This window comes from Mytilus galloprovincialis, chromosome 12, assembly GCF_965363235.1.
Source record: "Mytilus galloprovincialis chromosome 12, xbMytGall1.hap1.1, whole genome shotgun sequence".
NCBI lineage: Eukaryota > Metazoa > Mollusca > Bivalvia > Mytilida > Mytilidae > Mytilus > Mytilus galloprovincialis.
In genome coordinates, this window is record NC_134849.1 from 63808054 (window position 1) to 63952232 (window position 144179).

At 32.1% G+C, this 144179-nt stretch overlaps 3 protein-coding genes, 1 long non-coding RNA gene and 1 pseudogene across 4 annotated transcripts; 4 read left to right on the forward strand and 1 right to left on the reverse strand.

Moving 5' to 3' along the window:
• Positions 1-2171: 2171 nt before the first annotated feature.
• On the reverse strand, positions 2172-4957 carry LOC143053733 (uncharacterized; annotated as a pseudogene).
• A 33613-nt stretch (positions 4958-38570) lies between these two features.
• Positions 38571-54895, forward strand: LOC143053391 (lithostathine-1-beta-like). Its single transcript, XM_076226186.1, has 6 exons — positions 38571-38768; positions 45824-46114; positions 47216-47289; positions 53613-53697; positions 53900-54118; positions 54836-54895. Exons 2-6 carry the CDS (start codon positions 45838-45840, stop codon positions 54841-54843), a joined length of 663 nt encoding a protein of 220 aa, XP_076082301.1. The 5' UTR covers positions 38571-38768; positions 45824-45837; the 3' UTR covers positions 54844-54895.
• An 8019-nt stretch (positions 54896-62914) lies between these two features.
• On the forward strand, positions 62915-72956 carry LOC143053392 (uncharacterized). The gene is made up of 5 exons (XR_012971322.1): positions 62915-63084; positions 70169-70459; positions 70811-70884; positions 71611-71695; positions 72761-72956. It is a non-coding gene; the product is annotated as an uncharacterized LOC143053392 (long non-coding RNA).
• A 14933-nt stretch (positions 72957-87889) lies between these two features.
• LOC143053394 (perlucin-like protein) lies at positions 87890-96625 on the forward strand. The gene is made up of 6 exons (XM_076226189.1): positions 87890-87971; positions 88854-89241; positions 89932-90005; positions 93060-93138; positions 94851-95063; positions 96515-96625. The coding sequence occupies exons 2-6, from the start codon at positions 89148-89150 to the stop codon at positions 96517-96519; spliced, it is 465 nt and encodes a 154-aa protein (XP_076082304.1). The 5' UTR covers positions 87890-87971; positions 88854-89147; the 3' UTR covers positions 96520-96625.
• Positions 96626-108369: 11744 nt separating this feature from the next.
• Positions 108370-115545, forward strand: LOC143053395 (perlucin-like protein). Its single transcript, XM_076226190.1, has 6 exons — positions 108370-108435; positions 111569-111871; positions 112309-112382; positions 114187-114271; positions 114630-114842; positions 115462-115545. Exons 2-6 carry the CDS (start codon positions 111583-111585, stop codon positions 115467-115469), a joined length of 669 nt encoding a protein of 222 aa, XP_076082305.1. The 5' UTR covers positions 108370-108435; positions 111569-111582; the 3' UTR covers positions 115470-115545.
• Positions 115546-144179: the final 28634 nt, after the last annotated feature.

The window sequence follows — 144179 nt, forward strand, 5'->3', positions numbered from 1 at the left end:
GGGCTATGGTTTTTTTTTCTGGACAAATTTTTTTTTTCGCCTGCGGCGAAAAACAATCTATTTTTTTCGCGACAAGTTGAAAACAATTTTTTTCTTTCAAGTTTAGCATTACATATAGTGGCAGCTGAGGGTGAAACAAACAATTTTTTTTTCTCAGAATCAAAAACAAATTATTTTTTTCTCCAAAAACTGGAAACAAACTTTTTTTTCCAAAAAAAACCATAGCCCCCCCCCCCCCCCCAGAAAATCAAATGGTTGCTGCCTAACGAGCAATTTGGTAAAATAAATTTGTCGTAATCTTTTATGGTTGCGAAGGAGTAGTGGCCACAAGAAAAACAGTGTTTGGGGAGATAACTCTTACAACGTAAAGTATTTGGTTACGCAGTGGTTAGTTTTAAAAGTGTATACGCTTTACGATATCATATTCCAAATATCTAAGCGACATCTTTTGAAACATCAATACTACGCAAGAAAAGAATTAGGCGGAAGAATAAAAAAATAATAATAATAATAATAATAATCAGAAGAAATCCAATAGGTCTTTCCACGGAAAGGTGGAAGGACCTAATTAACAAGCTATAAAAAGACTCAAAATGACAAACTTACAAAAATTCAAAACAAACTAAATTGATATAGGGCAACAAACGACATCCATTGATAAACAGGCACCAGCCTTGGGATAGGCAGATACAGAATATATTTTGTTAATTATTATCCGTAAACGAAAGGAAAGGGGTCATGCCTTTGTCGTGGCATTCTGACTTTCCCCGAAACTCTTAGCAAAAACATTAAAATCATGTATATAGAACATTCAGAAATACACCAATATCAGACAGGAATAAAACGCCATAAAATCTAGAAGTATACGGTTCAACAAATATAAGGACTTCAATAAAGGATAGATAAATAACATCATCTTACACAATAAAAACTATTTAAAAATCTTCAGATGCTACGTAGCACTGTTTAAGACTATAAAATACGCTGTAGCAAGCTATTTGTTGTTAAATGATTACAACCATCAAACCTTCCTACATTCCTCCCCTGTCAACACGTAGTATATCTCGTCACCATAGCCTTGAATAGTGAACCAACGCTATGCTATTGTGCGAATGAAACAATCATTAATAATAATTAATAAGATATTTGGGGCAAACATGTATTTTGTCTATTTGTAGTTAATGTTGTCTAGAAGAAAGAAGAAAGAACAGATAATTTTGCAGCAGTCACTGAACTCAATGTAGGATACCAATTTAAACACATTGTATGTTTATGAGGACACAAATGACAACATTGGTGTCTTCATAAACAGACAATAAGCTAACATTGTTGTCATCAATAACAGACAGAATGCTCACATAAGTGTCTTCATAAACATACACTGTGTTTAAATTGGTATCCTACATTGAGTTCAGTGACTGCTGCAAAATTATCAATTAACAATAAACATTAGTGTCATCAACACAGACATTAAGCTTACACTGTTGTAAAAAAAAACAGACAATAAGCTCACATTGTTGTCCCCATAAACAGACAATAAGCTCACATTTTTGTCAGCAAAAACAGACAGTAAGCTCACATTGTTGTCCCCATAAATAGACAATAAGCTCACATTGTTGTCAACAAAAACAGACAATAAGCTCACATTGTTGTCCCCATAAACAGACAATAAGCTCACATTTTTGTCAGCAAAAACAGACAGTAAGCTCACATTGTTGTCCCCATAAATAGACAATAAGCTCACATTGTTGTCAACAAAAAACAGACAATAAGCTCACATTGTTGTCCCCATAAACAGACAATAACCTTACATTGTTGTCCACAAAAACAGACAGTATGCTCACATTAGTGTCATCGAAAACAGACATTAAGCTTACATTATGTCAAACAGAAACAGAAAATAAGCCCACATTGTTGTCCTCAAAACAGACAATAAGCCCAAATTGTTGTCATAAAAACAAACAATAAGCCCACATTGTTGTCCTCATAAACTGACAATCAGCCCACATTGTTGTCCCTATTAACAGACAATAAGCTCACATTGTTGTCCTCATAAACTGACAATAAGCTAACATTGTTGTCCCAATAAACTCAAATTGTTGTCCCCATAAACAGACAATAAGCTCACATTGTTGTCAGCAAAAACAGACAGTATGCTCACATTCTTATCATCAACAACAGACAATAAGCTCACATTGTTGTCCCATAAACAGACAATAAGTTCACATTGTTGTCCCCATAAACAGACAATAATCTTACATTTTTGTCCACAAAAACAGAAAGTATGCTCACATTGTTGTCATCGAACATAGACATTAAGCTCACATTGGTGTCAACAAAAATAGACAATAAGCCCACATTGTTGTCCTCAAAACAGACAATAAGCTAACATTGTTGTCCCCATAAACAGACAATAAGCTCACATTGTTGTCAGCAAAAACAGACAGTATGCTCACATTGTTATCATCAAAAACAGACAATAAGCCCACATTGTTGTCCCATAAACAGACAATAATCTCACATTGTTGTCCCCATAAACAGACAATAATCTTACATTTTTGTCCACAAAAACAGAAAGTATGCTCACATTGTTGTCATCGAACATAGACATTAAGCTCACATTGGTGTCAACAAAAACAGACAATAAGCTCACATTGTTGTCCCCATAAACAGACAATAATCTAACATTGTTGTCCCCATAAACAGACAATAATCTTACATTTTTGTCCACAAAAACAGAAAGTATGCTCACATTGTTGTCATCGAACATAGACAATAAGCCCACATTGTTGTCCCCATAAACAGACAATAAGCCCACATTGATGTTCTCACAAACAAACAATAAGCTCCCATTGTTTTTCTCATAAACAGACACTAAGCTCCTATTGTGTTTCTCATAAACAGACAATAAGCTCCCATTGTTGTTCTCATAAACAGACAAAAAGCTCCCATTGTTGTTCTCATAAACAGACAATAAGCTTCCATTATTGTTCTCATAAACAGGCATTATCTTCCCATTGGTGTTCCCGTATACAGGCAATAAGTGAACATATTGTCTGTCTATGAGGACACAATTGAGAACGTATTTTCTGTTTACGGAGACAATTATGTTAAAACCTTGTCTGTTTATCAAGCAATCAATAAACAATTACAATCTTATCAATCTAATCAATCAATCAATCAATCAATCAATCAATCAATCAATCAATCAAAACAATGGATAGTTAGTGAACACCAAGTTTTAATGACACTACATAGATAAAACCAGATTACCAAATATCTGACAAAAATTACAAAAACTTGATCGAACATCTTTAAATGTCTGTTAGATTACGCAATTTGAAATTAATAGAGAGTTGAAATACTAATGTAAACCAGAAGGGAATTGATAAAGAACTATTATTGATATGATATAACTATGTATATTTTAATTAACTACACTGAATCAATCTTGTTTGCTTTAGTTGAGTAAGCTTGTTTTTTTAAGTCTGGATTTTCTTTTACACTGCGTTTGAAAGTACCTTTGTCTGATAAAAGACGCATGTCTTAACCAAGATTTTTTATACAGGTTATACCGTTGTTTTTTATCCGTTTGAATGGTTATACATATGCCATTTTTGGGGCCTTTATAGCTTGCTGTTCGGTGGGACCCAAGACTCCGTGTTGAAGACTGTACTTGACCTATAATGGTTTACTTTTATAAATTGTGACTTGGATGAGAGCGTTGTCTCATTGACCCTCCGACCACATCCTCCTATTATATCTATTTACCAGCCTGTCGGTTAGATAAGAGATGTAGAATTGAGTCTAATCTTGCTGTCAAATGGTACGACTGATTATAATGCAATCCATTTATGTTACTGTATAATCAGAAAATGAATTTGCAAAGGCATTTTAAAGATCAGAAATCTAAATCATGTCTGTACGCTATAGATCTCATTACGAAACATAGCAGTATACTTGTACTATTATATATGTAGTTCATAATTCGCTGACCAATGCTCTTATTAAACTTGATTTTGCCTTTTAATTGGTGGAGAGCAGTAGGACCGCGGCCAGTCATTTTGTGTAAGGGAATGATTATCCATTTATTGTTTAGAGGCCAGCTGAATTCCTGCTCCGAGTGCGGCAATTTTTTTCTAGCTAGGTTGAAGATCCACTGATGGCATTAGGCTGGTTTCTCTTTGGTCGGATTATTGTTCCTTTGACACATTGTCCGTTGCCATTCTTTATTGGTGCTACAATCGCCTAATGAAATTCCAATGGTATTTTGTTACGCGTCGAATATTAGACATTATATGAAACACTGATCGTTATTTTTTTGTCATAATTTTGGTGTTTAATCACCCAATAAGAAAGATGTCAATGGTATTTTATAACGCTTAGTACTTTACAACACTATTCATTCTCTTTTGTATTTTGGTGTTTAATCATCCGATGATATTTCAATGGTATTTTGTAGCGCGTCGTATATCAGACATTATTAACAACACTACGGTGCAGATAATCACATATATTTCCCCATTATATACAATAGAAGAAGGAATGTGTTAATCTATTACTTGACGAATTCAGAATGTCATCACATGTCAGGATTAATTGTTGATACCACCATGTTTTTTTTATTCCTATCGTTACCATCATATTTACTGTATAACATAGTAATCATAACACTGCATTGTTTTTTTTATGTCTACGTCACGTGGTTTTCGTACTTTTGTGAAAACGAGGCCCCATCTGAACAGAAAGCCGGTTCATTTGGAGATGACTTCTCTGTACGACAGTTCATTTGAAGATGGCTTCCCTGAACAGAAAGCTTATTTGGGGACGGACTCTTTGAACAGAAAGGTCATTTGGGGATTGCTTATCTTAACAGAAAGTTCACATGGAGATGTATTTTCTGAACATAAAGTTCCTTTAGAGATGGTTTCTCTGAACATAAAGTTCCTGTAGACATGGTTTCGTTGAACAGAAAGTTCATTTTGGGAAGGCTTCTTTACACAGAAAGTTCATTTAGAGATGGCATCTCGGAACAGAAAGTTCATTTGGCGATGTCTTCTATGGACAGAAAGGTCATTTGCAGATGACTTCTCAGAATAGAAAGTTTATTTGGGGATGCAGCTTCTCTAAACAGAAAGTCTATTTGGAGATGATTTCTCTGAACAGAAAGTTCATTTGGGGATGGCTTCTCTAAAGAAAAGTTCATTTGGAGATGGCTCTTTGGACAGTAGAAAAATCATTTGGAGTTGGTTTCTCTGAACAGAAAATTCATTTGGAGATTGCCCCTCTGGACAGAAAGTTCATTTGGCATGCATTTTATATATTTTATTAACTTTAAACACTTCCAACCTCTTAAATGTTGCACATGTTGTTACTTATTCATTTATTTCATTTATTATGACTGTAACGTGTTGCAATTCGAAATTGACACATTTGACCTAGATACGACGACCGTTAATGCTGGCTGTTCAAAACTCCTCCCTCTAAAAAAATCAAAAAGGGAAATTCATGGAAGAGCCTACACAAACGCTCTATACTTATACACATCGGACATATAAATTACCTTAATTGTCCTAATCAGAATCGAAATAATTGCTGCAAGCTATACTTTATTGTAGTTTTAGCGTGGGTAGGCGTTATATTCGTGTTATTTAAGCCCTCGCTATCGTTCGGGCAAAAAACAATCACGAATATAATGCCTACCCATGTTAAAACTACAACAAGTATAGCTTGCATCAATTATTTTCTCTGAGACGGAAAGTTAATTTGGATATGATTTCGTTGAAGTTCATTTGGAGATGGGTTTTTTTAACAGAAAGTTCATTTGTAAAAGGCTTCTCTGAACATATGGTCATTTTCGGATGGCTTCTTTAACCAATAGGCAAATAAAAGATATTGTTGGGTTAATGTCATTCCAACAGAAAATAACAACACATTGTATTTACTATGTTATACTATGCTATACTCTGTTATATATATACTAGTTGACAATCCCATACGGCCTTCAACGACTATGACTTTCGAACGTTGTTCTAAAACCCTCAGTCTAGACAAGTAATGAATTCTTGTAATAGAGGCAAGCAAATGCGTCTTGTATTTCTTATTTTGTCATCATTTATATTCACCAGGTTCAATTTTTGAGTGTTTTCTTTACAATCTGAATCCTGTGTCCACGCTTTACGCCTACAGGTATACCGTATAGCGAGTTATTTTAGCGAGTGTAAAATATGCGAATTTCATTGAATAAGGGAGCTACTGTGGCGTAATCAATTCCATCTAAGATTTGATGGTCAGTTCTTAATCAGTTTAATGATCTTTCATCTTGTTTAATGTGACACTTTATACGATACTTTAGTTGCACAGTTGAACTGCAATAGTTTATCCAGATAATCTAAGACCATTAATCAATGCCTTTGCTGACATAAATTAAGAATATGTTTATAGCTGAATCTTGTGAGAAACTTTATGTATTGGTCAGAGATATGAGAGTAGTAGCTTGAAGTACCAAGTTGTATGTACGAACGTTAATTGGAAATTATGATTAAGAATATTTATTATACATGTACTGTTATATAAAGATTATATATATATATGATTAAACATGTGAACATTAAATGGACTTCGTTATATAGACAGTACTAAGTGAGCTTACGGAGAAACTTTACTATAGCTAGTTCCCTATGTTAACGGGCAACATGGATTACAATCCCGGATACGTAGATCCGAAATAATGACATAGTTCTAAAACACACACAAGAAAGCCCCGTTATATCTGGTGGAGGTACCCGTGGTTAACTATATCAGTTACCGGAGTTATGATGTCTGCGAAATCTGGACGAATTAGCAAAGGCATGGCGTCTTTGGAAAGCATAAACATTTTTTGGATTTATTCAATTGAAACTAGCAGTGCTATTATGATCAAATTAGACGAGAGATAGAAATAGGATAACTTTGTATATGGCATAATGTAATTAAGTGACTTGCTGTAAATATTTGTGAAACTTTTGTGTCAGTCAATTTAATTTTTATGGAAACGCATTATCCTCGAACTTTGAAGAACATTAGAAGGACGCCTGTGAGAATTGTTGATGAATAGAAACCTGAGATGATTTTGAGATGTTAAAAAAAAAAAAACTAGCAGTAACTTGTATATCGAAACTTTTGTGTTGGTAACAATGTATATATGTACAATGTAAATAACAGAGTGGACTGGCGTATCCGTCGATCCGAAACCGGCAAAGAACCGTTATAAATGACAAGTTCTTGATGAAAGATTAGAAGAAGTGGTTCCGTAAGTTCAAACCGAAGAAGTCATGTGAACAATATTTTGATTTTTGTAAATAACCTTAAGTTTTCATAAATGTTTTTATCCATTCAGAATGTTTTATGCCTAGGTTTTTTTTTGTTTTTTTTTTTATTGTATATTTCTTTTTGCATTTTTGTTTGTATTACACATGTTTGATTAAGCTAGTTTTTAATCTCTTGTTATTACGAGAGTGGGCGTATTGGGTGTAGTTAAGTTAACCGAGAAGGGTTGCTTATACTAGTTGGAGGTTCATGGGAGTGTCCATGTGAAGATGATTTACAGTGTTGGTAGTTCTATGGTGATACGGTCACATAGAAGTGAAAATTGCAGCTAATGAGATGCTGATTTTCTGAATTGGATTGCCCAGAGATAATGATGAGTTGATTTTAATTGATGCTTTTAATTATTTTATCATTTTGTTTACGCTTGGATTAACGGTCAAAATTCGCGATTAGACCTTACCATAATGTATTTGAATAGATTAATAATTGTCAAACTTGTGTTATATATTTTTATGATTTTTGTTTAGTGCCTCTTTTGTAGTTATAAATATCAAGAGTTTGAAGTTGAAAGGATAATTGTTAATTTAGATTTTAAGATTAATCTTTTTGCAAGTTTTCCACAACTATTCACGACGTAAATTGATAAATTACATGGTATAGCAATTATCATTATTTTTTTTCCATTATTATTAGTTTAGATTTTTTTAAGTAGTTTTAGTTAAAGAAAATGTTTATTTTTTAATGTTCACATTGCCTCCCCTTATTTTTTACTTATATAATATTTTCGGTATGATTTTTTTTAATTCGAGTGAAAACGAATTTTGTTTAGCGGGGAGTGATGTGGCGTAATCAATTCCATCTAAGATTTGATGGTCAGTTCTTAATCAGTTTAATGATCTTTCATCTTGTTTAATGTGACACTTTATACGATACTTTAGTTGCACAGTTGAACTGCAATAGTTTATCCAGATAATCTAAGACCATTAATCAATGCCTTTGCTGACATAAATTAAGAATATGTTTATAGCTGAATCTTGTGAGAAACTTTATGTATTGGTCAGAGATATGAGAGTAGTAGCTTGAAGTACCAAGTTGTATGTACGAACGTTAATTGGAAATTATGATTAAGAATATTTATTATACATGTACTGTTATATAAAGATTATATATATATATGATTAAACATGTGAACATTAAATGGACTTCGTTATATAGACAGTACTAAGTGAGCTTACGGAGAAACTTTACTATAGCTAGTTCCCTATGTTAACGGGCAACATGGATTACAATCCCGGATACGTAGATCCGAAATAATGACATAGTTCTACAGAAACACGCACCAGAAAGCCCCGTTATACTACCATTTGATTTTTATGGGGGGGCTAGGATGAAATTTGAAAAAAATAGGCAGGACAGGAGTTCTGAGTAAAAAAAAAAGGCAGGATGAGACACTTTGCCAAAAAAATGCAGGATGACAATTTATGAAAAAAAGTCAGGACAAACTAATAAAAAAAAAGGCAGGACCGAAAAGAGTGAAAAATAAAAAGGCAGGAAAGAGATTACAACTAAAAAAAAATGCAGGACAAAATTTTTCATCCTAGCCCCCCCATAAAAATCAAATGGTAGCTCCCTAAGGTATACAACATAGTATTACGGTTACAATTTTATCGGATTCAAACTTTTATCAATACGCACTTTCGATTTGTCGATTTTGTTCTATCCGTGAAAATAAGAGAACATTTACACAATGCAAAAAAATAAATTTCTTAAAGGTTTATGAAAACACATCGTTCTACTTTTCGTTTTGTTAATCATTTCATCCGAAAATGAAAATTCTGCCTACATATTTTTTCAAGGTGTGTATCATTAAGACCATTCCAAAGGATCTTTTAAAAGTTTTTTTTAAAACCAAAAATAGAACGTATCGTTTAGATCCTTGAAAGAAAAGCGTGGACACATGATTTGTATTATAAATCAGATTGCTCTTTTCTACTATTTTAATTTTGACTCTAGTTCTTGAACCTCCGTCGAGACTATCATAGACACAGTTACTATAGTTCACCATTCTAGGTACATATTACTAGAAATCTAAGGTCATCTGCAAATAATAATTTAGCTGTTGTACGACCGAACACAAATTCAACGAAGAAATCTTTTGCATATTGCTCATCTATACTTTGGAATAAACTACCAAATGAAATAAAATGTTGTGAAAACCTGGACACTTTTAAACAAAAATATGTTGATTTCTTGACTATAAAGATTTATAACAACTTACTCCAATATTCTAATGATTTGTATGTTATGTATATATGAATTTATTTTTCTCTTGTTCTACAGACAATTTATAGTTAGTATGAATAGTGCATTTACATAATATGTTAGAAACTGTAAGCTTTGTAATATTTGTACTGTTTGTTCTTTGTGAGGGCCTCACGGTAGATCAGCGAAAGCTAATTGAGTCACCCTCCTTAAATAAAGTCATTACTTACTTACTTACTTACTTACTAGTTTTGCAACAATAATTAACTATTGTGTGCTAATAATAGTTATGGTATTTTCAATAGTTTCCCCAATGGTATGTCCTTCACACGTTGACATTGCCTTACACTTCTGGTAGTTTTTTTTTTTTATTCCTAATAAATTGTTTAATTTACATAAAACACAACCATTGCTTATGTTCATTGGAACATATTTGTTACGCTAGGTACCAGTTCAAAATTTTGAAATACAGTTTATAAAAGATTTTAAAAAGCTATAACGTTATTGAGCGATTAGTCCGAGATTACTCTGACCTCCAACGGCTGTTTTTCCAGACATGCTGGGGCCATGGGACGTCAGAGCTTGTCCCATATCAAAATGTGGATATTTGCCCACCCAAAATAGATGCACAGCTTCGTTGCTTCTGGTGCCGACTGGCGGCCTTGGAATTATATAAATTGGGCATCAATCTGTTCATTTTTCATTTATCTCTTCAATTATGTAAGTTTTACCTACCTGCCAACCTTAATTTTTCCATATTTTAACAGTTTTCACAGAGACCCATCGATTTCTGCATTTTGACTTTCATTTTCAAAGATCATCACATGACCACGAGAAAACAAGTGATGATTTATGCAAATGACCATATTCTAAAACCTCGTTCATTTACGATGCAAGTAATCTTAATGTGCAAGAGCTTCCGATTGTTATCGTGGTTGGCACTAAATGCTTAATATCGATCTCCTGTAAAGGAGGTGAAAAATCGTGGTTGGTTACTAAATGTTAAATATCGATCTCCTATATAAGAGGTGATAAAAGTATAATTATTTGCATATTTGAGTCTCAAGGTCGAAGTCCATTTGAAAATTAAAATTAAAATGTCTGAATCGACGGGTCACTGTGCAATCTGTCTAAATATGGGAAAATAAAGGGTGGTAGGTAGATAAAACTTACATAAATGAAGAGATAATTGAAAAATGAACAGATTGATACCCGATTTATATAATTCCAAGCCCGCAAGTCGGCACCAGAAGCGACGAAGCAGCGCATCTATTTTGGGTGGGCAAATATCCACTTTTTGATATGGGACGAGCTCTGAGGTTCCACGGCCCCAGCTTGTCTGGCAAAACAGCCGTTGGACGTCAGAGTAATCTCGGACTATTGAGCGATGTGATGTTTTCGTTTTGCATATTATCGCAGATAAAGACTTTTTTTGATACAGCAAACGAACGAGCATGACAAAAATTACGAAATCTGTAACAAGGATATACATTGTATATCATAACTCTATCCTATAGGTTGTTTTATGTTTAACATCGTGTCACCACGAATGGACTATAACTTCCCGGATTTTTGTATTGAAACTTGTCTTAGTTATCATGTGGGTAAACTTTAATGACAAGTGAGACAGAAGTCGTTCTGATCATGCATGAAATTTTCAAAATTATGCTATGACGGTTGGATGGACGTTGAAATCTCGTTCTGGCATTATTTACAAAATATGTGATATAAGCGAAAATATTAACGAATATAAAAAAAATATTATATGATCAATCTTTAAGTTAACTCTGTAAAAAATTTGTTACATTACAATAAGTAGTTTTCAAGTTATGAAATTTCAAGATGGGTTAGGAGTACAAGAAAACGATTTTTGTAGAAACATGTACATCCCATATTATTTTTTTGTTTTCAATTTTCCTTATACATTTGTGTTCAATACATTAGAAGGCAGTCTGGTTGTGTAGAATCATATAAAGAATTTTTTTATTGGAAACTTGAAAGTCTTACTATTTTCTAAACTTTAGTAATCATTTTTAGCACATTTATCTTTCGACAAACCAATTTATCATTTTTTCTCTAATTGTTTAAGCTGATACTTAAACCCGCTGTTATGTTTGTCAATATTCGATGTTGAGATCTGAGGAATTTTAAGGTCATAGTTTCTGAACTAGGAGGGTGGTGTGGTAAAGTTTTATACATTTTTTATTAAGAATTCCAATAGACCAATACAACATTTTCCTTTGAAATGTCAGTTTAACCTTTATCGATTTAATTTCATAACAATCGCATGTGCATTTTGGCAGAATTCTATGTTTTTACTATTTCTAAATGTCAAATTCCGTTTCAAACGTTTATTTTATGTGAGAGTACAAATCTCACTGTGTGTTCAAAATTACACTTCACAGAAAAAAGAAAGTCTTAATAACTGTCATTATCCGGATTTGATTGAATTTACTTACAAAGTGATTAAGCTATTTCTGCATTTTTTAAAGGTTCATGTTTATCTTAGCTATCAAAAGCAAATTTTAATTTTCAACCTTGTAGAATTAGAAACATTAATTTTGAAATATAATTATATACACGTTTTATATAATAGGAAAATATTACCATAACACCATTAATACATAATTTATGTCGCATACATCATTAATTATGTGTAATTTCCATAAAGCATACCAACAACTTAATTGATAAATCACAGAAGTTTGCAGACAGAATAAACTACCCTCTTTTGATCATTTAAAGCTTTCAAATATGAATATTAAACAAGAATAAGGATACAAGATGGACTCGGGTGAATGATTTCGTATCTAACAAAAAATATGTTTTCGTCATTATCTGTAAGCCAATTTAAAGATAATTGTGTTCAATTTTTGTAAAATATATACAAGGGAAAATAGAGAAATTATCACTTCATAAATGTCGTGCATGCTTATAGAGGTTCGTAAAATACCCTCAAACCGTCATCCCTTATCTGCATCAGTATATTAACTAAACTTATACATGTTTCAGGTAAGAGTAAAGGTTGGTACATATGAAAAAGTTTGAACCCGCTCGTTTGCACCTGTCCTAAGTCAGGAACCTAATGTTCATTAGTTGTCGTTTGTTGATGTGGTTCATAACTCTTTCTCGTTTTTTTTTTAAATAGATAAGACCCTTGGTTTTCCCGTTTGAGTCATTTTTGGGGCCCTTTATAGCTTGCTCTTCGGTGTGAACCAAGACTCCGTTTTGAAGACCGTACTTCGAACTATAATGATTTACTTTTAAAAATTATGACTTGCTTTGAGAGTTGTCTCATTTGCACTCATACCATATCTTCTTATATTTACATAAAAGAATTAACTATAAACAAAGGCTAAGAAAAGCTGTAAAACCTGAAATAGCGTAAATGTTCAAACAAATTATGCCACTTTATCAAATGTTTGCTTGTTGTTAGGTATGGTTTTGTTTAAAAGTGACATATATTGTTATTTTTAACATATTTATGTTTAGTGGATTGAGAAACAACTTATTACAACAATATCATTCCCTTTCCACTTTTCGGGTGCGAGTGCAGTGCTACCTTGCAGCGGAATCAGCCTGCTCTTTTTCGAAATCTTCAAGGGTGTCTTTTATATGCAAGAAGCAATTTATCGTCCCCTTCCGTCAAACTATGATATTGCTTCTCAAGACCATACTCGCAAGGTATCAAGGGAGAGCCGAAAATTCAGTCCCTGAAATTTTCTCCCCAAAACGGGGATCCAACCAGGAACCTTTGTGTTAATAGTCCTATGCGCTAACCACTACACCACGGCTCTCCTACATATAAATTTGTGAACATCTATGTCATTTGGTCTATGGTGGAATGTTGTCTCCTTAGCAATTATAGCTCATCTTGTTATTTTTATTTTAATATCAGTCGCTGTACTTAATATAGTTTTACATATGCAATGTCATAAACAGTACACGAAGACATGATACTCTGGGAATATCAGTGGTTAAAACAAAACACGTGGAGACCCTATATATTTAATATGGGATTAGTGGGCGTGATTTTTTTTACCTTCATAGATTTTCATGAACACAATAACACATCGATAAACAGCACAGGAAGACATGATACACAACTATATATTACAAGATTTTGAGCTCGGAAAATCTTGGTGTTAATGAGGTAGTCAAACCTAGGATAAGGGAAATAACTCTTAAAATCATCAGTACGTTTGTGTCAACCATTTTCATAAATATATTCTAAACTTCTAGGTTACATAGATTATTTTCAATCTGTTTCATGGAAGGGCTTAAGTAAAACGCATTGACGAAACTTGACTTTCACAAACGCATTAATGGTCTAAAGAGTTATCTCCCTGAACCAAGGTCTACTTACTAGTCCGACTCTGATCAGATGATGATATATTATAATAAATTTAAATCCAGCGTTTACTGATGTAAGATTTAGACAAATTTCTTTTCACAATCAAAAGTCAAAACCATATTGAATATATTGCCTTTAAATTGGTGCATTTGAAATGAGGTCATATTTATAAAGGCTATATAAAGTAAACAAATTATTATTATATTCGGTTGTAAATAATAAACTATAATTTGTCTCTTGATTGATTGAAATGTACAAATTAATTCAATGAAAAGAGTCGTATAATTTTTCAATTAAGGCTTTTTTAGTTCGTAATTTACAATTTGCTTTCTACTATTTTATTGACTTTGGTAATATGATATAGTACCGTTTAAGTCAAGATTTAGGAATAAAGTAAATGTTTGCTATTCACTTAGCTAAACCCAACATTGCCCGATGACTTCTCGAATGTAGAACGTCAAAAGACTTCAAATGCTATAGCACTTAATAATCACATTTTTTTTTCACTTTTTCTAATATCATTTGATTTTGGTTAACAAGTGCATTTTGTTCTTCAATATTTCGATAATTATTAAAAAAAAGTGCAAGAAGATTAAAAAAACAAAAATACAAACCCCAGAGGTGTGTTGTATATGGCAATGACATCGTAACCCAACGAAAAATAACCAGGGCATCATAGAGTTTTCAATAAATCTGCTAAAATAGCAGTTTCGAGCTGTCTTTGTATTCGTATAAAGAATGCAAAATAATGGACAAAAAAGTGAACAAAAGTGAAAAAGGTCTAAAATATTAAAATACATAGAACTGATTGTAGACCCATACGGTTATATTTAGGGAGGGGGTTATGTTTTTTTCTTTCAAAAACCAACATTTAGAATCCATATTTTCCCTTCCTTATAGTGGTTAATATTGAAAAAATAATTTGATAGATATCGTTGAAAAACTAAATAAAAACGTCCGCAATATGTTTTGATTCAGACAAAAAAAATCCCCCTCCCCCTTGAAGTTAAACGGTTGCTCCCGTAGAATTCTAACACTGTTAATTTTGTTTGAACATAGAATAAAGTTCTATAGTCAAAGGCAAGGATGGACAATTATGTTCTCTTTAATTTAATAGAATTATTTTATGACGTCATAAAGAATTGAACTAGTTTTAATTTAAAATGGCTGAAGGCATTTTCTTTCAAGACTAATGAAAGACAGAGATCCAAAAAAAGTACCTATAACAAAATCTTAGATTTTATTTGAAAATGATAATTCTGTTTAACTTCAAAAGGTAAACTTTAACCTTTTGAAATTAAAATGTATTTCTGAAACTGATTTTATCCTCCAATGCGTTATTTTTAATCAAGCTTTGTAATTAAAAGCTTTATTAATTATTCTAAGCAATTTTCACTTCATCAATGCATATTACACTCATTCTACATTTTGTATTTACATTTGTTTACTTGTGCACTTGTCTTTATGAGTTATAATCATGTTTTTTTTAATTACTTTTATTTTTTTTGGTGTGTCTCGGTCATTTCCCCCTTGTGACCTTATTGTTTAGTCTCTTCTTGACGTTGCTTAGATCTCCAGTGAAATCGGTGTTTTTGTACTACTTTTCATATTCGGTACGTCTCGGTCACTTTAAACTTGTGTCTATCAAACATGTGTCTCTCTTTGCATATTGCAGCAAGTAAAATATGTTTAAACTAAATCTATTTCGAACCGACTTCGCCGTGTATTTATACATCCTGCTAGACAAACGAATGTTTACGTATTGTGTCGACTTTTATATATTATTTGTTTGAGCTGTATTTCTGTCACGTAGTATTGTAATGTTAGAGATATATTTGTTAACATTGTTATTAAGCGGGAGATTTGGCTAGCCATAACACCAAGTTTAACCCACCATTTTTTGTTCCAAGTCAGGAATATGGCAGTTGTTATAAAATAGTTCGTTTCTATGTAGGTTGGCGTTTGGTTTTGTTGCTCTTCAGTGTGCCTGTTGTTCCTTTGTTTTCCTCTTACAGTTGATGTGTTTCTCTCGGTTTTAGTTTGTAACCCGGATTTATTTGTTTTCTCTCAATCGATTTATGACAATTGAAAACCGGTATACTACTGCTGCCTTTATTTGGTGAGTCTGATATAATCAACAGTAGACCAAACCATCAGCCTACAGCCAACACAATACACTACCATTTGCGAACAACAATTTCTATGTAAAAATATTGGCAATAGAATTATTATCTATCGCTTTCGAAACTCCAAAAATCAATTTAATGTAAGTTTTCACTTTTTTTTATTGTTCTTCTGTAAACAGAGTTTTATTTTTTTTTCAGGATAAAGAAGCGCACAACGGAAGCTGTTCGTGATGCTAACGAAAAAAAGGCCAGGTTAATCTAGGAACCCACACAAAAGATAATAGGCATCTATGGTTTGCGGTTACTCTGATGTCTATCAGTCATTTTGCTGGGGTTTGGGGATTTTGGAATATGTATCTTGAGAAGAGTTCAGTAGGAACCGCAAATCAAATTATTCAAAATTCAAAATGGATGGCAAAGAACCAATGGATAACAACGAAAATTACGTCTAAGAAAGACAAACACAAAAACCAGAGAAAGATTCAAAGAACGAAGAAACAAACAACGTACTCAACTCATAAAAAGTATAAATATTGTGAACAACCCAAAAACGTAGAGCATAGGCAGGTGCTCCAGAAAGGTACGTATCGTACAATCATTGTAGATTTGACTTAATTCTAACTGCCACAGAGCTTGAAGATAACAATTTAGCAATTGAAACCATTTAAACAGCACCATGGCTGAAATGATGAATTATGTAAATACCAATACATGGCCTTAAAACGCTGCACAGAGCAATACAAACCACCACAAACACTAAAAGTAGGTTGTACGAAAATAACAGTAGCTTAATTCAAAGATACCTTTTCACTAACTTCATACGCCTTTTTATAAAAAGATTGGATCTAATGTGCAAATTACGGCAAAAAAAGAATGCACTTTGAATGTTTAATTTATCTACAGTCTATTTTTATATTTATTAATTTATTTGATTAAGTAAAATTAATCTTAAACGAAAGAATTTTGGCCAACTGTATAGATATTTCAGAAGTTTTTGTATAATAAATACCATTTGCTGTTTTTTTGGGTCTTTGTTGATCAATTTTTCACGCCATTTGTAAATCCAAAAATTTATATTTCTTCTCAAGTTCCGCATTACCTTAATGTTATTGTATTTTAAATAATTATTCCCCAGCTAAACTCGTCAAAAGTTTTCTTTCATCAGTAAAATGTAAAAAATTATTAATTATCTTCTTTAATTAAAGACTTCTGTTAGTTTAAATACCTATAATATTTAACGCTCTTGTGGGAAGTAAAGTTCATTTCTTCTTTAGAAAATTTATTTTCTTTGAGAAATACACAGAATTCCAACTTTGTTGCAGATTATGAAAAATAATATTTTGATTGCTAGTGGATTTTAGTCTAGTTACATTGTTTACTGTGAGTCTTTGCCGTTTTTAATTAAATTTTCGGTTATAATTGGGATTACGATGCTTGGTTGTTTATTTTGTATATGACTGCTTTAATTGAAACACTTTTCCAATCTGCTACTTCAGAGTTCGTGTTATATATAAACTTATTACTAATTATATCATGCGCACAAAAGAAAACAAATAGTTTACGGTGCAATCACATCACGTCAAGAACGAGGTTTTCAAACATTTTTTTCCTGATTTTTCTCATCTATTTAGTAAGTTTTGTTATCATCAAATTTTAAATGCTTAGTGACTTTCAATTAATAAAATAATTATATTTACAAATATAAATCGTTTAAAGGTTCGTTTCGTGAGGCTCGAAGTTGTACTTGAAAACCTAGTACTTTATCTAAGTGTTGGCGTATTAATTTGGCGTACTAATTTGGCGGATAGCTTCGATATTCTTCTCCATGCGTAAATGTAGACAAGAGTCTCTGTCAATCACTATTACATAAAGGTACAGAGATGATGCCATGGAACTTAACACCAGCAGTTAATATATTTTACTCCTTCGCAATGTACTTTACTTTCCATAGATATGTCAAGTTGTTGGCGTATTTGTGTGTGTATTAGAATACTTCGTTTATATCCAAAAGGATAAACGAATACTTGATTGAACCCCTCAAATGTATCGTTTACGAGCATAATTCATGTTCAGTCTAGATGGCCGAATGATGTAGAGCAACGGACACAGTGCAGGCGGTGTTGTATCGATATCCCAATAGCATGAGTTCGAATGTCGGCGAGAGAAGAACAAAAATTTGCGCGCGAAGCAAATTTGCAGATTAAACATTGTCATGTTGATAGTATGAAAAATCTAACTCGTTTTAATTTGAATCAGCATTTGTTTTCTCAGATGATTTATTTCTTTTTGTTTTGCATTTTGAATAGCGAAAAAGATCAGATTGCCGTTAGAACTTCTTAGTATCACTTTATATTTGTATATGTAATTCACACATGCTATATAATTTTGTATATTGTTAATATGTATATGTTCTCTGTAACAATTGTTTTAAGAGAATAAAGTATTCATTGTAAAATTCGTTTGCTTTTAGTCCAGTAGCATATGTTTCGTGCTTGTTTATCTATTGGACTATTCAAAATGCAAAACTGAAAAATAAGAAAGCGGTTCATGAAGTTAGACTAAAAAATATGAAAGGCACGGGTTTCGAAACTAATCAAAAGAGAAAACAAATGGACCTGATTTAGGCTGATACCAATTATTACAAAGTTCGGTTTGTCAAAAGTTTAAAATTTTTAGCCTGGTATCATCAACACTGGTGAACCGATGGTACACATCAAAGACCCTATAAAGACCAAGAAATAGCCAAATAGACAAGACAAGAATAGACAAAATGTACATATCTTTTGTTTTCGACGAGTTTTTTTTTTCTTCAAGCTTTCTGATTTTTCATGACCCATTTTTTCATGACCCGTTTTTTCATGACCCGTTTTTTCATAACCCATTTACAGTTAGAAAATGAGATGCAAATAAAAGTAAAATCACTTTTTCTGAATTAATAAAATTGAGAATGGAAATGGGGAATGTGTCAAAGAGACAACAACCCGACCTTAGAAAAAACAACAGCAGAAGGTCACTAACAGGTAATCAATGTAGCGAGACATTCCCGCACCCGGAGGCGTCCTTCAACTGGCCCCTAAACAAATATATACTAGTTCAGTGATAATGAACGCCATACTAATTTCCGAATTGTACACAAGAAACTAAAATTAAAATAATACAAGACTAACAAAGGCCAGAGGCTCCTGACTTGGGACAGGCGCAAAAATGCGGCGGGGTTAAACATGTTTATGAGATCTCAACCCACTATCTCAACCCTCCCCCTATACCTCTAGCCAATGTAGAAAAGTAAATGCATAACAATACTCACATTTAAAATTCAATTCAAGAGAAGTCCGAGTCTGATGTCAGAAGATGTAACCAAAGAAAATAAACAAAAGCACTTGTCTTATAATATCTCCAGACAAACAAAAAATCCGAAATAAAAAAGAATTATTATATATATAGAAACAATTTCAAGCGAATATTTAAAAGAGCTTCTTTATAACAAATATGAAAACGAAAATGTGGTGTGATGACAACTCTCCACAAGAGACCAGATGACACATAAATTTACAACTATAGGTCAACGTACGACCTTCAACAATAAGCAAAGCCCATACCGTATAATCAGCTATAAAAGGCCTCCAAATGACAAATGTAAAACTATTCAAACGAGAAAACCAACGGCTTGATTTATGTACAAAGTATACCTGACTTGCAGCACATCTATATGATCAACAATTGGATGATTTCAAGGTCTATATAAAACAGAAGCAACTAATCGTCGGTTGCAGTCTTTTGGGGCAAAATGCTATTTTATTGAATAAGATAACTGCTGAAACATAATTATTTTAGCGTTACGTGTCATATAAGCGTCCGTTCCGCCATTGGACCATAAACAATTAGTGTCATTGTTAAACAAATGCTTCAACTGACAATCACTTTCTTAGTGTTAATCTCAAAGCCATTTTCCCTGATTGGGTTCGGATGAAATATTTTTTCGTTTTCAATTATACTAGGGTCTCCTGTCAACACTGAGATTTTAAGTTTGAACCAGGCATGCATGTAGGAGGCGCGTTCGACTTCAATTTAAATCACTAGGATTGGCAGTTTTCATGTTGACAATCGGTTGTTCTCTCCGGGTACTCAAAGCTTATTTCACAAGAGCTGAAACTGACTTTAAAAAACCTAATCAATCAATCATAAATTACATCACATCTACTTATTTTTATATAACAGGAAGAGATATGAAAGCGTTTCAACTCCTTACGATTGCTTCTTTGATTTCTGGACAAAGGAGGCAAGCAACTACGGATTACTTTCTATGGACTTTATACACATACAGGAAAAAGTGTCAAATCTGCAGCTAAAGACGAAAAAAGAACTTATTGCATTAGCCAATAAAAAGCTTCAAATACAAAATAAGTGTTTTCAATTCTTGCCATTCTTCGTTTTATTACATTACTTAAACAAGCATTAACACTTTAACTTAATGAACACGCTCTGAATGAAAAAGTAAGGTTAAGATAAGTAAAAGCGTGCATAGACCTCCATGCAACCTTATAATTCACATTTATACAATGAAACTCAATGTGAACCAGATTTCTTATGATAAAGTCAATACCCCAGTCAGCTGTTTGTCATTTTCCCAATAAATATAATTACTGATGAAATCTAAATGATAGAAAAAATGAAAAATAACAATATATCAATTAGTTCAACAACAGAAAAATGTCTGTTTGGGAATTCTTTAATTTTCCTGAAACTAATTTTGTTGCCATTCATTGTTGCTGTTTGAATCGTAAAACAACACTTTAACCTCATCAAAATGCTGATTTGTGATTTTTAGTTTCAAGGTTAGAATTCATAATTACAAAAGTAATTGTTGTGTCTAACAATTCTCACAAATTTATTATAATGTCAGACAAACCACCAGGGTCAAAGTACGCTTCAAATAGGCGTTGATTTTTTAGCGACAAAAGGGAGCTTACTCTAGTCCAGTATTCTGTCACCAGAATCTGAACCCGTTCGATAACCAAAATATAAGAGGGCATATAGGAGTCGAGTAATATATGACCTAAGGGGCATTATTAACTAATTATATTTAGTATTTCTAATTTTTTTTTACTATCAATGTGCATTAAAAAAATAATAATGCAAAATATCAGTATAAAAACGTTAAAAATTGAATAAGAATGCGAAGACATGTGTTATAGGACTAGGTGTGAGGCATTCGTTTCTTAAGACAACTTTTCTCCCTTCTATATCTACTTTGTCAGTTGTTCTCTTTTTTTTCAGCATCTCAAAATTATCTATTCTTATCCCTCCCCCTTTACTCTGCACGTTTTGTCCATAAACGCTATCAAGTTCTGCTCACCCAGACCTCATATAAAACTTTAAACGATATATTAGATCAGATTTTGGAATAAAAAATATACTTCTGTAGCCTATTTCAGCAACATATCAAATAAAAAAGACCGCCTTACACCTGAACGTATACCGGAGAATTCCGATTTTACTATTTTTATTCTTTTTGAAATACTTTAATTTTCAAAGGGCGTGAGAAGATTGTTGACCAAAGTTGTAGGTTCATTGGTTTTTAAGTTGTTATAAGCTCTTTATAGTATGGTTCTGTCAGGTATATTCTACTCGTCTAAAATCGGCCGATTCCGTTCCTCTCTCTCTAAATAGAGGGAGATTAATGGATTCGCTCGAGGATTGTCGAATGATTTTATTTATGAGAGATTTTTTAATAACATGCATTCAATTAGTCTTTAACCTTCATATGCTAATTGATACCCAGGTATTTTGTATAAAGATCGTACAAAGTTCAAAACATTGTACTCTTACTAAAAATTAAATGAAAAGATCTAAAATACTCAAAACTGTCAGAATGTAACAATTTACGTAGGTTCATATCGCAAGTTTAAATGAGAATTGAATCAATTTCAAAAGTGTGTTATAATTTTCCTTTGTAATTTAAAATATTATATATCATTCGTTCTAATATCTTGAGCATTATCAATAATTGTGGCGTCTGTGTTAGAAGTTCTATTCAGGTATTATTTGAACACGTGTCAGATGTAACAATAAGTAACAGAATTCTACTGAAAAAGAAAGTAACAATTATATGAAAAATATTTTGTATAATTGAGATTAAAAAAACCTGTAAAATTGTTCTCATACTGAATTTAATTGATTTTAATTTAGTAATACGACCTTCGCTAGTGAAACTTACATGCAAAATTAATATAAATGACATGATATGAGTACAGTTTTATACACACATAAGTAAAGATTTGTGGCATGGTTTGACAATTTGATAACAATATATAGACAAAAGAGGAAATATATATTAAAAAACTAGACTGGATCTCTCTTTTACAAAATATGAATATTTCTCTCCTTTGCCACATGGGAGTATATGCGTCAGCTAGACCAAACAAAAAAAAAAGACAGGGAATCAGTCTACCAAAGAGCTAGGTTGGTTCTCTACTTTCCAACATACGGGTAATTGATGAGGCATCTAGACAAAACAAACAGAAGACAGGGAATCAGTCTATCAAAGAACAAGGCTGCATGTTTCCCCCCTTTGCAACATACGGGTAACTGAGTCACCCAGACAAAACAAATAAAAGACGGGGATTCAAACTATCAAAGAGCTAGGCTGTTTTTTTTCCTTTCAACATACAGATATCTGAGTCTTCCTGTCGTACAAGTGAGAGGTTTGGTGCTATAAAACCAGTTTCAATCCACCATTTTCTACATTTGAAAATGCCTGTACCAAGTCAAGAATATGACAGTTGTTGTCCATTCGTTTTATCCTTTGATTTTGCCATTTGATTAGGGACTTTCCGTTTTGAATTTTCCTCGGAGTTCAGTATTTTTGTAATTTTACTTTTTCCTTGCTGTATCTGTCAGACCCAGACAAATAAAGGACAGGGAATCAGCCTAACAACTTGACATTGAGAGCAAACAAAACTATGCATATGTCATAGTCAACCTAACATTTATGTATGTAACAAAACGACCCCGCAAAACATTTCACAGTAAACTATAAAAGATTGAATAACGCGTACAATATACAAATGAATAACAGAGGGATCTGCAGGTAAGAAGAAAGGGGACAGTAACGAAAGAGATACTAATTAAAATATAAATGTCAGTCACTTAACACCCACCGGTCATTTTTACAGACACGTGTGCCAATATTCCTGTTAGTAAGATTCCCGAGTCAATCACAACAACATCACTTTATAAATTTTAAATTGGTGAAACATTCCATTTGTTGGGATATAGGCATACAACTTATATGGACTCAAAGGTACAAAAATAAACTGTTTTAGTCCACTGTTGTCCGTCCGTCTGTGAAATCAGTACAATATGATGAATGCTATTGTGCTATTGAAGGTTCAGGGATTTAATTCATTCATAAATTGATGAATAGATAATTTCTTTGACATACACATTGTTGAAAAATGCTTCTCATTAGATCGAAACATAGCACAAAAACAATGCAAACGCAGTCCCGAATCTGGACAGTAATGTAATAGCACACTAGTAGAATAAACTGTAAAATGGTTTGACTCATTATATAGATCGACATGCACAAAACTCAAATAGAAACTAACATAAATACAATAGACACACAGTACTAATCTACGAGCATTTGTAAACCCTCTTTTGTTCCGACGTTGGAAAGTTCCGGGCGGAAAGAACAAACTAGCCGAAAAGTTCCGGAGGAACTTATTAACTAGTTACTTTTTTCTTCCTCTGGTTTAAAAGTTCCACCGGAACATAGTGACTAGTTGAAAAGTTCCAACGGAACATATCAACTAGTTAGAAAGTTCCTTTTAGCCAAATTAGTCAAACCGGAACTAACAAACTAGCCCAAAAGTTCCAACGGAACTTATCAACCAGGCAGAAAGTTTCATTTGGAGAATTGATGCAAAGTCAAAACGCAACATATTATATTTGAACACCAAGATACTGATTACAAAAGTCAAAAGAAACTGATCAACTAGCCACAAAGTTCCTCTTTGGCAAATAAGTCAAAACCGGAACTTAGTTCCAACGGAACTTATCAACCAGTCGCAAAGTTCCTTTTGGAGAATGGCCATTTGGAGAATGGATGCAAAGACCCACATGAGGAGGGGGTATTCTTCCCTCTCTTGAGGGTACTATGAATACCAAATTTGCATGATAATGCAACTTATTCCGTTTTATGTGAGCTATGAAATACAACTTAAATTTTGCTGGTGGAGTTTGTTCTTTCCCCTCAGTACATCAAAATTTAAATACATTTTCATTATTTCCCCAAAAATAAAGTTCCATGCCCCTTTTTTCATATTTGTTCCCAAAGAAACCCCTTTCAGTGCGTTGGGTATTCTTGTAAATTAATGATTTGCTCTTATATATACTGATACTCATTCTTCCCCCCTCTTTCTACAAAAAGGACGAAATATGGTATATTCGGAACGAAATAACTAGTTGAAAAGTTCCGCCGGAACAAAGTAACTGACGGAACATAGTGGCTGTTACACATTCACAGTAACTCAAAGCCATTTCAAATCCAATTACAACTAATAAAATCCGTAAATAAATCTAGATACCTAAAGAGTTAACGTGGGTATAGGTACATGCATATGCATATTTCTGGACAACTCCTAAAACGACAACAATACCAGCGTTAAAAAGGGTGTCCTTTTTGCTTTGCAAGATATATAAATACGCAGCTATATCCGACGAAAAATGGGGACTTTGGATTAGATCCGTTGTGTAGGGAAGTTAACATTATCACTGTACTTTAAAAAAAAAACATTACAGAAGAGTTTTAAGGGATACATTGGGGGGCTTGTTGCACTGAATAATTTCTACAATTGTAGTTGTAGACTTTAGATTTATCGACCCCTGTCTTGGAGAGAAATACATATTTGATTACTTATCAATTTATAATTGTCCTGAATATGCATGATATATTTGCTACTGGATGCTATCACAACACCTGGTCCAGTTTGTGCATCAATAAACCAATCTTATAAATTATAAGTTCTTTTTTTAAGAGACATTGAAACTGAAGACAGTTATACTTTGAGACAAAGCACAGCAGTAAAAGCGCTGTTCCTTTGCCTTTTCTATTCATATACTTATGTGCTATGATGGATAACCCATATATAATAATTGTCCTTTCTATTATAAAAAAGTGAATCTTGACTAATGTAGTATATACATTTTAAATTTCTATTTGTCATTTGTCATATATGTATGTTTAAATGTTTCAAAATGCCACAGTTTAATGACAAATGAATTGAAAAAAAACACCCATATATAAGTTTAAATTAACACTTTATCAAATATCCTGCTAAACGTATATTAAATCCTTGTATCTACTTACATATTTTTTTCGTTTGAAATAATAAAATTTATGCACTTTTAAGGAAACTAATGTTAATACGTATAATTTGAATATGCCATATACCTAAGAATACCAGGAAAACGGCAAATGTTATGAAGTATTTACAGACGATATATTACAATTATCAAGGTCGCTCCATGGGTTCTAGGTGGTATATCATGTTTGACAAATAGAAATTCTGTAATTTGACACATTCGCAAAACAAAACATAGCCTTTGGGTCAAATAATTATAGAAATAGAAGACGTTAGATTTGAATGCTTCCTCTAAGTAAATACGCGGCTGTGATATGGCATTTTAAAGACCCATAGCTGAGGGTCTTCCTAGAAAATGGTGAATTGTAAATATATTAATATAGTGCTTTTTAGATAACGCTTTTCAATTTCATAATCAAAGAACTCAAAAACACTTTTAATTTTGTTTAAATGGCTTGAAATAGATTTAATTTGATCTTGTGTCAGTATCGACCGCACAATACACGTTCTTTGTCATAATATATGTCCAAGGTTTGAATGTAACATTTTTTATCTTACCTCCTATAAATTTCTAGGAATATGATTGGTTAAAAGCGTCCGCGTTGAGACCGTGTATATTCAATATTGGGTTAGTAGGGAGGCGGGGCTTAATTCAATACACGGTAAGTAGAGGATTTACGACTTTTGCACTGCTTTTTGTTAATTAAAAGTATTGAAAGTTCTGTTTAATATTGTTATATTAAGGTTGTTGATAATAAATAGTTATTATTTGCCTTATTGTTTTAGTACAGACCAATTGAAGAAGGTTCTTAAAATTGAACACTTGAACACTTTAACATAGAAATAAGAAGATGTGTTGTGATAACAAATGAGACAACTCTAGGGCCTAAATTAAAATATTGTTTGTTTGCCCTTTTCCGACCCTATGTTTTGAAACAGGGTAGGTAGGTAGGTAAAATATTTTATTTTTTTCCCCAAAAAAATAACTTGGGTCGGTATATTTTTTGTCATTGGTAGGCAGGTAGGTATAATATTTTATTTTATAGATACAAAATCTTCATAATGTCATTTTTGTCTGTTTTGCTTTTGCTAAAAAGTTTCTGGGACTATTTGTATAATAGTCTCAGGAAGTTTTGAAAAAAATATATCATGTAGAATGTGAAGTTAATTCATATGCACTACTATTTTGTTTTCAAATATCAAAATATATTTTCAACGTTTATATGCCTGGAACTTTGAAGAGTTTTAACTTGCACTAATATTCTGTACTACGTACCTTGTTCGCTTACCTCTACCTAAAGGTTTTCTGTAAGAGTTAATATTGTCCTGGTAAAATATGCCCAGGCAGACATACATTACTAGTAGAAAAAGTCCCTAGAGTGTTTAAATTTTCGGTTGTGCCTATGTTGCCAATAAAAATGCAACAAGACTTGAAACTCAATTGTCACGCATTTTACATCGCATTAATAAATGATATGTATGGAAAACTTGGGCGATTTTACTGCCAAATATTCTCCACTTTAAAGGCGTTTGTCACCTTTGGTTCATGTCAGATATAATGAATACATAGAATACAACGTCCGTTTACAAAATAGTTTGTACACACGTTGATAGTTTTGTAAATGAACCCTGCTCTTCAAGTTTAAAGATACAGAGTAACGTACATCATATCACGATTTCAAAGCGTTCAACATCGATTTCAAACAAATGCTTTGAAACTCTAAATGCAAGTGTTCATGTCAAACGCTCACGTGATACCAAACGGACTAGACGTTATACGATAAAGGTAAAACCCGAGGATTCCGGTAAAAAAAGTTTTGAGCGGGAAATACAAATATAAGATTTTTGGTAGGAACGAAAAAATAAAATAAAATAAAATCTTGCTGATAAATACAAATAAAAGATTTTCAGGCGGAACGAATTTATAGGGTCGGTCGGTAAAGGGCAAACAAACAATATTTTAATTTAAGCCTAGTCTAAATTCAACAAATAAAGAAAGTTGGTAAGATAATTCGTTACATAGTGTACTAGTGACCTAATATGATATATACGGGTAGGTAAATTCCATATGGGGTTCGAGCTTTGCTCTCACCCAATATGGAATTTACTGACCCCATATATATCATATTAGGTCACTAGCAAACACTTCGAACTTAGTTCTCATCACATATGGAATTTACTGACCCCATATATATCATATTAGGTCACTAGCACACTATGTAACTAATAGTACAGATACTTAGGCATTTCACGTGATCGAGTCTTTTCTACACTGTTTTTGACTTATCTGAAACCTACTCCCGCTAAAAGTCCCTAGTAGTACAATGTTGCATAGTTTGATTGCATACAAACAGGGTAAGACGCATTTTGAGCTTGCGTAGACTAATTGCGAGCACTTATGTACTGTATTATTCATGATTCGTTGCAATGGATCGGAGAGGAAACTTCATTTGATTTTGTTGCTCAGACATATCATAAAGATAATCATTCACTTGAAAATTATGCCAAATACAGGACTAAAGGTAGCATACTTCATTTCAAGTACTGAGGGCATACACTTTGTCAAGTCCTGAGTAAAACATACACTATGAGTACAGCACGCACTATCTCAAGTTCTTCGGGCAACATACACTAGTTCAAGTAATGAGTACAACATACACAATGTCAAGTACTGAGGGCAACATACACAATGTCAAGTAATAAATACAACATACACTATGTTAAGTACCGAGTACAACATACACTATGTCAAGTACTGAGGGCAACATACACAATGTCAAGTAATGAGTACAATATACACTATGTCAAGTACTGAGTACAACATACACTATGTCAAGTAATAAGTAAAACATACACTATTTCAAGTACTGAGTACAACATACACTATGTCAAGTACTGAGAACAACATACACTGTGTCGAGTACTGAGAACAACATACACTATGTCAAGTACTGAGAACAGCAATACACTATGTCAAGTTTTGATGGCCACATTCATTTCAAGTACTGAGAACAACATACACTATGTTAAGTACTGAAGGCAACATTCATTTCAAGTACTGAGGACAACATACACTATGTTACATTGTAAGTACTAAGTACAACATACACTATGTCAAGTACTGAGTAAAACATAAACTTTGTCAAGTACTGAAAACAGTAATACACTATGTCAAGTACTGAGAACAACATACACTGTGTCAAGTACTGAAAACAGTAATACACTATGTCAAGTTCTGATGGCCACATTCATTTCAAGTACTGAGTACAACATACACTATGTCATGTACTGAGTACACCATACACTATGTCAAGTATTTAGTACACCAACACAATGTCAAGTACTGAGAATAACATACACTATGCTAAGTACTGAGTACAACATACACTATGTCAAGTACTGAGGGCAACATTCACTTTGTTAAGTACTGAGTACAACATACACCATGTTAAGTACTGAGTACAAAATTCACTATGTCAAGTACTGAGGGCAAAATCCACTTTGTTAAGTAATGATGGCAACATACAAGTCAAGAACTGATGTCAACATACACCATGTCAAGTACGGGACTGGGGCAGCATCCACTGTATCAAGTATTGAGGGCAACATACACCATTTAGAAATTACTGCATGCATTTATTATTACGATTTCGTCATTTTGTACTAAAAAGCGTTTTAAATTTTTATGATATTGTGAAAAATCCTGATTAATTCATATAAAAACTTTCAAAATGCGAGTTTAAATTATTGCGATAATAGCCCTGTCGCTTTTTTCGCAATCATTTCTGAATTAACAGAACTGAGGGCGACATGCACTATGTCATGTACTGAGGGCAACATACACTATGTAAAGCTCTAAGTGGTTCGAGTCTAAATAGGTTGTGAATACATGAAACAGAAATTATCAAAGATATGCAACTAAGTTTGCAGTAAAATCTGTATGTTGCTTTGTGCAATAAACCTATTAGTATTGACTGTTATAAAAAGATGTCCCACCAACCCTTAGATTTGGATTAAAAATAACCACTTACTTAGGAATTCACATGGATACCTTAAGTTATTTATCCTTAGATTGAGTATCGGTTAGGGAGCTACCATTTGATTTTTATGGGGAGGCTAGGATGAAAAATTTTGTCCTGCATTTTTTTTTTAGCTGTAATCTCTGTCCTGCCTTTTTATTTTTCACTCTGTTCGGTCCTGCCTTTTTTTTTTTTAGTTTATCCTGACTTTTTTTTACCTAAATTGTCGTCCTGACTTTTTTTTTGCAAGTGTTTTATCCTGCCTTTTTTTTTACTCATAACTCCTGTCCTGCCTATTTTTTCAAATTTCATCCTAGCCCCCCCTCCCCCCCCCCATAAAAATCAAATGGTAGATCCCTTAGTAGACTTAAGAAAGTTATGGAAAGGGCAACATGATGTGTGATATGTTTTCCTTCTGACTACACAGTTGCAATATTAATAAGGCGGAGGATTCGAAAACACATAACACTTAAGCTAAGATCTGTGTAATGGATAATTAACTGTTGGGTGTTTTTTTTATGTTAACAAAATGTTTGATAATATATTTCTCCGTTTAAAAGAAGTTCAATATCGTTTTTAAATAACCAATTAGCAGATGATATAATATTACGCGTTTTAAATTTTTCATTGAGATTTGACATTGTGTCGTTATTTATTTCGACAGCAAACAAATAAAATATACAAATTAAAAATCGAATACATTTCAATCGCTATTTATTCCTACACCAAAGGGAGGCCTCCGACATGGGGTTGGAGAGTACAAGACGGTTTCGCTAATTACCGAATAAATTATGATATTATCATAAAACAGAAAGAGAAAATGTTAAAGTGCTAATAAATTACATTACATTTCAAGGTTGCTTGAGTTTTGATGAAAAGTGCAATTATGTAATCAGGTTATGCGAGATTATGCGAGACTATACCTTGGGGAGAAATAATTTAACGTAGATCTTCTTTCAGATAGCTCATAAAGAAAAATCTTGAACACTCTTTAGTCGCTTATACCAAATCAGGAAAAGGGTGAATAAACTCCATTGAACTTTGAATTTTCTTGACCTTTGTTTCAAGGATTTCTGAATTTATGATATTGAACCTTTTATATATTATATTTATATCTTTTTAAAACAAGCATTTACGGACGAATCTTCGAATCAAAAGCTATTCACAAGAAGTATGTGTTATAAGAAAAGTACAAAAAATTTATAACTATTAATTATAAAACGTTTACTACATAATTTTACATTCGCACTTTTTGGAGAAAACTTCGCAGTTTACTATAGAGCTGAACGTTGGGCGATCGTAAGCCCATTTGGAGTCTGAAAATTCAGTCTTAAAATCTGTTAAAACGATTTCAATACTCAACTGCTGAATGATTATTTTTTGTAAATGTTTTCCAAGTATTTTCAATTTGTTTGTCCTTCATTTGTGGATTGCTGTGTTATAATCGTCATTGATTTCATCGGAGGATGATTTTGGCTGTCGTCTCGTTTTGAACGACTTGTTCATATCACGGTAATTAATTTTTCGTTCTCTACCTTAATAAAAAAAAATGCATATTCACAGCAGTGTCAAGTGCAATAAACTGGTAGACACATTCAACTTCGAATCTAATCTCGGCCAATTCGGGAATAACGTCACAAACGAGATTCTATGTAATCCCTTTAGAATTCTATACATAAATATTGAAACAATTTCAGTGATTGTTGTGAATCTCTTATAAACACCATCAAGCTATCAGACTATCTTGACTTTATGAAACACCCCCGCATGTATACGTAATGATCTGTTTCTTTGGGTCAAAGCCAGGAACTTTTAGCAGATGTTTTAGAAATGTGCTGTCTGATATTACAGATTTTGATTAAATTAATATACGTTATATCGACGTTTGTTTTGAAAGTGGAACTTATCTTTTTCTTTTTCATTTATTTATTTATACTGAATTAAATTCGCACTTTAATGTTTTTTGTATTTATAGAAACCTGATTTCACCACTTGAGATATTTTTTACTAATTCAATTTTAATGGATAAATGTTATTTGATATATTAAGTGGTTTTTTTCAAATTCGAAATATAATGTAATAATTCATAAGAAACTTTGCCGACAAATGACAAACAAAAGAACTAGAACATGCAATTTCATGACTATTTGACTAGTGGATCATTCAGGTACATGTATGTAACAATCACCAGCAGAGGCATCGATAAAAAGTGCAAAAGTTGATTGAATAAAGCCTCAAATATGTCTGTTTCCACGTACATGTAAGACTGATTGAATGTTGACTATGGTATGTGCTTTTACTCTGTCGATTACACATCTCTAGATACCATGCAAAAGTACATGTATTATTTGAAGAATTTTATACGTTTAAGTAGATGTTATAGTATTTGTCCATTTTTTTCGGTAGTATTGGTCCATTATTCTGAAATATTGGTCCATTTTTCTGTAATAGGTCCATTTTTTCTGTAGTATTGGTCCATTATTCTGAAGTATTGGTCCATTATTCTGAAGTATTGGTCCATTTTTCTGTAATAAGTCCATTTTTTCTGTAGTATTGGTCCATATTTTCTATTTAATAAACCTCCATCCAGACCCTTCTTAAAAAACTGATAACATAAAAACTTTCATAATAGCCCCTTACTTTAGATACAAATTAAATATCTTCTGCTGTTAAATCGTTTATTTTATGTATTTAGTTTAAAGAAAAACTTTAACAATTAGACACATTTGCCAAAACAAATCTCACTATCTGAAATTGATGAATTAGCGCACAACGACATGCAACCCTCCTATCATTAATTCTCGTTCGAACGAGATTTGGTTTAAAACATCCCAAACGATTGTTTTGAAACAAGATGTCTACATTTTTTAGCACTAGTTTCGTATACATCATGAAAATATTTTGAAAATTACAACAATAATAAGTATTCTTTGCTTTAATTGAGAAAATATGTCAGACTTTACTACAAATAAAAGTTTTAGTCAGCTGTCGACAAGAATGATTTTTTTTACTTTTATGTTTTGGAATTGAAGAATGTAAATAAAGTCTTACTCGAATTGCCTGTTATTTATGAGATCGTTAAGGTTCAATGTATATCATTTTTCTACATTAAATACGTGAATAAACTCTGTTTTTTGAATTGGTTCATAAGTATTTCTCGTTTCTCGTTTTGATCCCCAGATATATTACACCGTTGCAACTTGGTTTTATGATTGGTTTTACACTAGTAATTTCTGGAGCCCTTTATAGATTGCTGGAAATCAACTGCCATATTCCTCACATTTAAAAATTAAAGAATGTATCTCCTTCATGCATACATGTAGCTTTAATTCCATGTCCTGGTTTTTGGTTTTTTCTTCTGTCCTTTATTGATTATCGACATGCGCATCTGGTACACTAGAAACGATACCATTAATGTTATTAAATAGGACTTAATTCGGACAATATCATTAGTCAGATACAGAAATGTCTAGATTATAAACGAAATATTCCATGGTGTGTCAGGGATCTCACTTAAGCGAGTCCATGAGTCCTGGACTCGTCAAATCTGTCTGGGACTAACCATTTTTAAAACTTGTGAGTCCAAAGATGCATCAAAATTGTAAAATTTTGTATTAACTAAACACACATATCATCATTTTATAACAAAAGTTTAAAAGTAATATGAATTTAAGGTTGTACCTAACACTACAGGGAGATAACTCTGTAAAATCAGCTAAACGTTTTGATTACGTTGTGTTGTTAAGGGAATATCAAAAGCTTCTCAATGATCAAAATAAGTGTTCATCAAACTGCTATATATAACCAGTGTAATTTTTCTGATAAAATGGTTGGTTCAAATTTTTTGAAATTTTTATATTTTTGTCAAAGGGTCAAAGTAAATACTTTGTCAAAATTTAAGGAAAATTAAACGAGCCAAATTAATTTTAGTCAAAGTGTTGGGTACCACCTTAATCTCATTTCATCGCTCTATTAGGTGATAGAGACTAAAATAGTAAATCATATTGCAATAAAATATTATCTTCTTACAGTTGGGCTCACATGGCCAAAAAATGCAAGTCCCTGGATCCACCTCCTAAAATTCTTAGTGAGAATCCTAGTGCATTAAGGCTAATGTGTAAGAGGAAAAGTACACCAACAAATTCATCAACTTGAATCCTGCACAAATTATAATGACGAAGAATTTAATCTATCAGTAACGTCAGAATAAGATTTATTTAGTCTTTAAAACAATGATGATGAAAATTTTAGGAGCTTTGAAGAGTTGTGTTTACTGTTATTCATATTAAACCTTTAGAAAAGTACAAGTTTCGTTCTCCAAGTGCACATGAATATTTTATATATACTAGTAGATAACATCTTGGCCATAAGTTTATTGTTTTTTGTTTAGTATTAAAATTATATTAAGATCCATTTTGTTACATCTTGTGATCAATTTTATTTGGCAATCGCCAATGGCAGTCAGCAGGGTTAAAGAACATTAGTTGTTCGACCTGTTAGTCAAATGCGTTTTGTTTAAATATACTTTTTCACTTTTTTGGTCTGTTGGAAAATGTTGTTTGTGCTGTATTTAGACCCTTCTACGACGAAATTTGTTTTACATGCACACGTATAAAAATTGCGGTTTTTATCCAACGCAATCATAGGTTTGAACGTAGTTTTCAATTTAGACTTGTTAATATTTTATATATAGATGTCTAAAAGGAGGTTGTACAAAAAAGAAGATGTCGTATGATTGCCAATAAGACAACTCTCCACAAGAGACCAAATTGACACAGAAATTAACAACTATAGGTCACCGTATGGCCTTCAACAATGAGCAAAGTATATACCGCATAGTTAGCTATAAAAGGCCCCGAAATGACAATTTAAAACAATTCAAACGAGAAAACTAACGCACATTTATAAATGAGACAGCAAGCTAGCGACCTACAAACAAAAAGACATCGAGAGACCAAATGACCAAATGACACAGTAATACACAAATATAATAGGTCACACTACGGCCTTCAATAATGAGCAAAGCCCATACCTCATAGTCAGCTATAAAAAAAAACCAAAATGACAAATGTAAATCTATTCAGACGAGAAAACTAACGGGCTTATTTAGTTACACAAAAAAAATGAACAAAAAAGCAATATGTTACACAGCAACAAACGACAACCACTGATTGGCAGGCTCTTGACTTGTGACAGGCACATACATAATGTGACAAGGTTAAACTCGTTAGAAGGCGCCACCCCGAACATTGGACAATGGTGGAACAATATTTTATAACAACAAACTATAAAAATCATTTGAAAAAGGATAAACTCATCATAAATGATTAAGTCTGTCAGTTTTCCTGCCGATGGTCGGTCACTACGGCTTCCGCCATAAAAAAAAACTAACCGCCACGAAATATCCAAAAGTGCTAAAAGTGGCGTTAAACATCAATCTTTCAATCAATCCGTCTATCTTCGTCTCTTTTTTTTTATCTAATGCATTTTGTTCTGATAAGTTCTCATTTGTTTTAATGAACTTGATAGATTATTTTGGAACATCCCATCAATGATAGATTTATAATTATTTAATTATCAAATGATTGACATGCTGTAGTTTTGAAAATTGTCTAAAATGGCCTCCAAGAAAATACCGTACTCTTAAAATTCTTAAGTGTAGGCGGACATGATATGAAAAAGCTGTGTTAATAAAGTTATATAAATGTACGGACAAATAATGGTCTCAATGAAACGTCTGATTAACGTTTAGAAATTAAAATATTAAAAAATATCGTCTAGAAGAAAAATGCAAAGTAATAGTGAACATTGTTTTGTCCTATATATCAAAGAAATCATCTCATAGTGTATGAGGTGTAATATAAACCTGTATAAGTAGAGAGAAAAAAATGGCCTCACTGAAAATATCGTACTCTTATTTCTTAAGGATGTTCGCTACTCGGTTCCAAAATTACAAGCTTTATAAAAGACTGTTATATATTGATAGTATATAAATAAAGAAACTAAAATAGCAGAAAAATATAAAGGGTCAGTGTGCTAGTTTTCGAGATATAAGCCATGGAAAACTTTTGCAGGAAATAATTTTCTCTGGGTTTTTCATACACTTAACATTGGCCCCCTTTTTTTTCTAAAACGATTACAATAATAACAAGGATGTTATAAGATTTTCCAAGATGCAGTTAATCAAATTATGGAAAGAAAAGTAGGGATTAGTGGGATTTTTTTAATGGGACTACATGTAGGCGGATATAATATGGAAAATCTGTTTTACATGAACGGACAAATAATGGTCTCAATGAAACGTCTGATAAACGTTTAGAAATTAAAACATTCTGGAAGAAAAAAACGCAAAGTATGTTTTGTCCGATATATCAAAGAAATCATCTCACAGAGAGGTGTAATATACACCTGTTATAAGTAGAGAAAAAAACACCTATTGAAAGTAAATATATATTATAAAATTCAATGTTGATACCATAAAAAAAGGAGGATTGATGTATATTTCATTATTTGTCTATAAGAAAACCTACTCAAATTGATAAATTTTACAAATAGGAACACATAAATGTTATCTGGTTTTGCTTTCGTTTCAAAGAGCTCAATAAGATTTTGGTTGTATGTTTCAACGAGATTATGTAATTGAATTTTAATTGGAATTTATTACTTCCGAAATGAAATTGCAATCAAATACAGTCGTAAATATTTTTTTACATCTTAAATCTGTCATTTTCAATTATGTAGGCAATAATTGTATCTGATATTAATTGTTGTTGAATTATACACCGTTTATTCTTAAACAGACACACCTTTTTGTGTACAAATAGATTTCAAAACTCTAAACCCTGTTTAATTGAAAACAAAATATTGGAATAATTAAAAGATCGAGATACATTGTACTTTTGATTATATGAAAATAATATGATAATAATATAAACTGTTATATATGATTGACAAAAAGACACATAGATCTACACCAGAGACCAATAAATGTAAAAGTAAGCAACTATAATTGGTCATCGTACGGCCTTCGACAATAAGCAAAACCCTTACCACATAGCAAGCTTCAATATCCCTAAAAAGGACAAATATGATAGAACCTACGAACGGTTAACTATATGACATACAGCAACAAACGACAACCACTGAATTACAAGCTCTTGACTTAGAATGGGCATACTTATATATAGAACATAGCCGGCGGAGTTAATAAATAAACAATATTTTTTAATACATTTGGGTATAACTTAATTTTGGATGTAACGCGTCTTCTGATTGGCTGACGTTATTTTGTTATTAGTCCATAGACACAATTTAGTCATGTGACCGTGACGTCATCAACGTTTTTTTATGGTTTTCTACGGTTTCAAATGGAATTTAGAATTAAACTATAAGAAATGACTGTAATATTTTTTCTGTCTATTCGAAATAACATAAAAAAATATTGTGCACAGTTTTGTCACTGTTAAATAACGCGTACGCGCGTTATTCAGTGTGCACCAAATTGTTTATGTTATTTCTTCATAGACAGAAAAAATATTACAGTCATTCCTTAAATATGAAAAATAAGTCATGTTCACACAACCACAAGTTGTATATGTATTTTAAAATTTGTAAGATTGCTACATTTTGATGAAAGGAAATCTTAAAAATACACAAAGACATGCAATTAATTTGCAAATGTATTCTTGTTTGGTAAAAGATGCACACCAACACGATTAAATTTGAGATATACTTTTCTTCGTTCGGTATTCTCTGACTATATAACTAAACGTTATCCGCAAATAGACTAAATGTTTAGATGTCCAATGAACTATTCCCAAGAGACCAACAATAATTTCAACAAATGAAATATTTGCCACTGGACATTAATTAACCTACAATCAATCTATTGCTTTTAAATTAAATTAGTCGATACTTTAGTTAACGTCCAGTAGCAGATATTTCTATATTTATGACGACAGCAAATTTAATTACAATATGCAGAAAAGTCGGTCTGTATAAAAGAGGTCGCGCGACCTGGATAAAACTAAAATACCACTAATAAAAGTATTGCGTATCCGACTCCGCTAAAAAATGATTCTTCTTTACTAGTCCGAATATCAATGCCTCAAGGGAGAAGTCAAAGATACCATATTTACATTAACCCTATATAGCGACTGCGATAAGTTTATGATATCTTAGAAGGAGGGAGAGGGGGTGTTTTTTAATGATTCCACAGAAGAGCCGTATTCACCATTTAGATTTATTTCCAGTCAGTGTTATTTCTGTTAGAACGAATTCTTCTGTCCCTATAATGCATATATTTACTAATTAACATTTGCTTATTATTGATTTTGCTATTTTCTATTTTCTATTTTTTTTTATGGAATGTGTGTTCACAACTTTTTTTTATCAAGTCTGGACGATTTAAAACTTAACAAATCGTATAGATAGCTGTGTATTGCCGAAAACTGTAAGATACACTTCCATTATTATTTATTTAGAGAGAAACTGTGACAAGAAAAGCAATATTCGGTGATGAAATACTTTTAGCTGATAATAGTAGCAATTTTCAATCAATGGTAAATCTGTCTTTGATTTGTTTACGCAATTTTAATTTAAGTGTTAGGATGCAAGCACCAGTTTGATACTACATGTATAACCGACATCGTTCCTATTAAGCGTCGGAGTTATCTACCTTTGCACGTAATAAAAAGATTAATATGTGGTAGTGTTGTCTATCCGTGTAGGGATCCAAACCCCAGGGAGCAGTCAATGACAAGTGTATAACAGTGGGTAGATAACATCTAGATCTTATAACCACATAACATTATTCCTCCATGGGAATCGTAACTATCCAGATTTCACCTACCGACCGTTACAAACTTCATTGACTGCTCCTCTCGATTCGGATTTCTCCGCGGTTTCGGATCGGGATATTCCGTGCGATCACTCATACCGAGACAAAATGACGTATAAAAGAAGAATCTTTAGAGAAAAAAATGAATAAGAAAAATAAATACATCCAGGGGGAAATATCGTTATATTTTCCTATAAAATGATTTATGATATAAGAAATATACAGAAACAAACACCAAACAAAAACTACAAGCAGAATTAAAAACATAACAGAATAGATGATATTAAATTTCGTTATACATGTATAGTAAAAGCCGACTGCTTGCATGCAACACGAAACATCCATACTCTAGAAGATAGAGTTACATTTAAATGAGCTTCCACGAATGGATTTTTGCCAAACTTTTGCCAGGTAAAGCAGAAGTTCAAACCATTGTGAATTAGGATTGCACAGAATCTTCAGTTATTTATAATAAACAACTAGCTGACTTTGGTGAGTATTAATTATTCAGATTTATTCATAGTTTTGTGAGAAACAAATGCAGAAAAGAATACATTGTGGGAGTTTCTCGATGCATTGAAGACCCATCGATGACCTTCTGCTGTTAACTGTTCTATGGTCGGGTTGTTGTCTCTTTGACACATTCCCCATTTCTATTCTCAATTTTCTTGATACGTGTTTTACACCGACAGCAACCTAAACACATAAAAAAGACATAAAGAATGGTTTGTGTGGAGTTTACATTTTATTGAGAATATTGGACCAAAAAATAACTCGAAGAGTATAGAAGAAATGGGCAATACAATTAAAGAATTGAGAATACTGTGATGCTAAAATATAAAGAAAAGAGAACGCTAGGACAAAAAAAGATTTCTGACATATTGTCTTAGAATTTAAAGAATATTGATAGAGACCTACCAATCCAGACCCTCGTATAGAATTCTGTAAAAAATTTTAAATACATACAATCTACAATCCACCCTTGAATACAGATATTTTCCACGCCTCCTGAAATAGACAACCACTGCCTAAATAATAAGCATGAGAAAGGTACATTGATCTGTTGCCGCGTAACCATGTTTTTTTTCAGGCGCTAAGGTAACTTCTTTTTTCAAACGGACGGAATTTTGATAAGGAAATAGATTTCATGTTACTTAAAAGATACTACCATTTTAGTACCTGCTAGTAGTCCTTTTTTAATGCATGTATCATTGTCATTTTGCATAGTTTCTTCTTTTACATATTCTGACATCGGACTAGGCGTCCTTAAAACTGCGCGTTTTGCTTTGTGTTTGTTTATTCTACATTGGCTAGAGATGTAGGGGAGGGATGAGATCTCTCAAAAACATGTTTATTCATTTTTTTCGTTTGTCTCAAGTCAGGAGTCTCTTTTCTTTGTTAGTATTGTATATTGTTGGGTTTATTTTTTTAATTTTAGTTCATTTATATGCTTCTGAGTATACTGTCATGTCCATTTTCATTGAACTACTACAGATAAGTGTTAAGGGTCAGCTGGTTTCGGTATTTTCTCGCTGTGTTGAAGACCCGTTGGTGGCCATTGGCTTCTTTTCTGGTCTCTTTGACACATTCCCTATTTCCATTCTCAATGTGTTAATGTATGTAAACATAAGTTAAGTCAAATAATAACATTAATTAAGTGAAGGCTTATGTAGATTATGGTCAGTATGGGGTTTATAGTATAGAGAATACTGGGCAACATATGCAGAATACATGACAAAGAGATAATGAATAGAGAAAATAGGACAAAACAAAAAATAAAATAAAGAATAATGGGTGCTAAAATATAAAGAATATAGAAAAAGTGGGCAATTATACTAAATTACAGACAAATGATTTAAAAAATTAGTGACAACAAAAATGAATGACCCCTCCCAAAAAATATAGATGAAAACATTGAAAAATCATTTTAAAAGACAAAACAATAGTTAGTTTTTATTTCTCCTGTTCTTTGAATGAATCATTTGGAACTCATTTGACACCTAAAACTTAAAAACTATAGTACATGTATGACTTTGAACATGTCTTTAGACACTTGTGTTGATCATCAAAAATATTAATAAGTACATGTAGATGTATCCGAACTTGGAATGTAAGTTTAACTGCTGCAGTAAAATTCCAGTATATAAGAAAGTTTTAAGCTTGCTTGAACCTCACTCCAATATCCACTTGACATGAAAACTATTCTTACTTCTTTTTTTTAGATTCATTTTGAGCGTTTAATTATCAAATGCGAAAATATGAATATACAAATTTTAGAAAGCCATCTGAAAATAAATGTGATGCCATCAGCCGATAGTTATACCACAAACTCTGAATATTTAATGGTTGTACATTTGATATTGACTTTTTTTTAAATACTCGCAGTTGCTGAGAAAGCTAGTTCAAAACAAATTACAAAATATGTTTTTAGACCTTATACTTACTTCTGACTTCTGTAAATAAATCCGTTGGATATGATCACTGTTGGATTACCACTGATTTTAAGCACATTTAGTTTAAAAGACCAAGGTTTGTTTATTAGTTGAAATTTAGCCTTTAACTAGCTTTTTATAACTGCAAGTACTCCTGATACCAGTATACTGATCTCGAGAGTAAAGCCTTTTTCAACCAATTTTACAGTGTGTTCCTGTATGTATTGTTACACAACTGTCCAAACTTAGAAGATGGCGATTTATATTAATTTCCGTACTAAACAAGATTGGTATACCTTTTAAATAGCTTACCCTTCCGGAGCACCTGAGATCAACCTCAGTTTTGGTGGGATTTTACAGTGTTTACTTTTCTGTTTTGTGTATTGTGTTTATCTTTTGGTCGTTTTTTTTCGTTAGGGACCGTTCAATATTTACCAGATGGATGGGCCGGTGCATTCTTAATATTGTTTCATTAAAAAAGTTAATGCCCATCCTTTTAAATTCTGAAAAAAATCCTTGCCCATTTAAAAAATTCTATAAAAAATGTCCTTGCCCCTCTAAAACTATAAGACAATCAAAAATGGTTTGGTTCTTTTTATATTTTAAAGTTTTAAAATGCCAGTTTATGGCTTGAAATCAATGAAAAGACTTTGCTGGTAAATACAAAATGTAGAATGTGCTAGTTAATTTCTATATGTATATATTTATGTGTGTATCAGAACCATGCATTTTATTGTTTTTTAAAACCAGTATGAATATACATGTACAGATTTGGTTTTATATGTGCAGCCTCGAATACAATATTGATTTAAAATAAAGGAAATAGTTTAAATTAAACTGTCAATTGTTCTTGAACAATTGAGAGGTCTTTCCTTTTATAATGTAAAATACATGTTCCAACTGACGTAGAATGTATTGAAAAGGTCAAGGTCAACCTTGAAAAGCTCGAAAACACACTAAAAATCCTTTATATGAGGTTAAAACCACTAAATTTGCTATCTGGGACATGACCTTGACCTTTGACCTTTTGACCTTTGTCAAGGTCATTAGTCCCCAATGTCATTGCTGAAGACCCCATGGGTCTAGGACCTTTGGTTTTATAATAAAAGCTGATTTTGTCTTTCCAGAAACCTAAAACAGGGGTTATGCCCCTTAAGAAAGGTCAAATCTCTTCGGTCAAAATGAAACAAAGTTGCGCTGTAATGACTCAAACATTTTCCACTATTTGAAACTTCTGTTAGTATAATAGTTTCTGAGATTATCCCATAACAAGGTGTTAGGTCAACATACAAATTTGACCTTGAGGTATTTTTCAAAGATACATGAATTGATGATAAATGGTGAAGATCCTAGGTGTCTACGACTTACGGTTTCTGAGTTTTGGTGGTCAACCGACACCGGTTAATTTTTATAGGGGCATAACCCTACCAATGAGTCGTTGAATCTTTTCGATCCAAATGTAACGAAGAACCGGGGTCTGGTCCTGAACAAATTTCACCCTTTGTTTTTTTTCTACCTATTACGGTTACGGTGTTGGAATGATAACAAGGTTTTTGGGTTTCGGAGGGATTACTCCGAACCGACAAAATATTTCGACTAACAGGGTGAGTTCCGGATAGATATTCATGACACCGATACAAAGTGTGAACATGAAAGCGACACGTCTTACGGTTACGGAGGCTAACTTCATCAAAGTTTAACGGAAGAATAATAATAATAATAATAATAATAAACAAAAGAAATACAGTAAGGTCTTTCCCTTTTGTAAAAGGAAAGACCTTAATTATGGGGCAATAACTCTTGGACTAGTAAACATATCATATGATGAATTACTAATTATTGTCCTAATAACAGAGCATGTTTATAGTTCAAATATCAATTTCCCTTGATCTATTCTACTTTACAAAAAAGAAATTATGGTCTTTTTAAGCAAATATAGGCAGACATGTTTTTGACTTTGATGAAGCCTTTTTCGCCTATTAATTGATTTCCTAAATTTGACAGCTAAACACCAAACTATCAAACAACCTGGCATTCTGTAAGATCAATATATAAATTAGATAGCTGTACAGTTATATATATAAATTAGATAGCTATACAGTTATATATAAATTAGATAGCTATACAGTTATATATAAATTAGAAAGCTGTACAGTTATATATAAATTAGATAGCTGTACAGTTATATATAAATTAGATAGCTGTAGGTTGCAGTCTTGTTATTGACTGCTCCATAGGCTTACATGCTAAACAACTGATCTTTGAAAATACAAAAATAAAAAATGCTACACAGAAAAAAATTTTCATGTTCTTATCATGTATTTACTAATTTGAAATTGTGATTTAATCGAAAAAAAAAGTGGTCCATGCTACGAAGAATAAAAAGTTACGTAACCCTGAAGTCAAAATATTTTTTTTCTACTTTCTGTTTGCTGTTTGTACTAGGCTGCACCCCTTCCAGTAAACATGATGTCCTTGGACTTTCCTGGATTGATATCCCCAAAAAGATGCAAGATTTGTTTTAAATCTATATATATGTTTCAATTCAGCATAAACCTATATTCAAACAGAAAAAAATTGAGTCCAGAAAAAAATTCAGAAAAAAATGGACTATTTTGTTTCCCTCCATGTTTTGACATGCAATGGAAACTGGAGTTGTAATACAAGACTGGTAGCTGTACAGTTATATGAAAATCTGAGTTGATTTGAAAAAGTTATTAAAAAAAAATTAACTTTTTAGGTGACCATCTGAATTTAGAAGTCTAAACATAAAATTGTAGCTTTTTTTAACCAATTAACTGAATACATAAAAATGACAGCAAAAAAACAGAGTACTGAATAGCCTGGCATACAGTAAGATCAATATGAAAATGATATAGCAGTAGAGTTTTATGAAAATGCATTTGATTTGAAAAGGTTATGGACAAATTTAAAGATGACTATCTGGATTTAGCAAAAACTAAAAAATTGAGCTTTTGTTTTTTTTTTTTAACCTTTTTATGAAATTTGTAAGAAGGAACGCAATACACCAAACTACCAATCAACCTGTCATTCTGTAAGATCAAAATATAAATTAGGTAGCTGTAGAGTTTTATGAAAATCCATGTTGATTTAAAAAAGTTATAAACAACATTTAAGATGACTATCTAGATTCAGCCTAGTAAACTTAAATTTTTAGCTTTTTATAACCTATTTATAAAATCCATAAAAAATGACAGTAATACTTTCTGTAAGATCAATATATAATTCAGATAGCTGTAGAGTTTGATGAAAATCCAAGTTGATTTGAAAAAGTTATAAAAAAGAATTAAAGTTGACTATCTAGATTCAGCCTAAACTTAAATTTTTAAAATCCATAAAAATGACAGTAATACTCCGAAATACCAAAACAAACTGGCTTTCTGTAAGATCAATATATAATTCAGATAGCTTTAGAGTTTGATGAAAATCCAAGTTGATATGAAAAAGTTATAAAAAAATTAAAAGTTGACTATCTGAATATAGTCTTAATTAAAATTGGAGCGTTTTTTTTCTTACCTATTAATTTGCATCCATAAATTTAACAGCAAAACATCAAAACTATTAAACAACTTGGTATTCTATAAGGTCAAAATAATTTAAAAGAAAATTCTAGTATTTTTTATTCCTTTAATCAATCCTTAAAATTGACAGAAATGAACCAAGCAACCACTTTGTTGAGACATGTTTTGAGTGCCCGCAAAAGAAATTTCATACACACCGATAAAATTGATAGCAAAATTTTTCCTATAAAATATGTTCTGGACCATCCACTAAAGGAGTAGGGGCAATAAGGCCCTTATTTGGCCCAAAAATTACTGCAAATTTAAAAGTTATCATACATATTCTTAAATTACTGAAAACTTGACTTAGGTATAAGGTACTAAGAAAAACAAAACAAATTTGACATCGAACACGTTACCATGGCAACAAATCATGACTTAGTTTGCATATTTTGTTAAATCTCGTGATTTTCCTTGTTTTTCATTAAATTTAAAGTATATTTTAGATTGAAAAAGTATGTGCGCACCCAAGAAACAACTTTATATTTGGTGAGATTATGCCAATAGTTATAATAAAGCTTCTGTTAAATTATTTTGTTGTTTCTCGGTTGCGCAGGATGTTTCCACAACGGAAATACAGATACAAAACTGCATAAATTCTGTATTTTTCATCATTTTTGTGAAAAAAAGTACACATTATGACGTAATTGTGATGTCAGCAGATAAAAATCTTTATGTTTTTTTATTTATATTTCCTGACCCTATGCATTTTTAAACATTATGTGCCAATTTGAAATAGTTATCAAACATTTTATTTTCTTGGGCCATAACTAGGCCTTAATGCCCCTACTCCCCAAAGTTCTCGCCCATCCAAATATTTCCACAAAAAAGTGCTTGCCCCGCCCCATTTTGCACCGGCCTTTCCATCTGATAAATATTGAACGGTCCCTTATTTGCCATGGCAAGTCAGTTTGTTTACAACTTATTATCTTGAATATCCATCTGGTATATTTCCCTTCCTTTTGAAACCGTGTTTTTTTCTTAGACATTTCATTTTATTATACTTCACGGTAAAATGCCATATTTTGATTGTCTGATACGAGGGTGTTAATTTACTCTATCACATGGCCGAGCGGGGGACAATTTTTTTCGACAATGCCCTGAATTTACATCAATTATACAATGCTTTACAATGTTCTACGTTTTGGCTCAGATTTTATTATTTGACTGTCAAAATATAAAAAATACATCTTGCTTTTACTATTTTCTGTAATACCCATAACGTTGATATGAATGTGGCGTCAACTACTTTTAGAATAAAATAATTCTGTAAAAGACAATAATGATAGGACATTCAGTATAATAAATAACACATATCTGAGAGGGTGATAAAGCAGATTGGTACCCCTTCGCCGCGTTTGACAATGTTTTCTTGGAGTGACAATCTGCTCTATCACCCTCTCAGCTATGTGTTGTTTATATAATGTTCTCCATAAGTAGCAATTTTGTAGAAAACATTGCAAAAAAAAAAAAAAAAAATTCTCTGACGGGGAATAAAATATTGAAAAGACATGTATTGTTTCTATTTGTTTAGAGTATAAGCCAATCATGCTATCGATAACATCTGTTCTTCTCATTTGCATATGCAAATATGCAATGAGCCTACCATGTCTGACTAATGAATCAGAAAAAGACTTCGACGACTCAAGAAAAGCTCTGAGCGCTCTGGAAACATATCTTGGAAGTACAGTAAATACACTGGAGAGCGATATCCAGAAAACTCTCAATACCTTAAAGAGTCATTTAGGAACCTTAAAAAGTAATGTTGGGAGCAAAGTAAAGAGGCTTGATGGTGACCTGAAAGTGTTGGAAGAAGATTTTAGAAGTAGGTCTTGGATTGCATCGTAAGGGTTACATTTATGATTGTTATACTATGTTAAAGACAAAGAAACGTATGCATAACTTATGTCTCATTATCGGATATCCTGCTTATGACAGAAAGTTTTTGGTGTTTAATTAGTTGATATAAACCTAAAACGATATCTTAGCATGTGTCTATATATAGTATCTTTTGAATTTATCGTTTACCATTTTATAGTAACAACAATAACATTAACGGTACCAATTTTTCTGCACCAGATGCGCATTTCGACAACACATGTCTCTTCAGTGATGCTCGTGGCCAAAATATGTAAAATCCAAAGCTTATATAAAAGATGAAGAGCTATAATCTAAAAGTTCCAAAAAGTATAGCCAAATCCGTGAAAGAAATCAGAGCTTTTAATGAGGGAGATGCGTTCCTTAATTTATATATTTTTTAACATTTTGTAACAGCAAATTTAATAACACAAAAAATCCGTATTTTCATGCCAGTACCGGAGTACTGGCTACTGGGCTGGTGATACCCTCGGGGACTAACAGTCCACCAGCAGAGGCAGCAACCCAGTGGTAGTAATAACATTAACGGTACCAATTTTTCTGCACCAGATGCGCATTTAGACAATACAGGTCTCTTCAATGATGCTCGTGGCCAAAATATGTAAAATTTATATCACAGGCAATTTTTACTCGTGTGAATTTCACACTTACCTTACAAATAGAAAATGATATTTTACATGTTTTAAAACAAATTTGAAAATTTATATATTATTAACGATCGGAAAAATCCCGTGAAAAAAATCGTTTCGTTCACGAAATATTTACGCGAGTTTCATATTCGATTCCCATCAAACCCATGTCAAATCTGTTTGTTCGTGCGAGTCTCACGTAAATGCTCGTTTAAGGTAAAACCTATATGTTTTTCAAAAGATATTAACATAAATCTAAATTCACGTGAAATTCACTATAGTGAAATTTCCCAGTGTATCGCCTGTTGATGATTCCATGTCATGACCTTAGGATGTGTTTGGTGTCGTTAAATTGCTGTCTCATTACAACATCACAATAATACACAATGTAAAATTTAAAGTATTGATTTTTATTTTAGAAAAAAAGTGGTTGAAACATAATGGACATTGTTATTATTATGCTCACGAAAAACATGACTGGTTTACTGCCGAGGTAAGTAACCAGTTTACCCTCCTTCAATAACATTTCTTCGTATTTTTGTCTTGTGATATAAATGATACATACCCTTTATCTTCTTGAATGACGCATATAATTTAAAATAAAGTTATATACATTATTAATAACTTAGTAGTACATCAAGTATTCGTATAACAAATACTGTACTAACTTACATTTTTGGTGATACTCTGGGAAATGAAAAGCCTTTAGGTATACAAGACAAATTGTGATATATGATGGGTTCAAGTAATAAACATAACATAACATGCACAAACATTGTCTAGTGATAAAATACTTTAAAATGTTCAGCTAAAAAAATAAACTGAACTCGATAATTACTGTTTGACCGATGTGATACAGCATATTTTACACCGTATTGCATAATTCTGAAAGAAACAAACAAGCAAAGAAAGAACAGTCCTAGCTAGTTCAAAGCGAGAGCAGTTATAAAACCAATATATTGAGTGTAACATAATACCTATGCATGCAGTTATGTCACTTCACTGTAACAGTTATTTCTTACCTGGCAGCTTGTAAAGACGGTTTCTCGTGATTAAAAGGATTCTTAAAGCAGCTGAAAAAATGCGTTATCTAACCTCCTATACATTTCTAGGAATGTGATTGGTTAAAAGCTTCCGCGTGGAGACTGTGTATATTTCATATTAGGTTAGTAGGGAGGCGGGGCTTATTTCATACACGGTTAGTAGTGGTGTTACGTCCCTTTATATTCCATATAAGGGTAGAAGGGAGGCGGGGCTTATTTCATACACAGTTAGTAGTGGTGTTACTTCCCTTTATAAAACAAAACGGTACTGTGAAAAAAAACAGACGATTAAATTGATGATTAAGATTGAAATAAATTCATAAAACACATTTAAGCTTAACAAGTTGTTATTGTTGGCATCTGTATTTGTAGATTCAATTGAAGTATAGTTTCTTTATGCTATCAGTTTTGAAGACTTGCTCATTTTGATAGGTCACTAGTCAAACTTTCACACGTTGAGAGATCGAGTCGGTAAGACAAATTCGTTAGATAGTGTGCAAGTGACGTAATTACCGTATTCAGTGGTGTAGCAAGGCTATTTTTACGTGTAGGCCCAAAACTTGGCGAGGTCCGAGGACGCCAAACTATTCCATGTCAAACACTTGCTGGTAGTAGATTAAAGCTAGGGAGCGAATCCCCCGGAAGCTAACGAGCTATCGAGAATGGATACCATTCATGTCATTAAAAACTCATCAGTAGCAATTAAAATACTTTAGAAAATATTTAAGTTTCACAAAAAAGGGATAAGGTTTGGTACCATTAAACGTTTAATCTCGCTGCAAATGTTTGCACCTTGTCGGAAAATACGCGAAGTACAAACATTGCGTTATGGTAACGTTGTTACCATACCGCTTTTACTCTGTGACGTTATATTATATGCATTAGCTATCACGACGATTAAACGTATAGAAAAACACAACGCATGATTTATTAAGATTCTTCAACATTTAATGGTGCCGTAACCTTTGGATATATATGGATTCAAAGCTGAAATCAGTTCGTGCTGGACACAAAGGAGCCGTCACGAAGCTACTGGTGAAATTCGACGAGTTAAAGTCAAAAACAGACACAGAAGTTGACGAAGTGGAAGCCCTTGATGATGCCGTCACGCAGAAACAGAAAACATTGATTGACCTGAATAACAGACTTTTGGAACAGACATCGGAGGAAAATCTGGAGCAGGAAATCACCGACTCAGATGAGTATATGTACGAACTTGATTGTAAAATTAGACAAATTCGGAAATTTATTAAGTCCTTTGAAACAAATACTATAATTTCGCATGATACTGTTGGTCCTTCAACGAGCAGACTTAACCCAGACGCATATCATTTCACACCCGAAGCTGGAGTTGATATGAACAGATGTGCAATAGATTCTATGAACCAGCAGTATTCAATTAACGCCCCTGCAGCGCATATCCGTCCGTCAGAGAATGTCATGTTTCAAGTCCCGTCAGAACCGAGATCTTCAAAAACTAATTACCATAGGCTTCCAAAGTTAGACTTACCCTATTTTAATGGAGATATTCTCAAGTGGCAAACATTTTGGGATTGTTTCGAGTCATCTATACACTACAACGACACATTAACGCCAATCCAAAAGTTTAATTATCTCAAAGCCCAGCTAGAGGGAAGCGCCGCGCAAACAGTAGAGGGATTCGCTTTGACTAATAGTAACTACGAAACCGCAGTCAACCTTCTCAGAGATCGGTTCGGACAACCTAGCAAACTTATACATGCTTACATGAAGTGGTCAAACACCAGAGATGTATGGTTCGCTTTTGGTACCTGTAGTTTTGGACAAGTTACCGATTGACATAAGAAAATCTATTGCAAGAGAACACGGGAGAGATAATTTGATATTGCAAAATTTACGAAAATCAATAACTAAAGAGATTGAAATACTTGAGGCAGGACAGGGAGTCATGGAACCGGACAGATTGCACACCACAGCATTTTTCACAGGTACACAACCAAGATCACACAATAAAGGTAAATTAACTGACACACGGAAGAAGGTAAATACGCATACATGTATTTTTTGTTCAGGTGAGCACTATCCGACGGAGTGCTCTGAAGTAACAGACGCAAACGCTAGAAATCAAATTGTAAAACAGAAACAGTTATGCTTTAACTGTTTAGGGTCACACCGAGTGGCCGCATGCCAGTCTACTAAACGATGCAAAAAGTGTAACGGAATGCATCATACTAGCATATGTAAAGATAAAGAGGTCATTCCGGGTACGAAACCGGAGCCTACAATACAAAAGTCAGCGATAAATGAAGTGGAAACACCAAACGAGACTAGAGTAATGCATTTATCACAACAAAGTCAGGACATTCTCCTGAAAACAGCAACTGCGCCAGTTATATATAACGACCAAGAAGTAGAATGTAACATATTATTTGACGAGGGAGCACAACGTTCTTTTACCACTCAGAAATTAGCCGATAAACTAGAAATTAAAACAACGGGGAAAGTCAGCATTCAACTGTCTGCGTTCGGAGATTTATCTCAGAGACTTCGTAACTTGGAAACTGCAACAATACAATTACAGACCGACACGGGAGAAAATGTGAGTATAAACACACTCATTGTACCGGAAATTGCCGTCCCGATTCATAACAGTATTTCACAGACTACAAGGAGCTTGCCACATTTGAGAGGACTTAAACTTGCACACTCTGTACACAGTGGAGAGCGTTTTGAGATCGACCTACTAATAGGCGCGGATTATTATTGGGAAATTATCGAGGACAAAATCATAAGAGGAAAAGGACCCACCGCTGTACAGTCAAAGATCGGATATCTATTATCAGGACCGATCAATAGAAACATCAACCAGCCGTCAACAGTTCTTGTAAACGTCATTACAGACAAGAACACAGCTATTGAAAACGAGAAAGGCTATTCCACAGAAAGGTTGCATTGGAAACATGACCATCCAGATGATATTCCTTCAGGTATGACCGTTGCCAAAAGAAGACCAGAAAACACATCGCAATGGCTCGTTCAAAGAAGATCGCACATAAACCCATTTCAGGAAAACATCCAAGGAAGTGACTATCTACCAAGACCGCTCGAACGAATACACCCTCAACTGGTGGAGTCAAGAAGCCACATAGATACAGGACAGAAACTTATAACGTAAAGAAAATTACAGCTTAGCTGAAGCCGCCGTGTGTGCCAGAAGAAAAATCCACGAATGGACTGAGAGATAAACTTTAATTGTGTTAAGTCAAGGTTAAGGAATTAGATTGTTTTATTTGAAATGGACATTAATTTTAAGTTATTTCTCTATATTGTGAATTTTACATTTTTTAATTTCCGTTACATATATATTTCACTTTTGTCGGCCCCCAGAATGTCGGAAAATACGCGAAGTACAAACATTACGTTATGGTAACGTTGTTACCATGCTGCTTTACTCTGTGACGTTATATTATATGCATTAGCTATCACGACGATTAAACGTATAGAAAAACACAACGCATGATTTATTAAGATTCTTCAACACACCTGTCCTAAGTCAGGAATCTGATGTACAGTAGTTGTCGTTTGTTTATGTAATATATACGTGTTTCTCGTTTCTCGTTTTTTATATAGATTAGACCGTTGGTTTTCCCGTTTGAATGGTTTATATTAATTTGTAATTTTGGCGCCCTTTATAGCTGTTTGTTCGGTGTGAGCCAATGCTCAGTGTTGAAGGCCGTACATTGACCTATAACGGTTTAATTTATAAATTGTTATTTGGATAGAGAGGTGTCTCATTGGCACTCACACCACATTTTCCTATATCTATATAGAATCTAAATGGTTCATTTGTTATGTTATTCAGTTTGCTTATTTAAATAAAATATAATGGTCATTGGATTCAGAGAATAGCAAAATTAGTAACTTTAAATATAATATGTTTAAGAAGAGCCGTGCGGGTAAAGCACTTAACCAACAAAAACACCTTTATATGTCCAAATTTCGTAAATGTACATGTAATACTTAATCTTCAGATGTTCAGGTGCAATATTAGATATCGTAAAGGGTTCTGTGGATCCCTGGTTATTGTCTGGTATTTCCCCCGCAAAAAGTGATTCCATTTATCAATCCATTACAGGATTTCAAAAAATCATACATTTTCTTTTGATAGTTTTTCTTGATCTGTAATATCAAATATTAGTTTAGGCCCAGGTTCCATGACAATCCATGAAGGTTGATGCATTTGTAATTTATAAAAAGTCATACAGTCTATCAATATAATACTGAAAAATTAATCATCAAATTTACTTTCAAAACTTTGCTTCAGACATTTGTTAGACAAAAATTGTAAATAATGCTTGGATTCTGCTGAAGTTTCATTTAATCCGATGAAAATTTGACAAAGAAATTGTTGTGTAAAAATGTTAACCCCAGACTACAACTTTTTAGTACCTGTTAATGTTGTCCGTAAACACCGGAAAACTAACTTCAATGTTATGCTCTCAGTCAGTGTACTCCTTTGACCATGAACAGTTTCTATTCAAATTCCGTAAAATTTCACAAAGATTTGGCAAAGTTATTGTCATTTAAAAAAAAGTTGATCATTATACTTAGCCTAGATATTAACGCCGCCGACGAAATTTACGATCGCTATGTCTCGCTTTGGTGTCATTAATATGTCACAGGCTCAGCAGAACTGTAAACCATAAAACGAATCTAAGCAGATATTGATTTGCTTTTAACAAAAGGGAAGTACGTATAAAACTCACAGTCGATTCAGAACTTACAGAAAATGAACAAAAATATGATATGATACCATTTGACTGAAAGTAAATTTCGTCAATTTGATCCCCAATTTCAAGCCAATGAAGAAAGAATTATAAAGCTGATGAGCTTCTAACATGTCATTTTTATTTTCCTTAGATTAAAATATTTTATTATTAAAAATCAAGTGTGCACCCCTGCTTTTTGACGTAAACGTAGCTATACGCGCCTGGTATTAGGTCACTAGCAATACTATGCAACTAATAATAGTCCTCAAATATGATTACAAAACAGTGGAAAATAATAGTAAAAAAAATCCGATTAAAACCAGACATGAATAAAACAATAACAAACAAAACACCAAAAATTGCGATGATACTTATGTAGGGTTTTACATTATCAAGCACATAAAACATCCGATTGTTTTCGAAGATGATGAAACCTGGCGCCCCCGATCAATTCAATTAGCTTATAGGATTAAATTATGGTACCCTGGTATTCAACATCCAAAGTGAAAACAGACACGTGATAAACTAACAGACAGAGCATGTGTCTTTACAAATGCTGTCAAAAAAGTATAATTATTTACTTTTATCCCTAAATAAATAAATTTGGTGTATTTACTGTCTTCTGATTGGTTAAAATTATTAGTTTTATTTTCAATATTGTCAATTTTGATGGCGACACGCCCACTCTGACGTTGTGTATTCATCCACCAACATGTGTGTACGTTGTTATTGTTTATATAAATAATATAAAACGTTCTTTGAGCCTTATTTTTGATAGAAATTTATTTATAATGAATGGCAATAGTTTATTTTGATTTTATTGAACCATAAAACTAATTTGCGGATTATGTCAAATGTGAAGAGTCAAAAATTAGTTTTATGGTTCAATAAATTCAAAATAGATAATAGCCATATTAATAGTTTAAAAGTATCGTTTAACAAATTTACAAAATCAATATCTGACCAGCTTTTAAAATAATTAACGCATCTACTTACACCTCTTTTTTTCTTTTTTTCCGTTGCAGCGTCGATGCAGGGAAATTGGTGGATACATTGTAAAAGTAGACAATTCTTCCGAAAACACATGGATTTCTGACAACAAACCAAAAAGTACGTGCATGAATTTAATTCTCCTAATCAGTTGTATTGTTGTAGCTAAAATTTATATTTTACTAAAATATGATACAAAAAATAATAAACGTAGTCGTAGTGAATGAAATTTTTTATTGAAGCATATTGAAGCGTAATTCTTCTATTTGATTCTATAATATTGTTAAAACATCATTAGACATTGTCATTATTTATTTTATAGAGAATAAGTATTACTGGATTGGATTGACAGACCTGAAGGAAGGAGATTGGCGTTGGACTTTTGATCAGTCACAGGCAACGTACAAGTCATGGCAAAGTGGCACTGGTGCACGTGGAACTTCAAACAATTGCGCTGTTTACAATTATGGAGGTTATTTCAGACTTTGGTTTGATCAAACTTGCATGGCAAAGTATTATTCCATCTGCGAAAGTAACTTTTGTAAGTTCACTTACTGCTTCACTACAACACGTTTTATTTATAACAGAATTACTTTAAAAATACAAAATTCAGATGATTCATAACATACATGTATTTGTTTAACACAAATAATGAAAATACCATTAGTAAATATACGTTGAGGTAATTTAGGTTATAAACAATATAAAAAAAACCACTTATAAATGAGATATCAAAATTCCTTCTCATTGAAAAGCTGAGGGAAATTGACACACCTGCTCCTTAAGGGCGACCAATGAACGTTTTGGAGATCGTCATTGCGTTGCTCGTGGTAATTAGATTCCCAAAATAAGTCGCATTCAGTTCCGAAACAAGATAAGGAAGGGAGAATGAATATGGATTGCACTTACAACGTATGAGCATGTTTGCAATCGTTTATTACAAAGATATTACTACATGATTCAACAAACCACAACGAAATGAAAGATTTTAAGTACTTGGACCAAACATATTGTTTTCCTTCACCTCGCTTTTAAAACGGTTATTGTATGATATTACTTGTGTATTTATTAGAAACTGTCATTAATACAAGTGGCTATGAACCAATGCATATAGTATACACATTTTGAAGTTAATGATTTCTATATTCATATTATCATGCTTTTTTTGTACACTCGAGTCATATGTATTTTGCATGTTGTTATAATGAGGAAGTCGTATAAAATGACATGATTATGCTTTTGTTTTTACATTCTCTAGGTTTTTAAAGAGAAGAAAGCAAAGATGAAGATGACATAATTAAAATATGCTTTGAAATAATGAGCTTGTTAGTTTTGTTCTAGTCATAGTGTTAGTTAGCCATTGATTTTATTAAATACTTTCATTAGAAATTATAAATCTTATTAAAGAAAAACAGAAACAAAAACAAAAAACACAGCACGTCTTAAATATCCACTAAGAAAACTTAAATATGACCAACGAAAACCTCGCCAGAAACTACAGTGAACACGAAATGTTTTCAATAATGGCTGCATTAGTGGCATTTAACAGTATATATTCCTGGTCACATGTGATTCTTAACTTGCAAAACAAATATGATTGCCTATGTTATATTATCAATCAAATGACTTAAATATTGCCATTAAGAATACCGGGTTCAATGAATTCCTTGTGAGCAGCAACTCTTTTATCCTGCAAATCATGAAATGAAAGCCTGGTATACTATATAACGTGAGTTATATGTTCTCCATACGGGTGCTGCTTTTGTGTTGTTATTTACAATGGGAAAATCTCTTTCGTAAATAATGTGATAGTTTTCAATTGATTCTCATTGATAAGTTCTGTATGTTAAACATGTAATGGATATTCGTGTATCAGTTTATATTATTGATCAAGGTGTTAAACGGGATGGAAGGCACACTTCAGTCGAATTTGAAAAGACATACTTTCCATTTTGACAAGCTTTTATGAAAAAATGGGCGGCCACGTATATAACAGAAACTTCAGTTTCTCTTCATTATGTATCTTAAAAAAAGTAAAATAACAAAATTACCAAACTCCAAAGTCCCTCACTAAATAGCAAAATCAAAATTTTAAACACGTCAAAAGAATGGAACACATCTTTCCTACTTGATAAAGGCATTTTCCTATGTAGAAAATCGCTGATTAAACCTAGTTTTAAGCTAGCTGAACCTTTACTATGAACTTCGCATACACTAATGTATCTGATGCATGGTCCATAGCTGTGTATTAGTATCAATGGTTCCTTTAAAGGTGAAATGCAAAGCTAGAAAAAAGGTGTAAATCGCAAGAATTTGTGTTTAAAATGTTGAAATTTATATTTATACAATAATTCCAAACCTCGTTGGAACTAAAAATAACAGGTAAATATTGGTGTCGAAAAATACGGAAAATACCAACCATGTTTCTCTCCCTTTATTTCCATCTCGCTGTGCCATAATTTGAGTCCTTTGTTACATTGGTATCGAATACATGTGTTAGAACGTCAAATTGTAAACAACGTTATTCGGCTGTGTTTTTTTGTGTTGCATACAACTGTAATACTGGATCAGGTCAGGGATTATGTTTACATTTCCAAAAGACCCACAAAGACGAAAGATTTGGACACGAAATGTGAAGAAGCAAAATTAAATCTCGTTCAATGGAGCATTCAAGATTATGACCCCAAATACTTTGATTTTGATCAATTTGTTATTGATGCAAGGATTGCCTCTTTCATGACATTCACACCAAAATCAGAATAAGACTGAAAGCAAATGTTGTGACCTTATTTAAGTATGACAAGACGGCAGGAACAGACTTTTGCCCTTCCGGCAGGGAGCCAGCCCAAGTATGCATCTCGAACATAGCCATAGGAAAATGACGGAGATTAGAGGTATCTACATTACAAAGCCATATATTTCATTATTCGTAAGGCATATTTGGTTCTTAAATTAAGGCAGGGTAGGCCTCATTTGTGTTTATAATTTGGTAAGGATTATTTATATTGGAGCTCGATCTACATAGACTGGTTTAAACTATATTTTAACTTCGAGGTTGTAAAATGTTTAGAAGTCATAGTAGACCTGCATAAAATGAATGAACACAAGTGTGTCACTTGCAGTTACATGTACGACAGACCAAATACAGACATTTGAAATGTTTTCTAAGACTGATAACAAAATAGTGGTAGGTTTGAAAGTCAATCACTGATCTTTTTCTATAAAAGGGGCCGGGGAGCTTATATATACCAGGAAAACAGAAAACCTTCAAAAACAAATTTTGCTCATAGGTTGCTGTCTGCTGTATATATAGTATTAAAAAATAATTTGCTGATAGGTTGCTGTCTCATTTATGTATATATGTTAGACTCAGATCGACGTCCGGCCTCTAATCGATGTCCGTTTCTCAGATCGACGTCCAAATCTGACGTCACATTCTCAAATCGACGTCCAATGTTACGTCATGTATTGTTAAAACGACGTCTGATTGATACTCCTATTGCTATATCAGTGAATGACATACATGTAAGTGTAAGTCAATGAGAAAGCAACCCAACGACAAAGAAAACCAAACGAAATCTAGAGTGCATTAGTCAGTCTTCAGCAATACACAAAATAAAGAAGTATAGACAATTATTTTGAGAGTATTATAATTCGGACTCTGTTTACACCTGGAATGAAACACATACGCAAGAAATTTGCATTGTGATTTTACGTTGTGCTGTTACACCACTGTTTCATGTTAGGGGAGGGTTAGGTGCTTACACACATGTTTAACCTGGCCATATTCTGTATTTGCCTGTTGTCCAGTGGTTTTCGTTGATTTATGTTTGCATATTTGTATTTTTCGGAATTGTTGTGTTATAAATAAGACCAATTGTTTCTAATTTGAATTGTTTACATAATTCATGTCGTGGCCTTCTATAGTCGACTTTACGGTATGGTCAATTTTCTATTTTGTGTCCAAAACGGACGTCGATTAGAGAAGCTAAAAATTGGACGTCGATTGGAGAACTAAAGAAAATGGACGTCGATTAGATAGGCATAATCAAACATTGGTCTTCGATTTGAGGATATTTTATTGTGACGTCAGATTTGGACGTCGATTTGAGGAACGGACGTCGATTAGATACCGGACGTCAATCTGAGTCTTACATATATAGTATTGTATAAAATATGTAAGTGTACATGTACATGTCAGTATAAAATCTTCAATGAGATAAACCTTAACAGAAACAAAACAACAAGGCTGATAGTTTAGTCTTAAATGCATGATTTTTTTTTAGTTGTTAGTGGCTTTGAACTAGCTGTCAGATAACTGTGAGTACTCTCAGATCTGTTCAGTGTGTCTTTTTGTGTCGGGATGTATAAGTATCTGGCCACGTACACTTGTATTTTTGTCCATCTGATGGGTTAAGCCTTTTTCAACTGATTTTTATAGTTCGTTCGTATGTTGTACTGTTATACCACTGTCCCAGGTTAGGGGAGGGTTTGGATCCCGCTAACATGTTTAACCCCGCCTCATTATTTATGTATGTGCCTGTCCCAGGTCAGGAACCTGTAATTCAGTGGTTATCGTTTGTTTATGTCATCACATCTTCTTTTTTATATTGTATACAACTATCAAGTCAATTTACAGATTGTAAGAATGAGCCTAAGCCAACTCTGTATGGCAATCATTAAACAATGCACCCTTTCATTAAAGAAGAATAAAAAAAAAATGGTGTATTTACTGTCTTCTGATTGGTTAAAAGAATTAGCTTTATTTTCAATGTTATCAATTTTTATGAAGACACGACCACTCTAACGTTGTGTATTCATACGCAAACATCTGTGTACGTTGTTATTCGTATCAATATATATCTTTGAGCCTAATTTTTTATAGAAATTTATTTATAATGAATGGCAATAATTTATTTTGAATTTATTGAACCATAAAATTAATTTTTGACTATTCACATTTAACATAATCCGCTTCGCGGATTATTCAATGTGAAGAGTCAAAAATTAATTTTATGGTTCAATAAATTCAAAATAAATAACAGCCATTCATTAACTAAGAAAGACAAAGAAAAGATAATTGGATGAAGAGATATGAAAGACTTTTTTTTATTAGTTGTCAGTAGCTGCCAGACATTCAGACGAGTAATTAGTCTTTTTGTGGTTGGGATATACAAGTACCCGGCTACGTCCTCTCTGTGTCAGGAGCCTGAAATTCAGTTGATGTTGTTTGTTAAATTGTTACATATTTGTTTTTCGTTCATGTTTTGTCCATAAATTATCCATCAGTTTTTTCTTTTAAATTGTTTTACATTTGTCAATGGGACCTTCTATAGCTTACTATGCGGAATGGGCTTTGCTCATTGTTGAAGGCGGTACGATGACCTACAGTTGTTAATTTCTATGATATTTCGTCTTTTCTGGAGAGTTGTCTAATTGGAAATCATACCAGATCTTCTTTTTTTATATTCATTCCTGCTTTATTTATAGTAGTAGATGGGCATTATGTTTTCTAGTCAGTCACATTAATTTGAAACTGATTAATTAACACATATAGAAATAAAAAGATGAGATATGATTTCCAATGAGACATCTTTCCACCAGAGACTAAATGATGCAGAAAGTACATATTAATTATGGTGTTATCATTTAAAAAAATCCATTAGGAGTCTGGCATCCAATGAAGGTTGTCCATAATTATTAACCATACTGAAAGATTCAAGCTAAGTTGTTCCTATGCAAATCAAATTGTTTTTTCAATTGAACAAGACTAATTCTCTTTTTATTTATTTTTAAAGGTAATGTGCATAACCTTATGGAAGTATCCTTCATACAAAAGTGGCTTAGATATACATTTGTAGCAGCAGTTGACAAAAGACTGGCTGAACCACCTCTACTAGCAGATCAGGCAAACAGACAAGAAAAGGAGACCACTTATAAATAATTTAAACAATGAATAAATCTAATAAAATTTTATTATCAATATAGTTAATATAATTTGACTCTTTGTGTGGTCATTAGGGCTATTTAAAGTTTGTTCAGCTGCGAACTGTTCCCTTATTTTGCAAACAACACCTGATGGCAACACAACTCTTATGTTTCTCCTAGTACATGGTAAATCTTCTTTGTGACAAATATCTGTTATTTCTGAAAACAAAAAAGTATTCAGTGAGAACTTATTCTAAAAATGAAATTTTACAAAGTGTCTTTAGTTATTTTTGTTTGGTTGCTGTCTAATATATGTATATCCCACATCTTCTCTATTCATACATATGTAGTAGTAAAAATCATATGGTTGTTAATTTACTCTTTTGAAACTTTATAAGGATTTAAAAATCAAGTACAAAATCTTACTTTAATTATCAACTGTAATCTTATTATAGCTCGTGTAGGGAAGTAGTGGAATGGGTGTTAATGAGACAATAAAACACAAGAGGCCAAATGGCACAGAAATTATATACAAAATTTACATTTACTGGTGCCTCTGAAATAGCTGCTGGTATAAAAATCTATGAAAACTGAACATGAATTGCTTTGTATGCATCAGTCTCTGTGCCAGTCACAAATAAATGCAAGTGATATTCATTGTTTGTAATTGAATTTGTATGTTAAAAACCCAATCACAGAAAAATAGCCAAATTCAAGTAAAGGTGAAACTAATTTTTTTTAAATTGGCCAATAAAAGTTTTCTTTCCAAATTTGTAAGCTATTGTATAATAGACCTTTTACATTATAAACTTGTACTAACTCATTCTCATACTCATATGTGTCTAAACATAAATTAAGGTCAATCAAAGATAATACCTCATTTTTGGAATTGATGATGTTATTAGACTTGTTGGCTTTCTGTTAAAGTCTTATAAAATCCTTGTTTCTTTTAATAGTTTTTGAGAACTTCAACTTATTAATGATAAAGATATTGAAAATCAAGAGAGAACATTTTCCCGTCCAAAATTCAATGTCTTATATCTCGAAAACAAGCACATTGACCTATATATATTACTTTTGCTTTTTTATTCTTTTATTAATCCCCTATCAATAAATATTAGTTTATTGAGAAGCTTGTTTTTTTAGACTGAAAAGAAAACCTCCTTAATTGCTTATTACCTACCCAATAGATCGTACAATAATTGACGAAATACATCGGGTCCTTTGCACTATCATGAAAATTCAAAACAACAGAAGAAAGCATGCATTATAAAAAGATATATCACAAAAAAAAAAATTAACAAACAAAACAAATCTAAAAAAGAATAGAACGAAATGAAATTAAGTCATAATTTAATATCTTAAGTGAAGGCTAACAAGGAAGTCTTTCTAAGTGAAAATTAAAATTACACTTTACGCACTTCCTTAAACAATTATAGATTATTAAGGACTTCTGAAGTAGACGATGAAATAAAATTTTAAGTTTTCAATGAAAAATATATTTTAAAATTCTAAGAACTCTAAAATCACATGTTGTTTACTTCCTTGAATTGATATATGCCAATCATAACGACAGTGAAAAGAGAGGAACTCATTGTTGAAGAGAACTGGAGAAAAAAAATCTTATTCGAAATAGAGAATAGAAAACAACACGTTTAATAATTTCTTGCGTCCCACGCGCTTTTCTGGATTTACCTTCATCAGAAACGCTAAAAGCCAAACATTTGAAATCCGAAGATGTATAAGTACCGAAACCGTTGAAGAGCCATATGTCAAAATTACCTAAAATAAATAGCCAAATTCATATTAAGCCCACTTTGCTTGAGGGAGTTGAAACTTTAGTTTCTTTCAAAATTTATAAACGGGCAAATTTAGTAAAGTTTGTTAAATCATGTCAGTACCACAATTTAACATATTGATTGACCATTATTTTACGAATATGTAAACGACATAACTTACAATGGTCAATTATTTATTCCTATATTAGTATAGACAAAGTCTCTGCGAAGAATCTCTAGCCTGATAGGTAGATACTTGAGGAAATGATTCACACTATCTGGTAATGAAGGAATTTTTTATGATGCATTGTAGGCAATTTCATTTCTATTTAGTCTTTCAAGAAACAATTGTATTTTGTCATTACTCTCCTTTTTTTAACCATGTTAGCTGAGTTATTAACGAAGACATAGCAAATACTAAATTTAAAGTCTCGCATTGACCCATCCAATGACCGTACGAAAAAAAAGAAAATGGCGGTCTAATATATTTATGCATAGGAATAGGTATTTGATTTTTAATATAAAAAAGAAGATGTGGTATGATTGCCAATGAGACAATTGTCCACAAGAGAACAAAATGACACAGACATTAACAACTATATGTCACCATACGGCCTTCAACAATGAGCAAAGCCTAACTTTATACATTTTTTCCTATTTCTGACTGTGACACTTTGAAGGAGTGTGGATTTACATGGTGGATTTACATGCATGGCTGGAGACGATATCTTGTTGTTTACTTGATTGATATCTTTTTCGATTATTTAGATTTTACAATCGACCATCTACTGTGGCCTAGCTACATATATAGCTATTATTTTCGTTTTACTTACTCACTACATCGAACACTACTTGAGGGTGATAATTAGACAATATACCTAAAGTGTCTTGAAATATAAAATTTATTTGTATGAAGTTTAGAAACGGGGGAAATGCGAGGTTATACCGAGCATTTCCCCTGTTTCGTGCCGAATACAAATACATTTTATATTTCAAGACACTATCCGTATATTGTTTATATACTGAAAGCGATAAAGAATTAAAAAAATATGTAACAAATATTGCTGAAAAACTGTTTGCAATTTCCCTCTTGGGGTACCATTTTGGGGTATTTCCCTATGAGCGTAGTCTAGGCGGTAAGACATTGACAATTTTAGGAATTTGAAAGGGAAAATGAACTTTATTAATAATATTTAAAAAAAAATGGTATATAAATTACCAATTTGAAGACATAACAAAAGTTTGACCATTGTTACTACACGTTGTCATGGTTGTGACGTGACGTTGTTGATGAAATACAGTAGTCCGGTAATGAGCTTATAGGTTAGTTGAGGTCATTGACGTATAAAGCTAACGTTTATACGTATAGCTTTATCTGTATAGCAAAAAGGCATAAAAGGAATAACACCTTTGGCCCTTTGCACTATCATGAAATAAACTTCAATACAACAGAAAAAAAGCATGCATTACAAAAAGATAAATCGCAGACAAATTAAACAAATTTAAAAAAAGAATAGAACAAAAATGAAACTAAATTATCATATAATATCTTCAGTGAAGGCTAAAGATTAAGTCCTTCTAAGTGAGAAATAAGATTACTCCTTACACACTTCCGAGACAATTATGGATTTTTTAAAGTTCTTGAAGAAAAGCAATATTTTTGAAAATTTAAGAACTCTTCAAAAGCAATATAAAAGTATGAACTGTCTTAAATTGATATATACTCAACTTTACGTCAGTGAAGAGGGAAGAATCTCTGTTCAAGAAAACTAAGGAAAATTAATATTTTACTGGGTATTACGTGAGTACTCATTAGATATACAGTAAAACCTGTATAAACCGGCCGGCTACGGGACTATGAAATAGGGCCGGTATGGACAGTGAGCCGGTTTATTCAGGTTTCCATTTTGACCGGAAGTTAATGACTTGTGACGTCCGATATTTTGCATGTAAAAGTTCTCTCTGATTGTAAATTATATCTGGTAAATTGAAATACTTTCACTTCGTTTTTCACTGTTTGCATTTGCATCATAATACTCGCATTGTTTGGATTGTGAACGAGAGTTTCGATTTACTTCCATGATCGTTAATTTGAAACGTTGGAATGGCCAATTAAAAAGCCAGAGTATTATCAAACGTAATTTCATTACTATAGAAATGTTGTCATACAGTGTACAATACCCATGGATTGTTGTCATCCGGGTGTTTTTCATTTTCAAGTTCATTTGTTTAGGGGTTCACAACAAGGAACCCAGGATTTCGAAATCACGATGTAAATTTCTTACTCCGCGATTTAAATTTGTTTGTCCAAGTTACAACGTAAGTTCAATTCGAGATATTTGGTGTGTCTTTTTGTTAATTGACACGTTTATAATGTTTTAATAAATAATACAGCTCACTACTGTACGATTGTCAAGATTTCAAGATTTTATTCATAACCTCAGACACATACTTGTGTACAAGAGGACAATATATACAAACATATTAAGATAATACATAGCGAGACAGGACAAACGAAACACAAATACATAGTATATTTTAAAAGACAATTGGTATAATTAGATAAAGTATTTTATGATTTTCTTCACAAAAATTGATAAATTCCTTTGAACTTGTACGTTACAAATAGACAACAAGCCAGTGAACTTGTTCTTGCTTGGATTCATTACATAGTAATTTGGTATAAACTTTGATCTAAGAGCAGAAACATCAGCATTTTTACAGGTAAACAATATATGAAACTCATCCCCTATTCCCTCATTACATAATGTACATATTCTATTTTCCCTAGCGATCCCCGCCCATCTACCCGTCTCAATAGGTAACTTCAAATTCGAGCATCGAAGTTTAGATATGTAATATCTGTCCTTGGGTATTAATCGCAATAGATACGGTTCCAAACCAAACTCGAGTTTGAATAAAGAATAGAATTCACCCCTAGATGCATTATGTATCTGCGAGAACCAATGCTTATAGTACTGATCTGTTAATCGCTGTTTAACCATACTTTTTAACCAATCAATATTTACAACTAATTGATCGTTCCATATAAAACTTAGACCTGTATCATCAAATATAGATTTTACATATTGAATCCATTTAAATTTGGTAGGATTATTTTCATGTAGCTTAATCATAAGTCTTAGAAGGATATTTGACAGTTTGCTCTCTGTTTTAATAGTTCTGCACCAAAATGATGCCATCCTAAGTTTTATAGTGATATCTAACGGAACCCGCCCTAATTCCCCGTAAACCATAAAATTTGGTGTACTGTTCCGAACACCAAGAATATTTTTACAAAATTGCAAATGCATTTTCTCAATATTCTGTTTATTTTCAAAACCCCAAACCTCTGATGAATATAATAATATAGGTGCGATTACAGCATCAAAGAGTTGTAACTGAATATCAATAGGCAATGATATATGTTTTATCTTCCTGTAGAGAGCAAACATTGCTTTTTGTGCTTGATCAAAAATCCTTTTTCTAGCAGTACAAAAATTACCGTTATAATTAAAAGTTATTCCTAAATAATTGTAAGAATCTACAACTTCTATAGCATTACCATATATATTTCTTACTCCGCGATTTAAATTTGTTTGTCCAAGTTACAACGTAAGTTCAATTCGAGATATTTGGTGTGTCTTTTTGTTAATTGACACGTTTATAATGTTTTAATAAATAATACAGCTCACTACTGTACGATTGTCAGTTCACAGTTTAACACCTGACTAATTAATTGATTATTCTGAAAAGCCATATTGTATAAGCAAATATGTTTTGATTGCATATCGATCAATGAAATTAATTAGACAAACCGGTTTTGACAGGTAATAATTAATGTAATTAAGAGTATTCGGAATCCATAATTAGACCGGAATTCGGAATACACAGGGTCCGGTTTACAAAGGGTATTTTAACAAAGACTTTGAAGGGGAAAAAATGGGACTTTCATTTTCGGCCGGAATGAACAGGAAACCGGTTTATTAAGGGTCCGGTTTAATCAGGTTTGACTGTAGTGTTTTTCGAATAAGTTAACGTCATAACTTACAATATTGAAGTATTTATTCATATATAAGAATTGGCGGAGGGGGAACTTTCAATCTATTAAGTAGTGTTTCATTGAATAAAATATTCTTTTTATACAGGTGGACTCGTGTAATATATTGTTATACGAATAAGTTAACGTCATAACTTACAATATTCAAGTTTTTATTTATATATAAGTATTGACGAAGTGGAAATTATCAATCTTTTTCTAGTTTTTCATTGGAAGAAAGATTCTCTTAACACTTGTTTACCTATACTAATGCTTTTACGAAGACATAGCAAAGATCAATTTGAAAATCGGTGCGACCCATCCAAGGCCCTAACGATCAATACAAAACAGAATACATCAATGGGAGCAATGGTTTTAAACTGTTACAAAATATTTAATGACCCTTTCGTTTAAAACTTAATGCCTTTTTGGTAAAACAAAATGCCTGAGTTTATTTACAACCACTGGGTCGATATCACTGCTGGTGGAGATTTATTTCCCCAAGGGTATCACCAGCCCAGTAGTCGGCACTTTTTGTGCTGACATGAATTATCATTGATATGCTTACATTTATAAATTAACTGTTAACAAAATTTAGAATTTTTGAAAAACTAAGACTTTTCTACCTCAGGCATATTTTAACTTAGCTGTATTTGGCATTACTTTTAGGAATTTTGGTCCTTAATGCTCTTCAACTTCGTACTTTATTTGTCCTTTTTAACTTTTTTGGATTCGAGCGTCACTGATGAGTCTTTTGTAGACGAAACGCGCGTCTGGCGTATATACAAAATTTAGTCCTGGTATCTATGATGAGTTTATTTATATTATTTTGTTCGATTAAAACTGCATTAGAAATTAGATATTTTAGAATGCGTCAGTTACATCAAATACCTCAAGATAGTTAAAAACCAAAACAATTATCGGGTGTTTAAGTGAAAAATCGAAGTTTTTCGTCTGAAAATAACAGGCAACTCGAAATCGTTAAGAGTTTGCTTCCTTTATCAAAAAATAATTTCGAAAGGTTCTCGTCAGGTTTCAAATCATATTTCTCTTTTATCCTATTTCCTTATACTGTCTCTTTTTAACAACTGAAGCCATACTTTGTATTGGGTCTCTCGCGTATTATTGTTTCCTGCCATCTACATGATCTAGTAATATCTGCACTTTATCCTTAGTTCCAAGTCTTCAAAGTTCAGAAATAATTCATGCGGACTTGAATATATCGTGATTTTTTCACGGGTTGGCGCTTTATGCCAAATATTTTACCCTTCGCGGATCTAAAGGGACAAAAGCAGCAGTTCTTTTTGACCAAAGTGCCCTATGTAATGGCAAATATTTGCCGTTCCAATAAATACTAATATTAAACTAGTCATCGCTATTGCAGTTAAGGTAATCCCAATATTGCGGAGCCAAAACAGGTAAAATCGTTTTTTTTGTAATTTCCCCATGCACACGCGTTGTTTTAAAGAATTACTTAATCGCTAGGTTGATATGCACGGTATTTTTTATGTGTGTTTTTAATATATGACCTTGTTGTCGAAATAATAGCCAATGAATATTTACGGAAGATCACCGTAACTCCAAAAGTAGAACGTCGTAACTTGGACAAATAACCTGAAAGATAATCGTTACTGTATAGAATATGTCTATGATCATAGTAACTATTTTTTTCAGAAACCTCTGCTAACGGAATATTTAATAAAAAAAGTTGGGTAAAGATAACAACAAACGTGTAAACATATATATCTCTTGTGGACAGTTGTCTCATTGGCAATCATATCAAATATTCTTTTTTATATAAACAATATTCGTAATCGAAATATTTTGATCAACATAAAAACACTATTTGCTTAAGTTTAATTCATCTATTACATAATTAAAGAGAACAATCAGATATCAAATCGATGACAGTGGGATCTACAAAAAAAACCGCATAACCTCCGATTTAGGAAAAAACAGAGAACAATTATGAGTATTGTATGTTTGTTTGTTTTTATTTTAGTTTATTTATATGATTCGGAGTTCAGTGTGATGTCCATTTACACATTTGTGTTTAGCTTTCAGCTGGTCTCGAGATTTTCTCGTTGTATGGAAGACCCTTTTCTGGCCTGGGGCTTTTTCTGCTCTTAAGGAGTGTGGTTGTCTCTTTCACACATTCCATATTTTCCATTCTCATTTTTATAGTGTATGTTAACATGAAATTAAGTCAAATAATTACATAACAACACCAGCAACAATATGAGACGTAGTTTTACAAAATAAGCTCAAATTTGTTAATATCCCATTGTTTGGATTTGGTTTTAAATCATTGATTGTCTTAAAAACGTAAAATACAAAATGACTTTTAATAAATGTAATTGTTCAGGTTAGAGATATGATTTCTGACCTGCCCAACTCTTTATTCTTTTCTCAACATTTTAAAGTTTTGTTTTATGATTTAGATTTGAAGTTTTGTAAATGAAAATAACACATTACAAACTTTGCAAATCCGAGGCGCTTTGCTTGATTAACCTTCACTAAGACCGAAATTAAAAAATGATGATTAAAAATACTGAAAAATGTCAGTATCTTTTTGATTAGATTATAGCCAAATTCATGTAAGGTTAATATAGTTATCAAAGGTACCAGGATTATAATTTTGTACGCCAGACGCGTGTTTCGTCTACATAACTGAGAGGATACCCTCGGGGACATCAACAGTACACTAGCAGCCGTATAAGTCTGGCTGATTGGTAAAACAATTGGTTTGAAAATAAAAGCATCAAATTTGACATTGTAGTAGTTCTCGGTATTCAAAACATATTAGCTATGAACCTACCTTGCAATTAGAAAATGGCGGCTTTTTCCAAGATGGCCGTGATATGATTTCGAAATAACAAATTATATTTCATAAGAAAGTTTTATGTTTTGACTTTCCACCTGTGACACTATTTATATACTTAAGCCAAACAACATTAAAAGATTTGTGAAGAAATGATGGAAAATCGTAACTTCGGAACCCTTCTTGCAGAAATATTGTCTACAACGATGGAGGACTTGTAAATACTGGCATTTTCTAAATATCTAAGCTAAACTTAACTATAAAGAGTATTTATCGGAACAGCTCCTTTATGACAAGGTTGAAGAGGACATAGACATAGTTTAAACAAGATTGCATTATATTACTTCTGGTGTATGATTATTTTGGTGTTGCAATTAAACAGGCAACTGCAACATATTTGTATGACAACAATACGTGGATAAGCTGCACATACAGATAGTTCAGAAAGACATGTTGTAGGCGCAATGTCGTTTATGTATATCCAATTATTTATTTATCTATAGAAATTGTACTAGAAGATTCCATATATTAAGTACTGAATATGTGGATCCTTCCAGAATGCAGGCGGTTGACCTCAACAACTATGAAAAGAATCGAAAACAAATGTTCTAATAAAAGTCTTTCCCACAGTCATCAACAAATTACTTGAATATCTTTTGGACTTATAAACAGATGCACTCAAATTATTCCATTGAGACAACTACTATGCTTTCCATTTCAAAGTTACTTCTCTTTTAGTCTTCTAAAGTACTATATTCAACTTGACTATAACCATCTCTTAACGTATATGACCCTTTTACTGAATGCCAGTACCAGTAAAGGAGGTACTAAATAACAAAATGTACAGTTTATGTATGATCCAAATTTTCAATTTATCTACAGTGACCATACTAAGATATTCCATCTATTAAATACTGAATACATGTATCCTATCGCGAACGCTGGTGGTCTTACTACAGCAGCCCTGAACAATATTGACAACAACTACGGCTAAACATTCTCTATATGCATGTTCCAAATCAGAAGTTGTTATTTTCGTAGGTTGTTGTCTGCAATTTTTTTTTTCGTTTATTGATTTCTGAACATAAAAGAGGCATTTTCCTTTCAGTATTTGAGTTTTTCACATTTGGTTGGACTTTATGATTTTGTTCTTTGTCGAAGGCCGATTAATGCATTTAAGTCGCTGACATCCTTGTTCTTGGTCTCTAGTAAATAGTTGTCTCACTGGTAATCCCATCACAACACCTAATTCATAGTTCACCATGAAACAGTTGACAGTATATATTTATGTCCGTACTAACCAAAGTTGGTATACATTTAAAATGGCTTACCCTTCCAGAGTACTTGAGATCAACCCCGGATTTTGGTTGGGTTGGTGCGGCTAAAACTGCAGTGTTCTATATAGTTATCAAATGCACAAGGCATACAGTTTGATACGCCAGATGCGCGTTTCGTCTTTATAAGACCCATCAATGACGCTCAGATCAAACTACAATGTAGTTTCACAGTCAAACAAGTACAAAGTTAAAGAGTATTGAGGACCCAAAATTCCCTAATGTTGTGCCAAATACGGCTACGGTAATTCATTCCTGGGATAAGAAAATCCTTAGTTTTTCGAATAAAACAAACTTTATTCTATATATAGTATGTAATGTGTAATTGTATCTATAAAACATCTTCATTTTTTGCGTATATTCCAATGGTTTGTCATTTTGTTTACGGCTCATGATTATGAATAAGCCTTTGGTATATTTGGCATCTCTTTATTTTGATAAGGAATTTAGTTTCCTAGAAGTAGCTATAGGAGTATTGTAGAGCACATTATAATGAATATCAACTAATGTTTTATTTTTGTAATTTTAAATGGCGTCAAATAAATTGTTAAGATGAGTTGGGCAATTAGATATATTACTTACAGATTATTTTGAGATTCTCAACGTCCATTTTCACTTTTTTAAATTTCAGTATAACAATGCATTTGTGTTCATTGTAAGATATTAAATGTACTTGTTTCTGTTTGTTTAGGGACTAAGCCAGTCATGCTATCCGTAAAATCTGTTCTACTCATTTGCATATGCAAATATACAATGAGCTTACTTTGCTTGACCAATGAATCAGAGAAAGACTTCGATGACTCAAGAAAAGCCCTGGGCGCTTTGGAAACTTATCTTGGAAATACAGTAAACACATTGGAGAGTGACATCCAGAAAACTCTCAATACCTTAAAGAGTCATTTAGAAACGTTAAAAAGTAATGTCGGAAGCAGAGTGAAGACTCTTGATGGAAACCTTGAGGTTTTGGAAGAAGACTTTAGAAGTAAGTCTGGGATTCAGGCATTCGGTTTGAATATGATAATTATGCTATGCTAAAGACACATGAGAGAATTTCAAAATGTGATTTTAACGTGCTATTCACGTATTAAATTCACGTGAAACTCATATAAATAGTACATTTATACAGTTTGTATGCTCGTTTGAGCACAATTCATATACATTCAAAATGATATCCACGTTAGTTTAATTTCCCTATCCTAAGACATCTACTTGTTACTGAAAGCACGCTATTACATTTGAGTGTTTGGTGCGGTTGAGTTGTCTCGTTACAACATCACAATTACCCAGAAACACATGTTTAAAGAGTTGTATTATATATCAGTTTTTATTTCAGAAAATAAATGGTTGAAACATGATGGACATTGTTATTATTATGCTCAGGAAAAAGATAACTGGTTTACTGCAGAGGTAGGTAACCAGTTGATCCTCCAGAAATGTTTATTGGTCTGTTTGTTTTAATGATACGAATCATTTGAAATATTGTTGTATAAGAATATATTTTTTTCATAATCAAGTAAATACTGAGGAGAACGCGATTGCTTTAACCCTAAAAAATAAAAACAGCTAAGATATACCTAATAAACGAACAGAAAAATGGCAGAACAAAAAAAAAAATAAAAAAATAGAAGACGATATTGCACATATAGTTTTGACATAAAAGAAATTTATTCACACCATTTACACACCTGGAGTGAGCACACCACGTACACAAACATTTGTGTTTGTATGATTATATTACTTCAGACTGAAGTCCTGAGTGCAAGTGGATTTTATTAACACGTATCAAATTTGTTATTCAAGTAATTTTCAATATGTTTGAAATATTAAAATAATTTTTTGTCAATGTTAAAAACTTATTGCCCTTAAAACAGTTATTTTTGTTACAGAAAAGCTATTGCGAAGCCACAAATAATGTACCTCTTTTCATTGATATTCGTAAGATGATTTCTTTGTTTGTTCTCCATTATTTTATTGCTGTTTTTGGAGGGATATCTATGGTTATAATTGAAAAAAAAACCAGACCAAAATAAATAAACCAGTGTTTGCGAACTATTTGTTTTTACTTCATGATAATACTACAGACCTAACAAAAAGATTATCACAATTCATCTGATTATTCCTTTTTCGTTGTAGCGTCGATGCCGGGAAATCGGTGGATACATTGTGAAAATCGACAATTCTTCCGAAAACACGTGGATTTCTGATAACAAACCAAAAAGTACGTGCATGGCTTTACTATTCCTTTAAAATTGTATTGTTGTATAAAAGAGGGACGAAAGATACCAAAGGGACAGTCAAACTCATAAATCTAAAATAAACTGACAACGCCATGGCTATAAATGAAAAAGACAAACAGACAAACAATAGTACACATGACACAACATAGAAAACTAAAGAATAAACAACACGAACCCCACTAAAAACTAGGGGTATCTCAGGTGCTCCGGAAAGGTAAGCAGATCCTGCTCCACATGTGGCATCCGTCGTGTTGCTTATGTGATAACAAATCCGGTAAATAGTCTAATTCGGTAGGTCACATTCATGAGAGGGAAGGGGATTGTAGTTACGACGTAAGGAACATATCCGATATCAGTTGTGAAACGGTTATTCCATAACGGTCAACCAAGTCGTGATGGCGTCCGTAAAATTTACGAAGGGATGATTTTAACTTCACCATTCGGAACTCTTGGTTTAATAGCTTCCTTGTAAGCAAAAACCCTCTATCAAGAAAATCATGATAGGAAATGCAAGCACGGGAATATCGTATCAATTGGGAGATATATACCCCGTATGCAGGTGCTACTGGAATGTTGCTACTTAGAATGGAAAGTTCACAATTGGAAAGCTGAAATCATCTCTTTTGTCGTAAAGTTTTATTTTCAACCGACCTCCATTGTCAATGTCTAGATGAAAGTCTCAGATATGAGGCCGACTTAACTGTATATGTAGTATCCTTTATCTCTAGTTCAATGGGATAGATGCGTTCCACATAGTTACCAAATTTTGAAATATTTAGTGAAAGAACATCATCTATATAGCGGAAAGTAGAGTTAAAGGATTACGCTAACTTCTTATCTATCTTCCTAAGAAGTTCCTGCATGAAGTCAGTATAAACGTTTAACTTTTAAATTTTCTTATTGAACTACGATATGACAAAAGCAATAATAAACGTAGTCAAAGTTAATGAAATTCTCCATTGAAGTTTGTTAAAGCTTAACTCCCTCATTAGATTTATATAACACTATTGAGACATCAATAGACACTGTCCAGGTTTATTTTGTAGAGAATGTTTATTACTGGATCGGACTGACAGACCTGAAGGAAGGAGATTGGCGTTGGACTTTTGATCAGTCAAGTGCCACGTACACACCATGGTTAAGTGGACATGGTGCACGAGGAACTACATACAACTGCGGTGCTTTGACTCATGCATCAAGTCATATGAAATCTTGGTTTGATTCTACTTGCTCGTCGAAGTATTACTACATCTGTAAAAGTAATTTTTGTAAGTTCACATAACATAATACTACAAGTTTTATATAGAGAGAAGAAATAGAATATCCAAGAGATATATAAAACATATTCTAATTACAAATAATTAAATAACCAAGCTAGAGAAAAAACACTTTAAGGCTTTCAAGGTTATAAACACTACAGAAAACTAAAGACTAATGTACACAAACTCCAGATGAATGAAAACTTGGTGGAAATGGCGATCAATTATCATTATGGGGATAATACTAATTACGTTTCTAAGGACAATAAGACTGCTAAAATTAATCGTATTCAGTTCCGAAAAAAAATTAATGTAGAATGGCGCGGGATTGGACTAACAATGCATGAAATGTTTAATCCCGGCACATTATTTATGTATGTGCCTGTCCCAAGTCAAGAGCCTGTAATTCAGTGGTTGTCGTTTGTTTATGTGTTACATATTTGTTTTTCGTTCGTTTTTTTTTTATCTAAATAAGGCCGTTCGTTTTCTCGTTTGAATTGTTTTACATTGTCATATCGGGGCCTTTTATAGTTGACTATGCGGTTTGGGCTTTGCTCATTGTTCAAGGTCGTACGGTGACCTATAGTTGTTAATGTCTGTGTCATTTTGATCTCTTGTGGACAGTTGTCTCATTGGCAATCATACCACGTCTTTTTTTTTTTATATGAACATATTTGTAATCTCTTATAACACAGATATTAATACACGATCAACTAAATCATGATAGTGTCAATAATGCTATTGCTTATTTTACTTTTTATCAAGATTTCCTGGTTCAAGAACCTCCTATTGTGTTTGAAAAGGAAAGTTGAAAATGTAATACCCAGTCCACACAGATGTGTTGCAGTGATATTAATGCATTAAAATGGAAAGATCATACGGGAAATTAAGGACCTTTTTTGAATTATGGCGTCAATTATAATAATATGTTATTTGATAAAGTTGATTGCATACATAATTTATCACTTTTATACAATTGAGTCATATTTTTAAGCATGTTATTATAAAGAGGTACAAAATACCTATAAGATAACATAAATATGCTTTTGTTTTTAAATTCTCTAGGTTTTTAAAGAGTATAAAGCAGAGCTGAAGATGACATATCCAGTCTTATTAAAATTTGCTTGTACAATACTGAGATTGTTATGTTGTTCTTGTCTTATTAGTAGTTAGATATTGATTTTATTAAATTCATTCATCGGAAGGGATATGCCGTTCACGTTTGGAACATCGTATGAAACATCAATCTTACAAATAAAAAAAATAAAATAAAAAAAAAACAGCAGATCTTACATCTCCACCCAGAAAACTGAACATTTAGCAACAAGTACCTCGTCTCTGCAGTGAACTCGAGGGCTCAAACGATTTTCATCCTGAAAATAACGACAGGAAAACCTGCTATACTATATCACACGAGTTATATGTTCTCATATACAGGTGCTGTTTTGTGTTGTAATTTACGGTGGGAAAATCTCTTTCGTAAATTAAGTGATAGTTTTCAATGTAATCGCTATATTTCTATATGTTAAAAATGTAATGGATATTCGTGTATCAGTTTATATTATTGAACAAGGTGTTCAACAGGATGGACGGCACACTACAGTCGGATTAAGAAAACACATACTTGCCATTTCGACCAGCTTTTTAGGAAAACAAATAGGCGGCCACGAATATAACAGAAACTTCAGTTTCTCTACATTAGGTATCTTGAAAAAAGTAAGATAACAAAAATACCGAAATCAGTCGAAAAATTAAAACGAAAAGTCCCTTACCAAATGGCAAAATCAAAATCTCAAACACATCATACGAATGAAAGCATCCTTCATATTCTTTACTTGGTAAAGGCACTTTTTAATGTGGAAAATCGCCGATTTAACCCGGTTTAAGCTAAATGAACATTTCACTTTGAACTTCGCATAAACTAATGTAATTGATGCATGGTACATTGCTGTGTATTAGTATCAATATTTCCTATAAATTTAACATAACGCCACAAACATTTACCTCACATGAGAAGTCGATTGCTAAGTAACCGTAAATATAGGGAAAGGGAGGTGGTGATAACAAGTAAAATAGCAACAAATCTTCAAGGAAATTTCTAAACGGAAAGTTTCTAAGAAAATGGCAAAATTATAAGCTCGAACACATCAAACGAATATATAACAACTGCCACATTCCTGACAGGGAAAGGAAATTGTAAGACATTCAGTTTTTTGATGTTATTGCTTTAAAAACATTGGAAGAATGAGTAGTAACTTCGAGCCGCGGACGTTAACTTCAAGAAACCGAAAAATAGCAGTGCCGTCCCTACGTGATAAAGAACGTGACAAAGAACGTTTCAAAGTTTGCTCAATTTGTTGAATTTATTTTCTTGATTGGTGAACATAATTTGCTGATATAATGTTACCATATTGCCTGCCATCGGATCCCGTAATAAAATATTATAAGGAATATATAACATGCCCTGAACTTTACCGTCTCCATTCACAAGGCACCGTATTTCAAAATAGCAGCGTTTAAATGATAACTCAAAACTGTGCAAACAAATAAAAAAGATTGATGTGCTTGCCAATAAAAAATATTTTCTTAAAAATACAAAGCTATCTTTGCTTTTTTCATATAGTCTAAAAGGCAAAAAATATGTCTGAATACCAAATGTTCAAGTGTATAAAAATTTTTTTTTTAAAGAAATGACAAGTTCCAAGAAAAATTCTAAACCAGAAAGCCTATTCAAACTAATTAAATAAAACACTGTCAATAAACGATACATGTGAAAAACAAATGTCATATTCCTGACATTACTTGGTTGAGGCATTTACCATATTGAGAAATTTATGGCCGCAGGATGCAAAGGATTTATGCTATATGTTTTCTCTTTTATTTGAGTGTGAATTCACATTACTATAAGACGTGTCAAGGTACTTTTCTATCCCAAATTCATGTATTTGGTTTTGATGTTATATTTGTTATTCTCATCTAATGCGTAGTCCGTTTCTGTGTATGTTACATTTTAATGTTGTGTCGTTGTTCTCCTCTTATATTTAATGCGTTTCCCTCAGTTTTAGTTTGTTACCCAAATTTGTTTTTTGTCCATAGATTTACGAGTTTTGAACAGCGGTATACTACTGTTGCCTTTATTTAAACCAAAAAGGCAAAGTTGTAAACATAGTTACTGTTCATTCATATATACAACTCGTCTGTAAGGACAAATTATTAGTCATTTTTATTTGCCGACGGGTAAATTCCAACTTACGATATTCTTTAACTTCCTCACTTGAAGCTCTATTGGATGATTATTGAATTGATCTTATAAATAATAAGATAAACAAGATAGAGGAAAAAAACAATAAACAAAACATCAAGGCATAATCATTGTCACATAACAAATATATGGAGAGTTTAGGGGTTAGGACTTTTCTGCAGAAGCATCCGTGCCGTTTCAAACGAATTTACCTGTTTATCTATATATATACAACACGACTGAAAGGACGGATTATTAGTTATTTTTATTAACCTTATGTCTTTGCGGTTACTCTATATTATGATTATCGAATGGATGTTGTAAACAATTTGACTGCCACGGGAAATTCACGTAGAGTTTAGTGGTTAGCAATATATAATGCATTAACATCCATGACATAAGAAGATATTCTACACGCAGCTTGAAAGATTTTTTTGTTGTTGGTTGGAAAGCATGGAACAGAGTTTATTTGATACATGTTCAACCACGGACACCCATTGCCATAGATTGCCAAAATGCCTCAATACTATAAGCTGAGGTTTGCTGATGGGCGGATAGTTTGAATTTTGTTTCCTGATATTTTACTTCAAATGGACAGATACACATATTGTATAGATGAACTTGATTTTAAATTAATAATATCATATTTGTTAGGAATTTTAAAGGATTGAGACACAGACACAGTCTGTAAAATATTTCCCCCCATTGCATGTTCAAGGTTCAAATGACCCATAATTCACTTGAATAGTAGAGCTATGGTGAATAATGTGTGCTACTTATGGGCATACACCCAAACAAGTACGTGTTTACAAAGATAAGTCCAAAATAAATATTATGTTTAAGTGTATAAGCAATCAATTATCAGTTACTCAAGTACACGAGGAAATGTACAGATCAACACCACTTATAAGTCATTAGAAATTAATAAGGTGTGGAAGTTACTGATACCACTTGGTGGAATATATGATATAAAAAGATGTGTAAATCAAAATATGTTATGAAAGCATACATTTTATGTTGGTAAAATCATTTTGAGCTTCTGTGAAATGTTAGGGTGCATCTAGGATTGGTTTAAAAATAAACACAACTATCATGGCGGGACTTTTTAAGGTTGACTTTGCTTTACGGACTTTCCTTATTGTTGAAAGCTGTACGGTGACCTATAGTTATTAATTTCTGTGTCATTTGATCACTTGTAGAGAGTTGTTTCATTGGCAATAATACAATATCTTCTGTTTATATCAGAGTCACTGATGTACAGTATACGTTTTAATAGATAAAAAATAGCACAGTTTTTATCATACGTGCATAATATCTTTTCAAGTAGTAATAAGTTATAATGATTGTCATAAAGTTATTATTTTTTTTAAAAGTTGAGTGAATGAAACAAGTGTAAGATCCATCTTACGTCATTGTACTTGGGCTATGAAAAAAAAAGATTTTGGTTATCCTTTTAAATAGGGTGACCACAATTTGAATAAATAACAACCACTGACATAATTATACGAATGAATATAAAAACTGTTAAATTTTACAAATACGACGTTGAAATCTCAACAAGTTTGGATATGAAAGTAAAACTGTTATTTATCAAATTATGACAAATGTAATGATTTCAATTTTCAATTTGTGACTTCAAATTTTAGTAGTAGGCGAACATGTGGTTATTTCTTCTTACATAAAACCTGTTACAACAGAGTTATGAGAAAGAACAACTGATATTGTCACTACATGTATATAGGTTTTGTGGCCACCATCTTGCAACAAACAATAGTACACATGACACAATATAGAAAACTAACGAATAAACAACACGACCCCCCCCCCCCCCCAAAAAAAAAAATCAACCCCAAAACAAAACAAAAAAAATAGGAGTGATCTCAGGTGCCTCTGGAAGGGTAAGCAGAACTTGCTCCACATGCAGCACCAGTCGTGTTGCTTATGAGATAACAAATCCGGTAAATAGTCTAATTCGGTCGGTAACATTTATGAAAGGGAAGGGGATTGTAGTTACGACGTAAGGAACATATTCGATATCATTTGTAAAACGGTTATTCCATAACGGTCAACCAATTCGTAATGGCGTCCGTTTACGAAGAGATGATTTCAACTTCACCATTTGGAACTCTTGGTTTAATAGCTTCTTTGTGAGCAACAACCCTCTATCATGATAGGAAATGCAAGCACGGGAATATCGTATCAATTGGGAGATAAATGCACCGTATGCAGATGCTGCTGGAATGTTGCTGATAAGAAATGAAAAGTTCACAATTGGAAAGCTGAAATCATCTCTTTTGTTGTAAAGTTTTGTTTTCAATCGACCCTCATTGTCAATTTCTAGATGTAAGTCAAGATACTTAAGTACGATACTCTTATAAGATCATGATGTAATTCAAGGTACTAAAGTACGATACTCTTGTAAATTAAAGTAGACAAACGAAAACACAACGGAGCATTTACAATATTATCTAAAAATACCAATATAACAGAAAAAAGCATGCATTATTAAAAGATTTGAGCTGCGTTGAATAGTAATCGATCGAATGAACATATACATGTACAAAAGTAAGACTTTGATTGATTTTGGAACAGTTTTACAATCGAATACAAAATGAAAGATGAATTATTTTTGTCTATTTTGTTGTGTTCTCTTTTATCTGTAGCATTATTTGCATTGAAAATTTTTCAACCTGAATTTTTCAACCTGAATATTGAATTCTTACAAAAAAAATCAACAATTTTAAATTTGTATTATGGGAGTTCTTGTTTAACACATTGATTGACCATTCTTTTACGTAAAAGTAAGCGACATAACTTAAAGGTGCAAATATTTATTTATATATTAGTATTGGCAAAGGGGACTCTAGTTAAAACCTGCGCAGAATTTCGAAGTCAGAAGATTCTATTAAAAATCACGAGTAATGTACTCTTATTTATAAACTAAATCATACACAAATGTATGGTTACAACAAGATATACCATAAGGCATTTACTCTATCATCAAAAATCAATACAACAGGAAAAACGCATGCAATATAAAAAGATATATTACAAACAAATTAAACGAACAAAACAGATTTTTAAATGAATAAAACTGTACAAAAAGTGAACTATTTCATGATTACCGTATCACCATGGTGATACGGTCTGATTAGTCAGAGGCTAAACGTCAGGTTCGGGTAAATCTGTTAACGGTATTTCTGTTATTTCATTGGTTATAAATACTGTCTAATGGCTGCTTCGTGGCTGTTTCCGGAATGATTATGGGGGAAATGAAGGTCATTTTAACGTCTGATTGGCTATTAATGAGTGGCGTGCATTATATGTTCAACGCGTCCGTAAGTGGGGTCGGATTGAAATCATGATACTAGGTTATAGATACATATTATGATAAAGTGTTCATTTGCTGATAGTGATTAGATATGATGATAACTCACCACAAACTGTCAATTTGGTACAGCTTATATAATCAGGTGACAATGTGATGATTTAATCTTGAAATTATGTTGCTATTTTGGTAAGAAACTGTACATTTATGTGTTATTGCTATTCTCTAAAAATAGAACAGTTATGTGTATAATTTACACTTTAAACTGCGTATTAAAACGGTTAAATGATTGAGATACTTTTGTGTTAAATTTCTTCGTATAAAGCTTAAATTTTAAATAGTTAATACTCAAAACGTATGCTCTATTTATAAAAATAATAACCATTCATTTTTCATTGCTTGGACATATTGATTAGAAAAATATTAAAATCACGGAATTTACCGAAGATGTAATTTCGTTTCCAGCACATCGCTTCATTGATTTCTGGTGTAAATAAACAAACCCGACGATACTGATTAGAAGAATACAAAAATTACAAGGTGAGCAATATGGTTTCTTATGTGCAAAGAAGCCTACACCAAGCATCACGGTATTGTTATTGGCAAGGGTTTCAGTGCACTATACTAGGATACTATAGTGTCAGCTGTTGCAAATTATATAATTTAGCTTTTTACAATGCACAGCTCTATATTTGACAATGACCCCAAAGGCAATCATTTTATACGATCCTTCGAACCCAAAAAACTTGCAACACAGTGAACTCCCAAAAAGATGTTTGCATGTGGGGTAGACAGTTTGATGATCTTTGATGTACTCGTACATGATGATTTATTCTTTGGAGTTGTCAGGAGGCTGATTTAGAAGGGGGCCAGGGGGCTTGCCATCCTTTTCTGTGAAATTTTGTGGGCCTGCACTTATGAAAATTTCTGGATCCGCCACCGGTTGTTGGACCATAATAGTCCCAGTATGGACACAGTGGTGATCAGCAGTCATTATAAAAAAGAAGATGTGGTATGAGGGGGGATAGGAGGGATCCTGATCCCGAAATCCCGGGCTTAAAAACACTAAATCCCGAGGTCCAGAAATTAAATAAAGTAAATCCCGGCATCCCGAAATCCGAAAAAAAGAATTCCCGGATCCCGAAAGGGTCAATCCCGAAATCCCGAGCTTAAAAACAGCCAATCCCGGAGTCCCGATAAAGGTCCTATCCCCCCTCTGGTATGATTGCCAATGAGACAACTGTCTACAAGAGACCAAAATGACACAGACATTAACAACTATAGGTCACCATACAGCCTTCAACAATGATCAAAGCCTATACAACACAGACAGCTATAAAAGGCCCTGATATGACATGTATAACAATTCAAACCAGAAAACCAAGGCCTTATTTATATACAAAAATGAAGGAAAAACAAATATGTAACACATAAACAAACGACAACCACTGAATTACAGGCTCCTGACTTGGGACAGAAACATACATAAATAATTTGGCGGGGTAAAACATGTTAGCGGTATTCCGATCCTCCCCCTAACCTTGGACAGTGGTACATGTACAAAAATGTACATGTATAACAGTACAACACAAGAACAAACTATAAAAATCAGTCAAAAAAGGCTTAACTCATCAGATTGCCCATTGATATATCAAAAGCACTGAAAACTTCATTTGATATGTCTGATTTCAATTTATTCACATCATCAGGTCTTACACTTAGTATATTTTTTCGTGATGAACATAACTATTTGGTTGATTATGTAGGAAATCACTGAAGCATGACTGGAGAAGTCGCCCCTTCACCCAGCCCCCCCCCCCCCCTTATTGTCCCAGCTGACCTGAGAATCTGTCCCATTTTAACCATTAGCGTCATACAACAATTACTTTTCCATTGTGGCATCATATATTTTGTATTAAAATATCAAAATGTTACATGGAATATATGCGATGTACATGTACATGTACATGCATGTACAGTTTGTAATGGCAGACATATACATATTGTAGCAATAAGCTTAAGGTGTTTCCAAAGCAAAATAATTAATAATAAATCAACTCAATGGATAGAAGCATACTGGTAAGTCAATTTTTTTTTCACACAGCATCTGCATAGAGTGATGAGATATAAATCAGGAGATCAATCACTGGTTTTAGAAGTCAAATTTTTTTATATTTTACTTATTTGGGTAGATACATGTACATGTAACACAACATTTATCTTGTCATAATACCTGTACGCTCAGTGTTCTTCATGAAAACTATCACACTGATTTTAAATCATTATAGGAAAGCCCAGTGTATAAGCAAACATTTCAGGAGGCAAAACGTCTATTATTGGCTGACTGCAATAGACTGTATATTATCTGAAAAAGCTTAGTTCTTGTCAACTTTCTTATTATTTCAAACATTTAAATAGATGTCTCCCAAATTTGGTGTATTTCTATTAGCTTTTTTTAAAGTCATTTTCATTTATTTTTCAACCCGTCCCAGAAATATGTTAAATATAGCTGATTTAGAGAAAGGCGACCTGGGTCACCTCTAAACAAAGGCTATATTTATTGTCACTGCAAACATTTTACCTGTTCAACACCAAATGCTGTCAAGTTTGGGGCCCCTTGCCATGGCTGTTTTTTTTCAAAATTCATCTTACATGTACATCTCCTTTGAATTTATTTGCTTATTTGTTCTATGGTCTATCTATGCATATCTATCTATATACCACATTTTCATGGTCCCACAAAAATGTTTAAAATGTATACATTTGACTTTTTTCTAGCTTCTCTCATGTGATAGCCATACCTTTTTGGTCACTATTTATGTGTTGCGTTTAAATATGAATTGTAACACTTTACAGTGACTGAACAGGTAAAACAAATACTTCTCAAAAACAGAAAAAAGAAGACTACTTGGAACAGCACCAGACTGAATGTATACATGTACATGTATGAATAAAATCTCAGATCGGAATAGCATGGAGGATATGATATGTCCTTGTGAATAAGCAAGGAAAGCTTTTAATAATAGTGCCTATTTTTTAATTTACTAGATTTTTCATTCATTATCTGTGCAAATTTCAACATAATTTGTCATTAATCCTGATCTAACTTTACTCAAACTTTCAGTGGTGGATCCAGAAATTTTCATAAGCGGGAGCCCACTGACTGCCTAAGAAGGGGCCAACTCCAGTCATGCTTCAGTGATTCCCTATAAAAACAACAAAATTTTTCCTAAAAAAGGGGTGGTCCAGGCCCCCTGAAAAACCCTCTAACTCCACCTCTGACTTTAATTTAATATGATAAGTGTTTCATTCACCAAAATACTGGTGCGTTTCTGTGATAAATATCATGCACAATTTTATAAATGAGAGGGGAAAGAAGATCCACATGTGGTGTACCTGCACATGACAATTGCAAACTGCCCCATTTTTCTTATCACAACCAATCAACTGATCATGCTGATACTGACATGACCAGAGAGGACACATGAAATGAAAAATCACAAATAACTGATACATATTATCAGATATTACAGAATTCAATATGTTTTAAATTTATTACAAAAAAATGTGTTCTCAATCTTGTAGATAGATATTACTGGATCTCATATACATGTAAGTACCAAAGACAACTGTCTATCCAAGTCACAATTTATAAAAGTAAACTATTAAATGTTGTAGTTTGGTCTTCAACGCAAAGCTTGGTTCACACCAAACAGCAATTTTATATAGTCCATATCAATCATGACAATGGCGTTTGGGGTTAAACATGTTTTCGTAGGTACATGTAAATAATATTGCCATGGAACTTTTTTCATGAGAGTGTTATAGTCTATAGAGTATTACTTCCTGTTTGGTGGAATAGTGAAATAGAAGTCAATACGTTCTTGCTCAATGCTATGTCGCTTTGAAGGTGTCATGATTGTAATCCTCAGCTTAAGCAATGTGTTACTGTAATTTGAATTTCAAAATGACTGAGCGACGTTTTTCGAAGCACTGGTCAACTCCACCATAGCGAATCACATGACATTGACAATCAGTAAATTCCAGTGAAAAATATCTCTATAAGTAAAGAATTGTCGGATAAAAATTAAATAATAGAGTACACAGGAAATGGCAAAGTTCACATAGTCGCGTATGATTAATCATTTAAAAAAAAACGAGCAAAAAGGGGGGGGGGATGGGGCGTACACACTTTACGCCCCCCTCTGGATCCGCCACTGCCTTCTGTTGTTGTCCATTTTGTCAAGTAGTAATCCTCAAAAGTATGTGTAGGTTATATGCTATTTTTATCAAGTTGATTATAGACACAGAATACATTTTATTATTATTTCATTCCCCATTTCCAAACTCAATTTTATTAAGTCTCCTTCCATTATAACACGGGTCCACCAATAATACAACAAATATGACAAATTAGTAGAAAAAAAGCGCTATGTTTTCATATTGCTTGAAGTGCAATATTCCAATAAAAATAAACTACTCACAAACCGATGATCTCAATATAATCAGCTAAAATACGGCAAGCTTTTTCGAAAAGCTATTACTTGTATTAAATTATAATAAAGTATCTTCAATGAAGATAATGATTGCATCTTTATAAGTGGAAATTAAAATGACCCTTTAATCACTTCTTAGACAATGATAGATTGTTAAGGACTTCCGAAGTAAATGATAATATTAGATTCGAAGTCTTCGAAGAAAAACATATTTTGAAATTTTAAGAAATCACTTGATATGAACTTCCTTGAATTGATCTTTGCCCATCCTAACGTCAGTGAATAAAGAGACATCCATTGTTAAAGAGACCTTGAGAAAATTAACAATTTATAATTTGTAGTAGTGGCGTTTTTGTTTAAAATATTAATTGACCATTCTTTTACGAGTAAGTTAACGAGATAACTTACAAAGTCCAAATATTTATTCATATGTTAGAGAAGACAGAGGGGGGACTCTGGTTAAACATGCGCAGAAATCTCTAAGCCTGGTAGACAGAAACTTAAGAAAATGTCAAAGGAAATTATTAAAAATGATTCACACTAACTAGTAATCAAGAACATTTTAATGATACATTGTGGGCAATTTCTTTTCTAGTGTTTCTTTCAAGAAAAATGTAGTTTGTCTTAACACCCCCGTTGTTAAACATGTTATCTAAGTTATTTACGAAGACGTAGCAAATATTAAATTTAAAGTCTCGGTTTGACCCATCCAAAAAAACCTAACGATTAATAGAAAATAGCGTCATTTGTTTCGCAGTCTAAGATCTTTATGCATAAGAATAGTTATTTGATTTTTAGTTCAGCCATTTTTTCCCCTATCCCTGACTATGACACTTTATTTTCATGGACTGTGGATTCACATGAAAGATAATACATGCATAGCAGGACACGCGTATGACTTGTTGTTACGTTGATTTATATCTTCTTAATTAATTATTCACCTTTGATAATCGCTTATCTACTGTTGCTTACATAAGAGTTATGTGCTCTTACTTACGAACTATATCATACACAAATGGAAGGTTACAAAAGGAAATACCACAAGGTATTTACTCTACCATCAATACAACAGAGAAAAAGCATGCATTATAAAAAGATAAAACGCTAACAAATTAAACGAGCAGTACATATTTAAAAAATACTAAAACTATACAAAATGAAATATTTTTTATGATATGAAATTATAATCAAATAGCTTCAGTAAAGACAAATGATTGCATCTTACTATGTGGAAATTAAACTACACTTTAAGGACTTCTAAAGTAAACTATAAAATAAAATTTTAAGTCTTTAAAGATTTTTTTATTTTTTATTTTAAGAACTCTTTAAGTACAATATAAAATCACATGTTGTAAACTTCCTTGAATTGATATTTGCCAATCATTATGTCAGTGAAGAGAGATGAATCCAGTGTGTAATAGAACTAGAGAAAATAAATAATGTCTTATATGTAATAGAGGAGTACTTGTTTAACATATTGATTGACCATTATTTTACGAGTAAGTGAACGACTTAGCTTACAATGTCCAAATATTTATTCATAAATATGTATTGACAGATGTGGGACTCTAGTCAAACATTGCGCAGACTTTCTAATCCTGATAGACAGAAATTTTAGGAAATGTCAGAAGATTTTATTAAAAAATTGTTCATACTATCTGGTAATCAATGACATTTCAATGATGCATTGTGGGCAATATTTCCCATTTGAATGCCTTAAGAAAATTTGCCCATTGACCCCAATTTTTCGTATAATAAATGTTTTACATGTATAATTATAAGTCACATCTGTTAAAGTCTTATAAAATCCGTGTTTCTTTTAACAGTTTTTGAGAACTTCAACTTATCAATGATAAAGCTATTGAAAATCAAAATTTCAATGGCTAATATCTCGAAAACAAGCACATTGACCTATATATTACTTTTTCTTTTTTATTCTTTTATTAATCCCCTATCAATGAAGTTTAGTTTATTGAGAAGCTGGTTTTTTTTAGACTGAAAAGAAAACCTTCTTAATTGCTATTTACCTACCAAATATATCGTACAATAATTGACGAAATACATCGGGTCCTTTGCGCTATCATGAAAATTCAAAACAACAGAAAAAAGCATGCATTATCACAAGTTATATCACAAAAAAAAAATAACAAACAAAACAAATCTAAAAAAGAAAAGAAAAATATTAAATTAAATTAGAATTTAATATCTTAAGTGAAGGCTAACGAAGAAGTCTTTCTAAGTGAAAATTAAAATTACACTTTACGTACTTCCTTAGACAATTATAGATTATTTTAGTACTTCTGAAGTAGACGATGAAATCAAATTTTAAGTCTTCAATGAAAAATATATTTTAAAATTCTAAGAACTCTAAATCTGAATTGATATATGCGTATCTGGAAGACAGTGAAAAGAGAGGAACTCATTGTTAAAGAGAACTGAAAAAAAATCTTATTCGAAATAGAGGAGTTTTGTTAAAAAAATTGAAAACAATACGTTTAAAAATTTCTTGAGTCCGAAACGCTTTTCTGGATTTACCTTTATAAGAAACGCTCAAAGCCAAACATTTGAAATCCAAAGATGTATAAGTACCGAAACCGTTGAAGAGCTATATGTCAAAAATACCTAAAATAAATAGCCAAACTCATCTAAAGCCAACTTCATCTAAAGCCAACTTCAAGGGAGTTGAAACTTTAGTTTCTTGATAATTTCAAAATTAATAAACGGGCAAATTTAGTAGAGTTTGTTAAATTATATCAGTACCAAAATGTAACATATTGATTGACCAATATTTTATTAACTAACAATGTCAAATTATTTATTCATATATTAGTAAAGACAGAGTCAAACATGCGCAGAATCTCTAGCCTGATAGATAGACACTTGAGAAAATGTTAAAAATGATTCGCACTATCTGGTAATGAAGGAAATTTTAATGATGCATTGTGGACAATTTCATTTCTATATAGTCTTGGAAGGAAAAATGGTATTTTTGTTTTTACTCTCCCTTTTTTAACCATGTAATCTGAGTTATTAACGAACAAATAGCAAATATTAAATTTAAAGTCTCACATTGACCCATCCAATGACTTTACGAAAATAAAAAAATTGGCGGTCTAAGATATTTATGCATAGGAATAGGTATTTGATTTTTAATATAAAAAAGAAGATGTGGTATGATTGCCAATGAGACAACTGTCCACAAGAGACCAAAATGACACAGACATTAACAACTATAGGTCACCGTACGACCTTCGACAATGAGCAAAGCCTAAGATTACCCATTTTCCCTTTTTCTGACTGAGACACTTTGAAGGAGTGCGGATTTACATAGTGTAAATTACATGCATAGCAGGAGAAAATATTTTGTTGTTAACTTGATTCTTTTTCGATTATTTAGATTTGAAAATTCATCATTTACTGTTACCTAGCTACATACGAGCTTTTTTTTCGTTTTACTTACGCACTACATCGAACACTACTTGACAGTGACAAAAGGAATTACACCCTTGGCCCTTTGCACTATGATGAAATACACTTCAATACAACAGAAAAAAAGGCTTCCACTATAAGAAGATATATCACAAACAATTTAAACAAATTAAACAAATTTAAAAAAGAATAGAACAAAAATGAAATTCAATTATCATATAATATCTTTAGTGAAGGCTAAAGATTATGTCCTTCTAAGTGAGAATTAAGATTACACTTTACACACTTCCTAAGACAATTTTAAGGACTTCGGAAGAAGACAATACAATCAAATGTAAAGTCTTCGAAGAAAAATAATATTTTGATATTTTAAGAACTCTTCAAAAGCGATATAAAAGTATGAACTGTCTTAAATCAATATATACCCAACTTGACGTCAGTGAAGAGGGAAGAATCTATGTTCAAGAAAACTAAGGAAAATTAATAATTTTTAACTGGTATTACGTGAGTACTCATTAAATATAGTGTTTGACGAATAAAACAACGTCATAACTTATAATATACAAGTATTTATTCATATATAAGAATTGGCAGAGGGGGAACTTTCAATCTTTTAAGTAGTGTTTCATTGAATGAAATATTCTTTTTACCCAGGTGGACTCGTGTAATATATTGTTTTACGAATAAATTAACGTCATAACTTACAATATTCAAGTTTTTATTTATATATAAGTATTGACGAAGTGGAAATTATCAATCTTTTTCCAGTTTTTCATTGGAAGAAAGATTTTTTTAACACTTGTTTACCTATACTAAGGATTTTACGAAGACAAAGCACATATCAAATTTGAAGTCTCGGTTTGACCCATCTAAGGAACTAACGATAAATAGAAAATAGAATAAATTTTTAAATTGATTGATTTATTGTTTCTGCTTAATCTCCAGTGGCAAATATTGCATGCATGTTCAGGCATGAACAAGTTAACAATAAATACAATATGTAGGTCTTGTATCTTGGAAATTGGTCGGAGAAATTTGGAATGTCACTGAAAAATGAGGGTATATTGGTTAGGGACAGAAGTTGTGCCTTGCAACAGATCACCTACGGAATTTCGCTCAAATGATACAATGCTACTGTGGCCTAAACATGCATTCCAATTTGAAGATTTTGAAATTAGACTATCAATGGTATCTCATATATTTTAAAACTGTCTTTTCATAATAAAACTATTTTTACGTTCTTAATGTTATGGTAGCAACATAAGTGAAGAATGGTCTTTTTATGATAAAAAATCTCAATTTTATTATATCTTTATTCAATTTTTTTATTAAACTTGATAATTTCTAATATATTTGTATTTCACGTTTTTTTTGGTGTATTTGTAGCATCCAGTTACGCATAAAATAATTGTAGTCTTCCTGATCTGCACAAGCAAGTTTGCATTCGCTATACGTATTCAAAATTTCAAATTACAATGTCTTACTGATGAATCACATAAGGATTTGGCAGATGCTAGAAAAGAACTTTCAACAGTAGACAGTTACCTTGAACAGACCGTAGAGACATTGGCGGATGAGTTTCAGAAAACTCTCAGTAACACGAAAAACCGATTGGCGGATGAGTTCCAGAAAACTCTCAATATCCAATCGGATGAGTTTCAGAAATCTTTTTTAAATAACATGAAAAACCAACTGGTGACAATGATAACCAACGTCAGTAAAATAGTTAAGAAAGTGGACACTAACCTTATTGTTATGGAGAAGGGCTTTGAAGGTAATTTTAAGCTAAAAACATTCTAAACAACACACACATTTTCATTCTACATATTGGGATGACCGTAAATCGAGCTACGGTCATCAGCTTTATCCCGTTGATAATAAAGAAAACCTCTGTTAAACTTATTCACGCCATGGTTTTCAAAACATGTGATATACGGGTTTTTATGTATATTTGAAAAAATATCACTTAATCAGTCAGACAATTGGCTTTCTTCTTTAAGGGAATGACCATTTAACTTCAAAGGGGGTAATGGTTTTATTTTCTAAAAAAAAGATTCTGATCCCCAATTTGATAAAAAAAATATTGTGAATGACAAACAAAAATAATTCTGAATCCAGATTTTTCCTATACTTTATATTGTTGCATTTTGAAAAGAACATAATATTTTGATTGATGGTGTCGAAAAACTAATAAAAAACCTTACCCCCTTTTTTGAAGATAAATGGTTGCTCCCTAAGAACACATCAACTTTTTCAAACATAACTCCGTCGGGTAGATTTCACTGTATAATGACGAAGAGACTTCGACGACGATCTTCATTTAAATCAATCCAGGAGTGTATGTTGTTCTTTCAAAACTCCAATGTACATTAAATGTCAATGTAAAGTGGCAAAATGTACACGGCAAGTAAAACATTATCTAATGTGCAATTTGCAATTTATACATGGTTTATTCACATTGTAGAAGGGCAGTGGAAGAAATATCAAGGACATTGTTACTACTTTTCTCAAAAGAAGGAAAACTGGTTTGAAGCCGAGGTAAACATTGATATTTAAGATTTAAAAAATATTTCGGTTGGTTTGATAAATAAACATAAGCAGTTTCTCGAACGCTAATACAACTGCAATAATTCAATTTCTTATTTATCATAAAAAAGTATATTATAAGTTTTCGTCCGTTATCACTTCCTACCCTTTATATGCAAGGGTATAAATAAACTCATCATAAATACCAGGATTGCATATTTTTTATATTTGCGACAGACGCGCGTTTCTTATCTGGTCAAGTAAATGCAACCTTACATCAACAATAAATGAAAAAAGCATGATGTTATTCTGGAATCGAAAACTCTAATTATTGGTTATTGATAAAATGATAATTCGTTACATTTTTATAAACCCCTAAACAGTTATTTTTAGGTTAACTAGAACACACCCGCGAAATTGCGGGCATACATTTAGTATGTTATGAACATTTAAGTAAGGAGCCTGTAGTTCAGTGGTTGTCGTTTGTTTGTGTGTTACATATTTGTTTTTCGTTCCTTTTTTGTACATAAAAAAAGCCGCAAGTTTTCTCGTTTGAATTTTTTTACATCGTCATTTCGGGGCCTTTTAAAGCTGAGTATGCGTTATGGGCTTTGCTCGTTGTTGAAGGCCGTACGGTGACCTATAGTCGTTAATTTCTGTGTCATTTTGGTCTCTTGTGGAGAGTTGTCTCAACATGGCAATCACACCACATCTTTTTTTTGTAATCAATGAATTTTGTAAAATATTTAATGAATGGAGAATTTCAGAAAAGGTATCAAAATTTCACATGAATAATTTTAGCGCTTATCTGTATATTACTATATAAATAAAGTGTATTTACTTTCAATTCTTAGTTTAGTAATCGATCCATGGTGGTCAATTGACATAGTATACAGACCCTCTCCATTTAATAAACTCTGAACAGAATAAAAATACACTTTATTCGTACTATTTGTTTGTTCAAAGTATACAGAAAAACGCAAACCGGAAGTATAATCTGACTTAAAATTTCGACCAATGACGGGACAATATCCGTAGCCTTTTTTCTCGTTTTTCTCCCAAAATAACTCAATCTGAATAATCATATGAATGGATGACAAATGCGACTATGCACTGTACATATAGGACACAGAGTCGTGTTGATTAATTTATTGTGGAAAGAAGAGAAGCGACACCAAAAATGAGGTCTTCTCGTTTAATAGTATAGATTAGCTTAAGTTCATAAGAGATAGGACTCAACATTACCTTAACCTGATGTTACATTTTCTTATATACCTATATGGAGTTATTTTCTTTTAGAAATATAGGTCATTTTTTCGAAGAATCAACCCTGACGATATATACCATGTTTCAATAAAGTGTGCTTAAAGAAATAAAATAATGACCTGTTTTTTTCCTTGATAAAAATGCAAACTATAATTCGTCATTGTCCATATTTTAATTTTAGAAACACATAATGTGAAGAGTTTATTAAATTATCATTACAAATCAGAGACATTAATATATATGTGAGATCTATTTTAATGTAAAACTTTTATAAAACTTCGTTCTCCGTTCGTGTCAGTTCTTAACTTTTTTTTACATTAGTGTATACCTTTTACTTTATCAAATGATCAGCTAAACAAATATTCTTATATTCTATTAAATAACATTCACGTACCTCACAATCTGGTCGGTTGGGGGAGGGAGGGTATTTAATTATATCCTGATTATCTGTTAAAAGAATGTATTGCTATTCAAAAGAAAAATCCTTCTGAATATCTGAATACGTCAGACACTCAAATCAATGAATGTGTTCGTAGATAGTAGATGTTTTTGTGTTCTGTTAAATTGTTCCTTTTAAAATTGTTATACGATGATAACTGATGTACCCATATTTTGACTATTTTATTTATTGTGTCTGTTTATTTAACGCATCAATGTAAATATAACGGAATTTAATAAAACTGTCATTAAAGTAAAAGGGTTAGCGCTATAGAACCAGGTTTAATCCACCATTTTCTACATTTGAAAATGCCTGTGCCAAGTCAGGAATATGACAGTTTTTGTCCATTCGTTTTTGATACGTTTTGTTATTTGATTTCGCCATGTGATTATGGACTTTCCGAATTGATTTTCCTCTAAGTTCAATATTTTTGTGATTTTACTTTTTATTTGATTCAATTAAAATTGTTGAAAAAATAATCGCTTTTCCGCGTTAGAATTGTCATTACACATAGGGAAAAAAGCAACATATCACCACCTTTCCATTAACTAAGTTTGTACAATAAATTACTTACCAAATGTAATGAATTTTTCATAAATCGTTATCGGATGGTAACAAATCATGTGTTTCTTACTTCATACAGTGACAGTAATATATTTTTTATTGTGTATAAATAATAATTATTAAAGTTTATATCTATATAAATAAATGAGTTTTATTTCACATTCTAATTTAGCCGTAGGTCGTATGGTCAGTAAAAAAAGGATTCTGATGTTTGCAAATCTTAAGTCATATATAAGTCAGATAATGCATATTTTAAGGTTCTTCTTGGCGTAGACCACACCTCGGGGTGTCAGGATTGCCCAAGGAAAGACCTCCCTACGATCGGTCTTTTATTTGATCAATTGTGACACACCTTGGGGTGTTCTACGACAACATAAACCCTTACAATATGCATAATCGATAACGTAGATTTCATCATATCTTGGAATTTCCTCATGACAATGTACTTCCCCAGTAGATAAAATGCGTTTATTTATAAAACAAATTTTGAGATCATCCACCATCCCACATTCTATCCAATTTCTACAAAAGCATTATATTCGACTAAAATAATTAGATATGCATATCAAATATTAAAATGAAATAACAAAAATACCGAACATCTAGGAAAATGCAAATCGAAAAGTCTCTTATCATGTGGCAAAATCAAAAACTCAAACACTTCAGCGAATTGAAAACAACTGTCATATAGCTTTAAGTTAATGTCTTGTTTCAGAGGGTTTATAAGAACGTATTAAGAACCTGTGATACTATGATATTAAGTTCAATTGACAGAAGTCTTGTACCATATATTACAGCGACTATGCAGGGATTTTGGTGGATACCTCGTAAAGATTTATAACTCAACTGAAAATGAGTGGTTACATTCAAATAAAAGTAAGTTTTTCAATTCAATGTTCTAAACATATTGAACGTATCTAACCAATATGGTATACACTCGTTACGTCTACTTTTGTCTTTATAGTCACCAGAAGTAATCAAGGTTTATTATCTTTAAATTTGTTAAAGGTAGCACAATAAACAAGCAAATAAATATCAAATATCATTTTCAGCTGTTTTTGATACTTCTTAATATTCTAAAACCACAGAAGGAAAAGGTATTTACATATCTTCCACTGTTAATGAGTTTTGATGATAATTAGTTTTATAAACAAATGCACGTGTCTGACTGATACAAGATCATATGGGCAATACTTTGTGGACAATCGATAGAATCATTTTATAGCTTTATGACCACTGACCAGCAAGACAAATAACAGTTTTAAAAAAGAGGTGCATTAGAGATTAATGGACAAATGAAGATTATGAACTCCAAACAAAAATATATTGCATAAAAGAAGATGCCCGGAGAAAAACAATTTGAAGATATAAAAGGAATCAAAATATAAATGTGCCGATATTAGTTAAATGAAATTGTTTAACAATTGATTTGGGACTATCATACTAACATACTAGAATTTCTTTGGAGAGAAGGTTTTAAATTAGAATTCTTTTGAAAAGAAAATACAAATTAGATATTTTATTTTCAAACTGCAAGATTGAAAAAAAATTGACTTTATGTAAAACATCATATTGTCATTGTATACATTTATAATTCTATACATCCCGCAAAAGAACCAACTGATCATTTTGTGTACACATGCATAACTTGCTTTTTGTAACAATAAAATAACCAATATATGTTATGTTATGTACTAAATGAATAAAAAAAAGTATTGAAAAAAGTAAATGCAATGAGTAATTAAACTTCTGAGATCATTAGTAGTAAAGGTCTATCATGGTGGGTGGAGTTTTGAACATATCAGTAGCAACTGACTTATAGCAAGGTCAATATGGATATAACATTTCCCGCCAGATCTGATTTTTGTAGCATATATTTAGAATTGATGAAATTCAATGCTCTCTTACTGGTCAAATCCTAATTCCTTTATGATTAAAGGCCAATCCTGGAGTATCCCAATGATGCATGCGAATTATATCGAAGTTTATTGGGTACAAGTAGGAAAATCCTTATTTATTAAGTTGTAACACATTCATTTTTGTCATGAAAATGTAGTATTAAATTAATATAGCTCCTAGATTGGTGCCCCTATATGCCTGATGTTGTTCCTTGTCCAGTTATCTTCAAAAATGTGTTTCAGATTTCCAAAAACATCAATAGAACAAATTTTATACCCAATTAAATTTAGTGATCTCTTATGAATTGAGGTAGAAAACTTCATTGAAGGTTTATGAGAGAATGAAATACAATAGGAAAAATTTAAGACACTCTTTTGGAGGTCAAACTGTGTTATACAAGAATCTATAAAATATTTTGGGATGCTATGAATAACAAAGAAGCTAATTTCACTCAAGTGTAGACATCTTAGTATGGCAACTAACAACATAACAATTAATTATGTAATAATCATGTCAAATTGAAGTGTTCACCATTTGAAAGATTAATGTTTCTTCTTTCTTTTGGTGCCTCATTTATAAAATTTAAAGCTAGATGAAAGAAATAACATCAGTTTAAAGTTGTCTGATTGGGAGTGATAAAATCTTTGTATTGTGCTACCTTAAAGAGAGGTCTTTTGTATATTTTATAGAAAGTGGTTACTACTGGATAGGTCTGACGGACTTAATTGAGGGAGAATGGCGATGGAGTGTAGACCAGTCACTTGCTACCTTTAAAACTTGGCATAGTAGTTATGGTTCCAATGGACACACTTCTAATTGTGTTTCTTTTGTTAGCGGTGGAAGTACATGGTTTGACATCACATGCAAAAGCAGTTATAACTATATCTGCGAGAGAAATTTTTGTAAGTATTTCAACTTTTATCAGCATTGTGTGGCCTTCTTGAAATACTTTAAAAACAATATAAAATTATGTAATAGTCTGTCAAAGCTAACAGGAACATAACTCTAAAGACCTGGAAGAGACAATGGTAATGGCTTTTAGTAGTTAATTCACCATTACTTCCACAAAATCCTCAGTAAAATAGAAGTGAAAGATACCAAGGGGACAGTTAAACTCATAGATCGAAATTAAACTGACAACGCCATGGCTAAAACAGAAAAAGACACACAGACAAATGATGGATAAAGGAATATGTGGTCTGAGTGTCAATGAGACAACTCTCCATAGTACACAAGACAAAACATGGAAAAATAAAGACTAAGCAACTGGGGGTTATCTCAGGTGCTCCAGAGGAGATCAGTAAATGACAATATGATTATTGTCCATCTTGTGAAGCAATGAAATACAAACATCAAAACTAAGATTTCTCTCTTTAAGATTTTTTCTTTGTTCCTTGAAAAAGAGAATTCGATTTTGGATTATTTGGTTCTACTTTTTTAAGAAACACCTTAAATATTTATTTTATTTGGTTATTATTAGTTTTTAATTTCAACCATTTTTTCTGTATTTTGTGTCACAAGATGTCGACAAGATATTTAGTATATGTTTTCTGATTGAATATACAGTTTTGATATAAAAACCACTTAGTCCTTGTCCTATTCTGTAACACAGTCAATTCGCAAATGAAATTTTAGTGCTACATCATTTTCTTCGTAAATAGTTATCAAAGGTACCAGGATTATAATTTAGTATGCCAGACGAGCGTTTCGTCAACATAAGACTCATCAGTGACGCTTATATTAAAATATTTTTAAAGCCCAAAAGATTAATACAAACTAATCTAAAATACCCCTCTTCGATCGTAATCATTTTGGAATGCAATATTGTCAGTCAGTCCTTTAATTGTTGCGTTCTTATGTTAACATTTCGTACGATAGCTCAATCATGTTTAAAGCCTTTTTCAACTGATTTTCAATTAACAATTTTTAACCCGCCACATTCTTAATGTGCTTGTCCCAATTCATGAGATTCAGTGATTGCCGTTTGTTGGTGTGTTACATAGTTATTTTTCGTTCATGTTTTGTACATTATTTAGGCTCATAGTTTTTGAATTCGATTTTTCTGATTATGTGGTATGAATTTGTTCATTGATTAAGGCCGTACGGTGACATAAGTAGTTGATAATTTTTGTGCCATTTTGTCTCTAGTGGAAAGTTGTCTCATTGGCAATCATGCCACATCTTCTTTTTTATACATACAGTTGTTGTGAATAAATTTCGCTTTACATGCCAGGTAATATAGTTGATATTTTGTGAGATGAATGATGTTCTTTCGATACATTTTTTTCTGTTTCCTAATTATCGTTAATTGATTGATTTACATAGTTCATATCAAAATCTAAATTCTTTTCAGGTTAATATACAGATTTGGTCTGATGTCATAAAAGCGAGATATAGACCCTGATCAAAGATGATTTCTTTGCTTTTAACCTCAAATAAAGAAAAAAATATACATGCATCAAAGATGCATTGACTGTTTTAAGCGTGAACGAGTGTAGAAAATATCACAAAGCAAACCCAGAGTATAGTTTTGTGAATTTGTTCTTCATTTTCGATAAGATGTTCAGCTACACTTCCTTCAATATAAGCGTCTCTGCCTTTTCATGTTTTATCTCTAAGTACATTTTATTATTGAATAAGGTCAAATAAAAATGTCCTTTCGATTGTCAATGAGATCTATTTCAGTTTAACTTGAAAAACTGAATTTCTGTATTTCATTTTATTTAAACGTATTAAGTCTCATAACTCAATCTGTTTTCAAGACGTTATGGCTCGAGCAATGAAATCAATTTTAATATTTTATGTACGTCAGACAGCAACAACATTACATATATAAAAAACGAGAAACGAGAACCCCTTATGAACCACATCAGCAAACATCGACTATTGACCATTAGATTCCTGACTTAGGACAGGTGCAAACTATCTTCATCTTTAAATGAACATACTGCATGTACTGTTTATGCATGTTGTGTGTGAATAAACAGATATGTGGGGTAAAGGTTAACGGAAAGGCAACCACACATATATCGAGGGGTAAACATTTGTTCTAAAGAGATATACCGGTGATTTTTGAAGGCACAAGCTCTTTATTGCAGCAAGTGCAACATAGATTAAAGATACAATCACCCGCACACAACCCAATATTTCTAAAAACAAGTGTGGTGATAAGAAGTCAAAGGCCGTTACCTTTTCACGTTTGAATTGTTTTATATTTGTCAGTTCGGGGCCTTTTATAGCTGACTATGCGGTATGGGTTTTGTTTATTGTTGAAGGCCGAACAGTGATCTTTAGTTGTTGATATCGGTGTCATTGGTATCTTGTGAAGAGATGTTTCATTGGAAATCATACCACATCTTTTTTTATATCAAATATGATTTTTCAACATATATCTTGTTTAAGTTACTACAGCTGTTCCAATGCAATATCCGAATTATCCAGATTAAATAACAAAAGGTATTTTGAGAAATTGATATTATGAAATTCATGAACCCACATTACAAGTTCTCATAATTTCTGCATCGTTTTCCTGGTTGAATATTTGGTATGGAGCTGTTTTTAAACAAATTTAAGTTCGCGCTCAGCTTTAGGTTATATTTGCGTGCGTTCATTTGACATGTGAAATCAGCAAAACATAATCGTGCTACTGTTTTGCACATGGATCTGTTGGTTAGACAGAGCACGCTTCCTTGTATGTATAATAATCAGGGGACAATTTCTGTCATACTATCAAAAATGTCACTGGGGCCAATTTTATTATTTTATCAGAACTGTCATTTGATGCAATTTCTATTGTACTATAAGTATAACTGGCATGCATGTATCATTTACATTTCCTGTCTCCATCTGGGTATTTTATTTTTTTGTAAATAAGGTTTATTTTTTGGTCATTGAATATACATTCTATAATTTGTATTTTTAAAGCAAAATTATAACTATAAATTATTGTACAAGTTATAAGGGAATTTAAGTTAAATTTTGTACAAATTGTATTTTGTACAAATTACAATTTGAACAACTCAAAATACAATTTATAGTTTGTACAAAAAAATAACTTGTACACAACATATACAAAACTATTTATACTGTTTTATTTTATTATGCAAATTTGATTTTTTTTTCTGGATTCTGACATCTAAAAAAATGAAGCTACATCGTATACTCTTTATACATACATTCAGGTCAACCTTAAGAATATGTTCCTTACATATGTCTATGATCGTTTTATTAATTATTATAAACAACAAAGATTACCTTTTATGGCCGATATTTTGTTTCATATTTAGCTGGACCTGAAAGGTTGAACCTTTTACCAAAAAGTCCTACAAAACCATATTGCTGTCCTTCGCGCATTCAGAAATTCTCATTTAATCACATGCCTCTAAATACAAACTATAATTTTGAATGATATTCCGAAGACGAAATTCGGTCACTGTTATTGTTTGATCAAGTAATAGAGGTTTAAATATGAGAAAACTCTTTTTAAAGAAAAGAATCTGTAGAATAAATGCCAATAAAATGACTTTTTCGAGAAACTGCTTTTCACGGAAGTCATTATCAGCACGGTGTTTCGTTTTTAACATTAGTAATTTGTTTTGTCGATTAAACTGTTTGGCATTTTGTCATGTCTTGGCCTCATCATATTTGAAAACGGTATGGGTTTATACTATTTATTTGTGTTTTTCTCTGTGTTGAGTGTTTTTGCGTTTATTTGTACTGTATTCCTGTCACGAAGTAACGTAATGTTAGCTTATTCTAAAATTGCATTATAAGCAGGAGAGTTGGCTAGTCATAAAACCAGGTTCAACACACCACATTTTCCTTTAAATGCCCTGTACTAAGTTTGTATCACTCAGTCCGCTTTTGTGGTAGTTCAGTGTTTCTCTTGTTCAGTTGTTTTTCTCTTACAGTAAATGTGTTTCCATCAGTTTTAATTTGTTACCTAGATTTGTTTTTTGGTAATCGAATTATATAAAAAAAAAGAAGATGTGGTATGATTGCCAATGAGACAACTGTCCACAAGAGACCAAAATGACACAGACATAAACAACTATAGGTCACCGTACGGCCTTTAACAATGAGCAAAGCTTATACCGCATAGTCAGCTATAAAATGCCCCGATAAGATAATGTAAAACAATTCAAACGAGAAAAATGACCATTTGACAGCTTATACTCATGTATACTCATTTATTTTGCTCATTATGGAAGATCATTTGGTGATCTATAACATTTTCGTCATTTCGTCTCTTGTTGGCAGGTGCCTCATTTACAAAAATACCACATATCCCTATCCAAATGCCAAATCATAAAAGTACAAGATATTTAAACATGAACGCTGATTCAATATATACTTTACACTAATAATAAACTAATCATAGATACCAGGACTAAATTTAGTATATAGGTCAAACGCGCGTTTCGTCTACAAAAGACTCATCAGTGACGCTCAAATACAAAAAAGCAAAAAATGTCAAATAAAGTACGAAGCTGAAGAGCACTAAGGACCAAAATTCCTAAAAGTTTTGCAAAATACAGCTAAGGTAATCTATGACTAAGGTAGAAAGCCTTAGTATTTCAAAAAATTTAAAAATTTGTAAACAGTAAATTTATAAATATAACCATATCAATGACAATTCATGTCAGCACAAAAAAATTTGACTACTGGGCTTGTGATACCCTCAGGGAAATAAATCTCCACCAGCAGTGGCATCGACCAAGTAGTTGTAAATAAACTCATCATAGATACCAGGCCTAATTAAGTATAAACGTCATACGCGCGTTTCGTCTACAAAAGACTCATCAGTGACGCTCGAATCCAAAAAAGCCGAAAAGGCCAAATAAAGTACGAAGCTGAAGAGCACTGAGGACCAAAATTCCCAAAAGTTTTGCCAAATACAGCTCAGGTAATCATACGAATTAAGTGTTAATAGGTGACCAGAATTCTGAAAAACATGTCTGAATGAAATGTAAAAAAATAATATCAATATCAAAACAGCCAACTTGTTGCTATTCATCGGATGATTCAAATAAAGTAAACATTATTGTAGTACGCCCATGTACTGTGTTGAGTCACTACAGTATTCACAACAGGCATAGGCAACATTTAATGTACCTACATTCCTAACGCTTACTGATGATTATGCCGTACTTTTTTTAAGGAATTAACTGTATAACTTTGAATACTTCAGGTAATGTTATTTTTTTAAACATCTAAATAAAACGCTTACTAAGGACCGTTTGATATTGCCATGTTAACCTACACATAATCATTTGTTATTACTAATAGCGGATTAAAAATAAAAAGATGAACATCCTCAAAAATGAAGTGATGGCAAAAGAAAAGCATTAAACATGTGATAAATATGTCAGTAGAAAAATGGAATGGTTAAACAAAATTGTTCCTCACGATGGTTGATTAATAAATAATTGTACGAAAATCCCACGATCAAATGCATAAAATAATATTTACTGTCATACCAGTGAAAGATAAGATAGGTATCAAAGCAACTTTGATCTATCATTTGCTTCATGAGAAAATGCATGAACTAACAGTTATTTGCATTCGTTTGAGGTGTTTGAGCTTTTGATTTTGCCATTTGATAAAGGCCTTTCCGTATTGAATTATCTTTTGAGTTCTGTATTTTTGTTATTGTGCAGTTTACAAAAGTTTCCCGGACCTTTGGCATTTAAACATGGTCATTGTCTAGATATAGTAACTGAACGTTATTTGCAGTCTATAATAATATGGTTTAATATACTATTTCCTTAATAAGTATCACAAAAAGAGCTCATCATCACTAATATACAAAGCACTAAACTATATGTTGAGTCCTATTTACAAGTATTTACATTACAATAAAGTTGACTTCTACAAATGAACTGTGTGAATAATTTCAGAGACGAGTAACATACATTCTAAAATGCATGCATTGGTTCATTAATTTCGATAATATTAAATCTTTAAGAAACTCGTCTCGAATGACTTTAAATAAAACATCAGTAATTTAATATCAATTATCAACAATCGAATTGTCTTGTGAACACCAAACATCATCAAGTTGTTTCCTAAACTAGTTTGAGAAAACTATAAAAATATGTCTTTAAAAGTATTTCTGGAAATTTGCTTAAACGAAAACTATGAATTTATGTTTATGTCATCCATTTTGGTATTTTTAAGGACTAACTTATGATTTGTTTACCGTTATAAAATGTCTATTTCACAGTAACAATACACATTCTGCTCCATTTGTATTCTACTACACAGGCAAAATTTGCTCACATGAATTTCACATGAATCTCACATGAAATTCACATGAATTTTTTCATGTGAATTTCACGTGAATTGAGATTCATATGAATCTGATGTGAAATTTTCACATGAATTTCACGTGAAATTAACAACAACAAAAATTGATATTTTTCATGATTTCAATTAAATTTGAAAATTTTGATGTTATTTCAAATACTCTATTTTAGAAATTCATGTGAATTTCACATGAAAAAAATTTACGTGATTTTGATGTTAAATTCACATTAGTTTTATATGAGATTCAAATGAAACTCACAAAAACTGATTTCACGTGAGTTTCACGTATAAGCTCGTTTGAGGTGAAATTGATGTGAATTTCACGTGAGATTCACATGAATTTATATTCACGTGAAATTGATGTGAGTGAAATTTGCCCATGTAGTGGAGCAGAAACTAAATACCCTAGCACCTTAATTTAACCCCGGTTACTCAATCTTAAGTTTTCTGTGAAGTGTGTTCTTGTATTTTGTTTGTATGCACGTGTGTTGTCTGTTGTATTAGACATTTCAATTTCATAATGCCCCTTGGCATATAAAAAGCCTTTTGACATTTATATAAAATAAACAATCGCTTATTTATGTTTGTAATCTTGTTGTAACGGAAAAAATAAAAACAATGTCGTAAATATATTGGAAAATGTCAGTTGCTATCTTATAGTTCGTTTCACTGTTTGTTGCATTGTCGTTTGTGTTATGTTGCACTTCTGTGTTTCTGTTGTTTCGTTGTTTTCCTCTTATAGTTGATATGTTTCCCTCGGTTTGAGTTCGTTATTCGGATGTGTTTTCTCTTATAATCTATTTATGACGATTGAACAGTAGAATACTACTGATGCCTTTATTCGTTAGGCTTAGAAAGTATAACGGAAACCTTAAGAATGTAGCACATATATGTGTCACAGATGTTTACAGAGACGTTGTATGCATTGTTTCTTGAAATGATTTCTTATTATTTGTATATGTATTTCTTAGTTTGTTATATCATAACGAATTAATAGTAATAGACCGGTAATACAGCCCTTTCCCACACATACTCCTTTTAATATATTAATAGTATTTCAATTTTTCACGTCACTAATTTAATTTTTTATCTTATTTTTTCTACTGCTAACGTGTTTGAGTTAAGATTAAGGGACAAGAAATTTGATCCTCGGACTGATCAAACAGAAGTACTTAAATGTTTGGTCGGATTGGAGATAATTATTTCACCAGGAAGACCGAGCTGTTTTTCTACGAAGTATCACCTCCAATCAGATAACATATTATTACTTAATGTTTTGTGTTTTCTTAAATTGCTTTTATATGTATTGTTCTACGCTGTTAATCAATTGGCATGTGTTCGTTGCTATAGGTTGCATTTCTGAAAATATTGACAATGCAATTTCCCATTGGAACTCCTTTTACGGCTAAAACTGTACCACTTTTACTATGAAGTTTTGAAAAAAATCTTATCCTTGAATTGAAAGTTCATTTGCACCACAATTTTTTTCAAAGGTCAAAATATAGGGATGTGCGGCATATTTTTAACGTTTATATGCCCTGAACTTCTCAGAGTTTAAACTTACACTAATATTCTTACCTACCCCTACCTCGAATGAAAGGTTACCACATATACCATGTAAACAATATGCATGTGTTTATTTAATGGTAACATTCCCAAGTTCTGTCTCTGTGATATGGAACACAGAGAGCATAACTGGGAACCAGTATGTTAACAAAATCAATTTTCTATGAATTTTCAATTTCTCCCCAAAAGAGGCGTGTTTTCAGAAACGGCTGTATTTACAAAGTGCAACCTATAGCATACATATATGTGATTTTGCAATAAAGTATTAATTTTCATCCTTGTCAACTAGCAACATTCAAAATTCGCAGCGTATGGTCTAGTACATATCTGGTAACATACATGTTACATTAATATATTCCTCATATATTAATAAAAAAATTTCCTCTTAATGTTAAACATCAATTATAACTATTTAAAACATAATTATACTTTAAAGGACTTAGATATTATTTTTCATAACAAGAGGATGGTAATACTTAACATCTCGAGTTATTGTGATGATTAAACTGGTCAACGAAGCAACATATATCAAATAGGTTAAGCTTTAGGTGTTACCCAACACCTTGACTTGGATCGTTTAATTTTTATAAAAACTTTGACACAATATTTTCTTTGACGCTTTGAATAAAAAAATCAAAAAACTTGAACCAATCACTTTCTGAGAAAAAAAAATAGTTGGATATACAGCAGTTCGACAAACACCAATTTTGATCATTGGGAAGTTTAATATTTCATTACCAATACAACTTTGTTAAAACGTTTAGCTCTCCCAGTAGTTTTAGGTTCCACCTTAAAGCTTATTCGTTGCTCTTAAAACATGCTTCTTCATGCAAGATTATCAGATTTTCATTTATGTTGATATACTCAGGACATGACTTTCTAGTCTCGGTGTGTGGCTTAACCTCTCCATGTAGCGCCAAACTTTGCAATCTCTTTATACGTATGAGAACTACAGGGATTCATATACAATATTGGAATGGTGTTTAAGCTTAATTAGGCTCATGGGATTGCTAGTAAAATTCTCTGAAAAATTATTATTCTCGGTCGATTTGACATCGTTTTGCAGTTTGAATGCAAAAAAAAACCAACTATCTACTATAGTTTAAACTACATTTATGTAGAGTCATGCATTAATATGCATATTTGATATCGGTTGTAACATTACAATTTCATGATATCATATTCAAATTTAATAGAAAACATCTAGTTGAGAATAAAAGTAAGAATTGAAATGGGAAATATGTCAAAGAGACATCAACCCGACCATAGAGCAGAAAGAAGCATAATGCCACCATAGAGATGACATCAGGATAAGTCCACAACGTTACATATTCCTCGCTTGGCTCACTTTTTTTATGGAGTGGTTTAACATCTTCATGCAGCGTTAAACTTTAAAAAGCATAACTTTTTAACTGTTTTGGACTTACAGGTCATAATATATTAACATAAAATTGAGAATGGAAATGGGGAATGTGTCAAAGAGACAACAACCCGACCAAATAAAAAAACAACAGCAGAAGGTCACCAACAGGTCTTCAATGTAGCGAGAAATTCCCGCACCCGGAGGCGTCCTTCAGCTGGCCCCTAAACAAATATATACTAGTTCAGTGATAATGAACGCCATACTAATTTCCAAATTGTACACAAGAAACTAAAATTAAAATAATACAAGACTAACAAAGGCCAGAGGCTCCTGACTAGGGACAGGCGCAAAAATGCGGCGGGGTTAAACATGTTTGTGAGATCTCAACCCTCCCCCTATACCTCTAACCAATGTAGAAAAGTAAACGCATAACAATACGCACATTAAAATTCAGTTCAAGAGAAGTCCGAGTCTGATGTCAGAAGATGTAACCAAAGAAAATAAACAAAATGACAATAATACATAAATAACAACAGACTACTAGCAGTTAACTGACATGCCAGCTCCAGACTTCAATTAAACTGACTGAAAGATTATGATATCATCATATGAACATCAGGCACAATCCTTCCCGTTAGGGGTTAAGTAACATACCATCATAACATATATGAGAAGAACATAACCCGTGTCATGACAACAACTGTTTTTAGAATAAATGTGTTTAGTTCCGACGCAAAGACCGTATCAGTGACTCAATATTAACGCCAAAATATGCAATCTTTAATGACTTGAGAACAGTATCGTAATTATATCCCTTCTTAATAAGTCTATTCAAAGGTTTTGTAAGTTTCTGAGGTGAATACTGACACCTTTGTGCTTTATACAGAATATTTCCATAAAAAATTGGATGTGAAATACCTGAACGTATAAGAAGTCTGCATGTTGAGCTATATTTACGAATGCTGTCTTTATACCGATGATAAAATTTAGTAAATGTTTTGACTAGTTTGTGATATCGAAAACCCTGGTGTAATAATTTTTCAGTAATACATAAATTTCTCTCGTTAAAATCTAAAACATTGTTACATACACGACCGAATCGTACAAGTTGAGATATATGAACACCGTAAGATGGTGACAAGGGAACGTCACCATCTAAAAACGGATAATTAACGATAGGAAATGAAAAATCATCCCTTTTATCATAAATTTTAGTATTCAGCTTTCCGTTAGTGATATAGATATCAAGATCGAGGAAAGGGCAGTGGTCATTGTTAGTATTAGCTTTATTTAAAGTAAGTTCAGCAGGATAAATTTCATTAATATACATACTGAAGTCGTCATTATTGAGAGCCAAAATATCATCCAAATATCTAAAAGTATTATTAAATTTGTTTATCAGATGTTGTTTTGATGGGTCTTTGCTTATTTTTGTCATAAATTGTAACTCATAACAATACAAAAAGAGGTCCGCAATAAGTGGTGCACAGTTAGTCCCCATTGGAATTCCGATAATCTGACGATATACGGAATCCCCAAAGCGAACAAAAATGTTATCTAGTAAAAATTCAAGGGCATATATAGTATCAAAGCATGTCCAATTAACATAGTTTTTTTGTTTATTGCTACTAAAAAATGACCTAAAAGAGTTTGAACATATATATTCACATTCTGATTTTTTGAATGCCCATTTAATTAGGTGTGTGAATTTTTTCTTAATGAGAATGTGAGGCAATGTGGTATACAGGGTAGAAAAATCAAAACTTTGAACAGATTCAAAATCACCAATATAAGCATGCAATTTATCAAGTACTTCCAACGAGTTCTTGACACTCCAAAAGTAATTTATTCCCCTATTTTCGAAGGCCTTATTTGAACAATTTATTATAAGGTTTTTAATTGTACCAAGTGTGCTGGTAAGAAGAATAGACAATTTAGTAGTTGAACAATGGCTTGAAGACGAAATAAATCTATATTTGTAAGGGGTTTTGTGTAGCTTCGGAAGCCAATACATAGTTGGGACTTTCATTGTATTTGGCTCTGCTTGTAAAGCGGTGGCTAGAAGTTTATGTTTGTTACAGATTTCGTTTTCTGAAAATGGAGTCAGTTGGAATGTTGGTGAATTGGTGATTTCCTTTTTCAGAACCTCAATGTAAAATTTTCGTCAAACAATAATAATATTATTAGCAGCTTTATCGGCCGGGACAAAAACAAATTCCTTGGCTAGTTCTTTTAGTTTATGTTTGATACGAGAAATAGGTTTATTGTGGTTATTGTTAATAGTAAAATGTTCTTTAAAATGTTGAATACGTATATCAACTATCTTCATTACTGAATTAAAAAAAGAGTCCAAAGATTTTTTGTCAGCCTTTTCCCGTTTTATCCATTTCATACAGTAAGTATGGAGAGAGTCGTGGATGATATTACGACACTCATTCCAATTAATAATTGACGGGAGACGATATTTAGGTCCTTTACTGAGGAATGATTTTAACTCTCGGTCTTGAACAATGTTAAGATCTCCTGTTATAACATGGGACATGGGTCCATAAATATATTCGGAATTACTGCAATTACATGAAGTAGGTGTATTTTCACTGATATTAACATCTTTACACAATTGACTATAATTAAACACAAATTTCCGGGTAGATTTCTTGTAAATATAACAAATAAGAGGTAGCTCAGTATTGTCAAAATATCCAGGAATTTGTTCTTTAACAGAATGGTCGTTAAATATACCAGCAATATTTACAAAATCAAAGCCTTTATTGACATACTTAATTTTAATAAAATGTTTTTTATGATCTTCAGGGCGATCAATTTTGGGAAATAATTTAGAATAACAATATGCCATAATAATTTGAACAATTTCATACTTAGGACTGCTATATGAAATTGTGTTGCAATCCTCCAAAATTTTATTTAACTTATTAACCGGTAACGAACAGAGTTTTGTTAACAGATAATGTCTGCCGTTGTTTTTTGAAATAGAAATTAGGTCCGAAATATTGGTATGATTGGCCCGAAATTTTCTTTGATTGCGATTTGTTCTACAACCGTGAGAACGGTTTTACGAACAGTTTTAGAAACTATATCCAAAATGTTAACGGAATTGGTTCTAGATATATTACCAATTCCCATGATATTATCATTTAGACCGAGAGGGTAAACTGTCTGTAATTTTTTAATCCAATTTAATTCAATTATTTTCCGTGATCGTACAAACTTTGAATGCGATTCACCAGGCTGCTTATTTACTACTTCTAAAGGTTGAACTGCTAAATATTTAAAAGGATGGTTGTGCTTCTTAAGGTGTTGGTAAATGATACTTTTGAATTTATTTGGTCTTTTAAAACGATACAGATGTTCTTGAGTGCGTTTAGATAAATATCGTCCAGTTTCTCCTACGTACTGAATACCACAGCCCGGTTTGTTTCATGTGAGTAAATAAATAATACTGTTTGTTTTTCAAGTTATATCAGTTTCAAAATTTAAAGAAAATGTGCGACCATTAAACGTGGACCTTACCGTATTGTTGGTGGAAAGACGGGGACATGTAAGTCATTTTTTGGCATGACACTTATCGATAGAAGGGTAACCACGATTTTTATTGTTAAAAATGTTAGCGATGGTAGTATTTTTAGATAACCGATTTTGAAGATTGAGACGTGTAGATACCCTTTGAACAAGTTTAGTATTTAGTATTTTTAATTGTTAAAGCTGTTCAAACTATTTTTAACTGTTCAAACGTGATAAAGTGCTAGCGATTACTGAAACCAGTCTGTTTAAATATCAATTCTCCAACCGGTCTACATATATCATGTATAAATGATATGAAATTCGGATGTGATGTTTAGGATACAATAACGTTGTTGCATGTCTATAAAATATTGATACGTTACACACCTTTAAAAATAATAGATCTTGTTTCATTTTAACGAGTTGGATTGTTCGTTAAGCTTACTATAGGGAGAAAGAAATGCTATCTAGGACATTACAACCAGTTGTTCATGTATTTAATCTGGATTCAGACTGTAAGTACCTAAACAGTTTTTTTATAAAAATAAAATTGCATTAATTATGAGGAACTTGATCAGTTAAAAACTGAATATGCGTTTGGTTTTACTCCTTGCCTGGAGTTTTTATTAATGACTCATATGACCCAATATATACGATTTTGATTGAAAAACATCTCAAAGCGAGGTGTTAAATGGACAAAAGACAAAATACATTCCTGTTCCGCATATAGCGAAATGCCCTGTAATTACTTATATGTCTTATCTAATTTCTACAAATTGTAGATGTTTTAACTATAAAATTTCACAGTATGACTTTTTTTATGTTATCTTTTCTTCATAAAAGAATAATTCTAAAATGACAAAAAAATTATGGCCCTTAATCTTACTGTGCCTCGCGAACAAGATGTTAAATCATACACTGACATTTAACTCTTATATGTTCTGCCATTACCTTTCGACAACCTTACAGGTAATTGTCTAAATTTCTACAGTTCCAAAAACATCAAATATCCAATTTTATTCTTTTTATCTTATTCTTTTTTCACACGATCAAGCTAATGGAACCCAGCCCCTTAAAGATGACATTTCCTTGTTTACCTTGAGATTTTAAACAGTTATACTCATAATGTCAAGTGTCAATATAATTAATCAACAAATCAATATATGTCAATCTGTGAAAAAAAACAGCCACATCTTTCATTGGGGTGTAACATGCACAGAAATAAATAAATAAATATCTTGTAATGCATTACTCACTAATCAGTGTTATCATCTCCTGACATGTCAAGACAATATTTCTATAGTCATCCTGTAGCCTTATCGTTTGATCAGTTCTTCCATGTTGTATTAACTAAATCAACAAAGTCAACATTGATCATCAAAATGGAGGTACGATTACAGTTTTTCGAAAGTCACTGATCCTTCCAAGTACATTATGGTCGTTTAAAAACAGTGCAGATGGTCGTTTTATACAAATTAACGCTGTCGCTGTTCGCATTTAGCAGGTGGTCGCTTAATACCGTTAAAACATATAGGGCAATATATTGGGGGCTTGGAAAGTTGTCGTTAACAGTAGGTGGTCGTTTAATCCAGGTGGTCGTTAAGGCAGGTGTTAATGTATATTTCAAACTACAAGCTCATAAATTCCTGTAGGTTCTGAACAAACATAATTCTTCCTGTCCCATTTACACTACCTATAAGTTCTCTCTTTGAAATGTTCGAGTTATCAATAAAGAAAAAGTTAAACCTCCCACACAGTTCTGCACTATGCATATTAAAATCATTTATTCTAGAGTTTACTACATCATTGCATGTTTTTATACATCTTAAGAAAACAAAAGCTATATCATGCTCTGTTTGTAACTCACATATAGAACTGAAAACATATTGTATAGTCTTTTTTGCATTTTTTAATTGTATGTCTCCAGGTTTTAAATACTTATGTACATCATAAGTTTCAAAATGAAACACAAAAAATACATCTAATATATCAATTAAACAATTAAACATATATATATATCAATGAAAAGAGTCCATCAATGTTGGACCCCCATTTGAACTGCTTGTATATTTTCATTTACATCTGTCAAAATCGAATTACAGAATCTCTAACGAATAAAATTGGTATATATTTTGGTTTTTCTTTACACATGTATTATTGTCTCCAATAAATAAAAATGTTGATGCACATACATTGCAGTGAAAGCTTTTTTATTTGGTTAAAAGAATAGGTTTGAAGGATGGAATAAAACGCCTTTGTATCCTTTATAACCAGTAGTAACAAGTGCTTAGCATAAGATAATATAAATGTTGCAGTTATCCATGGCTTCACAGATTTTAAGTCGGGAAAATTAAAGCGCATGTTAATGTTTTCTTGTACAATAAATTTGAAAACTGCTGAGATTTAACAAAATTGTTAAAATGCGTAATAAATGTCACTTGACTTGTTAATCTGTGCAAAGGCATCTATCTATACGTGACGATAACGGGGTATAATAAGGAGTAAAATGAGATATTGCAAAACATTCATTATCTAACATAGCATTCCTATCTTAGGAAAATATATCAACTGCATGTGGCTCAATTTTTTGTTGTTTGTAAATCCAAGTTCTTTTTTAAATAGATACATCTGACGAAGAATATACCTTAGACAAATAATCAGACTACATGTTGATTGTCTACTTTTACATTTATTCTCTTATTTAAAACCAGTATTGTTTTTTATACAAAAGAGGGCACTTTTTAATGCTAACGTTTCCTTAATTATAATAAGTTCGACTTTAGTTTTAACATTCCAGTAAACCAAATAATCATGTCTTACTCTTTCATTATCAAACATTGCTCTCCATTTATTATCTGACGTAATCCAAGAAAATGACGAAGACAATACATTATAACGTTCGTTAACCCAAGACAAAGACTTTGTTCAGTTGTCTAGGAATCTACAATATTGTAACGCTTTTCGTATAACTTCTTCTATTATAAAAAGCATTTAAACTTTAATAGCCTTTGAAATTGCCCTGTTACAAGTTGATGTTTATAGTTTTTCTGCTGGAATTGTCAGAGAAAAGAATGCATATTTCTACAAATTTCTGGAGAAAAGTGATGGAACAAGATGATTTTGTAAGGATAGATTCACTAAGAACACAAAACCTTTCTTCGTCTTTTAGTTATAAAAAAAGAAGGGTTAACTGTCAAAACTGACTTCTTTAGAAAATAACCTAATTTTAAAAACAAATAAATAGAATATTTTATAGAAATATTTGATCACATTAATTCATTATCTAACCTTGGAGCAACGTAGCCATTAAATGATTACAAATGAAATGGTCACAGTGGACAGTTATATTGCAAAGACTGTTCAGACACTTGAGAATGATGTTCAAAAAAGTATTAATATCATGAAAAACCACTTGGCAGCAATAAAAAACAATGTCGGCAAAAAAAAAATTGAAACTGATCTCAGGTTGGAAACAGGATCAAAGAGTAAGATTTAATCAGATTTGTCTTTATATAAAGATATAGGAAGATGTGGGATTAGTGCCAATGAGACGATTCTCTATCCCAGTCACAATTTATAAAAGTAAACCATTATAGGTCAAAGTACGGTCATCAACACGTCATTTTATTACTTTTTTTCAATTTGTAGAATCTAGTTCAGTAATGCATAACATATTCGTAATCTTCCTAATCTGCACAAGCACATCTGCATTGGGTTTACAAATCCAACGTTTACCCTGCTTTACTGCGGAAACGAAAAAAAATTTGGATGATGCTAGAAATGAAATGGTCACAGTGGACAGCTACATTGCAAAGACTGTTCAGACACTTGAGAATGATATTCAGAAAAGTATCAATATCATGAAAAACCACTTGGCAACACTGAAAAGCAACGTCGGAAAAATCATTAAAAAAGTGGAAACTGATCTCAGTTTGGAAACAGGCTTACAAAGTAAGATTTAGCTAATTAATCCTTGAACATTTATATTAAAACAACAACACTTTCACATGTCCCAGATTGTTGTTGATTTTAACTTGTATGATAGGAGTTATATACGCGTTTCGATGTGTATTTGAAAAGAGGAGACTTGGTTTATCGGACGAAAGTCCTATGAACTGAGGACATATTTGAGCCAACAATTGTGAGTTATAAGATATAGCATTGGCTTTCTCCTTTTAGAAATGTTGAAGTATTTTTAAACACAACTCCTATGGGCAAAGTTCACTATGTATTGTTACATTTTAAGATTAAGAAACCTCAAGATTACATTTTTAAAAGAATGTAAGTGAAATATCCATGTGAAGTGCTAACATTTAAACGTTGTTATAAACCTTACAAAAATGTAACAAAACATTGCTGGATTATATAACTTATATATTTATATGTAGAAGGTCAATGGAAGAAGTACCAAGGCCATTGTTATCACATTTCTCAAAAGACTGCTCCCTGGTTTGAAGCAGAGGTACATATTAATAATTGACATTAAGATATTTGAAGTAATAGGATGATGCAACGTATTGTAATAGTTCTAACTTATAGTTATATTTTACAGTTTATTCTTAACGGGTAAACGGTACTGAAACTGCAATCTTACAACAATAAACAAAAAGGCATGATGTCATTTTCAATCAAATAGTTATCAAATGTACCAGGATTATAATTAAGTACGCCAGACGCCCGTTTCGTCTACATAAGACTCATCAGTGACGCTCATATCAAAATAGTTATAAGCCAAACAAGTACAAAGTTGAAGAGCTTTGAGGATTCAAAATTTCAAAAAGTTGTGCCAAATACGGCTAAGGTAATCTATGAATGGGATAAGAAAATCCTTAGTTTTTCGAAAAAAATCAAAGTTTTGTAAACAGGAAATTTATAAAAATGACCACATTATTGATATTCATGTCAACACCGAAGTGTTGACTACTGGGCTGGTGATACCCTCTGGGACGAAATGTGCACCAGCAGTGGCATCGACCCAGTGGTGTAAATGGTTATCAAAGGTACCAGGATTATAATTTAGTACGCCAGACGCGCGTTTCGTCTACATAAGACTCATCAGTGACGCTCATATCAAAATATTTATGAAGCCAAACAAGTACAAAGTTGAAGAGCTTTGAGGATTCAAAATTTCAAAAAGTTGTGCCAAATACGGCTAAGGTAATCTATGCATGGGATAAGAAAATCCTTAGTTTTTCGAAAAATTCAAAGTTTTGTAAACAGGAAATGTATAAAAATGATCACATTATTGATATTCATGTAAACACCGAAGTGTTGACTACTGGGCTGGTGATACCCTCGGGGACGAAACGTCCCCCAGCAGTGGCATCGACCCAGTGGTGTAAATGGTTATCAAAGGTACCAGGATTATAATTTAGTACGCCAGACGCGCGTTTCGTCTACATAAAACTCATCAGTGACGCTCATATCAAAAAATTTATAAAGCCAAACAAGTACAAAGTTGAAGAGCTTTGAGGATTCAAAATTTCAAAAAGTTGTGCCAAATACGACTAAAGTAATCTATGCCTGGGATAAGAAAATCCTTAGTTTTTCGAAAAATTCAAAGTTTTGTAAACAGGAAATTTATAAAAATGACCACATTATTGATATTCATGTCAACACCGAAGTGTTGACTACTGGGCTGGCGATACCCTCGGGGACGAAACGCCCAACAGCAGTGGCATCGACCCAGTGGTGTAAATAGTTATCAAAGGTACCAGGATTATAATTTAGTACGCCAGACGCGCGTTTCGTCTACATAAGACTCATCAGTGACGCTCATATCAAAAGACCCCTAATCAGTATTGCGAATGATAATTAATTATATATTTGAACAATACCATGACCATTTTTTTTTTATTAAAGTGACATATGTTTTATAATATTAAACAATTATATCAATAAGCGGTTGTAATTACATGTATTAACACCCGGCCCTTTGGAACTTTAAGTCAATTTAAACATTTATACATTTAAAATGAACAATAGTTTAAAGGAGGACAAAATTAAATTCTTAGGTTTAATTGTTCCTTTATAAAAAAAAGTGTTATCTTTTATTAACTTGTATTAATAAATATCTGAAAGAAAATAAAACATAAGCTGGATTGAAAACAACGTATGCGAACGGGATAGTATCATCTTTCTAAGTAAATATCACATGGTGAATTTTGCTCCATAAAAGTTATGTTTGGTGAGTTTAAGAAAAAAACACTTACAGAGAACTAGATATTTAGCTGAAACATACCTTTAAAGATGTAACCTTTTTTCAGCGACGTTGCAAGGAAATAGGTGGATATCTTATTAAGATTGATAACTCAGCTGAAAATCAATGGGTACACTCACAAAGATCACATAGTAAGTAATTTTCTTAATCCGATCATTAATCACTCGAATATTCTTTGGTACATATTTTTACCCTTACTTGCATGTCTGCAGAATATATTAGCTTAAGAGGGCTTTAAAGATATTAATAGGATACATATGAACAAACGAGATGTGGATTATTTTACATTGAGACAACAACCATCGACACAAACAAAACCAAAAGACAGCTTAATAGTGAACATGTGGTAATCGACAATCGACAACTGTCTTATCAATATGCCAAACTCTCATTATAGTCGTGTTCGCTCATTCATTCAACTGTAGTAATTACCCAAGTAACTACGTTCCATTTCTAAAATTAATGAACATTCTTGTTTATTTTTACCAGAATCTTCCGGATGCTGGATAGGACTAAGTGACTTGACTGAGGGAGAATGGCGATGGAGTATAGACCAGTCACTTGCAACCTTTAAAGCTTGGTATAGCAATTATGGTTCCAGGGGACATAGTGCTAATTGTGTTTCATTCATTAGCGGTGGAAGTACATGGTTTGACACTAGCTGCAAATCTAAATACTACTATATCTGTGAGAGAAATTTTTGTAAGTATTTGAACATTTATCAACATTTTGTTAGCTCCTTTAATTTTTTCAAATTCCTGTATTATTTTCATCATTTACTAATTTCAATGCAAGAAACAATATACAAAATTTACAATTACCAAAAAGAAGCTTGCACAATATAGCAGTAAGCTAATATATACACGCTCAAAACCCGGACGAGACAATGATTGTTGCTTGTGATAGTACGTTAACTAGTACATCTACAAAAACCTCCTGTGTATGACTTTATGATTATTGTCCATATTGTGTAGGAATGACACACTACAAGTTAGTTAGGTAACTTTCCTGTAGTCAAATGTGTGTTGTTAAAATATACTTTTTCACTTTTTCGGTCTTTTTGGAAACTGTTGTTTGTGCTTTATTTAGACCCCTCTACAAAACATTTGTATTGCATGCATATTGAGCCTAGGTGGCCGAGTGGTTTATACGCTGGGCATATTGCAAGGCGATTTGATGCCACGATATATCAGTAGCATGAGTTCGAATCCCGGCCAGAGAAGAACAAAACATTTGCAAATTTACAGATTTAACATTGTTGGAATGTTATTCCGACAAATTATATATATATATTTCAATGTAAATATTTTATTCTTTTTAGGTAATTGAACAGATGTCCGAGAAGAGAGATACAAGTTCCTCATCAAAGTTGATTTGAACTACAAATAAAAAATAAAGATTGCATATGCTTTTGTTATTTTAATCATAGGAAATGTCACTCAGTAAAACCTTAAATTCAAAATTTTTGTTTGGATTTTCAATTCGAATTGTTTAAGGTCAAGGAACAGTAAATGGGCTCCGTCGCAGATTTTTCTAAATATTTGCATACAATCTTGGCTCGTTGAACTACAACTGAAAATCGAAAAAATAATCTTTTTATCTCTTTTATTATCTGAAAAAATGCAGATTGATTTTTTTTTAATATGGGTAAATGTTTGTATAGAAAGCACATAAAATCGACAAAAAACCTTCTAAAATTTGTCTTAAAATCGCTAAATCTCCAATTCTACTCCATAGATTTTTCTTAAAAAACTATATATTGTTGACACATAAATTTCTGTTCTAATGATATAAAATAATCATAGGGTCACCGACTTCGTTTTTTGTCTAATAATCAATTTGTTACCTTGTTGGTAGTGAAAAACGTCAAAAATCATCGTTTTACGGTCTGCGATAACGTTACGATTATTTCGACGTTTTGTTGGATTTTTTCACAAAGAACGCAACTTTGAATGAGTATACCGTAAAAACGAAGTCGGTGACCCTATCGTTATTTTGCACCATTATAACGGAAATTTATGTATCAACAACATATAGTTTTTTAAGAAAAATCTATGGAGTAGAATTAGAGATTTGGCGATTTTAAGACAAATTTTACAAGGGTTTTCGACGATTTTATGTGCTTTCTATAGAAATGTTTACCCATTTTGTAAGAATTCAATCAGTAATATTTCAAACGATAAGTGAGATAAATGCATTATATTTTCGATTTTCAGTTGAAGTTCATCGAGTCAGAGTTGTATGCAAAATTTTACTGAAATCTGTGACATAGCCCATTTACTGTAACTTGACCTTAAGTATAACAACTTGCATCGAAAAAATTGAAATTTCAAAACGTTCACAACAAAATAAAAAATAGACTAAGAGGTTAAGCTACAGCCTTCAAGCATAGACAGTTGTCCTTACAGTGGGTCAAATTATATGTCTTTATATATACATGCTGTTTAGGTATGGGTCTTGGGCTATATTATCACAATCCGGTTGACTTGATTTTCATTTGATATATACATTTTAATGTCACATGTTCTAGCAATCATCCGTCAACAATATCATATTCTCAAATATGACTAGAGCACATTTAGATACAATGTATGACAAATTACATTACACCACAAACAAGTATTCCTGGCATGAACATCTGAAATGAAAATATTTTTTTTAAATCGCAATCCTTTCCTGCTTTATCTCTATTAGCGTACATACAATATGATGGAGTGAAATAAGTACAGACAAAAAGTAGTTTTATACTTCAGAAAGAAGGAAGTCGATTAATAAGGGCCCGATCATACTAACCTGTACATTTTCAATTTTTGTTTCACATATATCAGTTTATCAGTCTTCTTTGATCTAAAATGTGTGCAGAAAATTTAAAAAAAACTGGGGTGTACGTTAGCAACAAAAAATATAACTTTTCCATAACTATTTGAACACCTTTCGGGATCAACAACATTTTCTAGACTAAAATGGCAATCAATTGTCATCTTGATACGCTTTTATGTGAATTAATGATAAAGTATTCTTTTAAGTGTTAACGATTTCATTCACAGTTCAGAAACATGATGGTATAATTAAATTTCCAAATGTTTAACAATTTAAAGAAGTTTAAAGTCACACAATCACAATAATTTTTAAAACAGACCAACTTATTTTCAGTGGGATGTAATCAAAACTACTAATACTATTTTATTTGTCCTTACAAATTGGAATCGTTTCTGAAATCTGAAATTTAAAAACATGTCAATACACTGTATTCTACTCCAATCAACCACGTCTTAGTCATTACAGCTGAACGGACGTGTTTGGTCAGCTCCTTTTTACCCGCTATCTACAATGTTGGTTAACTAATGGATGGATCAACGACACACTACTTTCGATGATAGAAACAAATGCAACGCTTTACAGTCTACATTTTGTTGGTGTAAATACTCGCGTCAACATACACTCCGAAACCCATTATTGATTGGGGAGTGTTATGTCGACTAACGCCGAGGGCCAGTATCCGAGGTGAAAGATACTGAACTGCCACTTTACTGTCTCACGACTCTGGTCCTGATTCTTTTCATCGTTTATACTATGACCGAGACTCATCGACCAGTACTTCACCATCATGGTAAGCTGGTTGCAAAACTGGTCAGTCTAGCCCTGCAATCAACCGTTTTAAATTAACTACACCAAAAAAGTCAACACACCAAAACATTAAAACAAAACCTAAAATTGCGGCCGTCTTTTCCAACATTTCCATCAATACGACAACTTATTTTTTAAATCTCAAAAAACGCCTTCGGGCACCGAGTAGACCGTGCATGGGCTTACCATCAAGTCGTGGTCGATAAGACACACCATTAAGAGTATTCTACTTTTTTATTGTTAGGTCATCACTTAGAATATGTTTCTATCCCTGGTCTTAGGTCGTTTTGCTGTCCATAAACATAAACAAGATAGATTACCTTATATGGCATATATTTCCTCCTTGAATCAACAAGACAAGAAAATGTTAAATATCAAACTTTTGACCGACAAGTCATACAAAACTATATGCTGCATATTCAAACATCCTTAAAGGTCTACAAAAACCAGTCACTGTTAATGTTTCATTTAGTAAAAGAAATGCAATAAATACCAAAGGGACATTCAAACTCACAAATAAAACAAACTGATAACGGAATGATTAAAAAAGACCAACAAACGACAGAGTACCGAAAAACATGGAAAACTAAAGACTGAGCAACACGAACACCCCTTCCCCATAACAAAAAAAGAACAAAACTAGGGGTGATATCATGTGCTTCGAAAGGATAAGCAGATCCTGCTCAACATGTTTGTACAAACGCTGTTTTAAGTCTAAATCGGTTGGTCACATTCGGGAAAAGGGGATGGGATTGTTTTTACAAAAGTAGGAACATATCCACTTTCATCTTTTGAACAGATATTCCCTACGGAGAATTAACTTGTGGTGGCGTCTGTAAAACGCCCGAAGGAATGATTTCAACTTCACCACTTGTTACTCTTGTTTTGATATCTTTATTGTGACCAGTAACCCTCTAGCAAAGAAATCATGATAGGAAATACAAGCCCTGTAATATATACAGTATCGTCTGGGAGAAATATATTCCGTATGTAGGCGCTGCTTGGATGTTGCTATATAGAAATGGAAATTTCACAATTGTTTCTGAAATCATCTCTTTTGTCATATAGTTTTGTTTTCAACCGACCCTAAGTCAGGGATGGGGTAATCGTAATCTGTAATCGTAATCGATTGTAATTGATTACATTTTTTCAAGTAATCGACATTAATCTGTAATCGAAGACATTTTCGATTACATGTAATCGTAATTTCATCGATTACAGCAAAAATTTTGATGTAATCATCGATTACTTTTCGATTACATTTCGATTACTTTTGTAAAATAGTTTGATGAAAATTGACCTATTTCAGAGGAAAATATGTATGTTATCACTTTGTAGTACAGATAAAAAATTATGAATCAACAATACTTGAGACTGAGAGTTAAGCAACTGCCTTATTTCTTTTATATTGTCTCAAACTGTATTATGTAACCAGATCCCCTACCTAAATTTACTTTTATATCTAGTGTTTGAAACAAATGGATGTATGTGCTTGTCAATAATTCAAGAGTTTTAATATTTAAATAAGAAAATAGATTTGAAATAATAAAATAGATCTTAAATAAGAAATGTTTCTGTCTTTGATTAAGTTCTGTACTGCTTTTTTAAAAGTAGTAAGCTTATTTGTATTATATTTCCTGAAAACATCATATTCAATCATAGTTGAAATTAAAGCTTAGAATAGATAAACAGTAGATTTCTTAAATGTTATGATATACATGTACATTTGTATATAAATTATAAAAAAGAACACAAATCCTTTTAGCAATGAACCAATGGCAATCCATAGCAATTCCTTTCAGAAATAGATACATGTATCCCTTTGACACTAGCTATAAATATATATTTTGTATATAATTTGATTGAAGAAGTTACAAATCTTAACAAAATTGCCTTTACTAATGAGATAATCAAAGTCTTCTAATCAATAACAAACATACTTTGTTTTTATTTCAATTATCTTATATCTAATTAAGAAGGAAATTTACAATATTTGGCCCCAGGTTATAAATTGTTCTCCAGTGGCATTTAAATAATCTATAATTAGTGTTGTTATCCAAACAAAAGGTTTAAATCAAGCATGTCATTATAAAAATAAATTTTGATCTTAAAAATTAGCTGGACTAATTAATTATGCTTATTTTTATATTTCCATTAAACATTATAATTAACTATGCTAAATTTTTTTTATAAAGAGTAAAAACAAAAAAGCTAACGTAAGTCAGTAAGATAGCTTAATTTTTGAAAAACAATTATTTATGAATAAGCGATTAATGCAATGCGATGACATCTTTCATTTATTTTGAAAGTCAAAATTTCAAGATTTTTTTAATATTTCTAATCTTCATCAAGAGATTTGATCTAAAAAGCAGCTATTAACTTATAATTTAGGAACATGCAATGCTTTGAATGATGCATTTTGTAAAGATCTTAATTTCCACTATTCAAATGTTGAGCAATATAATTGTGTTTTACCCAATGTTATTTGTTGTTGAAATGTTGAAGTATGTAATCGACAGTAATCGAGAAGTAATGTAATTACTTTTGATAAAGTAATCGATTACATACTAAAATTTAAGTAATCGATTATTAATCGATTGCACAACAATCCTTCATGTAATCGCGATTACATTTTTCAGTAATCGTGCCCATTCCTGCCCTTAGTGTCAATTTATAGATGTAAGTCAAAATATAAGGCAGCCTTAATTGTATCAGTTGTATCCTTTATTTCAAGTTCGAGGGGATAGGAGAGGTAAAATAATAATAAAATTCAGTTTAAAAAGGAGATGTTGTATAATAACATAGCGTTATCAGTCTAGTAGTCAATGTTGTTTTTCTAACATCTAAATTTTTTCTCGTTTTACTGTTTTACATTCTGTCGCGTCGGGGCCTTTGATATCTTATAGTGCTGTATGGATTTTGCACACTATTGAAGAGGTCGGGAACTTAAGATGTCCTGACGTGAGAATATATTTGCATAATAATTTTCCAATTAGAGAGCAAACATAGCCAAGAAAAACTGACCAATCGACTCAATAAAATACCATGCATTATGGCTACTACGAGTTCAATAACAGTTGAAACACGGGAACTTATTTTAGGGAAACTGTCAATATATATAGTGTCTGGGACTCTCATTCAAAATGATTTTGTTCAGCGAATGTGCTTTATGTAAAATTTATAGCATCATTGTCAATTTTCATGCTCAGATGAACGAAAAATATTGTTTACTGGCTTTGCGATTCGACAAGCTTTTACCATGTTAATTGTTATGCATTGTACCTGTGCATTAATTTCACGAAATGAAACACTAAACTTTTGAATGCAGTGACCACTGTCCAATTTAAAAAATCATTTGAGCTCTTTTATACCTGTATAATACTATGCCATAAATATTGCTGATCCAAAAAAAAAGAACATTGGAAAACAAATTGTACTGAAACACTGCTTTATTTGAAACATGTTGCTGTTGTTGCGTTACAGGCTGTCCTACAACAAACGCAGACTTATCTGTACTGGATGTGTAAAATTATTTATCAGGACCTGATCTGAAAGGAAGTACAAACAAATGTACATCATAATATTCAGTATTCTCATGAAAGTCTGTTAAAAAAGCGAGGACGGTAAATAGCTTAACATATGTTGTATACTTTTGTGCATCGATGAGACTGTCTGTTGCTAATTCCATATATACCGAAGATGTATTTGTATCGTTCGGCTGCTGTCCTTTTGACTGGTGTTGAACGTCTTTAATCAATTGAATTCTTCGGATCGGTGCCATGTTGCCCATTTAGATTTTTTTTAACGTGCTTTGTATATATAAATACGAAGATGAAGTGCTAAAAGAGACAATTCTCCATTTTTGACACAATCTAGTAAAGTAAGCAAATATATTAGATTCTACGCTGAAAAGTAAGCTCCAAAGGGACAAGAGATAATTAGTGTAAAACAATACAAACAAATTTAGGTTTAATTTATATACAATAAAGAAAAGAAATTACCTAATGAAAAACATAATTATAATAGATGTGGGTCTAGCGCTACAAATTTTAGAACACATATAAGTTCACGTCCTTGTCGAACAAACACATGAATTGCATCATATATGATTTTATCATGATTGGCAAACATCCGAGTTCTTTAAAAATATTAAAAAGTAAATTCCGATATTTCCATAAAAAAAGAACTATGCAAATACGAAAATATTTTTTTCATTTTCTTCAGAACAACGGGAACATTTTTGAAATAGAAAAAAGTCCAAAAGTCTCAAATATGCAAAAACAATCAATACTTATCAATATTATAAACATTGTCAGGCAAGAATTAAGAAATGTCTCGAGCCGTTTTGTTATGATATGATATACGTGTTCTGTACCCGCCAATTTCTAAACATAAAACTATTACACAGTAAATATATATCTCATAATGGAAAACCGATCTGTCTGAGAAGTGTTTGTATATTATATATAGAAAAGTAGATGTGGTATGATTGCTGATGAGAAAACTATCCATTAAATTTCAAATAATTGGTGTAAGTAAGTATTGGCAATTATAATACCTTCAACAATAAGAAAAAACCAATAATGACATTCCCTTGTAAATGACATTTTAATCATAGAAAAGGTATAATATTATAACATCAATAGATGTAAAATTTTGGTGAACAATACAGATCTCTGACACACTCTTAAGTCTTCCCTGTTTTACAAACACAAAATTCATGGATTCCTTGTTTTTTAACTATCCATTTAAAAGTTATTATACACGGTCTCCACCCGGATGTTTTTTACCAATCATATTCCTAGAAATGCATAGGAGGAAAGATAATATTCTAACCATTTCATATTAGAGATTTATGATTTCATTCTATTTTGGACGTTTTGCGGTTTTTCTGATTGAAAGATCTAACTTAAAAGAAAATAATCTGATACTTAATACTCGTCGCGTATCTGAATTAGAGTTTTAATAATGTAGACATGTGCATTTCACATACTGAATATAATTAAAATATAAATGAAAGATGTCTTTCTAGAATAAGAAAAAAATGTGTTTCCCTCAGTTTTAGTTTGTAAACCGGATTTTTTTTTTTTTTTTTCTCAATCGATTTATGAATTTCGAACAGCGGTATACTACTGTTGCCTTTATTTTTTTCAGTTCTGATAAGTTTAAATCTCGATTTGTGTACCGACCGGCCAACAAACCAGATAACTAATTGGTTTTTGTTTTTAGGTAAGTATTAAGGATTTCGCAAATATAACATAAACATTTGACAGCATTTACATTGGTTGAAAATGTTTTATAAACCGCGGTCTCTCAAAACTGCCCACACCTCTGTAAAACATTTATGTAAATTTTAAACTTTGCATACATCTCCTATCCTGGAAAGTGCATACAAATCTAAGGCCTATCTTTACATATCTTTAGAATATGAATAAAGATATGGAAATAAAATAATTATCTTTAGCATATCTTTGAGAACGTCCTAAATAATGTCAAAGGAATAATGCATTTACATATAAATTAGTAGGTCCGCAAATATATCTGGCTGAAAAGTAGTTACATTTGTCAAACATTTACATGATTGCCCACATTGTTGTAAATCTGCCTTTTCGTGTAGTGCAAGGAATAAGTTGCCTTATCCGTATTTGGGACAATTGTTCTTGTTTTGTTTATCTTCAACCTTAACCCTTATTTTGGCACTTATCATTTTTAATCGAGCACCAAGAATGACACAAAATTAGACCCCATGAGTCTTTGATAGATTTTTACAACCACTTGACCGATGGCTCCGTTTGATGACAAGACACATTGTCTGGGTTTGTGTTGATATAAGGTATCATTTATCTATGTTCATTTCAGTAAAGAACAATACTTTCTACGTGAGAAAATGCCTATACCAAGTCAGAAATGGGACTGTTGTTAAACGAATTTGATAAACGAATTAGGTATAGACAATTCACTTGGAAACTCAACATATACCCTCAAGACACTTACCCATGTTCTTTGTTCCTTTGGTATTTCAACCAAAGATGAAGAACTGGATCTTCCATCACTGTATTGGATACCTAAACTACATAAGTGTCCTTACAAACAACGGTATATTGCTGGGTCTTCCAAGTGCTCCACGAAACTTCTTTCTAAATTGTTAACATCTGTTTTATCAGCAATCACAGACGGGCTTCAAAGTTATTGTGAAACTGCCTATTCTAGAGGTGGCGTGAATCAGGTGTGGATACTTAAAAATTCCAAAGATCTTTTAGAGTACATACAATCTAACTCTCTTTCATCTTGTAACAGTATTAAAACATTTGACTGTTCTACTCTTTACACAAGTATTCCACATTCCAAACTAAAAGACAAATTAAAAGAGTTGGTATTACTTTGCTTCATAAAAAAGAATGGCCAACGTAGATACAAGTATCTTGTCTTAGGGAGGGATCAATCATACTTTGTAAAGAATCACTCTGATTCAAACAAAAAATTCTCTGAAACCGATATATTCAAGATGCTTGATTTCTTGATTGACAATATATTTGTAACGTTCGGAGGACGTGTTTTTCAACAGACTGTCGGCATCCCAATGGGAACAAACTGTGCCCTTCTACTTGCCGACTTGTTTCTTTATTATTATGAGGCTGACTTCATGCAGGAACTTCTTAGGAAGAAAGATAAGAAGTTAGCAATATCCTTTAACTCTACTTTCCGCTATATAGATGACGTTCTTTCACTAAACAATTCAAAATTTGGTGACTATGTGGAACGCATCTATCCCATCCAATTGGAGATAAAGGATACTACAGATACAGTTAAGTCAGCTTCATATCTTGACTTACATCTAGAAATTGACAATGAGGGTCGGTTGAAAACAAAACTTTACGACAAAAGAGATGATTTCAGCTTTCCAATTGTGAACTTTCCATTTCTAAGTAGCAACATTCCAGCAGCACCTGCATACGGGGTATATATCTCCCAATTGATACGATATTCCCGTGCTTGCATTTCCTATCATGATTTTCTTGATAGAGGGTTACTGCTCACAAGGAAGCTATTAAACCAAGAGTTCCAAATGGTGAAGTTGAAATCATCCCTTCGTAAATTTTACGGACGCCATCACGAGTTGGTTGACCGTTATGGAATAACCATTTCACAAATGCTATCGGATATGTTCCTTACGTCGTAACTACAATCCTCTTCCCTTTCATGAATGAAACCTACCGAATTAGACTATTTACCGGATTTGTAATCACATAAGCAACACGACGGGTGCCACATGTGGAGCAGGATCTGCTTACCCTTCCGGAGCACCTGAGATCACCCCTAGTTTTTAGTGGGGTTCGTGTTGTTTATTCTTTAGTTTTCTATGTTGTGTCATGTGTACTATTGTTTTTCTGTTTGTCTTTTTCATTTTTAGCCATGGCGTTGTCAGTTTGTTTTAGATTTATGAGTTTGACTGTCCCTTTGGTATCTTTCGTCCCCCTTTTGTTATCCATTTGTTTGATGTGTTTCGGCCTTTGATTGTGTCATTTGATTAAGGACTTTCGGTACTTTTGTAATGGTACATTGTACTGAGGGGGAAAACATACCTTTTTATGGTGTTTCAGAGAGAACTGGTTTCTAGAACTTTGAACGTACCAAAATAGGTATTTAAGATCTGTCAAATATGCAGAATGTACCCTCCTTTTTATATTTTTATTATTCAAAAGTTTAAGTCAAAATGTGTTCTACAATGTTCACTAGTAGTTTTTTTTTTTCTTAAAATTACCAAAATATTCTAAGTATACTTTGAAATTTATATGTTTTCTAAATCTTGGGAAAAATGCATTTTTGTAAAGTGATTTATTTATTATTGAAACACAAAACAAAATAGGTCTTTTCTAAAAATTGCAGAAAAAGAGCATATTTTTAAAAAATATATATCATTTCCTTGGGATTTCTGGCTCTTTAGAAAATAAGGAAAATAAAAAAAAATATGCAATTTACTAGATGGAGTCCGAATTCTATGACCTTGTTTGTCCAAAATGATATAAACACTGTTAAACACATTTGGTCAATCAAAAATAAATGAAAACTAAGATTAGTTATACCAGTGTTGTTTGATTAACGTTCCAGTTGTCTCTTTTTCATGCACATAAATCGGAGTAGCCAGGACATCTATACTATTAAAAGTGAAATTATGAGAAGACCTCATTTTGTGTGTCGCTTCTCTTCCTTCCACGACAAGTTAATCATCATGCCTCTGTGTTTTATATGTAGCATGTATAGTCGCAATTGTCATCAATTCTTATGAATATTCAAATTGAGTTATTTTTGGAGAAAAACGGCAAAAAAGAGTCCGGATATTTATCTTTAGTCATAGATAAGACTGACGGGTTTAAACATGCACAAGTACAACCAATCGTATGATAGGTAACAAAAATTAGAAATAAATGAATCAATCAACTTTATCAAAAACTACCTCGACCAAAAACTTTAACCTGAAGCGGGACAGGCGGACTGACGAACGAACGAACGAACGCACAGATACACAGACTAGAAAAAATAATGGTGTATAACAATTTATTGTTGAAAGTGAAAGTAGTGATTTGGCAAAAATGAAAGTAGGGTAGAGATTAGAGGGAGGCAAGACCTTTTTCGAAACATCGGGATCGGTTGTTTTTAGGCTCGAGATTTGGGGAATGATCCTTACGGGATCCGGGAATATATTTCTCGATTTCGGTATTTCGGGATATTAATTTCTTTGAAATTCGGCATCTAGGGATTTCATGTTTTTAAGCCAGGGAGTTCGGGATCAGGACTTACCCCTCCGACCACCCCTCAAATTAGCCTTAGTCGGTCATAGTCATTTGAACAAGATTCATATCCTACCATTGGCATGTTAATGATGCCTTCAAAAGAAAAAGCACTGGTGGATTGTCCTAGAAGCATATTTTATCAGACTAATAATGGTCTATATATAAGTAATTACATTTATTTCATGTATGGAGCGATGCAAATTTTTAAATCAATTTGATTTTTACCCAAAGATGCATTGTAGCAAAGGAGAAAAACAATTGTGGACTGAGGCCAGAAACACGAAAATTATTTAATTTAACAGAGAGGAAACAAATATCGGACTTTTATAAAACAAAATCATCCTACAACAGTTCACAAGCTGTATATGCACGCGATTTCGCAGGTGTGTTCTAGTATTTTTATAATAGTGAAAACAGTGTGTCACTGTACACCTTGTTAAAGTATTGACATTTCTTTTAAGCACTTGGGGGAACATTCGACAACCAAAATAGTCGATCTTAATCTCAATAAATACATTTGGTTGGCAATGTGTGATTCAATTGTAAAACTGTTCGACAACATCAGTATGTTATCAACTTATTTAACTAAAACGTATTAATCAGCCAGTATTGTGTATAGTGATCGTTATACACAACTTTGTATTCGTATCTGCATTTGCATCTGTTGTGAAAAGTAAAATCACAAATATACTGAACTCAAAACAGAAAGTCTGTAATCAAAAGACAAAATCCAAAGCTCAACCCCATCAATCAAATGTATTATAACTATCGTATTCCTGACGTGGTCCAGGTATTTTCGTATTTTTAAAATTGTGGATTAGACCTGGTTTCAAAGCATCATGAACCATAACCTCTAATTTGTATGACAGTCGGATACAATTCCATTATATTTACAACGATGTGTGAAAAATACAAATAGACATGGTATGTAAAGATGTTATGAAATAATCATGATAATAGAGTCCTGGTGTTATCCTTCCGTCATATTAATTGTATTAATCATATTAATCGTATATCGTGGATTTCAAATATTGTATCTTTACTTAGTTTGATTAATTGAATACTTACACGTATGCAGAATTATTTCTACTGTTATGTCATGACCCAGCATATATTGATTTGATTTTAATGTAGGAAACTATGTTGTGTTACATTAAAATATATCATACTGCATAACAGGTTACTAAATCAATCGGGGTTTTTTATCATGCAAACCTGTATGTCATTGATGTAAGGAATTTCTGCTGTAAACAAAAACAATTCATCAACGATTCCAGCTTAATAGTGTGTACACCGTGAAAAAAATTCAATGACGTTCGAATAAAAACTAAATATGAAAGGACAAATAAAAAACAATGTTGAGAGGTATACCAAGCATAACATATCATTGAGGTACATCATATCAAGCCTTATTGTTTATAAAAAAAGAAATATGTCCAAGCGTATGAATAAACTGAACTCTTGAGATAATGTAGATATACTTCGTCAACTTCTTCAAGTCTGTATATATTAATAAAAAGATTATTCTACTATTTTACTACCAAAATCTTTCAAAATTCGATGAAAGGTATTTAAAATTTACAACTTTGCAACCCTTGTTTATTGAGAGAAGGTTATATGTGTCTAAGAAATATAATTTACTTCGTGTTTGAAAAACGTGAAATCACATATAAGATCAATTTAAAAACTGTATCATATTGATGCTTCATTTTTGTACTACAAACTTTTAAGATATATCTTCGTTACATAGTTGAAATTTCAGTAATACAGGAAAAAGCAATTGATTTTGAACAATTCACATTAAAGTAAAAATAATTTTGAAACAAAGGAAATAATATAGTATAACATTATTAAAATACAATAAATGTGTAATTCTTAAAATCATTTTTGCTAAACAAATTATTTATTAATAGACATCCATATAATAATTTTGTTTGAATGGTTGAAAGAACTTACTTTTTAAAATTTAGGGATTTGTAAATCCAAATTAGTCAAATTAATCACAGGTTTTTTAAATGTTTTTCTTAAAAAAGTTTGTTTATTCAATTAAATTTAACCCTTCTATTAAATAATATACCTATCATTTAGTCAACATAGATGTGAGACCAACTATTTTCCCCGTGCAATTGTTACTATTTCAGAATCAAATACAACTGCTTATTTGCTCACTGAGATTTACCGATGTCCCGTTTTTACCTTTAAAAGTATATTATATTACAATTTATTTCTTAAGTAAAAGTTATTAAAGGTACCAGGATTATAATAAAAGACGCTTAAAACTTGAGCACACTTATTGCTTGATGTGTTCGTGTGACTGGGCGGTTCTTAACTGGTTAGCTAATCATAAACCAGGTAACCTACAGACAGGTGATTTGGTGTAAATTCATCAATGATGTGCACAGTTATGGTTATTCATGCGTTAAAATATATACAGACTATATGTGTAGTTACAAAGTAAATATTGAGACACAGATTTATTTGAAAAACAAAGTTAAAAAATATGTTACAAATAGTTGCATTTTGGAAGATATTGCAAAAAGTTAGTATACTTATGATGACGGCCTTGCAAAATATGCATATGTTTAAATTGTCATTTTAATAAACGTTTCATTTTTTCTAAACATTATTCATGAAACCATTTTTTTGGAAGGGAATGCATGATTGCTTCCTTTAACAGCTCGAACGTTTTGCTTAAAAGATTGCCCTTCAAGAATTTACTATATGAATATTAAATGAAACAAAAAAAGTAAAAAGTTTAAATAAAAAAGGAAAATAACTCACATACTGATTTAGAAACAATTACTTTTATTCTATATAATGTTTGTATGATTTTATGTTTTGTCGGTTTTTTTTTTTCTTCCTCCTGCATTCAGGCTTTGATAAAAGTGGAGGAGTAGGATTGCTACATTTCCTTTTTTTATTTTTATTTTTTTTATTTAACTATCTTATTTAGGGTGCCACATGTGGAGCAGGATAGGATATGCTTATCCTTCCATAGCACCTGAGATCAAACCTAGTTTGTGGTGGGGTTCTAGTTGCTTAGACTTCAGTTTTCTATGTTTATTTTGTTCTACTATTTGTCAGTTTGCCTTTTCATTTTTAGCCATGGCGTTGTCAGTTTATTTTCAATCTATCAGTTTGACTGTCCTCCTGGTATCTTTTGCCCCTCTTTTATTATTTATTAACTATAAAAAAAGAAGATGTGGTATGAATGCAAATGAGAGAACTCTCCAGAAGAGACAAAAGGACACAGAAATGAACAATTATAGGTCTCCGTACGGCTTTCAACAATAAACAAACCCCATACTGCATAGTTAACTATTAAAGGCTAAAAGAAAACAATTCAAAACAATTCAAACGCGAAAACTAATGATTTAATATATGTACAAAAAATGAACGAAAAACAAATATGTAACACATAAACTATAAATGAATCTATGGTGTTAGTCCAACTTTGATTACAGCAGTAGCAAAATATGGATATATATGTGCCGTTATATTTATTCATGAATGCATTTTATTCTATTATGTTTACGGGGAGGGTTGCATAATTTGCAAATCGTACTCTTACCTTTATAATTTTCTTTCTTTTAGTATTTTCTTCAAGATTTGATGAAGTACTTACTAGATGTAACAAAAGGAAAGTAAAATGTTCAAGTAACCAATGCATATAAATCACATTAAGAATAACTTTCATTATATATCATACTTTAATGTATTGTCATTTTTATTTTTTCATTCTTCTTTACTAAATGTTTTTTTAAAAGAGGATGGTGTGAGAAGGATTGTTAGAGTTTCCTTTTTAATGTTTTACTCTCTTAATATATTATTATCTAGTATGATCTATTGTCTTGTCGGTCTAGTTTTTTTCTGTACACTTTTAACTTTTACATTTACATGCAAGACATATTAATTGAAAGAGATATATATATATATATAATATATATATATTAATTTTCACATACCATAGACAAAATTAAACAATGAAATCTATGTCATTGAGGATGTTGAAAAAATATATATTATAACAAACATACCGAACTCCGAGGAAAGTTCAAAATCAACAGTTCATACACATCAAACGAATGGATCACAACTGGTGTATTCCTGACTAAGGACGGGTATTTGGTGGATTGAACCAGATTTAAAAGGAAGCTAAACCTCTTCTTTGTATGACAGTCTCATGCAACCTTTCTACAATTGTCCGTTTGTTAATAGAGAAATATAAAGAAACCAAGATTTTAACTCTCCAATACAAAATTGACTTTTTATGGAGTTGGGTTTTTTTTTGTAGTTCCTTAACGTTTGTATAATTCTTAACCTGTTTAGGTTCTTATACATACTTTGCTTTCAAATAGTCGGCTTCGAACGTTACGGATGATGGTATATACAGTTAGAAAAAAACGCATGGTGTATGATGGTATTCGCTGTTGTATTTTGAAAAATTTGAAAAGTATAATATCTCTAATGAATATAAATTTTTGAATATAAAGAACCTTCCAATATCAACAAAGAAAGAATTATGTTTATAGTTGAATTGTTTAGTCATTGATACCAATTATTATCAACATTTTTAAGAATAATTTATTGATAATTAAAAAATATATAAAATTGACTCCTTTGATAATGGATCATTATATTTTATAAATGTCACTTCTATGGAAAAAAGATTCAGAGTCGTTAGGCAATTACCCTTGATGAGCATCATATAATTGTTTAATTCCACTGAATGCTCTTTTGGGCCATTTTTACCTCAGTTTTACTCCGGCAGTGAAAAGAAAATCTCGTCATATAGAAAATTAGAGAACAATATACCATATCTCTCATCCAATCAAAATACAGGTTTATTTCCTAGTGTGGAATTGTAATTAAAAGCTGGTTATTTTATAAGACCTGTTTTGTGTTATTTGTTGGTTTCACTACACAACAGGTTTTTTTTATCTATGGTTTGGTTTACTACAAAACCAGGTTCAAGCCATCTTTTTTTTTTCTTAAAATGTTATGTAACAAGGCAGGATAATGACAATTGCTTTCTTATACTTTGTTTATCTGTGTGTTACATTGTCGTTTGGTTTGTTTTCATACACTCCAGTGTTCCTGTTGTTTCACTGTTTTTCTCATAAATTTTATGTGTTTCCCGCAGTTTTAGCTTGTAAACCGGATTTGTTTTCTCTCAATCGACTATGACTTTCGAACAGCGATATACTACTGTTGATTTTATTTATTAAACGTATATTTTATTATTTTCATATTTTTGTTAAAATCATAAAGGTTCTTTTTTCAACAAAATATATTGATTTGATACTATAAATGAAATTCAAACGAGCTCAATCAACTCATGTGAATCTCATGTGAAACTTTGAAATAAAGAAATTCAAATAATATTGATTTAAAATTTTGTAAAAACTCATAAAAAACACAATTTTCACTGTAGTCAAGTGTACGTGAAGTTCACATAACAATTTGCAAGTTAATTTTATAAATTGAAGGCGAGATTCTTGTGAAAATCACGTGAGCAAATTTTGCATGTGTTGTTGTTTCTTAATATGTGCCTGGTGTTAAGTGCAACCGTTTATGTTTCTTTCAATAATGTCCAAGTATTGCTATCATAAAAAAAAACAATCTTTGAATTATTAAGTTCTTGTTGAATTAAACTAAGGACTAACAGTATACACAAAAATCAATGACAGTATACACAACAATCAATGGCAGTATACACAACAATCAATGACAGGATACACAACAATCAATGACAGTATACACAACAATCAATGACAGTATACACAAAAATCAGTGACAGTATACACAACAATCAATAGAAGTATACACAACAATCAATGACAGTATACACAATACTAAATAATAGTATACGCAACAATCAATAACAGTATACACAACAATCAATGACAGTATACATAATAATCAATGACAGTATACACAACAGTCAATGTAACAAATAATTATTGTAATTTTAACATGCTCGGTTAAATATAATCACAAACATAACGCCTACCTATGCTTGTAAAAAGCCAACAAATGGCAACGTGATTTTTCAGAGGGAAGAGTTGTGAACAGCCAGCATTAACGGTTGTCGTATCTAGGTCAAAAATGTCAATTTCGAATTGCAACACATTACAGTAATTAAAAATGAATTAGTAATAACATGTGCATCATTTAACAGTTTGGAGAGTGTTTTATTTTGATATGAGCGTCTGGCGTAGTAAATTATAATCCTGGTACCTTTGATAACTATTTACACCACTGGGTCGATGCCACTATATCTGTAACCTGTATATAATCAATTTATGAAATTTTTTTCTTCATTTTTTAAAGAGAAGCGAACATCATTAAATCCAATGAGATTTAAGATGCGAAGTATAACGTTTATAATCCATAAATCCTTTTGCACAGTGCGTACACACGTAAGGGAAGTCTCTGTTATGACAACGTCTGTGCTTTCTTAAACTTAATCGTGTTTGAAAAGCTTTGAAACAAATATCACACTCAAACGCTTGACTCGCATGTTTCCTACAGTGTTTCTTAAAATCATAGTGTCTTTCGAATGTCTTTTTACATTCTATACAATTGTACCATTTTTGATGGGAATGAATAGGCATATGTGCCTCAAGATATTCCTGCCGATTAAATTTTGCACCACACTTCTTACATGAAAAGGTTTCGACTTTATGTGATGATAAATGTCTGTCATAGTTAATAAAACTGTCAAACGTTTTTAGACATATATTACAAGTTGTTTTACTACTTTTGTGAAACTGCATGTGAAGTCGTAAATGTTGTCGCATGCCAAATGTCTTCCCACAGATACGGCAACCATACGGTTTGGTCTCTAGATGTTGTATCATGTGTTTGAAAAAATTTCGATGGTCTATATAGCAATTTCCGCAAATTAAGCATTTATATGGCTTGTGTGTTTTTTCATGAAGTTTAAGAAAATACATACTTGCAAATTTTGAATGGCAAAACGAACACGGGAACAACTTAATCTGAATATGCGAGTACATATGAGCTTGAAGGTGACATTTCTGAATGAATGTTTTGTCACAAACTTCACAAGCATGAGGGCGGCTTTCTGAATGCATCTTTAAATGTATTCGAAATGAATGAAGTGTTCGAAAGCCTTTGTTGCAATGTTTACATATTACATTCGAGGAGTGCTCCTTTTTCAGGTGGAATCGTAATTTATTACGTAGAAAGAATCCTTGGTCGCAGACGACACAGTTATACGGTGCTTTACCGTCACTATAGTTATCAAAAGCTTTAACTCCATTATGTCTGCAATCATCAAGGTATTTTCTTCTTATTTGATTGCTGTAAAATCCTTCATTATATGATTGATAATGACTAACTTTTAAATCAATATAAAATTCTTTCCTTTCTTTGTTTTCTTCCCTATGCATTGCAAATATCTGGCTTTGAACTCTAGAGCTGTATAAATTTTCTGCTGCTATGGTTCAACCTACAACAAATAAAATAATTTGATTACTACGATTTTTTATAAATTCTAGCAGCAGTCACCATAAGCATATCACGGACGTGAACCCATTATAATTAAAGCAAATTTAAGTTAATCTTTAGAATAGTGTTACAATGTAAGTGCTTTCGACCAATGAAATTGTTGGATTTAAGGTAGCGTAATTGTAATGAACCAATTTAATACGTGTTCAACAAGTAATGAGATTATCTTATGGTTAAAAAGGGGGATTTCTATAAATGAGTATCTGCCCTGAAACAGAATCAATTCTAACAACTTGAAAAGATTTCTAATTAAATTCAATGCATGTTAGAAAATAAGTACCAAAAATTTCAAGAAGACGATAACTTAAAATTAATGAAAACAACAAAATTTCCGAAAGAAAATTCAACCTTCAATTGAATACGCTTTTCATGACTATATAAATATGATCTCACGGGTTTTTATATATACTCATTACAAATAAACCTACTTTAGTAATTCTAAAAACATATTTATCCCTTAAGTTATTCCATTGACACAGTCCGGACTATAAACATGATAAAGGTATTATGAACTAACGGAATTACATTCTTAATAAAATATGTTAAACAATTTCAATATATATTTCCGTAAAATATAAAATGTTTTTTTCTGCGGAAAAGAAAGTACACCATATGATAAATTATAAAAATATAAATATCTTAAATTTTGCATCGAATGCAATCCTTAACCAACATGAATTAACTAATAATTTAAAGAATAAAAAAAGACTTACATGCCCAGAACTTTCATATAAACACTATAGCCCGTATCCTATCCTCATATTCCAGTCTGATAGTCATTTAATAAATTTTTCCCTTTTTATCACAATTAACATATTTTGATTTTGCTCTATTTCAATTAATATTATGAAAATTAGCTGTGAAAACTTAATTATTATAAGACACCTTTAGAAATCAATAAATTACATCTACAGTGTATCTTTATTTTTACTTTGACGAATATTAATGTTTATAAATAGTGGCTTCTTTGATAGTGTGAATTTATGTATGTTTACAGTCAAATATCGAAATAACAAAAATACCAAGGAAAATTATATACGAAATGTTCATAATCAAATGTCAAAATCGATCATACACATCACACAAATGGAATTTCATAAAAGTGTAGGCATTAGGTTAGACATTCTATGTATACTTCCAACCAACCTAATTTACTTATGAATGGATAATTGTATCAAATTACTGTTAATGACAATTTAAAGGCTGCTGCTCAGACTTTAACATTTACATTATTGAAATCATAACCATGATGTCTTTCATGCGTTTCACAGCAATACAAGTCATACATTTTATCATATTGCTGTGTCGGAAAATAAATAATAGTTGCTCCCGATAGAAAAAGGAGAAAGACTATAACAATCAAAACCAAAGAGTAAACAAAGACTCATAAAACCAAAAGACATTTACATCAACAAATAATAGATAAGAAACAACACGAACTCCACTAAAAACCGGGAGTGAAATCAGGTGCTCCGGAAGGGTAAGCATTTCCTGCACCGTATACGACACCCGTCGTGTTATTTCTTTGCTCAGTTCGGTAATGATGGAAGGTTATTATATCTGTTCCAAGTAAAGAATATGATAGTTGATTTCCATTCGGTTGAGGTATTTACGCTTATGATTATGCCATTTAATAAGAGACTTTCCGTGTTGATTTTTCTTTGGAGTTCTGTAATTTAGTTTTTTTACCTTTGAGCATCGTTCGCCTATATATTACTGATGTCTTGATAAGCATCTTTGTACAATAATGTCTGAATGAGTTTTACAATTATGGGATATAAATTCAGCTTCCATATATGAATTTTTGATTTTCAGTTAAATAAAAAAGATTAATAGAACACAAATGGACAGTAATTAGAAGAAAGAACATGTGCAAATCGTTTACAAAAAAATAAACTGAATATATTTTATTGACGGATTGTAATTTAGTTAATGCTGTTATTCTAAGGAAAATAATATTAAAAAGGAAAAACTGTTTATAACTCTAAATATATTTCTGTTCTAAATTGAAATAAAATGAAAATGGAAAAAAGTTGGTTTTGTTTTTTTCTTTTTAAATCCTAGTGTGGTCTGTTTATTTTCAAGTTTGAATGTTTATATGATAGATTTTCCCTCTCTTTTGGTCTCTAGATTATTATTTTTTATTATTTTTAAAGAGTTATCGCTCAGTATTAAAAGTAATAAAACAAGCTTACTAGATAAACACATTTTCTTAGGTCTTTGTACTTATTTTATATCGTAGACTGACATACCGAGATTGAGGACAGAAAAGTCGGCTTTGATATGAGCGTCACTGATGAGTATTATGTAGACGAAACGCGCGTCTTGCGTACTAAATAATAATCCTGGTACTTTTGATAACTTTTATTTCTATTAACTTATGGTGTTATGCTTTGGGGTAACAGAAAAAACTCTTTATGAAGTTGCAGTTTTCTGTGTATACGTTCCTTCAGCAGAATTACAAATACGAAACATGATTGAAAATTATTCACATTCTGTATAATACATTATACTAATTCCCCTTTATGTCATACCGGCAATACATATATGAAGGAATGTTATTGTTCTTTTTCGTTATTTATACATTACTGACCTGGGTCAGTGCACCCGTCACATGCGAATTGTATGTTTATTTTCTGATATTTTGTACCAAGTCATTGATATGACAGTTGTTATCCATTCGTTTGGTGTGTTTTGGCTTTTCATTTTGCCATTTGATTAAGGACATTCCGTTTTGCATTTTCTTCGAAATTTGGTATTTTTTAAATTTTACTTTTTATAACGAGTTTTGAGTGACCTGATCTAGAAAATGTTCAAAGGGTAAAGTTCAACAAGATGAAAATCAAGAAAGAAGAAACCAAGATGGCAATCACCGGATTAACTGAATCGTATTGGTCGTAAATCATTTTGACGTCATTAACGCTTACATTATCTCCTAAAAATAGGTCATCATTCTATATAATGCACCCTTACAGTTCTAATCTTATACGAAAATTTCTATTTCAAAACGGCCTCTCCAATCAATCAAGATTATATATCAGTAAAAATAACGTCTTATAAAGAGCATGTGTTGATTGAATGATAATTTGGTTTTGTGATACATGTATCAGATACAAAACAAAAGTAACAAAAATTGTCTGGTAACAATTAAACGGTGTCGTATATTTATTTCTGCTCTAGTAGTCGAGGACTGTGACCCAAAAGTGCAGAAAAAGTGTGCTACTGGTTGTTGCAATCCGTTTCTTTTGTTACTTTTGATTTTTATCTGACTTGTGCTATCACGGTCGCACAATTAAAAAGTTTGAACACAAAAAAATGTGCACACTGGTTTTTCAAATGCTATGCTTGAAAAATTTTTAGTTTTTGATAAATTATGCATTTATTTTGAACACTAGCGGTTCTCAATTTTATAAGTTGGTCATGAGTAAAAGTATTGCCAATTTCTTTGAGTCATAGCAGTAAAGTAAGAGTAGATTGAAAATTCAAGTCATAATAAACGAGTGACCGGTGAAAAATAATGTTATTTTCAATTCTTGAACCAATGCATACAAACATCATAAACTTAGTCTTCTGTGCACGATTTTTTCATCTTTTTCGCATAAATTTCGTATGAGCGTGTTGTTGTGAAAATAGGCAGGTAATTAAGGTTCGTGTTTTGAAGCCGAATTTTAACGATTGTCATTTGTTTGTCACAATTAACGAGAGAGCATGGATATTGAGCACGTGTTTAACAAGTACAATCAGATAAGAGTTTACTTTAAGTCCATCCATGCGTATTGCGAGCAGCGGCTTTTTATGTCGGGGAATTGCTTCCTTATTAAAATAAAGTAAACTTCTTCTAAATATTAACAAATCAAAGAATTTCCTTCAGAAAAAGTTTATACACATAAGTTTTATAATTAAAACTATCCATTGAGTTATAAAAAAACATATGCATTATTTTTTTTAATTTGAGGTTTCTTATGACTTTAAGTTGGGAGGGAAGCGGAATTCATTCTTAAAAAAAAACTTAATAAATATTTTCTTTAACAGTAGTCATGTACTTTAGAAATAAGCTGTTTGAGTCATTTTATATTCTAATAGCAAATAAATTGCCAAAATTTAGGGGGTTTGTGCTTATAGATTTGTAGCTCATGTATGTGTGAAATTCTGTTTTGGTTCAGTCCATATATCCCACGTATATATCCCTTCACAGAAAATTGCAAACATGCTTACATCATCTTAACCCCTTTTTGATAGTTCGAGGGTGATTGTCCCTTCTTGGGCGCGTACCTTCCCTACCCCCCCCCCCCCCCCCAACAAAAAAAACAAATTTTAGTCATTAGAAATTCAACAACGTATGAAGTGAAATAAGAAGGAGTAATCAGACAAACGTCAATAAAACAAGTTAAAATCAATAAACAAAATAAACAAAAGGAATAAATGTAAAATAAAATTTTATTAAGAAGTGTGGGGAAAAATACTTAACGAAAATTATTGATGTTCTCTCGTTTTAATTTATATATCCACTTATTTTTTATTTTTATTTTTGATTTGTTTCTAATTTATTTTTTATATAAAACAGAAGATGTGATATGATTGCTAAAGAGACAACTCTCCAAGAGAGACCAAATAACACAGAACATAACAGCTATTAGGTCACCGTACGGCCATCAACAATACCACATAGTCAGTATAGAAGGCCCTGGTATCACAAATGAAATAAAAATCAAACGAGAAAACAAACAGCCTTATTAATGTACAAAACACTTTACGAAAAACAAGTATATAACACATCAACAAACAACAACCGCTGAATTTCAGGCTCTTGACTTGGAATAGACATATACATACACAATGTTGTAGGGTTATATACATACACAATGTTGTAGGGTTACAGTTATTCTTGCAGTCAGGAACTTCGAAGAAACTGTATTTGATTTCAACGAGGGTGGTAAAGGGGGTGCTTGCACGGAAAAAAACGTGAAATAAGACATAATTTCACGTTGAACGTGAAATAATTTCTGTAATGAAAGTTGCACGAATAATAAATACTTTTATGTGAACCTTTTGTGACTGAATCACTGTCTTTTTGTATATATTAACTCTTTGTTTTACTTGATATTCCCGATTTAGTATACACATTTATGATTTAATTGGTTTACGGCTTTTAAAAAAGTATTTCTTGACGATCCCTGCCAAGTGTTTGAATTTTATTTGAAAATACCGAGCACGCAAAATAAGACTTTGAAAATCACGATGCACGTTAAATTAAATAAGCAGAACACTTTGAACGAGGCACCCGTCTTGCACGACTGAACGTCAAATAAAAAAGTAAAAACACGTTGAACGTGAAATAAAAAACGGCCATCACGTTGCACGAAAACAACCCTTTACCACCCTCTTCAACATTTTGGGGCAAAGTTAGATTTTTTTTTTAAAATATAACTCTTTTTTATATGTTAAAGTGACATCATTACATGACAGGACTAAATTCAAACAGTGTCTGTGTAACACCCGTATAATGGATTAATGACTGTCATATAACTGCTGCGGTCGTTATTGGTGTTACAGGTCTCAGACAGAATAAAAACGTATGCTGTCCTTATTTATTAACCTGGTATTTGTAATGAATTCATTTTTAAGAAAATAACACATGCTTTTGGAATTGATCTCTTCGTTATATCAAAAACGCCACTTGATACTTTTTGTAACATTTTAATACTACAATTCCCATTCATATATCATGTGTATAACATATATCAAAATATGATCTATGTGTTGGCTTTAAAAATAAATCTCGCAGTAGTATACGGTATCAGCACTTTTCTTGATAACCCTTTATCAGGAACGCTTATTCTTAAACTTATAAAGCAAGAGGTTCATAAATATACTGCAACAATAGATTCTATATAACTAAAAAGAACTCATCACAATAGTCAAAATGCATATGATAGATATAGGAAGATGTGGTGTGAGTGCCAATGAGACAATTCGCCATCCAAATAACAATTTATAAAAGTAAACCATTATAGGTCAATGAACGGCCTTCAGCACGGACCCTTGCTCACACCAAAATTACTAGTGTCAAACCATTCAAACGGGAAACCAAACGGTCTAATATATATAAAAAACGAGAAACGAGAAACACGTTTAAATTACAGAAACAAACGACAACTACTGTACATCAGGTCATTTTTGCCATAGAGCGTTTGAACTTTTTTTTCTTATTTCGTGATTTATTAAAAGGGAATTTTCTCGGTTAGTGTACCAGCATCTTTATCTACGAGTGCTAAAAAATGACATCAAACTGTGTGCTTTCGGAGAGCCTTTTGTATTTACTTTTATCTTAAAAGGGGATCAAAATGCTGATTCAAAAATAAAATAAATGGTACCATTTTTTTCTGCACCAGATGAGAATTTCGACAGTCAATGTCTCTTCAGTGACGATCGAGGCCAAAATAATTGAAAAAACAAAGCTTATTAAATCATAAAGAGCTATGAACAAAAAAGGAAAAAATTAAAACCAAAGCCGGGCAAGGAATCAAATCTTTGCATAAGGGAGATGACTTCCTTAATTTTATAACTTTTGACACAGCAAATTTTAATAACCCAAAATTGTATTTTCAACTGCAGTTGCTTTTAAATCCTTTATTTGAAATTGTACACCTATTAATTAACTTATACCCCGTAGAAGCATATGCATTTTTTCCATTTACAAATGAACATAAGTTAATAGTTAATTCTTAGTTATGGTTAGAATATATAAACGTAAAAAGGTGCACTCACATTGTATTTGCTATTATCCTACTTTAATTACAACTTCATGTATGTTATCCTTACAACCGCCTATTTAAAACTGTCTAACAGACGGTTTCATCTATGTATAAATAACTAAAGGCTTAACAAGATATTACACCCTTTAAATTCAATACATTTACTGTTCAAAACCTGACTAATTAAATGGTCTTAAATTTTAAATAAATACAAATATAATCGGTTGAAAAAAGAATAATCGACGGAAGGAATCATTTATATCTACAAAAGAGGAGTGTAAGATACCAGAGGGACATTCGGACTCATATATATAAAATAAAATGACCACGCCATGGCTAAAAATAGAAAAAAATTACAAATATTAGTACGCAAGACACTACATAAAAAACTTAAGACTAGTGTAACATGGGGGTGATCTCAGGTGCTCCGGAAGGGTAAGCAAATCCTGCTCCATATGTACAAACTTACAGTACGCACTGTATGGCTTTCATACCATAGAGACGGACGATGCTAAAGGTATATCCAAGTAGAAACCATAATGTTAACTTTTTAATTGAATAGAATTACATTTTGTAGGTAGTTATTTCAACATTGTAAAATGAAAAGGAATCTTTGAAAAAAATCATCTAATAGAAAGAAAAAAACAGGTTCAGAAAGTCTTCTTTATATAAGTTTTTTTCAAAAATATCTCACAAAAGGACGCCTCCGGGTGCGGAAGTTTCTCGCTACATTGAAGACCCATTGGTGGCCTTCGGCTGTTGTCTGCTCTATGGTCGGGTTGTTGTCGCTTTGACACATTCCCCATTTCCTTTCTCAATTTTACTTTTTGTCATCTTTATCACATATGTCCAGATATACATGAAAATATTGTTAAAGCATAAAAATGCGCAGTATGATTGTCAAACTATGAAATTTCCCCCAAAAAATGATAAGTTTTTTTTTTGAAATTGTCTATTCATTAAAATCAAAACAACTTCTTTGATGTTTTTTCTGCTTTGCATATGAATTGTATACATTATGCGAAAGGTGCAGTGAGAATAAAACTAGTTTTTGAATTCGTTTACAAAAAACAGTTCAATATGTAACTCAAATTTATACTTCTTAGTTTAACGTATTGTAAAAATTTGCATTTTGTTTGCATAATCGAAATTAACATAAAAAGGTTAGATTTGTTCGAGATTTTCTTATAGAAGTAATTATATAACATAATTATACAGCGCAAACCACATGAGGGCGATTACACGAAATCTTTACAAGAAACACGTTCAAAAGACGGTTCAGAAGTTTACACTGGACTAGTTTGCATATACAATATATTACTAATAATTGTATTATCTTATTTTTCTAATAAAAATTAATATAGTACAATAATATAATTTTTGTGGAGATGTTTAGTACTAAAAAAAACCTTCCCTTTTTTCGTCTTGTCTAAATGTATATTTTACCGTCAAATATTTTTATAATACTAATTTCAATGAACTTGTAATCGTACTTGATTTTAGTTTTCAGTTTAACTTTGTTCATTCGAGCGTCACTGGTTAGTCTTGTTTAGAAAAATAGCGCGTGTATAATACACAATGTTAAAGAGCCGTGTATCAATAATGAGCTTATAAACATGACAATACATGCAATTAGGAAGAAAAGCTTGACCAACATCAAACAAAAATTAAAAATACACAAAGAAATGTTCTCTAATGTCCCACGTTCTCAATTTCGTAAGCCTTTTGATAAAGAAAAAATCTTATTACAGTAAAACCTGTATAAACCGGCCGGCTACGGGACTATGAAAAAGGGCCGGTTTGGACAGTGAGCCGGTTTATTCAGGTTTCCGTTTTGACCAGAAGTTAATGACTTGTGACCTCCGAGATTTTGCATGTAAAAGTTCTCTCTGATTGTAAATTATATCTGATAAATTAAAACACTTTCACTTCGTTTTTCATTGTTTGCATTTGCATCATAATGCTCGCGTTGTTTGGATTGTTAGACGAGAGTTTCGATTTACTCCCATGATCAATAATTTGAAATGTTGGAATGGCCGATTAAAAAGCCAGAATATCATCAAACGTAATTTCATCACTTTCGAAACGTTGTTGTACAGTGTACAATATCCATTGATTGTTGTCATTCACGTGTTTTTCATTATCAAGGTCATTTGTTTAGGTGTTCACAACTGGGAACCCAGGATTTCGAAATCACGATGTGAATTTTTTACGATTTTAATTTGTTTATCCAAGTTAAAACGTAAATTCAAGCCGAGATATATTCGGTGTGTCTTTTCGTTTAATTGACACGTTTATAATGTTTTAATAAATAAAACAGCTCACTATTGTACGATTGTAGGTTCACAGTTTGACACCTGACTAATTGATTATCAAATATGTTTTGATTGCATATCGATCATTGAAATTAATTAGACAAACCGGTTTTGACAGGTAATAATTAATGTAATTAAGAGTATTGGGACTTCATAATTAGACCGGAATTCGGAATACACAGGGTCCGGTTTACAAATGGTATTTTAACAAAGACTTTGAATGGAAAAATATGGGACTTTCATTTTCGGCCGGAATGGACAGAAAACCGGTTTATTCAGGGTCCGGTTTAATCAGGTTTGACTGTATTTCATTTGCAGGTTTAGTGTCTGATTTAACTAATGAACCAACACTTTATAAATTTCAAGAATCCGACGAAATTTCCTGGATTAACCTTCATTAGGAACACTCCAGTCGATTATTTGAAAGCCACGGATGTATAATAATGATCAAGCATTCTACAAATATAGTCAGTCAATAGACAACTTTTGAGATCGTTGAATTTCCGGCAAAAACTTTTGTCTTGTGAACATTGTTTGTGTTCAGGCGCATCGTCAGTTCTTTCCCATGTTAAACAAGTAGTTGAAAGAAGATAATGCTGTTTTATTCAAAAACTAAATTCTATGATTGATAATCAGCACTGCTGTTATTAGGGACATGTGGTGGAGTACCTACGGAAAAAACATTATTTCTAGTTTATCCTGCATAATGACGAAGACATTTAATAAACTTTAATAGTGTAGGAATACAGGCAATCCCCTCTGTCTGGAATATGACATCAGAAAGGCGCGCGTTATTGATGAATTTTTACGATGAAGGAAATAACTTGAAATTTTATTGTCTGATTATAGTTATCAAAGGTACCAGGATTATTTATAAAAATGACCACATTATTGATATTCATGTCAACATCGAAGTGTTGACTACTAAGGCTGGTGATACCCTCGGGGACGAAACGTCCACCAGCAGTGGCATCGACCCAGTGGTGTAAATAGTTATCAAAGGTTCCAGGATTA

Bases quoted from the DNA above. Each gene is read 5' to 3' on its own strand.
- LOC143053391 (XM_076226186.1), top strand. From the start codon at position 45,838: ATGCTATCGATAACATCTGTTCTTCTCATTTGCATATGCAAATATGCA. The intron at 47,290-53,612 runs GTAAGTAACCAG...TTTCCGTTGCAG, and splicing joins ATGACTGGTTTACTGCCGAG to CGTCGATGCAGGGAAATTGG. The intron at 53,698-53,899 runs GTACGTGCATGA...TTTATTTTATAG, and splicing joins TTCTGACAACAAACCAAAAA to AGAATAAGTATTACTGGATT.
- LOC143053394 (XM_076226189.1), top strand. From the start codon at position 89,148: ATGAAAAACCAACTGGTGACAATGATAACCAACGTCAGTAAAATAGTT. The intron at 90,006-93,059 runs GTAAACATTGAT...CATATATTACAG, and splicing joins AAAACTGGTTTGAAGCCGAG to CGACTATGCAGGGATTTTGG. The intron at 93,139-94,850 runs GTAAGTTTTTCA...TATATTTTATAG, and splicing joins GTGGTTACATTCAAATAAAA to AAAGTGGTTACTACTGGATA.
- LOC143053395 (XM_076226190.1), top strand. From the start codon at position 111,583: ATGCATAACATATTCGTAATCTTCCTAATCTGCACAAGCACATCTGCA. The intron at 111,872-112,308 runs GTAAGATTTAGC...ATTTATATGTAG, and splicing joins TTTGGAAACAGGCTTACAAA to AAGGTCAATGGAAGAAGTAC. The intron at 112,383-114,186 runs GTACATATTAAT...ACCTTTTTTCAG, and splicing joins CTCCCTGGTTTGAAGCAGAG to CGACGTTGCAAGGAAATAGG.